General features: G+C 43.8%; 2 protein-coding genes and 2 pseudogenes across 3 annotated transcripts; all 4 read right to left on the bottom strand.

Moving 5' to 3' along the window:
* Positions 1–23,812: 23,812 nt before the first annotated feature.
* On the bottom strand, positions 23,813–67,716 carry LOC148534765 (pinopsin-like). Its single transcript, XM_088465853.1, is given in 6 exon segments — positions 23,813–24,124; positions 49,436–49,669; positions 59,465–59,638; positions 59,640–59,665; positions 59,668–59,799; positions 67,371–67,716. Coding segments are annotated over 6 exon segments (1,128 nt in total). The 3' UTR covers positions 23,813–23,908.
* LOC148534766 (uncharacterized) lies at positions 55,378–58,064 on the bottom strand (annotated as a pseudogene).
* Positions 67,717–75,803: 8,087 nt separating the features above from the next.
* VGLL1 (vestigial like family member 1) lies at positions 75,804–133,194 on the bottom strand. Of its 2 annotated transcripts, none has more exons than XM_088465852.1 (4): positions 133,174–133,194; positions 83,142–83,375; positions 81,314–81,727; positions 75,804–77,202 (listed from the first exon to the last, which is right to left on the bottom strand). In XM_088465852.1, the coding sequence occupies exons 2-4, from the start codon at positions 83,353–83,355 to the stop codon at positions 77,129–77,131; spliced, it is 702 nt and encodes a 233-aa protein (XP_088321978.1). In that variant the 5' UTR covers positions 83,356–83,375; positions 133,174–133,194; the 3' UTR covers positions 75,804–77,128. The 2 variants fall into 2 exon arrangements, with proteins under 2 accessions (XP_088321978.1, XP_088321977.1); XM_088465851.1 differs by lacking the exon at positions 133,174–133,194 and adding an exon at positions 107,390–107,603.
* Positions 112,713–140,032, bottom strand: LOC148534763 (uncharacterized; annotated as a pseudogene).
* Between the last annotated feature and the right edge of the window lie 4,147 nt (positions 140,033–144,179).

Below are 144,179 nucleotides of genomic sequence, written 5' to 3'. Positions count from 1 at the left end.
TGTGGAAGAGAGCTAGAGAGGGTGGCTGTTAGCATTGGTTGTGTTCAGATATTTGCTTAATGAATGAGTTTATAGAATATTATATTTGTCATAGCATTGCATTCTGTTGAATTTCTTAGACTAAAACAAGACATTTATCATATTTGAAGTGTAGACGAGTGTCTGTCACGATTATAAGGAGCCGATGATTTCTGTATTTACCAGACAGAAAAAAAGAATATTCAAGATTATGTAACCAAAAAGACTAAGCTCAGTTACAACTATAAGCATTATTTTTATATTTAGAAAGTATTTACTTGTTTGGGGTTCAGGTTTTATGCTAAATCTGAGACTTGTAATCCTAACATGTCATTTTTAATTAAAATCAATAAAAATAGTTATAAATTGATCACAATTTGCAGAATGTACACTACCGTTCAAAAGTTTGGGGTCACTTAGAAATTTCCTTATTTTTGAAAGAAAAGCACTGTTTTTTTTAATGAAGTTAACATTAAATTAATCAGAAATACACTCTATACATTGTTAATGTGGTAAATGACTATACTAGCTGCAAAATCTGTTTTTTAAAGGAATATCTACATAGGTGTATAGAGGCCCATTTCCAGCAACCATCACTCCAGTGTTCTAATGGTACATTGTGTTGCTAAGCGCGTTAGAAGACTAATGGATGATTAGAAAACCCTTGTGCAATTAGGTTAGCACAGCTGAAAACGGGTTTGCTCATTAGAGAAGCTATAAAACTGGCCTTCCTTTGAGCTAGTTGAGTATCTGGAGCATCACATTTGTGGGTTCGATTATACTCTCCAAATGGGCAGAAAAAGAACTTTCATGTGAAACTTGACAGTCTATTCTTCATCTTAGTAATGAAGGCTATTCCATGCGAGAAATTGCCAACAAACTGAACATTTCCTACAACGATGTGTACTACTCCCTTCAGAGAACAGCACAAACAGGCTCTAACCAGAGTAGAAAGAGAAGTGGGAGGCCCCGATGCACAACTGTGCAAGAAGACAAGTACATTAGAGTCTCTAGTTTGAGAAATAGATGCCTCACAAGTCCTCAACTGGCAGCTTCATTAAATGGTACCTGTAAAATGCCAGTGTCAACGTCTACAGTGAAGAGGCGACTCCGGGATGCTGGCCTTCTAGGCAGAGTGGTCAAGAAAAAGCCATATCTGAAACTGGCCAATAAAAGGAAAAGATTAATATGGGCAAAATAACACAGACATTGGACAGAGGAAGATTGGAAAAAAGTGTTATGGACAGACGAATCGAAGTCTGAGGTGTTTGGATCACACAGAAGAACATTTGTGAGATGCAGAACAAGTGAAAAGATGCTGGAAGAGTGCCTAACGCCATCTGTCAAGCATGGTGGAGGTAATATGATGGTCTGGGGCTGCTTTGGTGCTGGTAAAGTGGGAGATTTGTACAAGGTAAAAGGGATTTTGAATAAGGAAGGCTATCAATCCATTTTGCAACGCCATGCCATACCCTGTGGACAGCGCTTGATTGGAGCCAATTTCCTCCTCCAACTGGACAGTGACCCAAAGCACACCTCCAAATTATGCATGAACTATTTAGGGAAGAAGCAGGCAGCTGGTATTCTGTCTGTAATGGAGTGGCCAGCACAGTCACCAGATCTCAACCCCATTGAGCTGTTGTGGGAGTATGGTACGGTATGGTACGCAAGAAGTGCCCATGAAGCCAATCTAACTTGTAGGAGGTGCTTCAGGAAGCGTGGGGTGAAATTTCTTCAGATTACTTCAACAAATTAACAGCTAGAATGCCAAAGGGCTGCAATGCTGTAATTGCTGCAAAAGGAGCATTTTTTGACGAAAGCAAAGTTTGAAGGACAAAATTATTTTTTCAGATAAAAATCATTATTTCTAACCTTGCCAATGTCTTGACTATATGTTCTATTTATTTTGCAACTCATTTGATAAATAAAAGTCAGTATATTGCAACATACAGAATATAATACTCTAATAAATGTTAATTATATAAATTACAAAAACTATAACCTACAATATACTCTGAGAATCTCTATATGCAGAGTGTAAAGCATTGTAGCAGTACAATATATAGAGCAATGTAGATTTAAAAAACTACTGAGACTCAGGAAGTTTAAAAATTGTATACCGTATATACTCGAGTATAAGCCGACCCGAATATAAGCCGAGGTACCTACTTTTACCCCAAAAAACTGGGAAAACTTATTGACTCGAGTATAAGCCTAGTGTGGGAAATGGCAGGAGCTGGTAGTGCCCCCAGTAGTAATTCCCCCTGGTTGTGCCCCCAGTAGTAATCCCTCCTTGTAGTGCCCCCAGTGGTAATCCCCCCTTTCAGTGCCTCCAGTAGTAATCCCCCCCTGGTAGTACCCCCAGTGGTAATCCCCCCTTTTAGTGCCCCCTGTAGTAATCCCCCACTGGTAGTGCCCCCTGTAGTAATCCTCCCCTGGTAGTTCCCAAAGTGGTAATCCCCCCTGTAGTAATCCCCCCCTGGTAGTGCCCCCTGTAGTAATCCCCCCCTGGTAGTTCCCCCAGTGGTAATCCCCCCTTTTAGTGCCCCCTGTAGTAATCCCCCCCTGTAGTAATTCCCCCCTGGTTAGTGCCCCCTGTAGTAATCCCCCCCTGGTAGTTCCCCAGTGGTAATAACCCTTTTAGTGCCCCCTGCAGTAATCGCCCCCTGGTAGTGCCCCCTGTAGTCCCCACCCCCCAGTAGAGAGAGACGTGACAAGAATAAAAAATAAAAAAATCACTTACCTGTAACTCCCGCTCCTGGTCCCGCCGCTGTCCGCTCCTCCGGCCACTTTGCATGGGAGAGACGTCGTCATGACGACGTGTCTCCCATCACCCACTGCGGGAGCCAGAAGATGGCTCCCGCAGTGGGAGCAGCAGCAACCAAACACCAAACACGCAGCTGCCGGCTCCGGCGGCTGTGTGTTTGGCAGTGTGTAGCGCTGACCGAACTCCGTCTGGTCAGCGCTACTCTTGACTCGAGTATAAGCCGAGGGGGTACTTTTTCAGCACATTTTTTGTGCTGAAAAACTCGGCTTATACTCGAGTATATACGATAATTAATATTTTTGGTACAATTCAAGAAGCATTTACTGCTGAGATGTGATTGGCCGGCTCACATAATGGGGCTGCCGATTGATGATTGATCTTTCTGCTGAAAGATGTTATAGAGTAAAAACATTAATTGAGGAGCTTTATATGGATATAAGAACTCACAAAATAATTCTTGGTGTATGTTATAAGGTGGCGTACCTTATATAAATGATGAGAGTGACACCAAGCTGAATCATGGATGGAAAAGGTTACGCAACTGGGCAATGGTGTAATTATAAGGGACTTTAATTATCATGCTGTCGAAGCTGGTTTAGTGGCTGAGACAGAATCAGTGTAAAATTAGCTTGGAGTGACGCCATCTTGCGAATGGCAACCAGACTCCATCTTAAAAATAAGAATCTGCACGACGCCATTTTGCGAATGGCCGTCCAGTGCCATTTTTGAGAAACTCACACTTAAGTACATACAGCGATGCTATTATTAGCATCATGCGATCGCATATTTCACCATACCCCATACGCACATTAAATACGCACATTAGCGAATGCATAATACCCCGCGTACGAACACTGTTTATTAGCTTCATGCATATGCATCTTCCCCAAGTTAAAAGTCCTCACTACATAAATACAGACAGTCACTAAAACATACAAAGGAATCAACCCTGCAAAACACGTACCATGGTGAACTTTAACTAGCGCCCTTTCCCAAACCCCTAATACTTATACACTGCACACTTACATAAAAGGTTCCATAGCTCCATAGTGTAATATTCAAGATTTATTTATTTATTACTAATGTTGTGAAATAAAGACTACTTGGTATCTAAGGTTTAGTACATGATAAGCGGATCATGTTTGGTGTTGTACTGATCTACTCTTTCTCAACAGCTTTCCGGTATCATTGGTGAGAAGATCGCAACATGCATCTGCAAGTTATGGATTATGAAGATATTAGATGATAGAAATGTACTATGTATGTTAGTATTTCCAGTTAGATTAGCATATCAAGAGCAACAGAAGACCAAGGAACGTTGAATACTACTCCAATGAGATTGTGTTTGCCTGTTTGCATTTTGTACAGAGGGTATATCAATATCACCATATAATATAGAATATATTAAGACCAATATATATTAAAAACAAATCCTTATACAACTAGAACCATATATATATATGTGCACAGAACAAATGCGCACACTCCTATCATCAAAAAATCGGGTGCACGGTTCAATAAATATATAGAAACTTCTCTGCATCCACAGAAAAAAACCAGCACACCAAATATTCCAAAAAAAATTCCTTTAGTGTTGTAATTCTCAGCAGCATAAAGAGGTACAGTCACTTGTAAAAACAATGGTGGTGTACATAGCAGCAGTAAACACTCAACAGGCTCCTTTAAGCTATTCAAGCATTTGAGACAAACAGCGAGGTTCCAACATCATAATAAGGGCAGCTGCAGTATAAGCATGCATAGTCACCGCCTTGGAACAAGCGTGCTGTTGTCCTAAGGAGCCAGCGTGTCACAGCCCGACAACTGTTTCGGTGCTTCCTCACACCTTCATCACGGGGCACAGAATGATAACACTGCAGCAAATCCGATTTGGATGTAATTACCCTCAAATTAAATCTGAAAGTCTGCAGTTAAAGCACATATTGCTTGTTTCATTTCAGAGCCATTGTGGTGATGAATAGAGGTCAAAATATGAAAATTCTGTCCATGTCCCAATATTTATGCACCTGACTGTATATGGCTGGCTGTGATATATATATATATATATATATATTGTTTACTCTTTCCCCCCTCCTTCCCATGTGCTTGAACAATAGCACTGTCTGAGAAAGATAGGTTTAGTGTGTGTTGTATTCTTGTGGTCTGGCTGTAACATTGTGTAGTTAAGATTAAGATGGAAACTGGGTGAAATATTGCAATCTGTAGATATATAATTGTTTGATATCAGCTGGTGATGAAGGAACCCGTAATGTAGTAGTGGCCAATTACATTGTAATAAGTTTATTTCTGAAATATTATATAATGGAATCTGGTTGAAATATTGTAGTATGGAATGTGAATATTTCAGGTTGAATTCGGCTAGTGGTTGTGGTTCCATGGGAGTTGTGGATTGCTAGCCATATGGTGATAGTATTGTAAAGTTATGTACTATCATAGTTTTGGGATTTTTGGTATAAGTAATAATAACTGTGTGGAAGGTCGTCTGCAGTTTTGTTAAAGATGGCTGCCAGCAAGTGGGTTAGACAATGGCATTACATGTGATACTCCCCTCCCCCCCATTGAAACATGTGCTTGATTCATGGAAGTTTTGAATTAATAGTCTTGTTATTATAGTTATAATTCTACTCAGTTTTGTTGTTGTATAGTACAAATAGGTTGTTGTAGTTATTATAATTGTGATCATTAATGGATATATGATTTACAGAGTTACAACATAATGTGAGTTTCCTTCTTCCAAAATAGAGTGTATTATGTGAGTTTTCAAAATGGAGTTTGTCTAGACACCATGCGGTTTGGACAATAGGGCATGTGTCATTCTCAACCCCCACACACACACACCCACACACACACCCTCATCAGCCATCTTGAACATGTGCTCTCAGCAGACCTCTCTCTCTCTTTATCTCTCTCTCTCTTTTTGTATGGTTGCATTATCTCTTTATCTCTCTCTCTCTCTCTCTCTCTCTCTGTCTCTTCTTGTATGGTTGTATTCTCTCTCTCTCTCTCTCTTTTTGTATGGTTGTATTATCTCTCTCTCAGTTTAATCACTGTTTTATGCATATGTATAACTGTATCTTGGGTTTGTATAATTTCTTTGCGCTAAATTGTACTTAGATCACAGCGTGTAACTATCTGTACTTTGCTTGAATAATACTTTGTGCTTTGGAAACACATGTTCAAGGTCTGAAGTCTTTATTTTACTGTATGACTGCGTAAGCAAATAGCATCAATTTTAGAAGGTATAGGCAGGTTTTAGAAGGTATAGGCAAAGTATAGGTAGGAGCGTATATAGGTTTAAAGTCAGTATCCTTAGTGCTATCGATTGGTGAAAAGGGGCTTCTAGCACTGCAAAAAGAAGAAAGTTTTCAGGCTTCTTTCGAGACAACTTAATTGATCTGTTAGTAGAAGCTCCAATGAGAAAAGGTACGCAGCTGTATCTTGTAAACTCAACCAATACATACAGTAGTTTATAACAAATGTTCAAATAATGAGAACCTGGGGAATAGTGCTTATAGTAAAGTTCCTTGATTTAAGGTGTGAGAAAGACAAGCATGTTGGTGTGACATAGGGCTCTATTTACTACAATCCGCATATTGAATGCGGATTGTAGTGTGATATTACCGAGTGAATTCGCATTGCGAATTTAGGCAATATCACAGGGATTTACTATAAATCCCTTGCAGGGACAGAGCTTGCGATAAAGCTCTGTCCCTGCGGATCCCATCCGCACTCTAGTCGCGGTATTTTCGGAAAAAATACCACGACTAAGAGCCCGCGCATGCGCCGACCGACCACCGCTACTACCCCCCCACCGACGCTAAGCCCCGCCACCGGCGCTAAGCCCCGCCCCCCGCGATCGCGGACCCCCGCGACCCCCCCTCCCTTCATTACACTTACCTGCATCCTCCTGTCCTCCGGTGATCTTCTCCGGGCTTCCCGATCAGGTGATCTCCCATACTGAACTGGGACCCGATCACCTGATGACCGGGCCCCAGTGCACTGTGGGAGACCAGCTGACCGGAGAGGAGCCATCACCGGAGGCCCGATCACCGGTCCCTGGATTCAGGTAAGGAAAAAAAAAATGTTTAATTTTTTTTTCTTTTTTTTACAGTAATCAGCTTGCGGTCTACTTAGACCACATAGCTGATTACTGGTACCGGCTCCCGCCTCTGCTCTCCCCGTTAGAGCAGAGTGGGAGCCTGGTAACCGGGGGAGACCCTGGATAACGCCACCTCCAGGTGGCGTTATTATTACAGGGCTTCCCCCGGTATTTTTTTACAATTTATTTTTAGTAACTTGCACACAGATCACATTTCCCATTACAATTATAGGAAATGCGATCTGCTTTACTAAAAATAAGTGATACTGGGGGTTGGAGTAGAATTTTACTAATTCTACTCCAATTGCCCTGTAATAACTACAGGTGAAACTAAAATAATGTGAAAAGGGTGTGAAAACACCCTTTTTCACTTTATTTTAGTAAAAATAATGTTAATAAATAGAGCCCAAAAACACTTAACTTTAAGGAGTTTAATTCCCCTGTGCTGAGATCAGCCATTCAATTCACAGACTGTGATGAGGCTATGTTAAGAAAAGACACATAACATTAATAGTTGTCTTTAGATAAACACATTTACTATTTTATTCTTGCAAGAACATGCACAAAGAGCAGGGGCGTTTTAAGAGAGGAGGGGCCCATGTTCACTCCTCGTGCAGGGCCCCCTCCTCTCTCCCTGTTGGCTGGCAGCCAACTGACGCGGCCATTTTCTGGCGTTCTGTGCATGCGCAGTAGATTCCGGGCACACTCTAGTGCCCCGGAGTCTACTGCGCATGCGCAGAACACCGGAAAATGGCCGCGGCGGCCATTTTTCCGGTTTTCTGAGCAGCAGTGACACCCACCGCGGGACCTCGGACAGGTAAGTTTAAAAAAAATATGGGTGCAGTGTGTGCAGTGCGGGGCCCCCCTGGACCCGGGGGCCCGTGTGGCCCACACACACTGCACCCATTAGAGATACGCCATTGACAAAGAGTAAAATCAAAACCAGTGTGTGTTCCTCAAATGTTAAAAATAAATAGAAGCACAGAAGGCATTTAAAATATAAATCACAAGGGAAAAAGCTCTATTTATACGCTAGAAAGACGTATTTATACAAGACTTGTAACATACCAATTAGATTGGCTGAAAGAAATTAAACTCCATGTGAAAGAGAGCAAGATCAATCCCAAATAATATTTATAGCTATAGTAAAAAGACAAAGGGCTATGTTTACTAAAGTGAGAGTTTTTAGAAGTGGAGATGTTGCCCATAGCAACCAATCATATTCTAGTTATTATCTTCTAGAAGGTGCTAGTTAAATGTTAAGTAGAATCTGATTGGTTGCTATGGGCAACATCTCCACTTCTAAAAACTGTCACTTTACTAAATATACCCTAAAGACTGAGGGCGGGATGTACTAACCTTGCGGAGTACATCCCGCCATGCATCGCATCCCTACTGATCGCATATGCAGTAACATATGATATCAGTAGCACAAAGGACAGCTCCTCCGATAATAGCTGTCTTTTGCGATCTGCGATGCGCCGAGGACTTCCGGGTTTATGACCCTGGAGTCCATCTGCGCATGTGCAGAATGGCACGGCAGCTGTGGGGCATGCCGGGAGGGATCCGATCGGATCCCTCCTACCAGCACGATGTGGTATAAGCCCATAGGCTTCTATAGGGTAACGCCAGCAAAAGCTGGCGTTACCCTCTGCATCGGATCCCCGGCGGCCATGGAAAATGAGGTAAAATCCTGAAAACGGGGTTTTTACTGCATTTTCTATTTAGTACATCCCGGCCTGAACACGTTTGACCCCATAAAAATTAAAATGGTGATTAGGTCACATGGAACAATGTGAATGCAGTTATTATATATTTTCTTTACCTCTGTGTTTGTTGGGCATAGAGGACTCACCACAATGTTTCTATGGGTCCCAGACATTTCTAGTTATGCCCTTGAAGTGCACAAAATGGGGATGTATAGAGCCATAAGGCATACCACTACTTTATTCCCCCACTGAATCTTTAGTTATGGGCATAGTGTTTTCCCTGCTGACTCACACTATGCAGACTTGGCAGCTCCACTGAGCGCTTTAATTTCTGCACTGAGCATCCATTGCAGGTTCTACTGACAGGCCCCTTCCTTCTCATTGGTGGTGTAGAGGCAGGGCCGGCTCGAGGGCCACCCCAGCCTCCAGGAGCTAGGACCGTGTCCTCCAAAGACTTCCACTGTGTCCAGAAATAGGCTCAGGGCAGCGAACCGTGGTAGGGAACTTTATATCATGTAATATGGTTTATTTTATACTATATAGTGTTAACAAGTATCTAAAATTGACTTCACATTATCAAAATCTCTAAACCTTCTGGGGTTCTAGGTGTAAACCCCTGCCATTCTTTTAAATTTTCAATACCTCCACTTCTAAATTCCAATTTCGACCACTTCATTAACCACTTAACTGACACATTTTTTTCCAAATACTGCTCCGAAATTGTCATCTAGTTAAAACTTATTCAAAACAAATGAATTTAAAAAAAACTTTTTTTCTGTTTTTTTTTGTTTCTTTTGAAACATAGGGCCTGATTCAGACCCACTCGCGAGCGGCTGTCCGCTCGCAAGTGGGTCGATGTTATGCACTGAGCATGCGCACGACGGAGGGAGCTCCGTCGTGCGCATGCGCCAGACGCGACGAGCGAAGGAAAGTCCTTCGCTCGTTGTGTCCGATCAAAGGGGGCGTGCTGTCAATGTTGATTGACAGCACGCCCCCTTTGGTGGGCGTGCCGGGGGCGTGCCTCCCTGACGGGGGCGTTCCCACGGGAACGCCTCCCGTCAGAAGCCGGCCCACTGACATCACTAGTGATGTCAGTGGGAGTGATTTTGGCTCTGATAGAGCCAAAATCACTTCGGAGCTTGCGGTTGAAAACCTCAACCGCAGGCTCCGGCTCGCAATTTCGATGGTCGCGATGGTCTCGACCATCGCGGCCATCACAAAGCACGCTCGTATAGCCTGTGGGTGGTGACCCACAGCTATACGAGCGTCCAGGAGGACGCTCCATGAAAATGGAGCCCGGCCCTCATTCAGAGCGTGCGCTCTGCTCAGAGCGTACGGCTCTGAATGAGGGCCATAGTTTGCCATAAAAAGGGGGTGGGGGCGAGGGGAATGAGGGGATGGGGGGGCGGCGGTGGCTGTATGTTCACGTCCCCGGTGTCAGCGAGGAACAGCATCGGGGTTACACAGAAGCAAGTGCTCCTTTCATTAAAATAACCCAGCATCTTCAAGGAGCAGCGCCGGGTCTGATCTGGGAAGGGGGGTGAGTGACTGGGAGGGAGCGGGCAGGTCTGATCTGGGAAAGGGGGTGTGAGTGGCTGGGAGGGAGCGGCTGGGTCTGATCTGGGAAAGGGGTGTGAGTGGCTGGGAGGGAGCAGGTGGGTCTGATCTGGGAAAGGAGGGTGTGAGTGACTGGGAGGGAGCAGGTGGGTCTGATCTGTGAAAGGAGGGTGTGAGTGACTGCGAGGGTGCAGGTGGGTCTGATCTGGGAAAGGAGGGTGTGAGTGACTGGGAGGGAGCGGGCGGGTTTGATCTGGGAAAGGAGGGTGTGAGTGACTGGGAGGGAGCGGGTGGGTCTGATCTGGGAAAGGAGGTGTGAGTGACTGGGAAGGAGCAGGCGGGTCTGATCTGGGAAAGGAGGGTATGAGTGACTGGGAAGGAGCGGGTGGGACTGATCTGGGAAAGGGGGTGTGAGTGGCTGGGAGGGAGCAGGCGGGTCTGATCTGGGAAAGGAGGGTGTGAGTGACTGGGAGGGAGCAGGTGAGTCTGATCTGGGAAAGGAGGGTGTGAGTGACTGGGAGGGAGCGGGCGGGTCTGATCTGGGAAAGGAGGGTGTGAGTGCCTGGGAGGGAGCGGGCGGGTCTGATCTGGGAAAGGAGGGTGTGAGTGACTGGGAGGGAGCGGGCGGGTCTGATCTGGGAAAGGAGGGTGTGAGTGACTGGGAGGGAGCTGGTGGGTCTGATCTGGGAAAGGGGGTGTGAGTGCCTGGGAAGGAGCAGGCGGGTCTGATCTGGGAAAGGAGGGTGTGAGTGACTGGGAGGGAGCAGGTGGGTCTGATCTGTGAAAGGAGGGTGTGAGTGACTGGGAGGGAGCGGGCAGGTCTGATCTGGGAAAGGAGGATGTGAGTGACTGGGAGGGAGCGGGTGGGTCTGATCTGGGAAAGGAGGGTGTGAGTGACTGGGGGGGAGCAAGCGGAGGCTGCCTGTTCTCTTCCCCGGCAACACAGGGGTTACACAGGAGCACAGGCTCCTTTCAGTACAATAACCCAGCGTCTGCGTGGAGCAGCGTCGGGTCTAACCCCAGCAGCTGTATACCTTACCCCGGCATCTGCTAGCAGCAGCGTCGTGGTTACACATGAGCACAGGCTCCTTTCATACTTTCATAGTAATAACCCGGCGTCTGCAAGGAGCTGCGTCGGGTCTGATCTGGGAAGGGGGGTGAGTATCGACCAGGTTGGCCTGCATGCACAGGCGATAGTTGATATTGACCATCCATGCCCGCGCATTGACCATCGTTTGGTCATTTGAAGGAGCCAGAAACTGGTTGATTTGAATGATAACGATATATCGATGTCGTTCAAATCGACCAGGGGTATCTGACCGTGTGTATGCACTATTAGAGTCCTTTGCACTTTCCCGGCTGTTGGGTTAAACAATTATGTCGACCTGACTGTGTGGCAACTCTGCTATAGTCAGGATGCCATAATTTGAATACCTTGCTTATTTTACTGCCACCACCAGTGGTACTTGCTCAAAAAGGGACCCCTACACCTCTAACAATTGCTCAAGCTTGGCATCACAAATGATCACACAGTTCGCTGAGATACCCCCTGCTCCTAGCAATAACTAATAGATAAAGCGTAGCCTTAAGCATCTAATAATCGCTTCAAAGACTGGAGTTTGGAGCATATATGAAATAAATAAAGAATACTTTATTTACAAAGTCGTAGTTAAAAAGAATGTTACAAAGAAAATAGGTTACAAAGTACATATGTGTTACAATTTAAAATAAAAACTGAAAAATTAACACGCAGCTAATCTGTCCAGAAGGAATGGCAAGAAATGCAGGTTAAACTTTTTTGCAACATTGATCCCGCAGTTTGAACCCAGAACAAATCTATCCACTACATTCTAACCCCTGTGCACCCCCTTGTGATATCATAACCAAGTGTTTGCTGAGTGGCTGACCAGCTAATTAAATCTGTGACCTTCCCAGAATGGTGAAGTCTGTTTTAACTTAACACCAAATAATTATTCATAACTTCCTCTGTGGAAGGATTACCTAAAATATGGGTAGTTCACATTAATCATCCTTATTTTAGCTATTATATGACTGTACATTTCATTAGTTTGCAATGTGGGATTGTTGAGATGTTCCATATCTTGGAAATGATACTTCTGAGTGATTTGAAATCGCACCTAACCTGTATGTTGATTTCAGCTATGTGTATAAGATTTTCCAAGCTTCCAGCTATCATTGAAACACCAATTTTATCTTATTAACCTGCTCAAATATGACTTGTCTTTGATCTGGCTATAACTAATCACACATGAAGGCCAGACTGAAGACAATTTGGTTTGACTACTCTTTGTTTATAACTGCAGATACCTGCTGTGTATGGTTTCCTGCTTCACAGGTGTAAAGCTGGCCACACATCTAAAGATTATCTGTCCAACCAGCCAACTAGTTGATTGCTTGGAATGAAAATCTGGTAACATATGGGAGTAAATGATGATCAGCAATTTGCTCCTAAATGCCAGAAAACAGATGAAAATGGATGTTCAGACAAGTTTGTTAAATGTTTGATCTAAACCACAGGTTCTCAAACTCGGTCCTCAGGACCCCAAACGGTGCATGTGTTCCAGGTCTCCTCACAGAATCGCAAGTGAAATAATTAGCTCCACCTGTGGATTTTTTTAAATGTGTCCGTGAGTAATGACTGCACCTGTGCACCTGCTAGGAGACCTACAAAATGTGAACTGTGGACCAAGTTTGAGAACCACTGATCTAAACAATTTGTTCAAACAACAGTTTTTGTCCATTTTTCGGCGTTTGGGAGCAAATTGCTGATTGTCATTTGCTTTCATACTTTACCAGATTTTCATTTCAACCAATCAACTAGATGGCTGGTTGGACAGAAAATCTTTAGATGTGTGGCCAGCTTTAGTAGTCAATATGTGGCCCCAGAGGCATTGTTAAATTGGGTTCCCTGAGATAGGATGCCCTCAGAGAGATACATCCTAATGACCTCCAAACATCATCTCCTGAGTGGAATTAACATGCTAATTCAATCTGCCCTCAAATACTTTACAGTTACAAAACCAGTTCCTCTATGACTTTTAATTAATAAACTAGCATAACTCGCAATATGAGTCATATCTCTATATTCCTTATAAATTGTAACAGTGCTGTATTGACAATTTTGGAACATAGCATGCACTGTTTCTCAAATGTTAACACATGCCATCGGTATTGCATTGGTAAAAGTATTGTTCATGAAAAATGCATGACAAATATGCTAAAAGGCATGACTAAATCGTGTCCAAAGCATGCATTCATTTTTATGTATTGTTTATACATTTTTGCTATCAGATCCACATATTCTTTTTAGTATTATTAAGTGATGCTTTGCCATGCAATATGTAGTTTGAGACCTTGGAGTTTTGGTTAATATGACTCGATGTGTCGTTTTGCTTTGAGAAGAGAGAAAGGTATCTGTTGTACAAGAAAATCAATTATGTTACACTAAATTGATATAGACTTCCCCTATTTATAATAATTCTCTGTTGGTATTACTGGTGGGGGTGCTACCACAGATCTGTAGAGATTGAGGACCTGATTCGGAGTCACTCATTAGATGCGATTGCTCGCACGATGTGTATGCAAATTTCGTAGGCAGTGCTACCGCACAGCAATGCATTAGCACGCTCAGTATTTCTTAGAGACCGATCACATAGTGTATGCAGACGCCCACTTGTGCACGTCATGTCCAGGAAGTGTATACAACCATCGGTACATCGGATGCTATCGCAGCGCTTGAGGTTGACCATACCCTGCCGCAAGCACTGCGAGCACTTCAGTGTAAAAACAAGCCAGGTGACGTGTACTATGATGCTGTCTTTTAATTATGCACACCTCTAAAACACCACTGAGCTGCTCAGGCATGCCTGCGTTTGCACCTCCACTTCCCCATTTTTAATGGCCAGTCCCTGTTACCACCTACAAACGGCTTCCCCTGTCACTCACTCTGCTGGGCTCTCTATGCGCAGCGAGCGAATGCATTGTGAACTTTCACTAAGTTATGCACATGCGCACTGCGATGCATACACATGCGCACTGCATACCATCGGCAGCAGCGAGAGTATGCACCTTAACGAGCGGGTCTGAATGGGCTCCTGAGTACAATAAGCAAAAGAACAACATACTGTAGATCTGTATGAGGTTTTGCTTTGAGTAACTTACGCAATTTTCAAATCACATCAAAAATACAAGATAGAGATCGAGGATTTAATACAAAGCAAAGTGAATAGCAAACATAACAAAATGTAAAAAAATAATATAGAAAAACACTAGTGATAAACTTTAAAAGACGGATGAAACTGACGCTGATAAATACTTGAATACAGGGAGTAATTAAGCTGGGCCGTGACTAGGGGTGTGCAACTGGTGCGGCCGCACACAGTGCAGGGCTCTGTGGGCAGGGCCTCCATCAGGGGGGGGGGGGACTGCCAGGACTGGTGTCCAGGAGGCTGGAAAAACAAGGGGCAGGTGGCTTGAAAGACGGGGGCAGGTGGTTTGACAGACAGGGGCAGGAGGCTGGAAAGATAAGGGGGCAGGAAGCTGGAAAGACAAGGGGGCAAGGGGCTGGGAACACAAGGGGGCAGGAGGCTTGAAAGATGGGGCAGGAGGCTGGAAAGACAAGGGGGCAGGTGGTTTGAAAGACGGGGCAGGGGGCTTGAAAGATGGGGGCAGGAGGCTGGAAACGCAACGGGCAGGTGGCTTGAAAGATGGTGGCAGGAGGCTGTAAATACAAGGGGGCTGGTGGCTGGAAAGACAAGGGACAGTTGGCTTGAAAGACAGGGACAAGAGGCTGGATAGACAAGGGGGCTGGTGGCTTGAAAAACGGGCAGGAGGCTGGAAAGACAAGGGGGCAGGTGGCTGGAAAAACAGGGTCTGGAAAGGCAAGGGGGCAGGAGGCTTGAAAGGTGGGGCAGAGGCTGGAAAGACAAGGGGGCAGGTGGCTTGAAAGACAGGGGCATGAGGCTGGAAGAGACAAGGGGGCAGGAGGCTGGAAAGACAAGGGGCAGCTGGCTTGAAAGACGGGCAGTAGGCTGGAAAGACAAGGGGGCTGATGACTTCAAAAATGGGCAGGAGGCTGGAAAGACAAGGGGGCAGGTGGCTTGAAAGACGAGTGCAGGAGGCTGGAGAGACAAGGGGGCAGGAGGCTGGAAAAACAAGGGGGCAGTTGGCTTGAAAGACAGGGGGCTGAAAAGACAAGGAGCAGGAGGCTTGAAAGACGGGGGCAGGAGGCTGGAAAGACGGGGTAGGAGGCTGGAAAGACAAGGGGGCAGGAGGCTGGAAAGACAAGGGGGCAGGAGGCTGGAAAGACAAGGGGGTAGGAGGCTGGAAAGACAAGGGGCAGGTGGCTTAAAAGACGGGGCAGGAGGCTTGAAAGATCAGGCAGGAGGCTGGAAAGTCAAGGGGGCAGGTGGCTTCAAAGATGGGGCAGGAGGCTGGAAAGACGGGGCAAGAGGCTGGAAAGATAAGGGGGCAGAAGACTGGAAAGAAAAGGGGCAGGTGGCTTGAGAGATGGGGCAGGAGGCTGGAAAGACAAGGGGGCAGGTGGCTTGAAAGACAGGGGTGGAAAGTGGGCAGGAGGCTGGAAAGATAAGGGGCAGGTGGTTTGAAAGACAAGGGGGTGGAAAGGGGGCAGAGGTTGAAAAGACAAGGAGTCTGGAAAGACCCAGGTGGCTGGAAGGGACATGGGGCAGGAGGTGACAGAGGGAGCATGAGGCTGGAAGAGACGCAGTACAGGATGCTGGAATGATGCTGGGATCTGGAGGTGACACAGGGAGCAGGAGGCTGGAGATGACACAGGGTATGTAACTGGAAAGACACGGGGATAGATGGGACATGGAGCAGGAGACTGGAGTGACGCATGGGCAGGAGGCCGGAGGGGACACAGGTGGCAAGTCTGGTTGAACCTCTGTTGTATGATAATGACATTAGTTGCATTCCTACGCAAACAGGCATCTTTCGGACAATGGGATTTCCTACATGAATGGTGAATAACGAGTGAAGACACTGTCTGCCCAGGGAGGATCAGTTTCAGAGAAATGACCATATAGGTAAGGTCAGGTGTATTTTTTTTTTCATATTCACAGGATGTGCCTGTGCCAGATATATTAGAATTGCACATAGTGCATGTGTTGGGATTTTGGAATTGCAGAGAGAGAGAGTCAAATGAGCTGCAAAATAAAAGATGTGGAAAAGCAATTCCACAGATGACATAGGCCCTGATTCAGACCCACTCGCAAGCGGCTGTCCGCTCGCAAGTGGGTCGATGGTCTGCACTGCGCATGCGCACGACGGAGGGAGCTCTGTCGTGCGCATGCGCGAGACGCGACGAGCGAAGGACTTTCCTTCGCTCGTAGTGTCTGATCAAAGGGGGCGTGCTGTCAATGTTGATTGACAGCACGCCCCCTTTGGTGGGCGTGCTGGGGGCGTGCCTGCCAGACGGAGGCGTTCCCAAGGGAACGCCTACCGTCAGAAGCCGGCCCCACTGACATCACTAGTGATGTCAGTGGGAGTGATTTTGGCTCTGATAGAGCCAAAATCACTCCTGGCCTTGCGGTTGAGAAACTCAACCGCAGGCTTCTGCTCGCAGTGGCGATGGTCGCGATGGTCAAGACCATCGCGACCATCATCCTGCACGCTCGTATATGCTGTGGGTGGTGACCCACAGCTATACGAGCGTCCAGGAGGACGCTCCATATTTATGGAGGTGGGCCCTGATTCAGAGCGAGCGCTCTGGTCAGAGCGTCCGGCTCTGAATCAGGGCCATATTTTGTGTTGCAGATCATTGCTCTGATCTCTCTCTGCAATTCCAAAACACAGGTACTATGCAAACAGTCCAGTCACAGTGATCCCCCTTCTCATCCTGTCCAGTGCCCCCCACCATCTCACGGACTCCCCCATCCCAGTGTCTACCCCTTCCCTCCCCAACCAGCCCACTGCCTCCATCTAACTGCCCCTCAGTGAGAACCCCCCCAGCCAGTCCAGTCACAGTGCCCAGCCATCATTCAGCAGGCACCCTGCCATAATTACAGCTGCCCAGAGTATCTTGAATACACTCCAGGCACTGCAGTAGATTCGGGTGCCATTGGCCCTTCCCCCTTATGCAAGACACCATGATGTCATGCGCAAAGGGGGCGGGGCGGCACAGGGCACAGAGCCCTTGCTACGGCTCTAGAAAGAATGAAGAATTACTTTGCGGTGTCAATATTCTGATTATATCCCAGTTTATATATCCAATGATTTTTTTCTTGCAAAACTTGTAACATCTGTCATAAGAATCACATGGCTCCTATGGCTTCCTGGAAAATATATATCTATCAGTAGTAGGACAATGCCTGGGTATAAAACCCACTCTTATATTTAGAGATGTGCGCCAGACCATATTTGCTGGATTTGGATTTGGCTCTGATGCCTCATTTGGTTTTGGATTTGCCAAACCGCTGTGACTGGATTTGATGTTATCTTTAAAAAAATGTACAAAACAAAGCTAAAATCACATAATTTGTTTTTGCTCCTTGAATATTATTAACCTCAATAACATTAATTTCCAGTCATTTCCAGTCAATTTTGACCACCTCACAGCTGCGTGGAGTCAGATTGCTTTTACGCACACACTCTTGGGTACTATAGCGTACTGAGGTGCAGTGCACAGTACAAATGCAACAATATTTATTTTTTTGTACTTTTTAAAATTATTTTAAAGTTTCTTTGCTTGACAGATATCGAGACACACTGTGAACGCAGTAAGTGGGGCCTGCAGAGTCAGTGCAGCACCACTGTGATGGAAATTAATTAGACTAAGGGGACTGGACACAGCTTGCCACTTAGATGGACATAGTGATAACACAGCCCCTTAGTGATGGACACAGCCCCAGCAGCACTGCTCCTTAGTGATGGACACAGCCCCAGCAGCACAGCCCCTTAGAGATGGACACAGCCCCAGCAGCACAGCCCCTTAGAGATGGACACAGCCCCAGCAGCACTGCTCCTTAGAGATGAACGGCCCCAGAAGCACAGCCCTTTAGTGATGGACACAGCCCCAGCAGCACTGCTCCTTAGTGATGGACACAGCCCCAGCAGCACTGCTCCTTAGTGATGGACACAGCCCCAGCAGCACAGCCCCTTAGTGATGGACACAGCCCCAGCAGCACTGCTCCTTAGTGATGGACACAGCCCCAGCAGCACAGCCCCTTAGAGATGGACACAGCCCCAGGAGCACAGCCCCTTAGAGATGGACACAGCCCCGGCAGCACTGCTCCTTAGAGATGGACACAGCTCCAGCAGCACAGCCCCTTAGTGATGGACACAGCCCCAGAAGCACAGCCCCTTAGAGATGGACACAGCCCCAGCAGCACTGCCCCTTAGAGATGGACCCAGCCCCAGCAGGACAGCCCCTTGGAGATGGACACAGCCTCAGCAGCACTGCCCCTTGGAGATGGACACACCCTCAGCAGCACTGCCCCTTAGAGATGGACACAGCCCCAGCAGCACAGCCCCTTAGTAATGGACACAGCCCCAGCAACACAGCCCCTTAGAGATGGACACAATCCAAGCAACACAGCCCCTTAGTAATGGACACAATCCAAGCAACACAGCCCCTTAGAGATGGACACAGCCCCAGCAGTACAGCCCCTTGGAGATGGACAAAGCCCCAGCAGTATAGCCCCTTAGAGATGGACACACAGCAATCTAGACCCTTAGAGATGGACAAAGCCCCAGCAGCACAGCCCCTTAGAGATGGACACAATCCAAGCAACACAGCTCCTTAGAGATGGACACAGCCCCAGTATAGACCCTTAGAGATGGACACACAGCAGCACAGCCCTTAGAGATGGACACAGCCCCAGCAGTACAGCCCCTTGGAGATGGAGAAAGCCCCAGCAGCACAGCCCCTTAGAGATGGACACAATCCAAGCAACACAGCCCCTTAGAGATGGACACAGCCCCAGTATAGACCCTTAGAGATGGACACACAGCAGCACAGCCCTTAGAGATGGACACAGCCCAACTTGGACACCACAGAGCAGAGCGCAGCATGCAGAAGCGTGACTGGTCTGGAGTGAATGGCGCCGAGTCCCGGCTGCAGCTCCTTATATGGAATCCAAACCCCACAAGAATCCGAAGCCTGGAGGATGATGTTTGGCCTTGATCTGACTTCCGAGCCTGGTGGGAAACCCTGAGCCAGGACTCGGTTGCGGCTTGGATTAAGAAGTTCGGAGCGGTACGGATTCAAGGTAATCCGGACCGCTCATCTCTCATTATATTATGTATAATGGCAAGCAAGAAAACATTGAGTATTGCAGCAGTTCATATAAGAATTGACCACGGTTTTCTGGAAGAGACAGAAAATACGACTTTATACCATGTTCAATGTTAGAACAGCAAAGACATCTGAAACTACCACGTTTGTATCTACTCTATCAGTGATCTCAAGGTTTTGATTGAGGTTTCCTTTCTGCCTAACGATTACCGCTAGCTTCCTTTGCATAAGTATAATCTAGTATGTAAATCACAATCTGTATCTTATCGAGACCCATTGTCATTTTAAATACTGAACAGTTTTGTTTCTACTTTTTATTAAAATGCATTGAATGGTGAATAGTGAATAGACCCATGCATTTATTAAACTTTTTAGACAAAAGTGATTGGAGACCGACAGCAAATATATCAACAAGATTTTATTGACGTCAGTACTTTGTATGTCCACAACATGCAGTGATTACTGCAGACACCCTTCTTGGCAAACTGTCCACAAGTTCCTGGACATCAGCAGGCGGTATGTTTTGCCATTCCGCCTTAAGTACAGTGGCCAATTATGACACCAAAAAAGGTAGAGTCGGCCTAGAATGCACCCGTCGCTCCAATTCATCCTATAGGTTCTCAATGGGGTTAAGATCTGTATACCAGTCCAGCATCGCCCTAGAAACATGACAGGTGGCAATGTCGCCCTGATAAAAACTTTTGTTTTTTAAGAAGTGTTCTTGTCGAAACCACAATAGTGGCCATTTGGAATTCTTGTGCATTGGTATGCATGGTATGCATTTCGCTTGCGCGGGGGTGTCCAATCACTTTTATGACTTACCTGCACTGTGATAAAGTGTTTTCTAGCTAACACTGGGTGTCTATAAAGATTCAAAGTTTTACTATGGGCCCCAGTAATATCTAATTCCACCCATGTTATGACCAAGTCATGGCACAATTATTATGGCCATTTATTTACAGTAAAAACCACTATAAGTAATATAGGTGCAAGTAATGCTGTTCTAGCAAAGACATGGGTTTTCAGTTTTAGGGTGCAATTCAATCAAACGTAATGGCTTCAATTTGCAGTTGGCAGCTCGGCCCATTGATACTTATTCCTTGTACCTCATGGAGGTGTTCTGGAGGAGCAGCAATATTGAGGATATAGTGTATGGGAAAAATGTGCACAGACTGACATTGCTGTGACATTCTGTAGCATTTCACCCTGTTTGAATTGGGCCCTTAGGATTTAGGTAATTGAATGCTGTGGGAGAATCTGATTGGGAGTGGTAAGGAATGCCACAAGTGGGTGGCAGCTCTAGAAAAGTCTGGTAGGCAGTAATGAAAGATGGTTATCGGGTATAAGCTTAGGTGCCACTCAGAGGTGGATCTGAGAGGATGTGAGGGAGAGTTTTTAGAGACTGTGATGTTATTGCATTAGATATGCTTAATATTTGTAGACACTCCCTTACTTATGTGAAAGCCTGAATCTTAAGTGATGGCCCCTAGGACCTTAGGGATTAAGGAATGCTGGGAAGTAGATGTAGTCCCTTGTACAGTAGGGATGGCCATCGGTGGGGTGTCCATCGATGGTCACAATTGATGGGCCCATCAGTGATTACCATTGATGGCACATAAACCATCTATGGTGAACCATCAATGGTTTGCACTGCTCAATAGCAACCACTGCTGGAGGCAGAATATATAGTAACAGGGTTGGAGAATAAGGACACACAACAGGCACTTCGCGGTGTACCAGTGTCTTTTAATGGAAGCAGACACTGTCCTTTAGCAAATACACATGGTAGTCTGGAATAGCAGGCCTACAAATTAAATAAACAGGTCTACTTAAATAACCCAGCACCAAAGTATCTAGAGTTCAGTCTGCTGCCATGGAATGCAGCCACCTCCTGCCATGCTTCCCAGCACAGCTATTCAGTCGGCCCCTGGACCTAAACACACTCGGCCTACTCGCTGGCCGCTATTCGGCGTCAGAGCCCAGAGCACTGGGTGAATGAAAGTTTTAAACTCTTCCTGTCTTCAGTAATGACTTGCAGCTGGGATTGTGCAACCTTGAAAACCCAGAATTCCAAATCTCCATTGCTGCTGCAAAATGCACAGGCTTTGCTTTCATCTCCCTTGGAGGGAGCTGATCCCACCAGAATGTGGGTAATTCAGATGAGAGGTACCCCTCTCATCACAAAATACATATGATAATTTGCAAAGATTTGTACAATCTCCAAGATGGCACAGTGGGAACCAGGCCGCACGACACCTGTCCAATGGCTTCCGCTGCTAGGAATACAGGGATAATCCTAGGAGAGATGGAAAACAAGCAGGGCACTGGGAACTAGGTAAGTGTGTTGTCTGGGGGAGGGGGACGAGTCAGTGGAGCAGGTCTATGCCACTGTCAGAGCGAGGGGAGCGGGGCTTCTTTAGGCAGACTGTGGTGACGGACATATACTGTGTCCGTTTGCTAGTATATACTGTATACAGTATATACTTTTATACATTTTGTCAATGGCAGGTGCTGTCATACATACTGTATGTCTCATGTACGACTTACACTGTTAGCCGCTTCTTCATTGCTTCAGTATATACAAAGTTTTTTCTCTTCTTGTTTTAGCAAAAAAAATAATTCTGTTAAAAGAAAAATCAGTTTGGTTTTGCCTTTTAAAAAAATGCTGCTTTAAATCTACCGGTTAAATTTGCAAAATCTCAAATTGCAGGCTATAAAACTAGGGACTGAAGAGGTCGTCCACTTTGAAATTAATCATATACTGCTGCTTTAAAATGAATGGCTAAAGCTAAATTTTGCTGCTGCCCGAAATTCGCAGGCTATTACATTGAGGACTGAAGTGGTCGTCCACCTAAAAATTACATACTGCCTCTGGACTAAGCTATGTCTTTGCTCACTTTGAAATTGGATGTAATGGCATTATTTCTGTAACTGTGGTGTGGATGCTAAGTCTATGCTACTTATAGTCAGACTGTAGCAGCTCTTTCCCATTATTAAGCAGATCATAAACTAAGCAGGCTGCAAAAGCATAAAAATTAACTTTATATTTTGAAAACTTTCCTGAAAAATGCTTTCATGCCACAATAATGTTATATAGTTACGGTATCATTTTTGTGTATATTACATGTAATACTGATTTTGTCTGACAATGGGCTGCACCTATAATGCTTGGCAGGCCCTTCACACCCTAGTATGACACTGATAGCTCTTTCATTTTATCACTCAATTTTACCATAATAAGTTTTATCATCTTTCTAGTTTAAAAAAAAAACAATAACAAATACGACTCCAACAGTAAAACTGCAAAATACATAATGGTACTGTATAAACAGTATATATATATATTTATAGTTCCTGCTAAATTAATTTCAGTGTTCAGACATTATGTTATTACATAAAATACAATCAATTCCAGGGACATTTATTAGGTAAATGGGCAAAACAAAGATACCTCACAGAGTTCTGAAGTAGTCTAGGACAATGCCCCGAAATTCTTCATTTTGTTTTGTACACAGTACCAGGGCAATGTTTACATACGAGGAGAGAGTTTATTTTTTCCATGTTCTACTTATGTAGAAGATTTTCAAACTATGGGCCTGAGTCAGCAGGTGCACGCTAGGACACAGCTGAATGCAGATTCCCGATGGTCATAGGCGCCGGACCTGTATTGCACATGTGCTGTATGGGTCCTGTGTGATCGCATGCAGACTGGCGTTTGTGGGCGGGGAGGGGGGGGGGCGACGGCCTCTGTTTACTGAAACGGAGATGCGGCGGCGCTGTTGTGGGGAGGGGTTGTGCGGAAGAAAAGAGGTCAGGATCTCCGTCAGCTGATGGAGATTTCCTAGCTTCTCTCTCTCATCTGCGCCGGCCAGCCTGCGTGACCCCATGGGTAACTTAGCCGGCCAATGTTCTAGCAGAGTATCTAATGCTGCTCTGTATAACGCAGCTTGGATAAGTAATGAGTGCAGGAGGCGTAATGCCTCCTGCGTTACCATAAGTGCAAGGACGGAATTACAAAGCTGTATGCGTGCACCTTTGCAATTCCATCCTAAGCTGAATCAGGCCCAATATTTGCAATAAACAAAAAAAGTGGAAAAAATGTTTCCTCTGTAACATTAAGCTCTGAAAATACAATCCCGGCCATTTCCTTTTCAGGAGAGCAGATGAAGTGCAGAGCGCAAAGTAAATGGCTGAACCCGAACATGCAAACCACAAATCTTAAGTTCCAACAATAGACGGCCATATGCTTGATAGCAATAATAATCATCTTTGTAACCGTGTGGCTAGAATTGTAATACACGTCAAAATCCTGCCATTCAGCAATGATAATGGTCCCACTCTGATGTGTCAGCACGGATGTACCCACTCTGTTCACACATTTTCTTTCCGTACTCAGTTGGATCCTTTCTTCATGTATTTCTTTTGACTTTATTATTAAGTATCTGGTGCTTTCACATTAAAGCTCATGTGTAATCTATGTAATGAACTACAAGCGTCAACTGCTTTTGCTTCCCTGTAGAAGACATTGTGCCGTTTTCCTGCAGTGCTTGGTGAAAACAGCTTTGGATCTTGCAGTCTTCCTTATCCTGTAGCTTTTTGCTGTGTCGTAAATTAAATGTGATGTCGATGTCATGAGGCTCTGATTCACATTTCAGGAGAGCAATGAAACACCTATAAAACTGCAATACAAAAAATCATATAGTAATTAATCAAGAACATCAAAGAATCCTAGAAAGCTCTAAAACAACTCAAACAGGAAAATACTGCAAGTGATATATTTATACATGTATAAAGAACATAGTGACAGTCTTCGATAAGCAATCTTTCTTTCTCTTATAAGGTGTTAATATTGGATTACATCAGGGATGGGGAACCTCAGGCCCGGGAATCATTTGGACTGGCCCTCTGAGCTTTTTTCTGCTAGCCTCATCTGGCCAGCAGGGTGCCTAGAATGGGCACCCTGGGCCCACGGATAATGTTATATATATATATATAAAAATGTCCCTCGGCCAAGGTTCCCCACCCCTGGATTACATTTAAATTACAAAGAACTCCATTGGACTTTCATGTGATGTGAAGGCTTTTCCCTAGTGCTCCACCTCTGCGCACATTCAGGCATACTTTTATCTTGCAGAAGTGGCTTATAAAATGAAGAGGAGCTGTGCCTTTGATGTGGTGGGTTGACCAATGAGATTCCCCCATTTGATGCTTATAAGATAGTCGCCCACATGTCACTTGCCTTATGGTTCTTTTTTAGAGATGAGCGGGTCCGGTTCTCTGGGAACCGGACCCACCCGAACTTTGTGTATCTGAGCCAAGATCCGTGTCCGGCTCAGGTTTTCCCGTCTGACTCGGATCAGAAAACGAGGCAAAATGCGTCATCCTCCCGCTGTTGGATTCTCGTGGGTTTTGGATTGTAAAGGTCCCGGTGATCGGCGCCATTTTCACTCCGGCTGTGGAGAGTGTACAGAACAGAAGTGCTGCTCTGTCTTTGCAAGTTCTGCTGTGTCACTGTGTTGTCCTGGTTGAGGCTGGGGCTGCTGGTTGCTTCAGTGTTATTCATAAAGGGGTTGGGGCTGCAATACATAAAGGGGGACTTCAGTAATCAGTACATAAAGGGGTGCTGCTGTGTCACTGTTGTCCTGTCAATCAAGGGGCTGGGGCTGCAGTACATAAAGGGCTGCTGCTGTGTTGTCCATAAAGGGGTGCTGCTGTGTTGTCCTGTCCATCAAGGGGCTAGGGCTGCAGTTCATAAAGGGGTGCAGTGTTGTCCAGGGGGGGTTGCTCTGTCAATCTAGGGGTGCTCTTCCCCAGTGTAAAAAAAATAAAAGTTAAATAAAATGATCATTCCATAAAAAAATAAAGATTTTTTTTTTTAGTTTTTTTTTTGTGTGTGTTAGCTACGCTATTATTGTTCTGCCAGCCAGACTGCAGTTTATCATCCACATATTTGTGGCTCTGCAGGTGGTCCGTCCGCACTACGCAGGGTTGCTTTGTTGTCCTTAAAGGGGTGCTGTGTTGTTCATCAAGGGGCTGCTGCCAGGTTGGGAATTGCTTTTCTAGTGAAGTGGAATCTAGATGGCATTTGGTAGCGGGGACACAGGACCTCAATTAACTGTCTAAAACCCACTGCATTATTGGCGGATATTGGACGCACATCTAATACAAGCATAAATGTTATGGCGTCAGTGATCCACTGTGCAACTGGGTGACTGCTGTCATACTTGCTCCCCCTTGCAAAGGATTGTTTAACAGTCAATTGTTTTTTAAAGTACTACTAGTAGTGTTCATGGTCCCCTTCTGGGATGAAAATCCACTTCCAGCAGCAGCAGCAGGCACAGAACTCAAGGATTCTTCTGGGGCAAGGACTGTTGTGAATGATTAAAATATTTTTTGTAAATGACTCCCCTCCTCCCTCATAAATTTGCTTCAGAATCAAAAAAATTTAATAAAATTTACTACTAATCAAATCTTCCTTTCCCCGCCTTCAACTACATACATACTCAAACTGTCTCTTGAATAATAAAAACATTTGTTTCCTGAAGTGCCATGTTGGAAGTTGAACTGCCACATCTGCTGCAATCTTTGACATACGGTTGCTGAATGCCAAAAGTTTCTAGAAATGTTTATGGCCACAGACAGCATCTCATGCATGCCTCTTTGATTTTCAAAAAATATATTCTGAACCACTAAGTTGATTTTGTGGGCAAAACATGGGACATATTGTTCACCCATGCCCTCCCCTCCTCCCTCATAAATGTGCTTCAGAATAAAAAAATGAGTTACATTTACTACCAATCAACCCTTTAGTTCCCTGCTTTCAACTACATACCTACTCCATCTTCCTCAAGCCTCTTGATTAATGAAAACATATGTTTCCTTATGTGCCATGTTGAAAGTTGAACTGCCACGTGTTTCTGCCGCCCACTGCTGCCGCTTAGCTTAGTCAGCCAGCTAGCTTGGTGCAAATTTTGGGCCTAAACCGGATGAAAACAATATTGTGAGCTGTGAGGTGGTCAAAATTGACTGGAAACAAGTGGAAATTAATGTTATTGAGGTTAATAATACTGTAGGAACAAAAAAAAGCTCAAATAATGTGATTTTAGCAGTTTTTATCAATTTGTGGAAAAACAAAAAGATCCAAAACCAAAACACGCCAGGGCGGTTTTGGCAAAACCAAACCTAGAGCCAAAACACGAAGGAGATACAGATCCAAAGCCAAAACCCATGGGTCATTAAGCCACAGTTGTTTTCTGCACAGGAAGGGTCGGCAGCATCATCCACAGCAGTAGAATGAATGATTGAGGAGATGCAAAGGTCTCCATTTAATAACGATCCTACTTGCCAGCGGCATATTTCATTTAGTATCACTGTGATAATAACAAATATGCCACCAGTATTTACCTTAATTTACTTGTCCATGATATTGGCTCCACTGCATTCTCCGCCGTGTTGTCATCAGCCTATCACTGCTGGCGACTAATGCGCATGTGCAACTGCTGTCTGTGCATGCGCATATTGCTTCAACCAGGTGGGCACTCAGAATAGCCTGGAAGGCTTTGCTGAAGCTGGGAGGTAGACAGGTATAAGTGATGGTTATGAGTTACAAAAGGGCATCAGTGTTTTTGTACTTTTGTTGTGCTGAATGCTTCGTATTACAATGTATCTGGGCTTTGCAGATTATTGTGCATAGTAATGTGCTTAGACCATGCAGATTACTATATTATACTGTACATGGACGGTGCATCATGCTGTGTATTTTAATGTACCCGGACCATATTGACTGCTGTGTATTATAATGTACTTGGGCTGTGTTGATTGCTGTATATTATATTGATTAAGATGGAGGCATGACTTGAGGGGCCTCTGCACTAGCATAAGTGCACATTAAGAGGGTGCTCAATCTTATCTGATAGCATATAAACAGGCATGGCATGAGGGGACTGTGGCATTAGTGGTATTTGAAGGGGCATGAGAAGGCTCTGGTATTAGGGGTCTCATGGCATGTAAGGGGTTCTGATGAAATATAAAGTGGTATGTTGGGTTTTGGCATATAAAGGTGCATGTGTTTATTACAGTGGCAAGAAAAAGGCCTAAAATCTGACAAATAAAATGGTCATTACACTACTGTGGTTTGGGCCACACCCAGGTCACGCCCTCTGTTCGGGTATCTGAAAATAAAAAGGTGGTGTCCCTAGAGTGTGTTCTTTCTCCAAACCTTTACAAAGCCATTAGCCTGTATCTTACTAAATGTTTTCTCTCTCTTTCCTCCTCTCTCTTCACTGCCGACTGCCTCCACCCTCCATCCTTTTCTCCTTCTTTTTATCCTTATACAGGTATGTGAGCTTGGGCAGGATGGTAGGCCAGTGGGGGCGCTTTTCCACTGAAAGACTTCTCAGCATCCAAATTACGGTCTGGTTTGCTCTCTCACATAAGCCGTTACATTGGTGTTGATAGGCAGTTGTCCTCATCTTCTTACACCCATACAGAGAAGAGAGTTCAGGGAACAGCTGCGACTCAAATGCTGGGTCTGTCAAGATCCAACCAGGGTACCCATAGGGGTGGACAAAGTTTCTCAGGAAAACTTCTGCTGTGGTCTTTGCTGTCAGATCACGCATTGGAACAACTACTAAGAGCTTGCTGTAGTGGTTGGTGATAGTCAGGTCGTACTGGACTCCACTTGGGCTAGGTTCAAGTTTGACATGGTCTAGGGCAACAATCTCCAGTGGACGACAACTCTATATCAGATGTAGCGGATAGTTTTGACTGGCCTCAGAAGTCCTTTTATGGCTGCAAGCCATGCAGTTTCGGCACCGCTTTTCAATGTCCATTCTCAACCCTATCTAAAAGTATCTTTTCCGTAACACATCTTCTGTCTTCTGAGTCCTGAAGTGTCCGGATTGGTTATGATAAGAGGTAAGTAGGAAGTCAGCATGTTGCCTCGGTACAACTATTTGAGTTATATTTTGGTGTATTCCAGGATCAAGGATGGTTTGGACTATGAGTCTCTGTTTGAGTGTAATGCAGTCTCGATGTCTCAGCAGTTTTACTAACTCTTGGTTGGCATCCGCTCTCTGCAGCTTGGTGAAACGGCGTTTAAGTCTAATAAGGTCCATCAACTCCTGCAACACAGGGCTCTCCTTCTTTACTTTAACTCAATTGAATGCTAATGTGTCGGGCTAGGGGCTGTCGGATTTTGGATTTGTGGTGACAGACAGGGTCAGATGTGATGACTTGTCGCCTGTCCTTTCGGTGGCTTTAACAAGGGAGTGTTGACATCTTCAGCCCAATCTCTGTCCTCTTCAGTGACATCAGTGGTGGGTAGATGGGACAAGGCGAAAAGGGAGGGGGGGTTTAACCCCCTATTGTTCCTCAGCACACTGAATTATACTTACAACAATATATGAACACTATATGGTAATAGAACTTCAGAGATATTGGTTGCATGCATTTGCAAATACATGGAAAGCTGCTAGGCCACGCCACGCCACGGCTTCTCTGTCATTAGCAGCCCCTAACACTAAGGGGTTCACGTCCGGGGCGCAGAGCACCCCAAAAAACGTCCAGCCCAGGACCCCCCCAGGGCATCACACGAAAATGGAAAAAAAGTGACAGTGCAGCGTAAAGTATAGATGTGTGTGAGTAGTTTAGTGTTGAAAAAGAGGTTAAAATATATGTGAAAAAATTACATGAATAAAAAACAAACATTAAAGGTCATGTGAAAAGTAACTATGTGTATTAAGTGGTGATGCCCTGAGGAGGCCCAGCCTCATGATAAAGGCACATACATAAATGCATCCAAATTTAGAGCCAGCTTACCTGGGAGTCACCCCTGAGAACTCCAACTAGCATTACTAGAACCAGCATGCCCTGCTAATGCTGGCTCATTCATTTTTAATTGTTTTGTTTTTTTGGGGGGGGGTTTGTAGATGGGACAAGGCGTCTGCATTGCCATTTGACTTTCCGCTTCTATATGTAATGGAAATTGGCCAGGCGGGACATCCACCTTTGTTCAAGTGCTCCAAGGTGAGCAGTGGAGAGATGTGCCAGAAGTTAACAATGACAAAAGGCACGGCGGCCAGGTAATTCTTAAATTTCTCAGTGATGGCCCAGATAATGACGAGGAGCTCAAGTTTAAAGGTGCTGTAATTCTCACTGTTCCATTCTGTTTTCTGCAGGCCTCGGCTGGCATAAGCTATCACTCTCTCATGCCCGTCTTGCATTTGGGACAACACAGGTCCCAGCCAACGGCTAGCATCAGAGTGGAGCCTTGATCAGTGACGACTTCAGTTGCTCTAAGGAGTTTTGTTGCTCCTCTGCCCATGGGACCAGGGAAGTGCTCAACCTCTTTTTGCCGCACTTGCCTCACAGGAGCTCATTTAACGGGGCAGCCACTTTTGCAAAGTTTTCAATAAACCGCCTGTAGTAGCCTATGAAGCCTAGAAAGCACCGGACTTCCTTCACTGTCTTGGATACGGGCCATTCTCACACTATCCAAATTTTTTCTGGATCTGGCTTCACTCCTTCAGCACTGACTATGTGACCTAGGTACTGCACTATTGGCTTCAGCTGGTGGCACTTTGACAGATTCAATTTGAATCTGCACTTGGGGGGTGATTCAGCATCAGACAGATTTAAAAGTTGCACGCAGGCAGCTTTGGACTTCCGTCCTTGCTAATATGCAAATGCAGCAAGAGGTGTATGACACCCCCTGCTCCATTTGCGATCACAGAACTGCGACCATCGTCTATCGCAAGCCAGCTGAGTAAGCCTCACCTTACTCAGGCTGGCCTGCTTGCGTGGCAAAGAAACTGAATCGACGCAGTTCCTGGCCTTTCCACTCCCGGAAAACGGGCAGACACGCCCCCGTTTCTGGGGGTGCTGATCAACCCCACCCTTTAAATGCCTCTGCCTGTCAATCAGGCAGAGGTATCAAAGTAGCTGCGTGCGATTACTCAGGATATGGTGATGGACGCCCTCTTGTTTCCTGAAATCAGAGGGATGTTGACTGAAGGCCTTTTTGTTCTTCTGCACTACCTGAAGCACTCCCTCACGCTTCACTTCAGGGGTGTCTGAGTCTCCAGTCTGCATCTCACTCCACCATGGAGTCTCACCACTCACGGCAGCCGGCTTCCCTGTTATTGTCGTCTGTTAAACTGCTGCACCTTCTCTCCAAGCACATCTCGACTTTCTGCGCGTCACTAAGCGGGTATAGCCGGAACATGGACTGCATTTTTTCCTTAAATTCCTTGAAGGTGCTCGTAGCCGGTGTGCGTGTATTCTCGGAGTACATCGGCAGCCATGGGGCCCCGAAATAGTATAGCATCGTGATTGGCGAAGCATTTGTTGTGGGCTTGGTCCATCTCCTTGGCTTTGATCTGCTGTAGAAGGCTGGGGTTCAGACATCTTGTTGCTTGAAGATCCGCTTCGATCCTGTTTGTGGATGCCAAGTTTGAATGTAACTAGGGGTGAGCGGGTTCGGATTTCTGAAATCCGAACCCCCCCGAGCCCCCCCGATCCGAGTCCGATCCGAGTCAGGCTCGACTTTTCCCGCCTGACTCGGATCTGACATCGAGGCAAAACGTCATCATCCCGCCTTCCGAGTCTCGCGGGTTTTGGATCCTATATAAGGTACCCGCGTCGGCGCCATTTTCTCACTCGGCTGTGGACAGTGAAGAGGGAGGGTGGGAGTTAGTGCTGTGTAGTGTAGTGTAGTGTAGTGCTGCTGTTGTCCACTACTTCAAAGTCCATAGGGGCTGGCTGTGTTGTGCTGTGCTGCTGTTGTTAATAGGGGCTGTGTCCACTACTTCAAAGTCCATAGGGGCTGGCTGGACTGTGTTGTGCAGTCAGTTCCAAAGTCCTGTGCAGTGTCCCAGTCCTAAAGGGGTGCTGTAGTGTTGTCCAGGGGGTGCTCTGTCCATCAGGGGTGCTCCCCCCAAGTGCTAAAAAAATAATATATTTTCTGTGTTTGTGAATTGTGTGCGCAGTAGCCGCACGTGCATCAACAAAGTAGTGCCAAGAGTGCGCCTGTGTCATAAGTAAAGGGCCGGCTGGCTTGACCGTTAAAGGGTGCTGTAACCCACAAAGTACACTCCAGTCCGAACCAAAAAAAAATTTATTTTCTGTGTTTAGCCGCACGTATATATCAAATCGATATAACATAAATGGAGGACCAAACTTTCTCCGATAAAAATAAAATAGAGAAAGATCAAGAACCACTCACGCCGACATATTGGCCAGCTGGAGCGCAGGTGGTCGGACCTGCACCGGCGGACGCCCCGCTTGCTGGCATGCAGATTGCGGAAAGTAAGTGTTCTGGACTGTGGTTTTCAAGTTTATCTTGTGGGCCCTAACTGCGTGTGCATGTTTTCATGTCTGTCCTATTGAGTCATTGTAGTCATATCTGCATGTGCATGTTTTCATGTCTGTCCTATTGAGTCATTGTAGTCATATCTGCATGTGCATGTTTTCATGTCTGCCCTATTGAGTCATTGTAGTCATATCTGCATGTGCATGTTTTCATGTCTGTCCTATTGAGTCATATCTGCATGTGCATGTTTTCATGTCTGTCCTATTGAGTCATTGTAGTCATATCTGCATGTGCATGTTTTCATGTCTGTCCTATTGAGTCATTGTAGTCATATCTGCATGTGCATGTTTTCATGTCTGTCCTATTGAGTCATTGTAGTCATATCTGCATGTGCATGTTTTCATGTCTGTCCTATTGAGTCATTTTTTATTTTTTTTATTTTTTTTTTAGGATTCCAGTTGAAACTAACCACAATATTTTTTTCATTTTTTAGGGGCACAGCAAACACTGCGGCGGCATCGCCAGACAAGACGCCGGTCCCGGCCCCTCTCTCCAACCCCCAATTCGTCTATTACCCCCTCCTCCCCAGACCCTGTGGCCGAAATTTCAGGCCTACTTCCCCTCCAGCCCAATTCCCCCTCTCCTCCATCCGTCCCTCCTCCAAATACCCCCTCCCAGGATTCCTCAAACACCTTGCCCCTAGGTTTGGGGAATGTAGCCACCTCCGAGGTGGTCCAGGGAGTGGCTTCTGGCACTGTCGTTTTTGAGAACGGTATGTTTTTACATTTTATTTTGGACACCACAAACTGTTTGTATGTAATCATGTGTCGTCCCCATTTTTTTTGCCTTTCTGTCGCCTTAGGGTATTTTTGGGGGTTGTCTTTACCTGTTCCTGCTGATGTCACCATACACATATCACACCTGTGTGCCTTTTTTTACAGGCCCTTGTATTTTTGGCCTACGACATTTTGGGGTGCTGGGTTTTATCCGTGTAATGTTTTTTTGGCCCACAAGCTTGTAAGTTTGGGTTTGCTTGTTTTGTGTTTTTTGAGAATGTTGCTTCATTATCGATTTATTATTCCCCAAACTTTTGTCACCCACAGAGGAACAGAGGCGTCGGGAAGAGATTTTGAATTGTGTGGGCCATATGCGGGAGCAGGTCACCGGGCTTATGCAGGGCCTTGACCATCTGTTGGTCCTCCTTAGGAATTCATTTTTTTTTTTAATTATTTTCGAATTGTTTCATAATAAATCAGTTTTACATCAAGCTCTGTCTCATGCGTTTGGAGTAAATCCAAGATTCTTTACACTGACATAAGTAGACTCTTCAAGCAAGGATTGCCACAGAATCTCACTACAGATTGTGTGTTGTATTTTGAATGCAAACAGGCACAAGAAACACCTCCCAGTACCAATGTCATTTTCCTTTTTTGTGGTGGTCAACATGATAGTTTACACCATTTTTCAGGTTCCTATTTGGTGGCCAAACTGCTTAGGACAATCTTACGAAGGCAACTGATTGTACAGGATTCCTTGTTGTGTTGGTTAGTACCCCGAAAACATATTACATTTTAGCTCCACTTGCTTCATTACTGGGTTACCCCTTAGGTAAAATTAACGTTTGGGAGTTTGGTTACACTTGCTTCTAACGTGCCCAAAAAGGAAACAAATTACACTCTCCAAATATTTATTCACAACAGAAATCAAAATACAAAGTGGTCACTCACAAATAAAACACACAGTGATAATCAGAAATACACCACATACCAAAAACACAAAACAAACACACAACAAATCAAGAACTGGTTGACGAAGGTCCATGCCACATGATTTCAAAAATATGGCGTTGCAATATTGGTGTCAGAATATATTCCCGAAGTTTCCACATAAAGGTTTTTGAAGGGTAGCAGGAAGTAGTCATCATGGGAGTGCCAAAGATTATGCAAACAAACAGAAGATGGTGCAAGAATTAATATAAAAAAAGATGAACGCTAAAAAACCGTTACACATTGGGTATACACACTGTTGTTTGGTCAATAATTACCTAAAATATCGGGCCACCACATCATCGCGTATGGCCCCCCCACATACTGACCTCCGACCAACCTCGGGGGGGCCATCCTCAGGTAAGGCATCCTCTGGCTACATTGGAACACCACTCCTTATGGCGATGTTGTGAAAGATCCCACACAGGACCACAATTTTCGAAACCATATCCGGCAAATACATGAGCTCGCCACCAGAGCGGTGGAGGCATCTGAATCGGCCTTTTAAAAGGCCGATACAGCACTCCACCACTTGCCTGGTGGCTGTAAGTACAGTATTAAACTCACTTTGTGGACCTGGTGTGGGAGCCAAATAAGGAGTGAGCAGCCAGGGCATGCAAGGGTATCCACTGTCTCCTGTGAAAAAGAATAGACAACATCAGGATCACTGTGTATCAAGCTTAACATTGTTATGTACTAAAGGTATCCACTTACCCAGAAGCCACGCATCACCAGCTTGTAGGTTGGTTAATTTGTGCCATATCCCTGATTGCCGGATGACGAAGGAGTCATGTGCACTTCCTGGTAATTTAGCATTCAGGGACAGGATCTGGAGGGAGGCATCACATACCACCATTACATTCAGGGAGTGATAGTGTTTCCTGTTTCGAAATATGGCCTCCAGCCGTGCTGGAGGCTGAAGTGGTATGTGAGTACCATCCACAACCCCTATGATGTGTGGGAAGCCAGTTATTTGGTAAAAATTGGCCTTGGCCACACTAAGGGCACCCATATCCAAAGGCATTTGAATAAAATGATGGAGGTGCTTGAAAAGTGCCTCCATCACTGCCCTCAGGATCCGGGAAAAGGAGGATTGTGAGATGCCCGCCACTATTCCCACCGTTGTTTGAAATGATCCTGAGGCACAGAAATGTAACACCGCATAATTTGCGTAAGTGGTGGTATTGCTGTTGGACTGTCAATTTGCCGCTCAAGATCACTCTCTATTAATGAGAGAGTGTCTATGATGATTTTGGGAGGAAGACGGTAGCGTCTTAAAACCTCATCATCGGGCATTCCAAAAAGGGTGACACGTGTTCGAAATATCTGGGGCCTTGCACGCCTACGATGCCTACGCCTGGGACGAGATTGAGGTTGGTCAGCTTCCGGGAGCATGGCCAGAACAATCCGCCCAAGATCAACCTGAAATGGCAAGATTGGAATGTAAGGCTTTGGACCAACCCCAAAAGCAAATTAAGAACAACTTAGCTTGATGATACCATCCATTGCTGCTTACATGCTGGGGTATTGTCATGATACGTCCAAACTGAAATTAATCCCAAAAATAATTTGACAAATTTTACTCTTTGCATTTATGTTTCTAAATTTTGTGCTAGACAAAACTTAAAATATGCGAAACACACATTTGGCCAAAGAGCAAAACGACATTGCACACAGTACATCAAAATGGGTTGAAATGTAAGCCAAAAAAACGAAAGGGCAACCACAAAAAATTTTACAGGATTAATAAGCATTTAAAAATGCGCTAATTAGTTCGCAAATACAAGTTAATAAACAAACTGAGAAAAATGCGCTAATTAGGTCGCAAATACAAGTCACAATAGTAAGTAGTAAAAATGCGCTAATTAGTTCGCAAATACAAGTCACTATACAAACAGAGAAAAATGTGCTAATTAGTTCGCAAATACAAGATAAAAAATGGACTTACCAAGAGCAAATATATAAGATTCCAAATCAAAAGGTCTTTGGGTCCGAAATTAATAAAAAGCTAAAAGAAAAGAAATTATGGATCCAAAAATTAAACAAAAAGAAACACAATGAGACACCAATTGAACCAAAGTTAGACTTCACAAAACTTACCAAATCAAGAAACGAGGCCAAAAAAAAAATATACCAAAAAAGAGAACGGAAAATAAAAACGCAAATCTATCAAACAAAATAAACTCCAAACGCCAACTCCTTTATCCGCAAACAAGAAACTCCAACCAAGGTAACCTCCAACAATCCAAAAACGCCACCTCGACTCGAGACACACCAAGCCATAAATAGTGTTTGGTTTCCCGCACAAATTAAGGAGGGATCATAGGAACGCACAATCAATGATGCGGCCGCAAAATAAGGACGCATGTATAAATACGTCACGAAAACACATTTAAATTCTGGTGTATTTCTTGTTTGGACCTCAGACATGGCGACAGACCAGGGAAACAATGCCCAAGAGTCAGGCGGTAAGTCTTTCATGCATTTTGTATCAATGATTAATTTGAAACATACGATTGGGCAAGAGAAATCTGAATATTTACACAAATAGGTGAGGAGGCTGACATGGAAGAGGCTGCTGGGCCCAGTATTCCGGCCAAAGCAGGGGAAAAAAAAAGGCAGCCACATTTCACAAGAAAGGAGATGGAGGTTTTGATTCAGAAGTGTGTGGACATCCTGCCACAGGCAGACAGGAATATGAGTCTAAGCCAGAAGTGGAGAATGTGGGAAGAGGTAGCCGTTGCTGTCAATAGGGTGGGTGATTATGTCCGTCTAGCCCGGGATGTCAAACGGCGGTAAGTAAACACTTGCCCCCCCTAAAAACAAACACCATTTTAAACAAAAGGATAATGGCTTCCATTTTTTCACACAGATGGGCCGACTTCAAATATCGCCTAAAGCAAAAACTCGCGGACAGGGCTAGGCATGCAAGGGGGACAGGTGGAGGTCCCACCCCTGTGTCATTGGAGTTGACGGATTTAGAAGAGCTGGCACAGGGGTGTGTGCAGCCTGTGGAGGTGTTTGGCGTGTCCAACATGGATACGGACATGCCAGACTTTGCGGCTCCTCATGTTGTCCAAGGTAAATCTTTTGATGTCACCAACTCTGAAATGTTAGTGGGCCAATATGTAGATTCTAATGTGAGTCTTTTCTCATTTTTCCTAACAGAGACACAGGCGGATGAGTCTGCTCCAGAGGGGAGCCTTGGCCGCCGAATTTCTGCTGGCTCGGCAGGGGAGGAACCAGTACATCCGGCTGAGGACCCTGCAGAAGCCAGTCCAGGGCAATCCCCCTCGCAGGCAGTGTCCCTCCTCACAGAACTCAATTTTAATTCGGATTTCCATACGGAGATTCTGCAGAGGATGGACGCCAGTCTGCTACGGGTGGCTGAGGCCCTGGAGCAAAATGCTGCGGCCAACGTGACCATTGGTCAGGCCCTGGCGAAAAATACCAGGGCCAACATCCGCATCGCCAATGCCCTGGAGCAGCTCGTTCGCCAGCACATGGTGGAGCCGACCTCCCTTCCTGCCGGAACATCAGGATCCTCCACCTCTGGCACAACATCAGCCAATCCTCCAAATGTGCCTAGCCCTGGGCCTAGTCCAGAGGCCACAACATCTGCCTCTGGACAGGCCAGCCCGATGACATCCCGGACCCGGTCTGGCGCCCTCCCTCCCCCATCCAAACGGGTGAAAAAACGGTGACAGCAATGGCGACTTTTCCCACACTCCTTCTGTGCTTGGCTCATATTCCTTTCTGGTCAAAACTTCCCTCTCCTTTCTTGTGAAATGTTTTTAATTTTTTGTTGTACGTTTATGTCTACAGTTATGTTGGGCCAATTTGTTTGATTTTGGGACTCATCTTTGCCAAAAAAATATGTCCCCAAATTTTTAATTAATTTAGTTTTGGTTTGACCAATAAATTGACGCCACAAAACTGACATTGTATTGTGACATTATTGTACAAATGGGTTACATTTAATCCTGGACCAAAAGGCAAAAACTTGCAAAAAAAAAATAAATTATTTTTTTTAAAAAAGGCCTCTTTAAGGAACGTTTAAAAATTCATATAACGAGGCAAAATCAACAGGCTAAAATAAAAAGGTGAGAAAATTAAAACATGATGACATTATTGTTACAATAGGCCCTAACCACCAAATTGAGGCCAAAATAAACCCCCACAAATGTACGCAAATTGATTGTGTCATCCTGACATTAGCAGCTCTGATTTCCACCTGCGTACGGTTTTGTGCTATCCAAAAAAAATGATTTCAAAACACATACCAAGCCGGTTTTCAATCCAACACTAATTGCTTTTCAGACCACCCGCGATTAATCGCAACAACATCGTGGAGTCCCGGGACGGAGGAGAAGGCCATCGCCAATGTGGTCGAGTAATCCAGACCCTAAGCTGTGCGAGCATTTTGAAGGGAAAGAGGATCATCCAGTGACGTATGAGTCGGTCCGAACACATTTTACGCTCGCATCTGCTAATGTATGTACGCCCCAAAAACGCCTCGCCACGCCTGCGTTTTTCCATCTCCACCCCCGTCAACACCCAAAAACGCCCTGTTCTGTCAATCACATTTGACAGGTCACTTCCTGTACGCTATTTGACGAACGAGACCCAAAAAACTCGCAATCTGCCGTACGCACATGCGCAGTGTTACACCGATGCATGCACGGTTAGTCAACATCGGAACACAACGAGCGTACTGCTGTTTGCGAGTGGCTCTGAATGAGGGCCAATGTCTTTGTTTTTATCATGAGTTGGTATGTGATGAGTAAGTATGGGATATAAAAGATGTTTGGAGACTAAAGGGGGTAAATTTACTAAGAATTGTGTTTGGCCGAGATGCCATTCACGGGCGAGTTTGCCTCAAACACGGAGATTTACTAAAGGCAAACACAGGTGACAAAACACGAATCTCTCAGAAAAACAGGGGTGAAACACAAATAGCAGTAAATACACCATCGACCAAACTCGCAAGTATTTTCCATAGACAGGAGTACAACACGGGCATTTACCAAGAATTGTGTCTGCTAACACGAACGTAAATGGAGCAAAAGCATGCACAGGTCAGTGTGATCTGTGCAGCTTCTGAGTGTAAAACAGGCATTAAATTGAAAAAAAGAAAATGAAGTGGGGTCTCCCTAATAACATAGATAGCACCGACCTCTTTGAGCTGGCCCTAGTCCTAAAAATACGGGGAACAATTTGCGCAGAGCTCCTCGTATTTAAGAATCAGCACCAGGCTCAACTAGCAGCCAGGTAATGCCACAGCAAGTGGGACGCTTCACCATCGGGGTCTCCCCTCCAGAGTATCCCCAGGCCTCTATTCACCACCACAATGGCTTTGAAATGAAACAAACAAGATGTTTTTTAACTGTAGACTTTCAGATTTAATTTGAGGGTAATTACATCCAAATCAGGTGAACGGTGTAGGAATTACAACGGTTTCTATATGCGCCTCCCACTTTTTAAGGGGAAAAAAATAATGGGACAAACTAAACAATCCTAAATCTAACTTTCACTTTTTAATACTTTGTTGCAAATCCTTTGCCGGCAATTACAGCCTGAAGTCTGGAACGCATTGGCATCACCAGACGCTGGGTTTCATCCCTGGTGATGCTCTACTGCAAATGTCTTCAGTTCCTGCTGTTCTTGGGGCATTTTCCCTTCAGTTTTGTCTTCATCAAGTGAAATGCATGCTCAATCGGATTCAGGTCAGGGGATTGACTTGGCCATTGCATAACATTCCACTTTTTAGCCTTAAAAAACTCTTTGGTTGACTTTGCAGTAAGAGTTATTCTAAACAAGATGGCGACCGTATAATCACACAAGCTGCACGTTGTGACATTAAAGTTGATAAAGACGCCGCAGAGCATCGAAATGCGTCCTACTAGTGTCTGTATTTTCCTACCCTGTGCGATCTACTTACCTACCTTAGCGTTATTCCCAGGAACCATCTTTACGCTGTAGGATTGTTTGATGCACATAGGGTAGGTTTATTATGTGTTTTATGTTTTTAGAATAAACTTTGGAGTGTCAGTTATCCGTGGTGATTGGTTTGGTCCCTTTATTTTTGGGGTGCCGTGGATCCTATTTATATGAGGAATCTGCAGACGTATGATTGTTAAAGGAGACCCCTAAAGAAACCGCTACGTGGGTGCACCATACCTGATTTATGTAAGCTTACATGTAAGCATCATTCGTTGTGATCACAGGGTGGATGTATTCTTTATGGACGTTTTGACTATTCTCCCACAATCTACCTCCACTGTGGATTGGGACTAGTTTCACCTCGCCATTCGTTTTCAGCACTGAAGGTGTATTATACTTTCAATAAGAACTTTATCATATAAGAGTCCTTTTTTCTATGTTCTTTTGCATATGGACTGATTTCAATATGTTTGGAGTCTGTGAACAAGGCTCGTCATCCTGAAACATCTCATTAGCGCGGACTTGTAAGATCACTTCCTATGTATTCATGCTTTTGCAGTATGCTTCGGTTCATTGTCCATCTGCACTGTGAAGCGCCGTCCAATGAGTTCTGAAGCATTTGACTGAATATGAGCATATAATATTGCCCGAAACACTTCAGAATTCATTCTGCTGCTTTTGTCAGCAGTCACATCATCAATAAATACAAGGGAACCAGTTCCATTGGCAGCCATACAAGCCGTCGCTATGGGTCTCGCTACAAAGGGGGCGTGCTGTCGATAGTGAGTGACAGCCGGGGGCGTGGCTGGCCAGACGGAGGCGTTCCCATGGGAACGCCTACCGTCTGGGGCCGGCCCCACTGACATCACAAGTGATGTCAGTGGGAGTGCTTTCGGCTCTGATAGACCATCGCGACCATCTTCCTGGCCGCTCGCTATAGCTGTGGGTGGTCACCCACAGCTATGCGAGCGACCAGGAGGCCGCTCTAAAAAAAGAGAAGGACGGCCCTGATTCAGAGCGAGTGCTCTGTCAGAGCGTCCGGCTCTGAATCAGGGCCACTGTGTTTTAAAAAAATATTTTTTTCAAATAAAATAGTGATGGTTAAGTTTTTAAAATGATGTTCTTGACCTAATTCAATCATAAAAGAAATCGACAATTTTGGAGCGTTTTTTGGAAAAAGAATTTGTCAGTTAAGTGGTTAAGGGCCCACTGGTACCTACTGTCCCCGTGTAAGGGAAATAATAAAATAATGACAGTACACACACACCAAATGTTTTATTTTATTACACATACACTCACTCACGCGCACTCATCCCCACTCACACTACATGCTTATCTACTCCCTGGCGCCGGTCGGTCCTCTTCCCCAGTAAGGATCCTAGGCGCCGGTCAGTCCACTACTCCTGTAGTATCTCGGGGGGTTGGGTGAAATCTATACGGACATAGAAGAGCTGTATGTGTATACATTTAGCTCATCTCCTGAAAGTGCCGGATCTCACGTGTGTTCCTTCACTTCTATGGCTGTGAGCCATACTATGGCAACAGGTCACTAAGTGGCTAAGAGACAGACCATTCACAGCCAATCTCTCAGAGAGAGAGATAAAGAGATTTCCCTACATAAGGAGCCAAAGCACAGTATCTCTGAGACAATATTCTGGTACTACTGCCACAACATAACAGATTATGGAGTCTATTTACTAAGCAGTGATAAGACAGAGTGAAAAGTGATAAGGAAGTGATAAGGTGCCAGCCAATCAGCTCCCAACTGTCATTTTTCAAACACAGCCTGTGAGATGGCAGTTGGGAGCTGATTGGCTGGCACCTTATCACTTTTCACTCTGTCTCTTATCACTGCTTAGTACATAGACCCCTATGTCCCCTTGCAGTCTGTCTCAAGTAAAGATCATGCAAATGTTTCCTTCTACATCTTTGCTGCAGTCACGGTAAAAAGCCCCTATTTGCGTACCAATTCCTGTGAGACTTTGCTAGTACAGGGCGTCTTTTTTTGCCGAAAATGCATCTAAGTCACAATGTGATGCGACTAGGATGCACCAGCAGACTGTGCTCATTAATTTGATATGTGACACTTGTGCATCTATGTGTGACTGAGTCTCTGAACCTGTATATGAAGTGCCACAGCTTTTTTCATTCCAAGTTCTGTTGTGCCCCATATACTGTACGGACTCAGGTGCACACAAATATATGTGCTGCATATCAAATTACTGTAATCAGCACAGCCTGCTGGTGCGTCCTAGTCACATCACATTGCGATTTAGATGCATTTTAGCCAAAAAAGATGCCCAACGCTAGCAGAGTTGCGTGGGATCTAGCGGCTCACTCACACCGGGCAAGTTACGCTGTGTGGCGTATTGAGGCTAGATGTGTGAGGACACATCTGTACCTCCCAACCATCTCAATTTTAGCGGGACAGCCACTTTTCGGGCATTGTTCCACCCACGGGCCAGAGTGTTCAGTGGCTGGGGGGCTAGTTGGGGGAGCACTCTGTGAGCAACTTCATGCACTGTGCCGGGAGAGGCTGGGGCTGATGAAAATGGCAGAATGATGGGCAGTTACATCCCCCAAATGTGTGCAACAGGGGGCATGGCCTTGCATGCCTTCGACGTGCGCACAAAAGTTCCAAACCCGTTCTACCCAGTATAGGTAACAGGGAAGCTCTCTGTTTTTACCGTGAATTAGAGGGTGTGACGTATAATAGTATGTCACAAAGTGGTTGAAAAAATGATTGAAAGAATGTATATACAGGTATGTGGTATATTTAATGCGTGTAAAAAGATGTGTGTGACAAATTGGGTAATTAGTGGAATGGCAGTCATCAAAAATACAATATGAAAAAAGATATACAGTATATATTTTTTAAAACTCTTATAACCTATTTCTAAAAGTAAAAAAGTATAATAAACAAGTTGTAAAACAAGTTAAAAAACAGGAAATTTAATTCCAAGGATATGTACCGTAGGTATATAATGTTATAGCTCTTTTTGCGGGGTGGTGAGATTCCTGCTGCTGTAGTGTAATGTCTCAGGAGACTATCCCTACTTTACCCTAATTGATGCCTTGTCAACTCCATAGTATAGCTGGTACTTCTGCAGCTGGTTCAGTTCTCTCCCTGGCGCTTGTGTCTTAAATAGACAAGCTGCTGTGCAGTGTGTAGTGTGCGCTCCGTCTTCGGCGCCATGGATAAGGCGGCATACAAAGAGTGTTCGCACTGCTCGGGCGATCTGTTTATCACTTAGCACTGTCTTTTTCCAGACCTGCCTGTGGCTTGGTGCTTGTAAATAGATGCAGGCATCTGCATGTATGCTGCAGAGTGCCTACGATGACTGTAGAGCCACACGCAGTGCCCTTATGATACTCCTTCCTGGTCCTGGCGGCCAGTCCCCCTCACTGTGACATTCATGACATCCTATATTCTGGAGCCGGATCCAAGGCAGAGAGGAATGTTGCCCTATGGCTCTGAGGAGCATGTGGAAAAGTGTCATCACATCATATCAAATTACAAAATTCTACCCCTTCATTAACAACTTTTATTGGAATAAAATTTAGTTTTTAAACTAAAATGCTGCTTGATCAATCTCCAACTATCCCCAGTGCTGGACAATCAGGGCTGGTGTCCTCTATTACAGGGAGGCCAGAGCAAGGCTTGCGTTTCTATGCGGAAGTCACCAAAAAAAGCATGACCCCACCACGTCCAGGTACTTTGGGGCTCTTCCCACCCCATTGGTCCCAGAACAATTACAAAGATTGGGATCCCTGAGAGTGTAAACTTTGCAACCACAGTAGTAAAGGCCACTGTCCATTATACTCAAAGGGCAAAACATTTTCAAATACAGTTTAATTAAATAAAACACTTAATCAAATTAATTCTCATCAGTTTATTAACATAAAAAAATATCTTAATGTCTCTGTAAGTCTAAGAGGTAAATTTACTAAAGTTAGAGTTTTTAGAAGTGAGTTTTAGAAGAGATGTTGCCCATAGCAACCAATCAGATTCTACTTAACATTTAACTAGTACCTTCTAGAAGATAATAGCTAGAATCTGATTGGTTGCTATGGGCAACATCTCTTCTAAAACTCACTTCTAAAAACTCTCACTTTAGTAATTGTGTTTCTGGGCTCTATGCATTAAGCAGTGCTGAGTACTGCCAATTTAGGGCCTTATTTATCAACAAACCTAGATACCAGCAGCATATTTAATTTAGTATTGCAGTGATACAAACGGATATGCCACTGGTAGTCATCATTACTTACCTCGGCGAGGCCCAGTGATGTATCCCTCTAAAGATGGCGAGAGCAATGCAGTGACAAACAGCAGTAATCTTAGATTACAGCTCTTTGTTGAATACTGAAAGGATAACATTATTATTATCCTTTATTTATATGGCACCACAAGTGTTCCACAGCACCTTACAAAGTACATAAATAAGTGAAGAAACCAGTGACTTACAGTACAATACAATGCAGGACAAGGTTTATATACATTGCAGCATTAGCGATCATAAGACTCAAATAAACAACAGGGCGACAGCAACCAAGTGATAGGTGCCCTAGTGGGGAGTGAGGAGTAGATTAAAGTATAAGCAAGGAGAAGCACAAGAGGTTAGAGGGCCCTGCTCGTGAGAGCTTACATTCTAACGGGGAGGGGCAGACAAACAGGCATGACACAGATGGGGTAGACAGGGAGGAAGGAGCATGTAGCAGCGGGTTAGGATGACAGCTGGAAGGCCTTGATGAAGTAGTGGGGCTTGAGAGCCTGTTTGAAGATTTGTAGAGAGGTGGAGGCTGATGGGGAGAGGGAGAGAGTTCCAGAGGTAGGGAGCAGCATGCACAAAATCTTGGAGGCGGGAGTGGGAGGAAGTAATCAGATGGCAGAAGAGGCGGCATACATTTGTTTAGCGAAGAGGGCGGACGGGAATGTGAAGGGGATGAGTTCAGAAATGTAAATGGGAGAGGAATGGGTGAGGACTTTGGGAGTGTAAGGGGTAAATTTACTAAGAATCGAGTTTGGTCGAGTTTTGTTTATTTTTATCTCGTTTTGCTTCACCGAATCTTGGGTGATTTTCCTTTTTTTCATCTCTCAAATTTACTAATAAGTGAGTTTAGGTGAAAGTGAGATTTCCGACGGTGAAGCAGATCGAGATATCTCCCCTGAGTAGCAAGTTTAGATGAGATTACTCACCCGAGATTGCAGTGTTTTCTCACTGCAAAACTCTCCCGAGCAAGCAGCCTGCACATATCAGTGAGATATGTGAAGGCTGCTTGTGTGTTGTACCTGTAATAAATGGGTTAAATGTTTAAAAAAAAATTACGTTGGGGCGCCCCCCCCCCCAAAAAAAAAAGCATGACCAGCCCTGGACTGGTCAGCCAGTGCTGGTTCCTTAAATTTTGGGGAACAAAACGAGTAGGGTTCCACCGTAATTTAGGAACCAGCATCTGGCTGCAGGGCCAGTCCTGGTTTTAAATATAGGGGGGAGAAAATTGCGTAGGGGTCCCCCTATATTTAAAACCAGCACCGGGCCCAAACCGACTAGGGTGTAATGCCACAGCCAGGAGACCCTATCACCGGGGCTCCATGGCCAAAGCATTAACACCCCAAACCGGTCAGGCCAAGCTGGGGATCTCAAGGGAGGTGGGGACCCCCCCAAGTAGGGTTCCCCCCCCTCTCCCAAAACCCCAGGCGTGGTCTGAAGGCCGTGGCTCTTCCCCGCACCCCTGGGCTGTGGGTACAGGGGTAATAAAGTGTTAAATAGTAGTAAACTATTGTATTTTATAGTGGAACCACAGGTGCCAGCATGCCTGCCCTTTGGCACTTGTTGGACTATAAGTGCCAGCACTCGGCCGACACCCGTACCTCCACTGTAAAATAAACAGTCATATAAAGACACAACACACACACCGTATACAGTAACATTGTCTTACATACCTACCTATCCCATTCACACATACTTACCTGCTGCCAGATGTTCACGTCCACTTGTCCCATGTAGAAATCCGTTTGGATGTACCTGCAAAAGATCCTATACTCACCTCCATCCTCGCGCTGGTCTCCGTAGCATCCAGGGGGTCTTTGCAAAAAAAAAAAAAAAAACCGGCACCCGATCCATATACTTACCACTAGCGGTATATGTGTGTGACCACATACACCGCTAACCAGCTCCCTACTGATCAGCAAGAACTGTCAGGAGCCACCAGCCAAACAGCGGCTGCTAACTGTAGAGCGGATGCTGATTGGCTCTGGCTCCCGACAGTTCCTACGTGGGCTGGTCAGTGAGTCAGGAGCCGGGGCCTATCAGCATCCGTTCTACAGTTAGCGGCCGCTGATTGGCTGGCGTCTCCTGACAGTTCTCACTGATTTGTCGGGAGACGGTTAGCAGTGTATTTGGTCACACACATACACCACCAATGGTAAGTATATGGATCGGGTGCCGGTTTGTTTTTTTGCAAAGACCACCTGGATGCTACGGAGATCAGCACGAGGATGGAGGGGAGTATAGGATCGTTTTTGCAAATGGAATTTCTACATGGGACAAGTGGACGTGAACATCTGGCAGCAGGTAAGTATGTGTGAATGGGATAGGTAGGTATGTAATAAAATTTTACTGTATACAGTGTGTGTGTTGTGTCATTATTTAACTATTTCAGTGGAGGAATGGGTGCCGGCCGCCTGCTGGCACTTGTAGTTCCACAAGTGCCAAAGGGCAGGCATGCTGGCACCAGTAGTTCCACTGTAAAATACAATAGTTCACTGCTATTTAACACTTTATTACCCCTGTACCCATAGCCCAGGGGTGCGGAAAAGAGCCCCAGGCTTCAGACAAAGCTTATGGTTTCTGGAGAAGGGGGACCCCTACTTGGGGGGTCCCCACCTCCCATTAGATCCCCGGCTTGGCCTGACCGGCTTGGGGTGTTAATGCTTTGGCCATGGAGCCCCGGTGTTACAGTCTCCTGGCTGTGGCATTACACCCCGGTCGGTTTGGGTCCGGTGCTGGTTTTAAATTTAGGTGGACCCCTAGGCAATTTTTTCCCCCTATATTTAAAACCAGAACTGGCCTTGCAGCCTGGTGCTGGTTCCTAAATTACGGTGGAACCCTACTCGTTTTGTTCACCGTTATTTTAGAAACCAGAACTCGCTGACCATTCCGGGGCTGGTTATGCTTTTGGGGGGGGACCCTACGTCATTTTAAAAAACAAATTAACCCTATTTTTAATATTTACAGGCAGAAGCATACACAAATTACACTGATCTGTGTATGTTTCTGGCAAACTCGCAGCTCCGGAGGTGAGTGTTTACAACTTCAATTTGGTAGAGTTTGCTGTCATCTCACCCGAGATTGTCATCTCGATTCTTGGTAAATTTGCAAGCAGTATATTTTAGGTGAAAAGTACTTCCGAGTTTACCCGATGGTGATAAGATTAGAGTTTGCGATCTCACCCGAGTTTTACAAGTGAAAAGAGAGAACTCTCTCCCAAACTCACCAGAGTTTGCCTATAGTAAATTTGCGAGATGAAAAACATGCCTAAACTCACCCGAGATTGTCATCTCGACCAATCTCGAATCTTAGTAAATTTACTCCTAAGAATCTTGAATTGGGTTCTGAAGGGGAAGGGGATCCAGTGTAGGACTTGTAGGAGAGGGGAGGCAGAGGTAGAACGTTTGGAGAGGAAGATGAGCCGAGCAGCATCATTGAGGACAGATTGGAGTAGAGAGAGGTGGGAGTCAGGGAGGCCAGATAGGAGGAGGTTACAGTAGTCTAATCTGGAGATGATGAGTGAGTGGATGAGGGTTTTAGTAGCATCCTGGGTGAGAAAGGGTCTAATCTTGGAAATATTTTTGAGATGGAAATGGCAGGACTGTGAGAGGTGCTGAATTTGTGGTTTGAAGGAGAGGGAGGAGTCCAGGATTACTCCAAGAGAGTGCTAAAGGGGAGCCAGTGCTAAAGGGGTTATGTATTGCTGGTAAATGGGGCCCTTAGGATCCAACTCGCTGCAAGTAGCAGTAGTGGATACTAATACAGCGGAACAATTAAATTCTGCTCTGGTGCGGAGACAGTTGATCCAAAGATCAGCTGTCTCTGTGTTCCCTATCACTGCTACTTTGGTAGTAGTGAAACTTAACACTGCTGAGTCTGCACAGGCTAAGCTAGTCCGCATGCGTGAACTGGGATTTATGCATGCGCACAAAGATCCCTATGTCCAGCAGAGAGAGCCGAACGGGGAGGAGGCATCTGAAAGGATCCCTTTTCACAACCCAGACCTCCATCCCATAGGAAAGATATGGGGGTCTGGGAACAAACACCATCTGAAGACTGCATAGGTTACTGGTGGCAAACTCAGAAAATTTTGTATTTTTGAAGCTTGATGAATTTAGGTCCCCATATTATTGTATGGAAATTCCGGGCCAGATCAGTACTCAAAGGTAAGCAGGGGTTATCCATGAAATCTTCTGTATTGCCATTGTAATGAATGACCCCGATATATTTCTACAAAAGTAAGTGAAAATATTCATTTTTCACTTTGTTATACTGTGTGCGCTAATCACATGCATTGTATACTGCTCAACTAAATGTAATTGGTGCAGACGCAGTAATAGTTACCCAGGACAAGATTATGCCTAGACTGTCATTATATCCCTCGCGTTCTTGGCAGTCAAATAACAGACTGTGGGGGGCTATTCCTAGGGGTAAATTTACTAGAGTGCAGGTTTTTAGAAGTGGAAATGTTGCCCATAGCAACCAATCAGATTCTAGTTATTGTCTTCTAGAAGGTGCTATATAAATGTTAAGTAGAATCTGATTGGTTGCTATTGATAACATCTCCATTTCTAAAAACCCGCACTTTAGTAAATATAACCCATAGAGGGGTATCCAATTAGAGACACTAAAGTAGTGCTGCTAATGGATCGCGACGGGGCTATCCTATTAGCCCCGAAGTGCCGCCCTATGCCGGCACTTATCATGGATATTTTTCGGGAACTGATGTGTCCCAAAAAATTATCCACGATAAGTGCCGTTTTTTCACTCCAAAAAAGGCAAAAACACATAGGTCTGCGAGCTTATCGCGGACCCTATGTGTTTTCGGGAGATATATCCTAATATTTCATTCAAAATAATAGGATAGGGTGTAAAAAAACACAGGCGAAAAATGGGAATAATCAGCGAAAAATCCCTGTTTTTTGCCAATCGCGGGGATCCATTAGTGCCCGAACAATGTTCGGGGCTAACTGGATACCGTCCATAGTGCTAGAGGTAGGTCTGCACTGTGTCAGGGCTGAAGATAATTAAGAGAGAAATTATTTTCTCAGCTCTGACAATTATGCGACTGTGCTTGTGTCCCTCTGATTCTGCCAAGAACCACTGCATAAAATGATTGCCTTACAGATAAGCAAGTCACTGTAATCCAAATAAAAAAAAATAGAATATTCTTATATTTTTTTTTTTATTCAAATGGGAAAAATACAAAAAAAGAAAAATGAATTCACTGACCAATGTGAACTGTTTCTTGAACTGTGAATTTTATTTTAAATGTGTGTGTCTGTAATTTTAATATTTTGCTATAATGGACAGAACCACTGACTATTATAGTGGGACCACTGGGGTGGAAAGTCACAACTGTAATGTTTCCAGTCTTCATAACTACTGTGTGAACTACAGCCCAGAGTGTATCCTCCGGGAGAAGGGTAGGGGATTCTGTTTTTTGCACGTTTCATTGAGACACCAGCCCATCAGTGACCAGCAATGGGCTGATTTTTACTATGAAAGGTGACCTCACGCTCGTGGTCTCCATGCTATAGCGTAAACTGTTTTGCACATTGCACTGGGCATGGGAACTGTATTGCAGGTAATTTTGTGCACCTTAAGTTACCTTCAAAGAGCTTCCAATACAAACGACTGTTTGAAAATGCAGCAAGGTGCCCACGTACCCGTGGCAGATATAAATATTTGTTGAAACCTTACCTGTCTATTCATAAATATATAAATGAGAGGATTAATAAAGGTGCTGCTCTTGGCCAGAATTGATGGTATGATGCTAATTGTGGGAGAGATTATTCCAGGTTGTCCAAATGTTGTAATCAAAGAGACTAATCCATAAGGCATCCAGCAGAATAGATAGCAAGTGATCATGCATAGAATCATAAATAATAAGTGGTGTTCTCTCCTCTGGGCTGTTGTTAGGTTGATCCTGCACAACTGTGAATAAAAGTAGATATAATATGAGCAAGAGTCATCATATAAGCTGTAACCATTCACCCTAATAGCTATTGAACATAGTGGACTGGCATCTTTGTGCCCTCTCTCAAATTATCCTATGGGGCTCAGATATGCCATAACATTTTGGCTGCACAACAACATTTGGGGGGAAGGCTCGATATTCTTTAACTATTTTGTAAACACCTTCACCACTGGTCCATCCATTTATTTGAATAAACGGACAATATTTTATTTTACCCATAGCTAACAGATTATATAGCCGCCCAATCTCAAATTAAAAGTATTTGTCATCATATTGTGCTGTAAAATACATGACATTTCTGAAACCTACTTGACCACCATGTGAATACATATATAGTGACCAGTGTAAACATATGTCAAGCATCATATGCCCAGTATAAAAGAAAAGTGCCTTATCCCTGCAGTCAAAACAATACACTGTAAAAGTGATAAAAAATGTAGTGGGGGCGTGGCCTAGCTGTCAGGCAGATCGGACGTGTTCCTGCACTGCTCCCGGGACAGTCCCTCTAATATACAGACCCCGTTGGTTCTGAGGGTCCTCTGCCCCTACCTGGTCCCTTGTGGGTCTGCTCTCCTTCCGTCCGAGCTCCGTGGGCAGAATTGTGGCTCCGGAGACCCCGCGGCCTACCTTACCTCCAGAAGCCGCGGGATAAATTTTGGACTCTGCCGCCGCTTCCCAGGCCTGTGTTTACTTCTCACCGCTCTGCAGGCCTGCTCAGCCTTGCTGGGACCCCGGGTGAGACTCCACATACCCTCCTGGGCCCGGGTGGAGGCGTCTGCGCTTGTTGCCGTGAATCGCGGGAGGCGCCATCTTGAGGCCTCCCTTCTCCCATAGAGGTCTCTGGATAAGGCAAGGAGTGGAGGGGGAGTGCATCCGAGGGTTGACCAGGCTGTCCTACTGTCCTGCCTGTGTCTCTGACCAGCCTGCTTTGCCCTATACTGGCTCCTGATGTTACTGGCTTGCCTCTTACAGGGATAAGGCAAATAAGACACTCATTATTATCTTTCCTTGGAGGAGCTTTCTTCTGTGTAAGATCTGTGTCCTCCCTGCACTCAGTGGACACTAAGCCTTCAAATGCATGTCCTGACAGCCTTAGCCATGATATAAATATAAGGCAGTGAGGGGAAAGTGTAATATGACACCCATTTTCTGCTATGCCTAGTTATCCATCCTTTCCTTACTACGTCAATTTGCTCTGATATGTTCCCTCATGGGGAGACGCAGTATTGCTAAACGCCCTGCTGCCACTCCAGTTAAACCTCCACCTAACACTGCGTTCCATACTCTATTTGGCGTTTCCACATCAGCGACTGGTACTCCTCCAGGTCCTACCTCTCCACATATGGCTTCAGGGAGCTCTGATGGAGGCTCTACCCCGCAGTCTCATTCACCCCATCTTACTCCACCTGTTCCTGCTAATTCGTCCGATATTGGGGAGATTCTGCAACATATACGGTCCTTGCCGACTCGACAGGATATTCAACAGGATCTACACTTATTGGAACAAAGAATTCAGGAAACAGTCCAGACTCACATCTCCTCCATCCGTTCGGACCTCACTCACGTAGCAGAGAGAGTGGTTTCCTTGGAAGATCACGTGGATTCTGTCGATACCCAGCTTGGCGACTGCAACATTTTGCTCTCTCGCCACTCTCGTATATTGTTGGAAATGCAGCGTAGACTGGATGATGTTGACAACAGGGGTAGACGTAACAATTTGTGGATCCGTGGGGTCCCCGAAGATATTACCCAGTCGGGAATTGAAGATGCTCTCACTAAAATATTTAATGAACTTCTGCATGTTGACCTGGATACTAGGATCCAATTTGACCAAGCTCATAGGGCTTTGCGCCCTAAGGGTATGCCCTCTGAAAAACCCAGAGACATTATATGTCGACTGCACTACTATACGGTGAAGGAGCAAATTCTACGACAAGCCAGACAAACTAAAGAGATCGACTTCAATGGATGTTCAGTACAGATTTTCCAGGACCTCTCGTGGTCAACGCTTCATCAGAGGCGCCTCCTCCACCCACTCACAGAGGAATTACACAAGCGGGACATTAAATTCCGCTGGGGCTTTCCGCTAAGTATACAAGTGATGCATGAGGGGAAGCTTCATATTCTTCGAGAATCTGCTCAACTGCCCCAATTCTGTTCTTCTCTTGGTCTGCCTACTGTTTCGGTCCCTAACTGGCTGGATTTATTGAATACCAGCGTTCCCTTGTCATCTCGTAGGGAGACCTGGCAGCAATCTCGAGGTTCAGACGTAGACCGGGAAGAGATCCTGCAGCTGAGAGCGAGGAAACTACTTGATCAGGAAAGTTATGATTATCCGTAATCTCCCTTTGTGTACTCATTGCCTTTTTGTGGACTTCTCGTTGATATATGCTCTTTTCCTATACATTATAGGATGCTAGTTGCTGTTATATGTACATCTATTTGAGATCCTGTTATTTGTTTACATAGGTCCCAATAGGCCTTGAGCAGTTCTTCTGTTTAGCTTGATCTTTTTCATGGCTATCTCTAATCTACTAGCTAAATGTCTTTCTATTGATCTTACATATTTTTTTGTTCTAGGCGACTATTTGTTTTTCTATTAATTTAGATAGGTCCCATTTGTTTTTGTTTTTTTTGGACCTATTTGGGGTGTCATGTTCATTACTACCCTCCTATTTCCCCCTACTCCGTTGTGTATACAATGTCCATGGACCCCTTAGGGGCTTTCATGGCCTTTATTAAGGAGTTTCATTTTTATGCTATTTTCATTTTCAGTTTTGAATTGAGATTGCTAACATGCCCTTTGTTTTTTATGATTTGTTCTGTGTTTTTTTTGTTTTTTCCTCATTTCCTTTTTTCCTTCCTTCCCTTTTGTGTCTCTTTCTCCCTCGTAATTGTTTTGCTGATAGACACTATCTGTATGCAGGTATTTGATTTATGTACGCAACATTCAAGACGCTCACCCACACACTTTAAATATGGCTAAGTTATCTATTTTTTCTAACAATGTAAAGGGTCTTAATATACCGGAGAAACGATCCAGTCTTTAACATACGTTGCAAATGGATAAGGTAGATATAGCTTTTCTCCAGGAGACGCATTTTAAGAAAGGTGTGGCCCCGTCTTTACGCTCTCGTTATTTTCCAGTGGGGTACTTTAATGATATCTCCGAAGCCAAGGCTAGAGGGGTGGCCATCTTGTTTTCTAAACATCTAGTGCTTTCTGATATCTCAGTTGTGCATATTGGAGATGGTAGGGGTTTATTAGTTAAGGTTACCATAGCCAACCAAAAATATTCCCTGGTAAATTTATATGTACCCAACAGGGGTCAGTCTGGCTTTCTACGTAAGTCGTTAGAATCGATAGAGGACCAGTTGGAGGGCATCCGAGTGGTCGGTGGAGATTTTAATTGGGCCTTGGAGCCTTCTCTTGATACCACTTCTGGTTCTCTGCGTACCTCTATTAAAGAGACTAAGAAATTTAGACTGACATTGCATGATTTCCAATTGGTAGATACCTGGGGACTCTTACACCCAGCAGAGAGGGATTACACCTTTTATTCTTCCCCACATAATTCTTATTCCCGCATTGACTATATTTGTGTAGACCATTCCCACTTAGAGCTTCTTGCAGATGCCACTATTGGGCAGATTTCCGGTTCTGACCACGCCCCAATATCTCTAACTTTGTACCTTCGCGATCCTCCCCCACGCCAGTGGTAATGGAAGCTCAATTAACAATTCCTTCGTGATTCATACTGTAAGGATCAAATTGGGGAAACCCTGAGAGAGTACATTTCTCATAATCTCACGGATGATGTTTCACCCGTCTAAATCTGGGAAGCTCACAAATGTGTGGTCAGAGGTAAATGTATTCAGTTAGGGTCCTATCTTAAAAAAAAGAAAACTGAAAGCAGGGATGCTTTGTTATCCAAAATCCGGATGCTCGAACTTACCCATAAAAATACTATGGCCTCTGATATATTTGTAGAACTTCAAAAGGCTAGAGATGCTCTTAACAATTTACTATATGAAGGGGCTAGGAGAGAGTTTCGAAGATGTCGCCATAAGTACTATCGTTGGGGGAACAAACCAGGCAAAATGTTGGCTAGGGCTCTTAGAGCTCAGAGATCCCTGACTTATCTCCAATGTATCAAGGATCATATGGGCAAACTTTGTCATACAGACAAAGATATTGCAGCAGTCTTTCAGTCTTTCTACTCTACCCTATATAACCTAGGTCCGGATAATGTGAATTTAGATCATACAGCTCGGGTATCGCAGATTCAGAGGTATCTAGAAGAAATAGTTTTTTCTACTCTCCCCGAGGCGGTGACAAAGGCTCTGGATTCCCCTTTTACAGAAGACGAATTATCTGCTGCTATTAAGTCCTCCCCTTCTGGTAAGAGTCCCGGACCTGATGGCTTCACGTTGTCTTACTACAAGGCGTATCAAGACATTCTCTTGCCGCTTTTGTTAAGGGCCTGTAATGCTGTTTCAGCGCATACCCCTTTTTCCTGTCAATTGCTTGCAGCACACATTACGGTCGTCCCTAAGGAGGGCAAGGATCCAACATTACCGGCGAGTTATCGTCCGATATCTCTTCTAAATGTAGACGTTAAGCTTTATGCGAAGCTCATAGCCAATCGGCTTAAGCCTCTTCTTCCGTCTATCATCCCAGGTAGAGAGGCGAAAGACAATACCACCAAGGTCCTTGACCTGATACACCATGCAGTCTCCTCTGACATTCTCATGATGCTTCTCTCCACTGATGCTGAGAAGGCATTCGACCGGGTGGATTGGGGCTTCATGACAGGGGTGTTGCAGCGCTTAGGTTTGCGTGAAGTCTTCCTTTCAAAAATCCTGGCTCTTTATAGGGCCCCTTCGGCCCAGATAAGAGTGAATGGGATTTTGTCGGCTCCAGTCCATATATCGAATGGTACTCGTCAGGGCTGTCCGCTCTCTCCCTTGGTTTTTTGTACTGTGCATGGAAGCCCTGGCAAGGGCAATTAGAGCAAACCCTAATATAACTGGCCTTAAAGTGGGTTCACAAGACTATCGCCTTGCCCTCTTTGCGGATGACCTGCTAGCGATATTAACTAATCCAGTTATCTCTCTCCCTAACTTAATGAGAGAATTCCAGCGTTTTGGGGATCTCTCTAATTTTAAGATTAATTATAGTAAATCTGTTGCCTTAAATGTCACCGCTTCGGTTGAGACAGTGTCTGCACTTAGTGCCTCCTTCCCCTTTAAATGGCAGGCTTCTTTTCTTAAGTATTTAGGCATCTGTATCCCTAGACGTATATGTGACTTGTTTGCCCTTAACCATACACCATTGCTTAGCTCCATTCGTAAGGAATTGGATCGGTGGGGTATGCAGGGGTTTTCGTGGCTGGGCCATCTAAATATCTACTGCAGACTACACCGATTGCCTTACCCTCTAGCTTCTTGTCGGAAGCACATACCCTCATCCGAAAATTTGTCTGGGGGGGTAGAAAGCCCAGATTTAAACATGAAGTGCTTTTTAGCGGGAAATGCAGGGGAGGCCAACAATTGCCAATGATATCCACATACCATCAGGCCATTATACTCGGTAGAGTTCTGGACTGGACTCGGGGCACAGTGGGTAAGCAATGGGTGGAACTGGAGGTGGAATCATCCAATCTTCACTTGAGCACTTTGCCGTGGTGCTCTAAAATTGCTCGTTCCTCACACCCAATAGTTGGCCCTACATTGGAAATATGGAAAAAATTGCGTGCTAAATCTGGGATTTCTTCAGTAATATCTCCTCTTACTCCTATCCTTTATAATCCCCTTTTCCCTCCCGGGACCTCAGGGCGGTTTTCCTCCACATGGTCTGATGCAGGGATTTCTAGGGCAGGCCACCTTGTGTCCAATGGTCAATATATAACTTTTTCAGATTTTTGTAACAATACTTCTCTTACAAACCAAAGTCTCTGGGCCTACATTCAGATTAGACATTTTGCCTCTTCTCTTGGGGGCCCTTCAGTATTTGCTAGAGATATGACACCCTTTGAATCTATGTGTTCGCAACGGCAGTCTCCCACACATATAATTTCGGGTATATACAAGATTTTATTACATAACATGTTTGAAGATGACCCTCTTTTTGTAAAGGCCTGGGATAGAGACTTTATTAAAAAAGACATACATATTAATTGGGATAAAGTGTTCCAAGTTACTAGTATGTGTTCCAATAGTTTGGAGATTTTGGAAACGCAGTATAAGGTAATGACAAGATGGTACCGCTGCCCGGTCATTCTCCATAAATGCTATCCCACGGTGTCCCCTGTCTGCTGGAGATGTTTTGGGGAAACAGATACGATGATGCACATCTGGTGGGATTGTTCACTAATTGTCCCCTTTTGGGTAGGGATAATAGCCTTGGCTTCGGAGATATTAGGTTACTCTGTATCATCTGGTCCGGACTTCTGGCTGCTCTCCCATACATCTGACCCGATTTCTCTTTATAAAAAGTCCCTTCTTCGACATATTAATAATGCTACTAGGGCGGTACTCCCAGTTCGCTGGCGCTCTCGGATCCCTCCGACAGTGTGGGATTGTTGTCAACGCCTTGACTTTTACATGACCATGGATGATGTCCTTTACTCAGCCCCTGAGAAACATTCTGAGTTTATTGCTATGTGGTCCAGCTGGATTGATTTTAAATCCTCAGCCTCATATGCAGCCCTCATTCCACAACCTTAATTTCTAAATATTTCTGGTGTTCTGGTTTAGAGTTCGGTACATCCAGTGTATATTTGCCCTCTCCCTCCCCCTCGTCCCCCTCTTTATCTTTCCCTCTCTATTATTTTTCTTCCCCATCTTTTTTCTTTTCCTTATTTTTCTGATTATTTTATAGTGAAGTACGCTATACTTTAGACTTTACTAAATTATTTTAGTTTTGGTTTCTGGTTTTTGTATGTCTAAGTATGGATCTGTATTATTGTGCTTTTTCATGTACAATACTGTGTTTTGTATTGATTCTTTTTTGCTGCAAAAGTATGTCTTGTGCTTTGAAAATTAAGAAAATAAAGAATGAATAAAAAAAATGAAAAGTGCCTTCACCCAAAAAACATTATAATTTTAGCCACACAATATAAAAAACAAAACTAAAATAGCAAATGTTCCGGCCATGTTTGCGGCATTTGCCTATACACTGTATACTGTGGTGACTCTTGGTTTGTTTGTGTTGTGTTAGGGTTAGTGCTAGTGTTGTAATAATTGGGCCCCATATTGCACTGCCCAAATCTGTGTTCTGGGTACACTAGGGCCTGTGGTAATGCCTGTGTTTGGTTGGGAAAACCACGAGCAAATGTGCGCTCAAAAAAAGACATCTGTCTCTCCTGCATATCCATTAATTGCCTCATAAATGACTGCTGCATTTGCCTTTCGGACTCTAGAAACCGATCCAATCTAGCATCCTCCTGCCTCTAAATATCGGCATTCAATTCGTGGAGATGCTCCACGATCACAGAAGTCATCGCTCTAGCCGCTTGCTCCGACCTGTTGAGCTTCTTCTTTTTGGGTGGCACATTGTAGACTGCAAAGGGGAGAAACAAAAAAAAATATATAATATGCACTGAGCCGACGTAAAGATAGCAGTGGTGTTTATGTACATGTGCTTGTGGCCTTCTATCTACCTGCACGCTAGCAGCACTCTGCAACAGTTACCATTTGGATTTAAGTGAATGTAGTGTGTGTGTGTGTGTGATGTGTTTTTATTTTTTAAAATACTATTAGCGCGTAGCGGAGGGGTCTTTTTAGGGGGCGCAGTCTCTGAGCTTGTCTCAACTACCTCATCTATGGTGGAAGCCATACTGTCAGCATTCACAGATGAATCCATCCTGTCAGCATTCACAGATGAATCCATCCCACTACCTTCTCCAGGCTCATCGGTCAGTAGGAGCAGTGATGTTGGTCTGCTTTGCGAGGACGGCATGGTAACCTGTGTAGCCGGTACCTCTTGACTGTCCTCTTGCTGGCTGGTGCAGGATGGCGCAATTGAGGAGGACAGTGCTATGGGGTTGAAAGCGCTTTATTTCCAAAAGCGCTGTAGCACAATTGGTAATGCACCCATTCCTTGCGGCCTGCACCACTGTTGTTGCGGTTATGATCGTGCACTTTAGTGAACTGCTTACGCAAGGCCTTCAATTTATTTGCCACTTGCTGCTACGTGAGTTTTATCCCTCGGGACTCCAGCATCTGGGCTATATTGTGGTACACTACTGCATCTTTCACTGTGCCGGTCATCTGGTGCTTAATTTCTTCCTCTGCCCTGATGAGCAGTAGCTCTGATATCGGCATCGGTCCAGTTCGTGGCAGCACACATGCTGCTGTAGTAACAGGGTGTGGCTCAGGCTGCTGTTATGGCTGTGTATCAGCCTGCGTTTGTAGCTGCTGGTCAAGCTGTGGTGCAGGCTGCAATTCTGACTGTGGCTGCCTGTGTATCAGCCTGCGTTTTGTGGGAATTGGTCAGGCTGTGGTGCAGGCTATGTGCAGGTTTGGCATGCAAGTAATGGCTGAGTGTGCGTCTCTCTGCAGGGCCCTGACAAATGACATCATCTGCCAGCGCCCCAGAAGCTCCAATCAGCTAATAGCAGAATATAGCCGGGTCAAATAATCCGGGTAGCACCCGTTCACACTGCCGCATGACACGGGAACAACCGTTTTCAACCCTGCTCTCAACCCGAGTAAGATTGCCCGGTAAATCGACCCAGGTTATTTTTTTGGGAGCCGTTCACACAGAGCCTCAACCCTGATCGACCTGGCAATAACCCAGGTTATTTGTTTGGTGTAAAAGGGGTATAAGTATCTAGTCACCAACTTCCATTAGTGAACTGACACAGCATCACAACATGACACCTCAGCCACAACAGCAAAAACCTGAGCACCAAAGAACATAACAGCAAATCCATCTGACAGTGCAACTGTACCACATTATGGCTGCATATAAGTATAGCAATATAACAACACAGCGGTATAACTGTGCAGCACTTTGACAATCCACTAAAAACATCACAACAATATAAAATGCTCATAAGCAGTAAAATAAACTTTTCACACTTACCACAGCAAAGCATTAGTTTGGTCATCAACACTGAACCGATTGATTCAGCAGAGTAAATTAAATGTTTGCACAGTAAAGATCAGCCCCCTGGACAATTGCCTTCCAGTTCTTCCCAGCATGCAGCCATATGCCCTGCACAGGATAGTTGGAAGGCCAGTCAGACCTGGTGACCAATACAACCTTTCCTTATTGGAAGGCCTAACAGAGGCTATTGCTGTCTGGTTGACCTGCCCACCACAGGCTCTCTGGGACAGACCCTTTGAATAATGGAACATGGTCTAAATATTTAAGCATAACTATGCTAACTTAAATAAACAAAATAACAAATAGACATGGGGTAAAGTGCCACAAGGAAGGAGGGAGAGGACCATATGGGTCCCAAAATAACGGCATGCAACCTGATGTAAAACCTTATGAAAAGAAACAGAGCAGCTAAATAAGGAAACTTTCTTATGATTTGAACGTTGATTCATTCATGTGTTCATGTTTGTACAAGATTTGTGCTCAATTATGCCTCAAAATGTAGAAAAAAAACCCCTAATAAAACAACAGGTTGCAGAATATCAGTATTTTCATATTGTTTTTGTCACTTCCTTTCACAATGTACTGTAAGCAAAATGTAAGGTAAGTTATTAAAGTTAAGCAAACAAAAGTAAACTTACCCCCCGGATTACTTTGACAATGTGTCCATAGCTAAATATCATGATGAGCAGAGGTAAGACCAGGCAGAACAGGAAGAGGCACAGAATGTACGACACGTTGTTGTGTGACCGGGAGTGCCAGACTACGGAACAGGTGGTTCCTGAGCTTTCCAGACCATAACTGCTCCAGGCTCCAGCCAAAAAGAGGCGGCATTGTCCAAACAGAGAGTAGATCCAGGATCCAACAATACAAGCACAGGCATTTCTGTAGTTAGAGGCATCAACCTTTGAACATTTCAGCACTGTAAGGTAGCGTTCATATGATAACATGGACAGAGAAACCAGGGACACAATGCCTAGGATGAAACACGTGAGACATATAATGCTAATAGTGTTAAAAGGATAGTAACATTTCTAAAATACATACACTACAAATATATACAAGGCTATAAGAACAATATAAAAAGCACAACAGTACGAATTAAACAGAAAATGTAAATTAAAAAAATCAGTACTGACTATTATAGTTGATAAAAGTTGGGACCAGCTCCTTGTTCCTCCGTATGTCGGCTTACCCACCATTACCCTTCCCTGGTCCTGTTCTACCCCCATCCTGTCCAGGAAGATTAGTACCATGTCTCCTGTCTGAGGTGCTCAGGGTGCCCAGTACAAGAAGGGAGATAGGGCCTGACTCAGAGTAATACTCTATTGTATTCGCAGCTGCATTCACGTTCACAAATAATGTGTAAAGATATGCTAATGCCTGCTAACATATCCCCGCCTGAGATAGTGTGCGCCGGACTGAGCAAATGTTGCTACACCCACTTACCCTATCTGCATTGTGTGCAAATCCCCCAGGAGTTGAAAACACACCACCATCGACACAACATCGGATGCACATCGACAGCTCGAGTAAGTCCTAGGCTGCGCAGATTCCAACTCAACTCTCTCTCTAAAAATGGCCTCTGAGGCTGTGGTTCTGTGTTTGGGAACATGGCCTTTATCGCACACACACACCCTTAGATCTCCGTTAACACACCCAGAGGGTTCTGCTGTGCAGTATGTAGCAAGTGGGGTAGGTTTAGCTTGACGCATTTCTCGGCTCTTGCCGTTTCATCACTGCTTCTTCACTGCTTCTTGATGAAACGGCAAGAGCCGAGAAACGCGTCAAGCTAAACCTACCCCACTTGCTACATACTGCACAGCTGAACGCTCTGGGGTATTTCCCTCTGCACCGCACCTTAATCCGTGTCTCCGGACAATGCTGCAGGGATACCTATCCACTGAACACTAAAGGAGCTCCGACGGACATACACACGCGGCCACGAGTGCACTCGTTAAGGATTAAACCTGGATGGCCCTGCGCTGTGGAAACCCCTAAACCGGATTCAGACGGTACCATACTGACATCAATTAGTGGTACAAATAATTGCTTTTTTAGCGTGATCCATCCCCCTGTGTTTGCACTATAATCATTGTCTCTGTGCATACTAAGTATGCCTCAGAATCGGGACTCCAATTCTCTGCAAGTGAATTCTTTCTATGAGAGGAGATGGTATTAGCGGTGTTCATTTGGAAATCTATTTATTTATTTTTACATTTAATCTTTTTTATTGATAAATGCTGTGCATAAGGATTGAGACTTGATATAAACCCTTCTACTACTGGCTACTATTACAGATGCACAATTGAACCAGTTCAGCTGCTGATGTTTATCAATTAAACACAAGACGGGAGGATTTTTATTTATAACATCATACCCATTGCAGGACAATATTGATACAAACTGGCAGAACTGGCACATTAGCCACAAAATACGGCAGATCCAATAATCAGGGTACACAGGTTCATCCTTTAGGATCATTGCACCAAGTGTTTTTGCTATTTTTGATAATACCACATTCTTAGGCTATTTTTATGCTAATGTCACTATTTTGATGTTATTGTCATTGTTTTTCATGTGTATTGTTTTATTTATACTTGATTCCTTTTTTAATTTTTTTTCCTGCTTTTTGGGTCCTTTTAATGTTATAAAGATTTTTACCTGATTCATTATCTATAAGATTCTCATTATTTCATTGTATTCTGTGAGATTTTCACTCTCTTGTGGAATCTATCATTAAGGGCTCTATTTATTTACATTATTTTTACTAAAATAAAGTGATAAAAAGGGTGTTTTCACACCCATTTCACATTATTTTAGTATCACCTATAGTTATTACAGGGCAATTGGAGTAGAATTCGTAAAATTCTACTCCAACCCCTAAGTATCACTTATTTTTAGTAAGCAGATCGCATTTCCCATAATTGTAATGGGAAATTTGATCCGACCAGAGTTACTAAAAATAAATTGTAAAAAAATATCCGGGGAAAGCCCTGTGATAATAATGCCACCTGAAGATGGCGTTATCCAGGGTCTCCCCCGGTTACCGGACTCCTGCTCTGCTCTAAAAGGCAGAGCAGAGCCGGGAGCCGGTCCCAGTAATCAGCTGTGTGGTCTAAACAGACCTCAAGCTGATTACTGTTAAAAAAAGAAAAAAATTGTTACAATTTTTTTTTACTTACCTGACTTCAGGGACCAGTGATCGGGCCTCCGGTGATGTCTCCCCTCCGGTCAGCTGGTCTCCCATAGGACACTGTGGCCCGATCATCAGGTGATCGGGTCCCAGTGCAGTATTGGAGATCACCTGATCGGAGGCATCGAAGACATCACCGGAGGCACGGATCATGCAGGTAAGTGTAATTAAGGGAGGAGGGGTCGCGGGGGTCTGCGATCATGGGGGCGGGGCTTAGCACCGGGGGGGTAGCAGCAGTGGCCGGTCGGCGCATGCGCTGGCACTTTGTCACAGTATTTTTTGCGAAAATACCGTGACTAGTGTGCAGAGGGGATTCGCATGGACAGAGCTTTATCGCAAGCTCTGTCCCTGCAAAGGATTTGTAGTAAATCCCTGTGATATTGCCTGAATTCGCAATGCAAATTCAGTCGATAATATCACACTGCCATCTGCATTCAATATGCGGATTGTAGTAAATAGAGCCCTAAGTCATACTACCTTGCACAATATATATATACAACAGACCTTTGGAGATAGCGCTTCCATTTTGCATTGTAAAGCTTTTTAATTATTAGCATATTTTCGCAGCTGCAGTTCATATGAAATCGCAGCTGCATTTGTATTAGCGTCCATCTCTGAATCAGGCCCACTGTGAGACTTCTCACATGTACACATGTAGGGCTGTTAGTATGGCTACAATATGTCATCTATACAAAATGTTTATAAATAGAAAACTAGTAACAATATAATGACTACGCGTGTCAATATCAGCTAAAGTCTTAGGGGCCTCGTACCAAAGCTTGATTTGAGAGAAAATTGTGAGATATAAATCACCAACCAATCAGCTTCTAACTTACATTTTATAGGCTGTGTTTGAAAAATGACAGTTAGGAGCTGATTGGTTAATACTTATTTTCTCTCACAATTTTATCGCTCATCAAGGTTTGATACATAGGCCCCTTAATCAATAAATGTGTCCTTGTGTCTAGTGAAAAGAGAAACACATTAACACTCTATAATCTCTATACTGGAAAGGATCTATAATAATATAGCCTGAGGCAGCTTCCTTGTTATGGATGCAGCAAAACGAAGAGCTATTCATCATGTTGATGGAGCTAAAAATTCTTAAAGGATTGTAATTTCCTTGTTGAAAGAGAACACACAACTCAAATGTAAATGTTTATATTAAATTGTGTAAGGTGTGCTCCACTGAAATTGCAGTCTTAGGGGTCAAACCTGTTAGCCGTGACAGGGGTGAGTTGACATTGCAACAATGTGGAAATGCCTTGCAGCCCGATCTCGCCCCAGACTTACAGATTTTTGTACGCAACCCTATTGGGCAGAGCACATAAATCTGCAAGTCTGAAGGTACTGTAAGTGCGGCATATAGCCACACTTACTCGCACTCTAAGGGAACTCGCAGTTAACAGGATTGACCCACTTAGACAATGGAAAGGCCAGGTGCAGCCCTGTCCCTATAACACTTAGGGGTAAATTTACGAAGATGAGAGTTCTATTAAGAAGTGATGTTGCCCATAGCAACCAATCAGATTCCAGGTATTATCTTCTAGAAGGTGCTAGATAAATGAGAAGTAGAATCTGATTGGTTGCTATGGGCAACATTACTTCTTAATAGAACTCCCATCTTAGTAAATTTACCCCTAACTGTGCAGATTAAAGACTGACAAACACATAGTAATTCTGCAGCCAATATCGGGCAACTGACAGAGCGGCCTATCCATCATCGAAGGCCGTATGGCCTCCGATGATGAAGTTTTGAACTCGCTGCTAGGGATACTTTAGTATCCAACTCGCAGCGGGGAAAGCCTGACACTGGAGCAATTCATCATTTCTCCGGTGAGGGGACAACTGCTCTGAAAAGCAGTTGTCCTCGTGGAAAGTATTGCAGCTACTTCTGTAGCTGCGTTACTTACCTGCTCCCCGTCGTTCCAGCAACGCATGCGTGACCTCGGGTCACACATGCGCAAAGCCGCCGGGAGGGAGTGAGGAGGCGGCGGAGGGATCCATATTCCTATTCCCATAGGAAGGAGCGGGGATCCAAGAACAAGCGCTGTCTGAAGATGGAGCTTGTTCTCGGCAGCAAACTCCGAAAACTTTCAGTTTTCGGAGTTTGTTGAATGCCGGGGGGGTCCTATCGGACCCCTAATGATGAATGGCCTGGTAACTTAAAAATGCGGCAACTGGCGTTGCCGCATGGTTACTGGGCCATTTATCTGTTGATGAATAGGCCCAAATAATAACAAAACATGTATAGTTCCAAAAGCGACTACACTGCCAGATAATGGTCATTTTAAAAATTGATAGAAGAAATCTTCTGTCGCATTTTAAACAATCCTATCAACCTATGTGAGCAGCTGACCACTTAAAGTGGGTACACACCTAGCAGATATATCTGCAGATGATGGTCGTTTATATACACTGAACGACCATCATCTTCCAGGTAGCCGCGGGCCCCGTCTGCGATGAAACCGGAAGGGATCTCATCACTCACCCAAAGGACAAATGACTGAATCACTCCCCCTATTTGGATAACCACATTCGTGACCAAACAGGATGATGGTTTTGTCACTGGATACCTTAAGAAATGCTTCTTTACTATCTATATCACAGGTTTTCAAACTCAGTCCTCAGGACCCCAAACAGTGCATGTTTTCCAGGTCTCTTCACAGAAACGCCGGTGAAATAATTAGCTCTACCTGTGGTTCTTTTAAAATGTGTCAGTGAGCAATGACTACACCTGTACACCTGTCTGGTGACCTTCAAAACGTGACCTGTGTGGGGTCCTGAGGACCGAGTTTGAGAACCTGTGATCTACAGTATATTATAAAATATCCAGTCTTCCTTCAGTAGTGAAAATCTATCTATAACTCTAAATAAGTTGGTGACACATGCCATCTTCTTACATACATAGACACTGTACATACATTTAGGGCTGGTACCCAGAGGTGACCGCCTACCATTGTCTCCTGTATTTCCGCCCCTGCCTTCCAGCCTGTAGCCAGGCAGTGAATGACTGTCAGCATGCTGCTTAGTCGATGGCTGGAGCTGTATAATTACAGCTCTGTATCTATTTCCAATAAAAGCCTGTAGGCTTCTTTCTGTGTCCTGCACTGAGAGGGATCCAATTGAATCCCTCTCAGTGTGCCCGGTGGCGCGCATGCGCAGAATGACGCCAGTGGGTCATAAAATAAGAAGTCCCTCTGTTGCAAAGGACAGCTCTTAATGGGAGAGCTACCCTTTGGCAATAATATCTCTGGTATGTACCTAGAAAATGGCAGTGTGTACCAGATAAGTGGCAGAATGTACAGCATCAGGGATGCGATGCTTAGTATTTCCCGCCCCCATGCACATGCAGGTGCTGATAAGCTGGCTTACACATGTATTCATTGACACCTAGCTGGTATGGCAAGTGGCAAGACAATTCTTACACACTTGGCGATATTTACCCGATCTGGCCGATTCCGACGCATTGGAACGACAGATTGTGTAAAATATGCCCAAATCGTGAGTCCCCACTCACGATCACGATGAGATACGTGTCCCCGCTCGTCGTACATCGCATAGTCAGATCTGCCGTGCTGTAGGGCAGATCTGCCAATCTGGGACACAGTGCACTGGAAAAAGTCTGGATGCACGATAGACCGTTTGTAAATTGGACACTTTAAACACCAAATCGTGTGCAGAGCTGCCGGGGAGGAGTTTCAAGGGAAATCGTACACATCGTGGGCTCGTGTGCACATCATCAAGTGTGTAGGCACCTTTACCGCTGCCGGACAGTGCCGACAGGGAGCTGAGCATAGCGCAGCTACCACAGTGACATTTTCTTAATAAATAGCTTAAAAGAAGATTTTCTATCACTGCATCAAACAGTTCTAAATTGTCATAAATGATTTATATGATTAAAACAAATAGATTAAATTGATGAGTCTTTAAAACACTGACAGAAGCATTTTGAACGATTGTCCACAGTGCTCAGTAAAAATGCTCTCCCATAAAAACACATTACATTGCAGCACAGACCGTTTTATTATCTCATTATAAGCTGTAAGATATAAAGGCACTTTCCCAGCTGTAATAAAAATACTATAAAAATAAAGTGTGAATGCTTCTGAAGCTGGAAATGTGCACATGTGACGCTACCATAAAACCCCCATAAAAAATAACATCTGTACTTGAATTATTGTAGAAGATGTTTATTAAAGAGCTCAGGGGCAGAACTACGGGAGACAATGGAGGCGCCTGCCGCCGGGCTCCAGCTCTGAAGGGGCACCTCCTCCATTGTCCACAACATATTTACCCCACTTAGGGCTGTAACTATGTACCCGGAGAGTACCGTCACGGCTGCCCAATATATGGCACCCCTTCCCGGCACCTGAGAAGCCACCATACAGTAGTGCAGAGCTCCATGCCAGACCATCAGCTGCTGCCTTCATCTATCTATAGCCTGTCTGCATGCGAATTGCTATATTACAGTGTCAGGGGCTGTGACAGGGGGGGCACAAAATTATAAATTGCCTCCAGGCATCTGGTATGAACTTACGCCACTGAAAGAGCTGTAAATGAATACAGGGCTGGATAGCAGGTACAAATGTGCGAATAGAATAGGAATATACAAGATACAGAAGACAGTGTATTCATAAGCTGGGAAGGTAAAATGCTGCAGTTGAAAAGGTAAAAAAAGAATGGGTGTAAGATTATGGGGTATGGGTTCCTTATATTATGTTGACAATGACCATTTTGACATAATGGCGACTGTGTGATGAAGTCGACATGATCATGTCAACAATCATGTTGGCACTGATAAAATATTCACATAGTCATGTAATTTCTAATGTATCCCTAGCCCTAACCCCTAAACCTAATGCTGAAGTTGATAATTTCACTGTCACCATGTCCTATATCAACATTTTGTCCATGTCGACATTTTCCACGTTAGATGTCGTCATTTTAACCATATTGACAATCATAACTGTTGACATTATAAATGTTGACATTGGAAAGTCAACAAGCTGACTGCACACCATGGGATATATTATTTACCAATAACAATGAATGAAAATAGGGAAGGAAATATACGGTAAAGTATACACTGGATAATATGCTGAAAACAAGACAAGAGAAGGCGGCATGCAGGGATAGTGTATGTAGTATAGATGCGCTGGGAGTGTACTAGACAGTAAAGTTAACAGTGTAAAATTTGTATTGAGTTTGTATGGAGTAATATTGTGGAATAAATGTGCATTTTATGTTGTAGTTTGTCTGAGTTCATGCACGAGATCTAACACAGGCAGGAACTCAAAGGAGTTAAATCTCAGTGTCAGTGGGTGCATGATTTCATCGGGGGTACTCACCGAACAAGGAGTTGCAGAAGCCGTACCACTTGCAGCCCTGCTGCCCAATCACCCACTCCCCGGACACACTGGCTGCGAAGCTGAAGACACAGACCAGCAGGTCGCTGACACTGATGTTCAGCAGGATCATGTTGATGGGGGTCCGCACAGCTGCAAACTTGGCAAAGATGAGCAGCACCAGAGCATTGTACAGGGACCCTAGCAGCAGGATACAGCCCAGGCACACAGCAACCACGGTATGAGCTGTCCTGCTCAGCCCGGGCGTGGATGAGGAGCCCTCGCTGTTGTCCTCCAGACTGATATTAAGCGTCGTGCTGTCATTGTACATGTCCAGGACGGGCACCATCTCCACTGATATAGGGACTGTCATCCATGGCAGGGGCTACACACATTATAGAACGATTAGTGGTACTACTATACTCCCCCCTTGTGGAGGATTTTCTTACAGAGCCACATGACTGGAGGGTGGGATGTACATACAGGACAGGGGTGAGGAGGGGGGGGTTCAGGATGAGGGTAATGTAGTATGTAATTATGGAACTATAGCATGTGTGCTGGTCTTCATGACTTCTCAGAATTAATCATGAACCTAATCAGATGCTGAAATGACTTTTTGTAGCCTGTGCTCCACAGATCAATGCTGTAGTGTGTTCGCCTTATCTTAAGCCAGCATATAAATAAGGTGATTGCAGGCTGACAGGGATTTATTTTCACATTCTTTATAACATAGCTTTATATTATCTAGGAGAACGCAAGCTCAGGCTACTTCCTGCTATCTGTACAATCCTGCCATGTTCTTATGCTGCATACACACAGTCAGATTTTGCTGGAGATATGAACGATAACGATTGTAAAAATCGTTCATATCTTTGACATGTAGGGCATGCATCGATGAACTACGCGTGTTCCCGCATGTCAGATAACGATCTCTGACATCGACTGTGTTTGCAGTCAGATTTTGACGATTTCATTCATTTTAATACTGTCAGAAATCGTTCAATCGTTCATCGTTGATGAAATCGTTCAAATCGTTGTTGAAATCGTTCATCAAATCTGACCGTGTGTAGACAGATCTAGAATAAATAGAGATAGATAGGTTTTTGTTTTTTTTAAAGCTAAGTGGTCTGTTTTATTATACTGCTATCCCCATACTGTAAACGGGACCCAGGTTGGACAAACGGGGTTACCTGTTTACGCTGCAGGATTTCATGGGTCGTTCCCATGTTAAACCCTGCACGTTACCTGGGTTGGATTGCTGGGTCACTCGACCCGGGAATCCAACCCTGTCCCCTTTTACACCTAGAAGCAACCCGGGTTAAGCCTGCAATAACCCGGGTTTTAGCTGGTGCCCCACAGCAAGAACCCTCAAGGACACTAGTAAAGCCAAGTATTAGTGGCTCTTTGGTCACAAGAATTTGCGTGTCCTCTATGGCAGTGTGCCCTGGCAGACAGACACTTTAACGTGAAGCTCAGTCCTGTACTGATGTAATCTTGTGTATATATATATATATATATATATATATATATATATATATGGTGCAGAGGTTCGGCACTCTGGATGAAACTGCAAAAGCCGGGGTGCCCTCCTAAATAGTTAATATAAACAACAATGATCCTCCTGTGTGAGGTACAAAGACTCCCCAGGATCGTAGCAAAAAAGAGGAGGCACTCCCTTGTAAAGTAGAAAAAGTATCATATAATTTTCACATGGTAAAAATTAGTACAGAGGCATGTCAACGTTTCAAGGTCCGCAGACCTTTTCGTCAGGACTGTACAACAAGCATCAATTGATGCTTTGTACCTCACACAGGAGGTTAAATGTTGTTTATATATATATATATTATTATTATCGTTTATTTATATGGCGCCACAAGTGTTCCGCAGCGCCTTACAAGGTACATAACCAAAAAGTGACACAGTAAAATACAATACAATGAAGGACAAGGACATGGATAATATACATTGATACATAGGTAGCCATAACACCCAATTAAGCAACAAAGCATAGGCACCAAGTGTTAGGTGTCCTAGTGGTGAGTAAGAAGTAGATGAACATAAAGTAGGGAGAAGCACAAGATCGGATCACTCTTTGAATTTGAATATCTCAAAGACTAATTAAAATATTAATGTGATTCTTTTATAACAGACAATCACTAATAAATTACAGAATTTGGAATGAAACTGTATAAAATTTCATGAAAAAAAAAATCAACAAAAACCATAATAAATGCTTTGGTATAGCTAACCTTAAAATGTCAAGAAAACTACCAGAACACAGAGCAGGTGCAGTGACCCGGGGGAAGCGGGATAGGGGTGACCGCCGCCTGCTGCTGTTCTCATGCACTACTGGTGGTCTATGCTCTCACATGGACCCGGCGCCATAGCCATGTGTAGACACGTAGCTATCACATAACGAAGGAGGGCGCGCGGGCGGCACAACACGTGAGGCTGCTGCCATAGGGAGCACTCTTCCCTCACCTACTTTCTCCATCACGTTGATTCCAGCCTCGCAACTCCCAGCCAATCAGCACCAGGTTTGCACCTCAAAAGCAACGCCTCTTTTCTCTGCTTCCACAAGAACTGCCGGCAGCCGCTGATTGGCGGGAGGCTGAGAGATGGTGAGGCAGAGCAACAGTGCATTATCATTTGCATCTATAGGGGCTCAGCTTGCAATACCCCCTGGAAACGGTCCTTTTGCTTCAGAGTCCATGGCCACATATATCAACACGTCGATTCCAGACTCTCAACTCCCAGCCAATCAGTGCCGGGTTTGTGCCTCGAAAGCAACGCCTCTCTCCTCTGCTTGCTTCAGAGTCTATGGCCAAATATATCATCGCACTTACAAATTGGCGAAATGTTACAATAAAAAATCCCCCCAAATCATTAAAGGGCGTGGCTTAGCCGGTTATGTTTCACACACATGTTTTATTACCCGATTCCGTCGTATTATCATACAGTATGATCTAGCCATTATCTAGCGAAGCATTTTCCGTACGTCTGTTCTGGGTTCAGATTGACTAAATGTTTGCCATGGGCATACTAGTTATATTCATATATGACACAATCTTAGTAAACTTTGCTGAGAGATCTTCTTATGCAGAGCACTGAGAGCCATAACAAAGTTTTACATTTGATGTCTTCTGTTGTTTACACCAGTGAAATGCTAAAATGACTCGCTAACTTATGCTTAATAAAGCCATATAAAATAAATTTTATTGTATAGTAGAAACTATACAAAGCTTAATCGGCAGGAGGCTTATTGAGAAACCAGGCTGCTTGGCTCCAGTCTACATTTTTCATAAACAACCCCAGAGTGTTTGATCAGCTTAATAAATATATTCATAAAAGATTTAGGAGCTCATTCAGACCCGCTCGCTAAGATGCATACTCTCGCTGCTGCCGATGGTATGCAGTGTGTATGCATCGCAGTGCGCATACGCTTACTTTAGCGAAAGTTCACAATGCATTCACTCGCTGCGCATAGACAGCCCAGCAGAGTGAGTGACAGGGGAAGCCGTTTGTAGGTGGTAACAGGGGCTGGTCTTTAAAAACGGTAGTGGAAGTGCAAACGCAGGCGTGCCTGACCATCGCAACAGCATTTTAGAGGTGCGCATAATTATAAGACAGCATCTTAGTACATGTCACCTGGCTTGTTTTTACACTGAAGTGCTCGCGGCAGGGTATGGTCAACCTCAAGCGCTGCGATAGCATCCGATGTTACCCGATGTACCGATGGTTGCATACACTTCCTGGTCATGACGTACACAATTGGGCGTCTTAAAACAAGTTGGTGTGATCATTCTCTAAGAAATACTGGGCGTGCTAATGCATTGCTGTGCGATAGCACTGCCTACACAATTTGCAAACACATCATGCAAGCGATCGCATCTAGCGGGCGGCTCTGAATCAGGCGTTTAGTCTATATGATCCTTTTATCCTACAGTTATTATTTGTTACAATATGTAGTTAATAAGAAAGTGAGTAAAATAATGGTGGGTACACACTGGGCGATATTACTGAGCGACTGCATGATTACGACATCATAATCCTGCAATCGCTCAGTAATCGTGCACAAATCGTGCACCTGTATGTTGGAAACTACCAGCGATGCGCACTCCCGCTGGTCGTTTCCGACATTGTCCATCGCCTGAACATGCAGCACAATCCGACGATGTCATCAGGTTGCTGCATATTGGGGAATGGGGGAGAGAGCCCGGCGCTGAACGATATTGTTAATGATATCGTTCAGCGGCTGTGCTCAATGTCATGAACGACATTGAGCATAGCCTGCCGGGGACACACTACACGATATCGCTCAGGGAGCATATCGTGTAGTGTGTACGCACCATTAGGCTACAGATTTGGAGCATGCGGGCGTTTACAACGTTCTCAAGATGTGATGAATCATTGTGCTAAATTGTGTACAGTGTTATGAATTCTAGTTGGATTACAGCCAGGCACTGCATTACCATTGTATAGCTTAAGGTAGTAGCTTAAGACGTCGGGACCTGGGTCCCAACACTGTGGTGACAGCTGGACAGTGAAAATTATTATTTTCCCGGCTGTGGAGGTTAATTAAAGTAACTTTAAAAGCCACCGGCTCCCCACACATATTATATGTAATTTGTCCGCTTTAGACTTTCTAGCTGGAAAAGAACAACACAAACTCTGCCCCAGAAGATACACTGTATAGTGACTCAGGTACTACTCTCTCTCCTGCTCTCATACATATAGTCAGAGGGATACAAGTAATTGGTGTGCACTGTGCAATGGGGCTTTATGATGTGGTAGGGATTAATCATTTATTATGATGGGGGTTTGGGGATGGGCCATTAATTTAATGGTGTGGAGGGTGCAGGGCAGTAGCAGGGTACACAGTGGTCCAGCACCCCTTACCTCCCACCCCCTGCGTTCGTGACGTCACCCAGCATGTGCTTGGGGAGCAGTGCAGAAGCAGCAAAGAGGCTGCCTGGTGTATCTTGAAGGCACGCCCTGCGGCTTTACTTGCTGTTGTGTGCATCTCCAGGTAAAACAGGTGGTGGGTTACTTTTGAGATATCGACCTTGCCCCCCTATTGTCCTTGCACCCTGGGTGGCTGCACCAGTTGTTATAGCCCTGGGTGGGAGTTTCTCAGTACAATGTGGTTGGGCTATTAATTTTCACGGGGTTAATATAATTGAATGTAATGGGGGTGGACATCTGGGCTATTAATGATGTTGTGGATGGTAATCAATGGTGGTTGGGAACTATTCAATTATTGATTTGGGTTATATATTTGATGGTGAGATCTATTTAATACTGTATATTAGTGGTGACTTGATATTGCATATTGATTTAAGGTGGGGTGATGGTACTGTAAATTAAATGCTGGGGTGATTTGGGGTTATTAATTGAATGTGGTACAAAGTTTGGGGTCTATCAGGGCCGTAACTAGGGTTGTGTGAGAGGTGTCGTCACCCAGTGAGCAGGGTCTTGTGAGCGGCACCGTTGCTTTCCCATGGAACATACATTTGGCTGCTGCCAGTAGCATGCGGAGCTGTCCAAAGCATCCATGCTCTATTGGCAGCCCTGCCCCCTCAGCATAACAGCATGATGTCACGTGTTCAGGGGCGGGGCCAGCAGGGCCCTGCTTCAGGTGAATGGAGGTATCAATGTCATGGTGTATATTATGGTAGGGTCATACTGGTGAGGCACAGGTCCCGAGAGATCCCAGGTGGGTCTCATCAATTGCACCTGTCCTCTAACTATCAGCTGACTTTCTAAATACACTGGCAGCAGGTGCCAGTGAACAGCACAGGAGAGGTCTGTAGTGCTCATCAGATTGATGTACTGACTGACTGATATACTAAGTCATGTACTGACAGCTGTACTGACTGATATACTAGCTCATGTACCGTGATGTACTGACTGATGTACTGACTGACTGATATACTAAGTCATGTACTGACTGATGTACTGACAGATGTTCTGTGTGATGGACTGACTGATGACTGATTGATGTACTGAGTGATATACTAACTGATGTACTGACAGATGTTCTGAGTGATGGACTGACTGATATACTGACTGATGTACTGACGACTGATGTACTCACTGATGTACTGACTGATGTACTGAGTGATATACTAACTGATGTACCGTGATGTACTGACTAATGTACTGACAGATGTTCTGAGTGATGGACTAACTGATGTACTGACTGATGAACTGACTGATATTCTGAATGATGTACTGACGACTGATGTACTCACTGATGTACTGACTGAGTGATATACTAACTGATGTACCGTGATGTACTGACTAATGACTGACTGATGTACTGAGTGACATACTAACTGATGTACTGACAGATGTTCTGAGTGATGGACTGACTGATGTACTGACTGACATACTAACTGATGTACTGACTGATGTACTGATTGATGACTGACTGATGTACTGACAGATGTTCTGAGTGATGTACTGACTGATGTACTGAGTGACATACTAACTGATGTACTGACTTATGTACTGACTAATGACTGACTGATGTACTGACTGATGACTGACTGATGTACTGAGTGACATACTGACTGATGTACTGAGCAATGTACTGACTGATGTACTGACTGATATACTGAGTTCCTCAGTGATGTTGCCGATTCCAAATTAATTTATAATCTGCATTCACATTATCTCACGGCCTGATTCAGTACCGAACGCAAGTGCAACTATGGACGCACTTGCGATCAAGTGATTGTTTACCATTGCACAAGCATATAAACCGAACTGCGTGTGTGCAGCAATCACACTGAGATCACGGATGCACAGAGGAGTCCAACGCAAAGTGAGTGACAGGCTTTCAGAGTTTGGAGGTGGTAAAGGGGGAGTGGTTGGTAAAACGCAGGTGTACCTGTCCATTTAAACGCTGTTTCCTTGGTGTGCATAAATTAGCCACTGCGATTGCATAAGGAGCATAAGAGCCCTCTGCATGCGAGGAGACGTGCAGAGGACCTGCGGCAGATCAGACCTGCTGCACATGCTGCGTGAGTGGTTGATGTGTGTCGATGGAATCGATGTTTACGCCTAAGTGCGACATTGGACAGATGTGAGAAAGCAGAAGTAGGCGTCCTTATGCCGGATGAGCTTTGGAAAGCATTAGAATATTTTCTCCACTGCGTTCCGTACAAACTCGCAGCTGCAATCACAATTGCGACCTGCACTGAATCAGGCCCTCTGTCCACAAATTGTCTGTGTACAATCTGTGTGGCATGTTTGGGCTCTGAAAATCCTCTGCTGAAGGATTGGAAGTCGGGGGTCCCAGGTTGGGAAAGGAACCGGATGCAAGGGGCCTGGCTATTTGTCTTCCTCATCCACAAGTACCGGATGTTGGCTAGACCTGACCAAAGGCGCGGAGTCTAACCTACTGGGAGGTGTTCACCAGTGACCCCTCCAATCAGGATTTGGGTTTAGGCTGCACCCAGCAAGCAGGTCACGGCCCTTTGGTCAGGTATCCAGCACAAGTGGGAAACGGAAGAACACAATCGCAGGGAAAGCACAGGGGAACGACACTGGGAGTTTGCACTTCGGTGACGTACTGAGTACACATACTGTTGATCCAGACGCCGAGCTGGTACAGGAGAATGGCACAAGGAGATAGTACTCGGATGACATACTGAGTACATACACTGTGGATCCAAAGTCAGAACTGGCACAGGAGAATTATACTTAGGAGACAGTCCTTGGATGACATACTTAGTACATACACTGTGGATCCAAAGGCAGAACTGGCACAGGAGAATGACACTTAGGAGACAGTACTCGGATGACGTACTGAGTACGTACACTGTGGATCCAAAGGCAGAACTGGCACAGGAGAATGACACTTAGGAGACAGTACTCGGATGACGTACTGAGTACGTACACTGTGGATCCAAAGGCAGAACTGGCACAGGAGAATGACACTTAGGAGACAGTACTCAGGTGACGTACTGAGTACACACACTGTTGATCCAGACGCCGAGCTGGTACAGGAGAATGGCACAAGGAGACAGTACTCGGATGATGTACTGAGTATACACACTGTGGAACCAGACGCAGAACTGGCACAGGAGGATGACACTTAGGAGATTGTACTCGGATAAAGTACTGAGTACACCCACCGTGGATTAACACTAGGAATATATCACTAGAAGAAAGGAGCATGGAACCTGGAACGCTGCAACAGCAAGTATTCACTAGAAGTAGCGAGAGGCCAGTGGAATCTGGCGCTGGGGTGAGTAATGGCTGATCCTAGACCGCAACCTGACACTGTGTAGGAAAGAGGTGCAGTGTAAGCATATATCCCATTCAAATACAACACAAAACCCCAATCATAAGACTGATGTGTTAAACAGACCAAACTATATGGTGTTTATTATGGGGAAAAAAGCAAGCTTTTAACAGTTATGTGTTTAAGAATTTCCTTTATTTTCTATTACATTTGACTTAGAGTTATTTTCTTACCATTGAAATATATTACAGATAAAATCAAATATGTATTATACATTGCATCTTGAAAATATATTACAAAAGAGAAGCATATCAAATTTACACACAATAGATCGCAAATTACTTTCTCAACCTTACCCGTCAGAGTGAAGTCATACAGAATATATATATATATATATATATATATATATATATATTTATATACTTTTTTTGTTCTGAATATTCCATTTAAATGGATATCGTATCCTATCAAATCGCTTGTTCTGCATAGCTTACAGTACGTACTGCTTATTCTACCAGTGTTAACTGAAATATTATCCTCAGACTTGAATGTTACACTGCCCCCTAGTGGCAAAGTCATCATGTGAACTGGTGGAGCCTGATAAAGGGCATGATTCAGAGTCAGAGATTTACGTTGAACCAATGATAACACAAATCTCCAATGTTTCAGGATCTGCTCAGTGCAGCAGCAGACGTCAGTTGAGTGACAGTCTGCAGCTAATTGGGGGGCGTGGAGGGGGAGCGTTCCAGATAATGGGGGCGCATCGGCCCCGTTTTCTGGGCGTGCTGAAGACAGTGGCTGTGTCCTTGGATGCAGTTTCACTGGACCTGGCCGTGTGGTTTGGCCAGACCTCCTGAGTGACCCGAGGGTCACTCAGATGTCCCATGCTGGCCTGATGTTCTCGCAGGGGATCCGATGCTGTGTTTTTGGATGCAGCAGCAGATCTCAGGAAGCCTGAGGCTTTTCCATATTTTAGCACAGCCTTTGTGTACAAAGACGCAGCAGCTGTCGCTTTAACGAACATCTATGAATCAGGCCCAAAATGCTCCAACTGCAAAACATTTCCCAGATTCTGCATTTATCTTCTCTTTGCTGGTGGAATTTGGCTTCAAGAGATCCCTGTTCTACACCAACTACACCAGACAATTTATTGGCCATTATCATCCCAGTTCTATTCACAGAATGTAATTTCCACCTTCCATCCACTTATTACAGGTAAAGTGTAAATGGATATTACATTACATTACACGGAATGGTGAGACAAACGCAGAACTTTGCTCCTTTGTGAATTGTACTGTTATATCTTCGCTCACCTCTAGGTGGAGCTCTTCTCTGTCTTTACCATGCAATGATTGGACAGAGTACTTATTAAATATCGTAGTACCATTTATTTATAAAGAACATATTTAAAAAAATACATGTATTATTTTCAAAGGGAGTTTTTTGCAGTACAATGTCCTTTACTATACATGCACTAAAAATTATTTAATAACAAAAACTGAAACACTTAATAAAAGTATAAATCCTTCCTTCGCTCTTGTGTGTGGAAAAACTCCTTTCTTCTGTCCTGGGGATGCAGGCCTAGAAGACAAATAAGACAACCCATAAATCATGTGGACAAGTACTTATGTAACAATCGTGTTCTACCTGTTTTGTGAAGGAAATACGCTAAAGTCTTGGATTTGCATTTACATGAAACATGTATGATCTATGATATGTTGTTTAAAACAACCTTTTTTGTATGCTATTCCTTTTTTCTTCTACATAATCCATACAACAGATTATAGACCTTCAAAAAAGTTGTATAAATAAACATTGGAGAGATATACATATATACATATCCAAATATAATTATGTTTATTGCTGTTTCTATAATAGAAACACCAATGTCACAATATTTTTTAAATAAAAGACATTATAACATATACAACCATTATATGCAATATTACAAATTGAATCAAATGTTTTTACTGAATGATTGTACTCAATAAGATTTATTATGTCAATATCGCTATTGGCGCTATTACAATTATGCCAATGTCATTAATAGTAATTAATTTTAATTACATACTTTTTTGTGTAGCTAGCCACCAATTGAGATTAGTCAGATACGTGACCTCTTTTTATTATTATTATTATCATTATATTATTATTATTATGAATGACTATGTATTTATAATATAATTTGCAAATGTTTATATGGATATCTGTAGACCTATTATATATGTATGTGGAATATGCACAGGATCTATGGATGTTAGAAAGAAGATTTAACTAGTGACATCAGGTGAACAGACTTTAAATGAGTGCATATGGACACTAATTAATACATGATTACTATGGACTGCCTCTATAAAATGGAGTTGGTACCGAACGCAGGGCATTGAGCTTGAAAAAGTCAAAAGAATTGGACGAAACGCGTTGCTGCCCTGTTATACTTTCATTGTGTCCACACCGAGTCAAGGAGGCTTTTATTACAATTAACACCCGCCTGAGAGATCTGCAATCTATAAGGACGCTTATTGTATCTATTGCTGACCTTTGGCATACCGCGAATACCAGTGGTAACTGATAAAGCACTCCTTCCTACTAAAGGTGCCCATACACTAGCAGACATGAAAACAGCTGCATGATTACGACATTGTAATTGTGCAGTCATTTGTCAGTCTGTGATGAGCCTGCACTGAACGAGCAGTCCTTCAGTGCAGGCTCATCAATCATCTGCAAACATGCTAAACCTGACGTTATTGTCAGGTTGTCCAGCATGTTTGCACGATGATAGATGTCTAAACGACCAGCGGGCACGCACATCGCTGGTTATTTTAGACATTTTTGCAAACGAGCTGCAAATGATTTATGAACGATTGAACAATCGTTATCGTTCAATCGCTCATCTTAATCGTCTAGTGGATGGGCACCTTAACACAGCCAGCGTGACCCAGTGGTGAGCGCAAGCCGCAAGGAGTCCAGGGTCCGGAGCGGACAAAAAACTGACAGACGCCGCTGAGTGTTTGTAAACACTGGATTACCACCTCGGGTTCTAACAACCCGAGGTGGTAAAAAGGCAGCCTGTGCATTTGTAATACAAATAAAAGGAAGGTAACTTTTGTACTTTGCACATGGACACAATCTTATCAGTCCAATTGATACTTTGTATGAACTTCCTTTTTTTCCCTTTATCCGGAAAATGCTCAAACTCTATCTACCTCGTTGTTTTGCCTCTTTTAAACATTTTTACCGTATACATGGTTTATTCTGTATGCTTTATTTGTTATTTGTTTCTAGTATAATTATAGGCAAGATCATCGACTTCAGCAATTATTGTAAATTTTATGTATCCTTTTATATGAGATATAGGATACTCTATTGCATTACTAGTCATTCGACTGTTTTTTACTGTGTAGCCCTTCTTGCTGAATTAATAAATTACTAGACTGTGTCAATTGGTAGCTGCTTTTCTCCAGCACAGTTATCTATTAAGTTTCTACTTTATGTACGTGTATCGCTTCTCAGGGTGATTGTGGAAGGGAGGTCCAAACGGCAAATACGGTGAGCAATGCAGTACGATTCACATCATCGGGAGAATTCTATAATATGCGGGGCCATGATTAAGTGTTTCATGTGTCCTCAAACCTTACTCTGCCCACTTTATTAAGTTAAGAGCAGGATGCTGAAGGGAGTGTTACACACTCAGGAATCTACCAGACTTTTCGGATGAGCAGGCGAGTATCCTTTAAATCTTATATATAAAATTAATTGATCGGTTTATCTGTCTGTCTGTCTGTCAGGTTATGCATTCGGACACCCCTGCACCTATTGGGATGAAACCAAAGCAAGGTGGTCCAGTTGGATTCTGGCCAAGTTTAAGGTGGGTTAGGGTCCCGGTTGGATCTCCGATTAGTGTACCCTGGGCAGAATTTTGACCCGGGGAGCCTCGTTATGGGCCTTCCACTGGATGGATTTAGATAAAAACTTCACAGAGGGGTGGCAATTGGTCTGGGATGCCTAATGGAGTGGTTGGGTCAGACCTCACCGCGGAGTGTGCTGGGCAGAACTTTGACCGAGGGACCCTGTTCTGATCCACTGGATAGATTTGGACGATATCACATTATAAAACTTAATAATTTAAAGATTTAAACCCAGGCAATGCCGGATACCTCAGCTAGTATAATTATAGATGTGCAAGAAATTAAGGTACGGCTGTCTTACTCATCAACGGAAACATTCACCAGGCCTATGGGTTGTTGAAATATACACCTCCTATGGACCATACTTACAAAAACTAAAGAGTCACACAAGGTGGCTCTTAAATCAGGGCGCACTCTTATAATTATAGATTACTAAATAGATACAGTATATTATATATTCACTATACAAGCGTCAATATGGTATATTAATGAAATAAATAAATTTATATAGAGCTGCTCCCCAATAAGTAATTCTGCATTACTCAAACAACCAATGGAAATACACTGTATGCATATAAATATGCACAATGGGTGAACGTTATAATTTACACCAGAGGACAAAAAATCAATAAACATATATTTAATTGCACACAAGCTCTCAAGAGATAAATATTAAATCAGTTAAAACTACCAAATTGGAGTACAATAGGACATATATATAAAATTACAAATAAATCTGTTACATAAAAAGCCCCAATCCTATGGACCTATAATTATGCTAGTCTCTTAATAGTTCAGCTGAACATCAGTCGGGCAATAATTGGCACTAGAACATTTTTACAGCATACAATCAGAGCGGGGAGCTGAAGAAAAGCCTTCAATGTCCGGAGGAAAGTATAATGGACTACTTTATTGTTTTTTTATGACTTTGAGCCCCACTGGCAGCTGAACTATTAAGAGACTGTTATAATTATAGGTCCATAGGATTGGGACTTTTTATGTAACAATTTTATTTGTAATTTTATATATATTATCTTATTATACTCCAATTTGGTGGTTTTAACTGATTTTATATTTATCTCTTGAGAGATTGTCTCTCAGTGTGTGTGCAATAAAATAAGTTATTGATTTTTTTTGTCCTCTGGTTTAAATTATAACGCGTACCCATTGTGCATATTTATATGCACACACTGTATTTCTTATGGACCATACTTGCCTATTCTTTCAGATTGCCCTGGAGGCTCCAGAAAATCGAGTAGTGCTGCTGGTCACCTAGAAGAGTGGGCAAGTCTCCCGGAGCCACCCGCCACCTAGCCTCGTCTGGGGGCTCTCCCCCTGTGCAAATACTGATGTCGAGAATTAGCCCTCTCCATCAGAAATTGCGCCCTCCTCCTCATTAAATAACACTGCACTAGATAGCACAGTGTCATAAGCTGCATCATGCTCTCAGCGGCTTCATCAAACAGCAGAAAACTGCAAACAGTAAGGAACTCCGGGCTACACACTAGTAACTTGTCAGCCATCATTGCAGCAATGCTGTGAGAAGTCCCCACCCCTCCCTTTCATTCCTTTGTATGACCTCATCTTTGTGAGCCTGAAAAAGGCCATTTTTGTTGACATCCACAGGTTTCAAGGCTGACACGGGAAAAACTCAGGTAGAGGGTGCAGTGGAAATGGGGTCTGACCCAGGTCCGACCTGGCATTTTGGTGGAAAAGCTGTAAATTCAATCTTATTTTATCCATGAAGCTTAATACAAAACTGTAGAAGACTTTTTTTTTTTTACCTGCTTGTGAGTTTATTCTCTGGTTCTGGTTTTCTGGTATGGCAGAGCCACTGGCTGCAGGTGTATGCAGGTCTGGTTTGGACATTGACTCCTGCAGAGTGCCTGGATATCTCTCCGGTTGTAAAAGATTAAGAAATGAGCCACATTTTCCATCAGGGCCTGGAACCATCTGAAACTCTGGTACGGTTTGGTGATGATAGACAGAGTTAAGATGGTTAGGTGGTCCAAAATGGTGGAAATGCCATAAATCTGAAGGCTGGGTATGATGCTGCTGGTGTTGCTGGTATACCGCCGCTGATGGATAGTGCTCAGATGAAGAGGTTAGTGGTGATAATACAGGAGATGTCATCCTAACAGAAGAACCGGCTTGATAGGGCTTTGACCAGTTGAAATCATCCACCATCATGTTATTTGCTGGAAGGACAAAAATGAATATTTTGCTTTTATTTTTTTTAAAAGATTAAATGCTGTAAGCCATCAATCACTGACCTATTACTAATGCAGAGTGTATGTCCAGCAGAATGTAATTGAAACATCATTAACAGCTTAGTAGTACTGTTGTCTCTAAGAGGTATATTTACTAAAGAGTCAGTTTAAAAAAGTGGAGATGTTGCCCATAGCAACAAATCAGATTCTAGCTATCATTTTCTAGAAGGTGCTAGATAAATGATAAGTAGAATCTGATCGGTAAATGGGCAACGTCTCCACTTTTGTAAACCCGCACTTTAGTAAATATAACCCCACTATGGACCACATTGTCTCCACAATAGAGAAGAAAGAGGGGAACTGCCCTTTTCTAATTAACTGTAATTTGGCATTTAGGGGCATATTTAATAATGAGTGATATTCTTGTTATCACTCGTTACAAATCTTAAATGGGACTCCAACCAATCAGCTCCTGTCATTTTTAAAATACATGACATTAAGGACCTGATTGGTTGGAACACCATTTAAGATTAGTAACAAATGATAACAAGAATATCACTTGTTATTAAATATGCCCCATAGTGGCATTTGTAACATGCTAGATTAATTGTTGAGTAAATTTGTGGCTATCCGGAAGGGATCAGTGGAGGAGAGAATAGGCCAGTGGTAATAGGCCAGTGGTGGTATTACAGGCCAGTGGTGGTATTACAGGCCAGTGGTGGTATTACAGGCCAGTGGTAATAGGCCAGTGGTATTACAGAGAAGCTAATGGACTGCTTGCCACATTTTTACTGTAAATAAGGGAGGAGGATACCCAACCCTTAATACCTGTACAAGAAGTCTCAGGCCATCTTATTGTAGTATTAATATTATAATATCTGGGTTCAACCATAGTAGTGTCCCACACATAGCAGTGTCACCCACATTTATGGCTGCCCAATTTCCTCTATACAAACCAAAACATTTTGTTTAGATTAACCACTTTAGGGTGAGGCATGGAAAGGTCCACAAAGATGACGAGAAACCAGAACTATGTGCATCCTAATTGCTTCACAACATTTGAAGATGTTTGGAATATGCGCCTGCAAACTGAAAATTACTATATCTTATTCCTTCATCTTATAGTCAGACTGTTCCCATCCAGCATGAAATTGATGATCAGATCTGAACATTGCTGACAACTAAAGTAACATACTGTATGCTACATGGGCAGCTTCAGATGGCAGGGGGTAAATGCCCTTCTGTACTACAACATGATAACCACAAGGACAAGTGGGGAGATCTAGCTCCATCCTGTTTCAGCACCAGCCTAGTTTTCGGGTTGACATTTGGCACAGACCTGTAAAACTAGCAGCATTATCTTATACATATTAATATTATATGTGTGCCCAATGATACTCACTGTTCTTTTGAAGAAAATCACCACTTCTGTTTTTTGTACTTAAGTCCTGTGGGTCCTTTGTATTCCTTAACGCTCTGGAAAAGTGTTCATCAACTACACTGTTAATGTCCCCCTGATAATAGGTGAAAACGACACTACGTGAGCCCATTTCTGTTGTCTTCACAGGTTGTTCTTTAGTCCTATACTCCACTGCACTCTCCCTCAGATCTTCCATGTCTTGAAGCCAGTCAGAGCCTGTCAGTGAAACATAGCAAAATGTGATTTTATTACTCTGTAACGCTCCATTGATGGTTCAACAAGAAATTGCCAAAGCTACGGGTGTGGTATAAGAGATAGACAAAAAATAGTTAGACAATGTCTTGATCGCCCCAGTTGTTAGACAGTCAATAGATCGACAGGTACAAAAGGTCGACGGGTACAAAAGGTCAACACACTAAAGGTCGACATGTAAGAAGGCCGACAGGTACAAAAGGTCGACATGGTCAAAAGGTCGACACGAAAATGGTCGACACATTTTAAAAAATTTTTATTTTAGCGTAAATACCATTCGGCCCCTTGCGGGCTCGCTTTGCTCGCCACATGAATTTATTCCCCCTCCATGCCCACTTGGATGGTAGGGAATGACGATGGATGGTAGGGAATGATGTTGGACACTGGCTCATCTTAAGTGCCTAACCCTAAACCTAAAAAAATAAATAAATTATGTGTTGATCATTTTTGTGTCGACCATTTTCATGTCGACCTTTTGACCCTGTCAACCATTTGTACCTGTCGACTTTCTTACATGTCGACCTTTAGTGTGTCGACCTTTTATACCTGTCGACCTAATGACTGTCTAACAACTGGGGTCGATCTAGACATTGTCTAACTAATTACTGTCTATCTACAGTCCGGCACCCAAAGCTACAGTAGTTCTATTTTGTTTTCAGTTTCCCATCTTTGCCAGGCAATGGAATTAAACATGTAATTCATAATGATAGCTCACAGTTTAAATTGTAATTAACATCGTTTAACCTCACAGAACGTGACAGCGATAGATTTACATAAAACTATTCATATGGACTTGATACTGAAACATGTACTTACTATTGAAATAATATATGTTTTGTGTGACGGTTCATGTTGAGGAAAATAAGGTCAGTCCTATTTATAAAATGATATTGGTGATATAATGAAGACATTCTAGTATTCTACCACTAGGGACACTGGGCCTGATTAATTAATGCTCGCAGTTGGCTGATTGCATCGCAGTGCAATCAAGTAGACCAGGCAGAGTGATCGACAGGCAGTGAGCATTTGGGGGTGGTGACAGGGAGGGGCGGGGGGTTGGTGGTCAGAGCAATGCAGGCGTGTCTGTCCTTATGATCGCCGTTGCGTGGGCATGCATAAATTAGCCATTGCAATTGCATACTGTACGCAGCTTAGATACTCGATGCTGCTGATGTTTATGGAGGTTTGCAAGGTATTACGGATGTGAGATACAATAGTGGTAATTGAAGGCAGTGGGCATCTCCATGTGGCCATGCAATGGCATTGTAATAGCAATCATTAGCATATATTTGCAGCAGACCTGCGTGCGATTACGGAGCTGCGATCGCAATAGCGATCCTTAATGAATCAGGCCCACTGTTTGCAGACGTCCAACTAAATGACCAAGAGCCTGATCAAATGAGTCACAAACACGTTTAAATGGGATTTTTTGTAAACTGCGTCTAAATCTGCATATGCATCATTATGAACTTAAGAGAAATTCTGACTTGTACGCATCTCAGTCTTTTCTGTGCACTAGATGAATGGGCGTTATTGAATGGCAACTGGGTGGCAATAAGGCGTTTGCAGGTAAGAGAAACATTCCATGGACGTGTGGGTAGAGTACTACATATTCTGAGTTGTGCACATCAAATTGTCGTATCTCCTGCAGCTAGCATGGCATAGGTGCGCCATTGATAGCGATGATGGCTGGTGGCAGTGCTATTGCTTATTGTTGCATTAGATTTGCTGTAGGCATCTGGAATTGTGACTGCATCATGTGCATTTTAGAATCTAGCCCTAAGTGAAGGTCCTACTAAATTTCTTCAAGCAAGCACTGCTATATGGTAGTATGAGGTTCTCACTGAGTGGGTTAGTTAGAGCTGCAACTATGTACAGCATGCAGGCTATGCTGCCACTATGTACATATGTACAGTATGCAGAACAAGGACTCTCAGAACTTTATTTTATATTCTGTTCTCCTGAGGCAGAAATAATAGGGCACACATGCTTCATAGCATAAGAAATCCAAGGACATTTTTAATTACTTTTAGTTATTTTGTACAGGGAATACTAGGAAGGTCTGTCAGTCTGACATACAACAAAACATCAGGCAGAGACCACTTCCCACTCCCAAATATGGTTGTTAGAGTTGCGGTAACTCCCCAGAGGTCACTGTTATGCATACTTGCCGACATTCTGGCTGGGGTGTGTGTGTGTGTGTGTGGGCGGCTGGGCTGGAGACTTGCCCACTTTTCCAGATGTCCGGGAGGGCCACCCGAATGTTCAGGAGCCTCCTGGCCGTTCCAATAAGTAGACAAGTACGCTGTTATGGGACCCCTATATCAGCAATACGAAAAAAGAGTCAACGATTCTGCATTTTTACCCGATTTCACGATTCTCCAATCCACCACTATGCGCCCAATATATTACAGATAGTCTTCATTGATTTGCAGATCATTTTTAGCAAATAACAGATCTGCCAATTGTGAAAGGTCCGTCATTATACTAGTAATGGTCGGCAATATGCACAATCTGATTTACCGATTAAGATTCTCTTTGGTCTGATTCGGCAATCGGTGAACCCCATACTGTACATTGCAGATATTTTTATACAATCATCTACTGTACAAAATTGGGAATTGCCCTAATTGATTGCTGATGTGTGGGCCCCATTACTTTTACAGATAAGAATGGATACAAATTCAAACACAGCTTCTGTGAGTACAGGTGTGGCTGATGAAATCTCCAATATTGTGTATACAGAACAAAAGTTGCTAAAAAAAAAACACATTAAACAATGCATACACATTACAGTAAATGGACGGGGAGTGCAGCTAATAAGTAGCTAAGTTGCTTGAAATGATAATTGGATAAGTCCATACTTGTCTACTATTCATTGGAGAGCGGTACAATAATGAGTGTCTGCAGGCAACAGTGAAGCAGGGTGGAGGTTCCCTTGCAAGCTTGGGGCTACATTTCAGCAAATGGACTTGGGGATTTGGTCCGGAATAACGGTGTCCTCAATGCTGAGAAATACTGGCAGGTACTTATCCATCAGGCAAGACCATCAGAGAGGCGTCAGATAGGCTCCAAATTTATTCTGCAGCAGGACAACAACCCCAAACATACTACCAATGTCATTAGGAACTATCTTCAGCGTAAAGAAGAACTAGGAGTCCTGGAAGTGATGATATGGTCCCCACAGAGCCCTGATCTCGTCAACATCGAGTCTGTCTGGTATTACATAAAGAGACAGAAGGATTTGAGCAAGCCTACATCCACAGAAGATCCGTGGTCAGTTCTCCAAGATGTTTGGAACAACCTACCTGCCGAGTTTGAAAGCATTCATACTTTGCAGCATTTTTTCCACACCTACCTAAAACTTTTGCCATAGCAGTGTGTGTGTGTGTATATATATAAATATATATATATAAATATATATATATATATATATAAATATATATATATATATAAAATATATCTATCTATCTATCTATATATATATATATATATATATACTGTATATATAAAAACAATGGTGCTGATCCAAATCTATACACAAGTCATATGTGGCCACATTGCGTGTTCCGAAATAAAAAGGAATCTTCTCTTGTATTCAATGTGGACTGCACCAGCCCTATCCATCCTTTTGGGAAAGCAGCCATCATCGCTGTCAGTGCAAATCAGACGGATCTCTAGGTACGCTCACATATGACAATAGCCTGCAATTCCACCTACACACCCTCAGAACACTTAGCCAACATGTTAATTGCTGCCTGGTTATACCCGCTCAGTGGAGATGCGGCTGAGATGCATACCACTCTGAGAAGCCAGTAGTTGCTTAAAGTTGCGTATGCTCAGCTATGGAGCATGCGCAGTGCGAAAACAAAAACATCTACAAAATGGACTTGTGTACAGTATTCGTTCACCAGAAGGTTGCAGATATAATAATAACAAATACAAATCAATAATAGCAAATGAGGGATATAAATTCTCCAAACTACTTGTCTGTTAAATAATTTAAACCACTGATTATGGCCACAACTCACCCATCCACCAATGGCGCACAATGGTTACCAGGAAGCAGAATTACAGCAACATAACAAGAGCATAGAATGGGTGAGCTCTGTGAAAATGAAAGGGTGCTGCATAATACTGGCTGATGCAGAACAATGACAATAATGATGCATAGTCAAGCATTGAGAAAAGTGTAAAACTTAATAATATGTTAGTAATATTCTGCATAAAATATTGTATTTCCCTCTGGTAAAGTGCAGGTGAGGTGACACACAAGGTAGATAACAGTGACATTTTAATTTTTTTACGATCTTTTTATTTGTCAAAATGTGAGACAAAAATACAAAACAGTAACAGACATATATATCCTGAATCATCAAAAAACAGAAAAAAGAGACAATCGAATTTTACAGTTTTCAAACCACATTTCTATGTTATATATGTTTGTCTTTCTTTTCTTCCAATTATTAAACATCTAAAAATGGATATGATACAACAAGCTTAAAACCTAAAATAGTAACGATTATTGTTGTTGTAAAACATCAGGATATTGGATATGGGAGCCAAAAAACTCCAGTTATCGTAAAAAATATATCAAATTGTAACTTTGAATCTCATAAACGTATTCAAAAAATTAATAAAAAAGCTACAAAAACCTATCAAAAACGTTAATAGAGAAAAATTAAAGATGAGGAGGATTAGGGGGGAGAAAAATTGAGAACAAAGGGAAGCGAACCAGTGAAAAGGAAGAGAAAAAAATCAATAAAAAATCAATAAATAAATAAATATAAACATTTGTATTAGACTAACATCAAAATAGAGAATAAATGTTTAAGATAGACCAGGAAGGGTCGCATTGTTAAACCTGTACCACGGGGACCAAATTTTGTGATATTTGTCCACATTATTATTTTGAAGGCTAGTAATATACTCCATTTTGGACACAAACCAAACACGATTGAGGAGCGCCTGTTGAGTTGGAGGAGAAGGGTTTTCCCAGGTCCTAGTGATCTGATATTTGGCCGCACAGGAAATATACATAATCAATTTATTGTCAAATTTAGATAACTGGCAGACCGGGGCATATAGGAGTAAGGAGGCCAGGGAAAGGGGGCACAGTGGGACTATGGAGGACATAAATGACCAGAAAGGAATGATATTAGGGCACGTCCACCAAATATGGAGAAAGGAGCCTACTTGGCCGCAGTTTCGTCAATACATATTGGAGGTAGCGGGATATATTTGGGTAAGACGTTCCGGCACAAGATACCATTGGGTATACACTTTATATGGGTTCTCCTTAATGGAAACACTGATAGAACATTTTGATATATTGAGGCGTATAACCTCCCAAGTTTCTTCCCCCAAAGAGATACCTAGGTCCAGTTCCCAAGAGAGTTCATGGGCCGCCAGAGGTGAATGTTCCTGGATAAGGATAGTATGATAGATACGAGAAATGAGGCCTTTATCAGCAGGACTGTACATACAAAGGCATTCCATCGCCGTGGAATTGAATGAGAGGATGGAAGGGATGAGGTAACGAAGTTACGGAGTTGAAGATATTGATAAAAACAGGTTTGCGGGAGTGAATGTTTCTCGCGGATGTCGGCGAACATTTGCAGGGCTAAATTACCTATGATGTGACGGAAACGGGTAATGCCGATCTTTGACCAGGTATTAGCCATATGAGGTGAGTTGCCAGGAGGAAAAGAGGGATGATTCCACAGGGGGGTTTGAGGCGAGGGATAGGTAGACAGAGCAAATTTAGAAGAGAGAGAGTCCCAGGTAGACAAAGTAAGAACTACTGATGGAACTGAGAGAGCTGAGGGGGGCCTATGTTTGGTATAAGCCAGGGGAGATCTGAAACGGATGTGACTTTGCAGAGTTCAGATTCCAGGTCGACCCATCGTTTGGTACCTTTAGGGGAGAGCCAAGCTGCCAGTTGGCTGAGCCTGGAGGCTTGATAATATTTAGATAGTGATGGAAGGCCAAGACCACCTGTTACTGAACTTTTGAAAAGGATCTCCCTGCGAAGGCGAGGTCTTCTGTTGTTCCAAATGAACTTACCGTAAAGTGTTTGAAGAGAAGAGAGAACACGGGGGGGTTCAGGGACAGGGAGGGTCTGAAATAGATATAATAGTTTGGGAAGGACATTCATTTTTATTGCGTTTATGCGTCCTATCCAGGAGATAAAAAGAGTACACCAACGGGAAATATCTTGCTCAATTGCACGGAATAAGGGGGGATGTTTGCTTTGTACAGACTGTGATAAGATTTTGTGAGATGAATTCCAAGGTATTTAATAGAATCTGTCTTCCAGGCGAAAGAGAAATTAAGACGAAGGAGGTCCAGAGATGCACTTGGAATATGGATGGGCAGGGCTTCAGATTTATCATGGTTTACCTTGTAGCCAGACAAGCGGCCCTATAAATATAGTTCCTGGAAGAGATTTGGGAGCGAGATCAGGGGATTGGTGAGGGTGTGGAGGACATCATTGGCGAAAAGAGAGGGTTTGTATGAGGAGTTGCCTATAGATATACCAGAGATATCAATACTCGCTCGAATCCTACAGGCTAGGGGTTCTATTATCATAGCATAGATAAGTGGGGAAAGTGGGCAACCCTGCCTGGTGCCATTTGAGATAGGGAAGGGATCTGAAAGAAGGCCTCCTGCTAAAACAGAAGTGGAAGGGTGCAAGTAGAGAGCTTTAATGGCTTGGAGAAAATTGCCCTTGAGGCCAAAACCAAGCAAAGTACCAGTCATATAGGGCCAAGAGACCCTATCAAAAGCCTTCTCGGCATCAAGGGCAAGAAGTAGAGAGGGGAGCTTAAGGGTATTGACGTGATGGATTAAGTCTACTGTACTTCTAGTATTGTCAAGTGCTTGGCGGGTAGGCACAAAGCCCACCTGATCTGGGTGGATGAGAGAAGGGTTTAATTTGTTTGCTAGTATTTTAGCGAAAAGTTTGAGGTCAGTGTTTAAAAGGGATATTGGACGATAATTAGTCACAAGTTGGGGATCCTTACCTGGCTTTGGGATGACAGTGATTTTGGCTCTAGTGGTATCTGAAGGAAAGAAGCTACCCTCAAAGACATGATTAAAGGAGGTCGTGAGGTATGGAATGAGAGAGCTTTGAAAGGCCTTGTAATATGAAAAGGGGAGTCCGTCTGGACCTGGTGCTTATGAGGGTTTCTGGGTTTTAAGGGCAATAATTAATTCTTCAGTTATGGGAAGACTAAGATCTGCATCAGTGACAGAATCAATCTGAGGTAGGGCACAGGAGGAAAGATATTCAGAAGTAGGAATAGACGGGACAGGTTGGGGAGAGTCACAATTTTTTAGATTGTAGAGGTGAGTATAATAGTCCTTAAAAATAGAGTTAATTTTAAGGGGATTATATTGGAGAGATCCAGAGAGATCCTTGAGTGCCGGAATTGCTAGAAAAGATTTGCGAGCCTTCAGGCGGTTGGCTAGTAAAATGTCTGCCTTATTGCTTTTTTCATAAAAGCGCTGGTTTAACCTTCTGAGACATTTCTCAATCTTCTCTGAAATAATAGCGTTAAGTGCAGATTTCGCTACAACCAATTGTCTGTAAATGGCATCCGTAGGAGTACGTTTGTGAAGAGATTCCAGCTGCTGGACCTGTTCTGTAAGGGACTTAAGGAGTAGTTTATGTTCCTTAATCCTGTGTGAGGCATAACTGATAATGTGACCCCGGAGGACGCATATATGAGCTTCCCAGATAATTGGAGAGCAGCCAGAATCAGGCACATTAAGGGAGAAATAGTCCTTCAAAATATCTGTGATCTTTGCTCGGAAGTGAGGAATTTTTAATAGCGTCTCATTGAGTCCCCAAGGGGGCTGGGCGACCGGGGTGTCCAAAAGGTCAAAAGAAGAGGTGACAATTGAGTGGTCGGGCCAAGAATTTTAAATAATCTCAGAGTTAGTGAGGTGTTTAGAGACTAATAGACTGCAGAGGATTAGATCAATTCTTGAGTATGACCGGTGAGGAGCAGAAAAAAAGGTGTAATCTCTAAAGGAGGGGTTGAGAGAGCGCCATGTATCCGAGATCCCTGCTTCTATAATATATTTAGCAAGAGATCTGGAGAGAGGGCATACACGGGGACGGGCCTGAGAGGAGGATTTATCTAAAACAGGGTCCAGAACACAGTTAAAATCTCCCCCGAGAAACAAATAGCCAATACGTCGCTTATGCAATGAGCTAAAAAAAGACTTAAAGAAGTGCTGGTGACCTACATTAGGAGCATAGACATTAGCAATAGTGACATCTATATGTCCCAGTCTACCAGTCAATGTAATATAACGACCGTCTGAATCAGTGTAGACAGAGTTTTGTATGAAGGGCAGTTTATTGTTAATTAAGATCGCAACTCCATTGTGCTTGGTCGTGCTGGAAGAGTAGGACGGATGGTCAGGGGTTCGGAAATGGGTTTCTTGTAAAAGAACAATGTCAGCCTTAAGACTACGAATGGTGCGGAACAAATGCGAATGTTTCTGGGGGGTATTAAGACCTCGAGCATTTATGGAAGCAATAGTAAAAGGCATGACAAAATAATAAAAAAAAAAAAAAAATTCAAGTAAAAATTTAATGTGTAAAGAAAATTAAACAGAGTCCACGGCTCGCCTAAGAGAGAGAGAGAGAAAAAAAAGGAATAGGAAAAGAATTGTAAAGAGAAGGAAAATGTGACCAAAAAAAAGGAAAAGATAGGAACAAAGAAGGAGCTGGGGCTGAGTACGTAAACCCGACCAGAAAGGTGGGGAGAAGTACACAGAGGCTAGGACACAATCGTCCAAAGAGGCGCAGGCAAAAATAGCCCGAGGCACCTCTAGGGAAAAAAAATAAAAAATAAATAAGAATTTACTTAGAAAAAATAGTTTAAATTCTAATAGTTTCTATAGAGAGGGAGAGAGATGTTTGAGGGACTGCAATGTCCCCTGGGTGCTGAGGGGAGAAAGAGGGAAAAATAATAATAAAAAGGAGGGGGGGGATGGAGAAAGAGTAGCAAAGTGGTGTATGTGGAGGAAAACGAAAACATTAATTGGAGCAGCCTAGGTCAGCAACACATAATAATATCATAAACCATAAATAATAGAATACTAAATATTGCATTGGCATGGAATATTATAAAAATAAAACAGTGAAAACATAATCAAAACATTGCCACAGGAGATAATCTTAATATATCTATCACAAATAATAAAATAAAAAAGAGAACAAGAAAAAAAATGGGGGGGGGGAGAGCGAGGGAAGCAAAATGAAAAACAGAACAGAAAATAACATATTGGTAGTTGAATTGGAGCACACTAGACCATGTATATCTAATAATATCGTAAGCCGAAAACTTAGATATTATATTACCAGTTCCTTGGAAAATTTACAGAAACACAAAACAATGAACAAAAACATCATAGTCAGGGTATAGCCTCGGGGAGAAAGAACACTCACGAATCAGGGGAATCGTTCTCAGGAGGAGGGCCAGATTCCTATAAGTCCTTGCACTCTCGAAGATCTCGGATCAGGACCGATTTGCCATTTAAGTCAGTAATGAGTTTGAAAGGGAAACCCCAGCGATACCGGATATTCGTGTTACGTAGAGCTCTGGTTAAATCCCGAAAATCTCTCCGTTTGGCAATCGTCACGAGAGAAAGATCTTGATAGAATTGGAGATTAACAACATTGAAGAGAATACGAGGCTTACCCCGAGTTGGAGCCAGAACAAGTTCCTTATCCCTGTAACTAAGGAAACGTATAATCACATCTCGAGGAGGGTCGTTATCTCTTGGTTCAGGCCGGAGGGCGCGATGAGCCCTTTCCAAGGGTATTCTCCTTTCTCCAAGTTCCGGAATCAGAAAGGAAACGAGATTGTGAAGATAAGGTTCCAGGGCTGCCAGGGACACTGATTCTGGAATGTTGCATATGCGAAAGTTATTTCTGCGCTCCCTATTTTCTAAGTCTTCATTCTTTGTGCGGAGGTCTGATAGTTCAGTAATAATGTGATCCAAATCCCTGCCAGTTTCGTTGAGAGCTTCTTGAAAACTGTCCTGACGAGATTCTATTTTGGAGGTTCTTGTGGCTAGAGATGAGATATCCGATTTGATGGAGGCCACTGCTTTGTCAAGCTTGTTTTCAAGAGAGTCCTTAAACTCTGTAATAAGAGAGCGGAGAGCCAAGATGTCCTCTTTAGTGGAAGGGGCAGGAGGTGAAGGACCTTCTTTATCCATATCGACCACAGTAGGGGAGGGAGGACCCCTTTGTTGGGAGGACCTAACGCCTCTGTTGAAGTGTTGGGAGATATCACCCCTTCCTTGTTTGGGAGTTTTGGCAGCGGACATATGCTTGGAGGCCAAAACAGCGACCACAGAAGAGGACTATTTCCGGTGAGAAAAAATAAGATTCCAGGAAAATTTAAAATCAATCCACTAGGACGGAAGGCAAGAGACCAAGGGAGGGATGTGGTGGGGTAGGGCCGATAAAGACTGTGTCGGTGTATCAGAGGTAGAACAGTCCCCAGGGCAGTTGTTGGAGGGCCACTCACTATTCCAGCAATCTTACTGCAGGGAAGCAGGAGGCAGCAGGGTACGGTGTTATGGGGTGAGGAGGGAGGTCGGGAATACCTCAATTGGAGATTCCTGGCAAGTATCCGTCTGCGGTCACAGCATCCAGGAAAGTGTTGGGTAGAGATATTCTTAGTGATGCCTGTTCTGTATATCTGTGGGGGTCCAGGGGTCACCGGAGTAATCCTGTACGGTCCCCACGTGACTTCCGGTCCGCGGCGCCGGCTCCAGCCGCCCAGGAAAGGCCGCAGCTTTAATTGATGGTGTAGGCCGCAACGCCGGGAGTGCCGCTAGGAGGGTGTAAATTGCAGGTGGCCGGGCCTGGGGCACAGAGGTGAGAGCAGCGGTCACCTGAGACCCAGCCCGGGGTAGTAGACCCCAGTGAAGGTGAGTAATCCCAGGGGATTGCAGGAGCTCCGAGGAAGCACGACTATGCAGCTGGACAGTCAGGCCATGCCCCCAACAGTGACATTTTTAAAATAGCCCTGTGTAATATTTTCCTGATCCACATTTGAGCTTGGATTGTTGTCTTCATCAGGATTTGGGCAAAAGTTTTCCATGTGGAATACTCTAATCCTACCCTAACCTACGCCTTCACCCACCACTCACACCAATGTCACTGTGTGCCCTGTGCACAGACTGCTATGTAGCCTATCCTATTCACCCACCACTCACACCAATGTCACTGTGTGCTCTGTGCACAGACTGCTATGTAGCCTATCCTATTCATCCACCACTCACACCAATGTCACTGTGTGCCCTGTGCACAGACTGGTGTGAGTGGTGGGTGAATAGGATAGGCTACATAGTAGTCTGTGCACAGGGCACACAGTGACATTGGTGTGAGTGGTGGGTGAATAGGATAGGCTACATAGCAATGTCACTGTGTGCCCTGTGCACAGACTACTATGTAGCCTATCCTATTCACCCACCACTCACACCAATGTCACTGTGTGCCCTGTGCACAGACTGCTATGTAGCCTATCCTATTCACCCACCACTCACACCAATGTCACTGGGTGCTCTGTGCACAGACTGCTATGTAGCCTATCCTATTCACCCACCACTCACACCAATGTCACTGTGTGCTCTGTGCACAGACTGCTATGTAGCCTGTCCCATTCACCCACCACTCACACCAATGTCACTGTGTGCCCTGTGCACAGACTGCTATGTTGCCTATCCCATTCACCCACCACTCACACCAATGTCACTGTGTGCCCTGTGCACAGACTGCTATGTAGCCTCTCCTATTCAAGTCATACTTGCCTACTTTATAAATCTCAACCTCGGAGGAGGCCCAGGGAGTCGATTCTGTTGACATCTTTGGGGGGAGGGACCGGCCTATATCAGACCCTCCAACATGACCCATTCCATTAGGTACAAAAATGCTCTGCTCTTGGACTTCCCTCTTAATTTATGACTGCAGTCACCTGTGCTGAAACACACGTCTCATCAATTACCTAGTTCAACACAGGTGACTGCAATCATACATTAGGTGGGAAGTCCAGGAGCAGAGTGTTTTGTACCTAATGGAACGGGTCATGTTGGAGGGTAGGCTATATACGCATTATGCCCCACCACAGGAAAAGGCTGTGATTTGCGGGTCCCCATCCTGCCCACTTCACTAGAAAGTGGGCGGGATGCAGGAGATCTCCCTAGTTTTCCGAAGGTGCGGGGGGGCTACTCGAAATATCAGGAGCCTCCTGCAACTCTTGGGAGAGTAGGCATGTATGACTCAAGTAAACGTGGGCCCAAAGCACCTCTCTCCCCACCTCTTATCAGCCTGCACATGGTACCACACTTATCTCTTGCTTTGACTCCAAACTCTGCCACTACAGTCCAAGGCCCTGATTCAGACCCACTCGCGAGCGGCTGTCCGCTCGCAAGTGGGTCGATGTTCTGCACTGAGCATGCGCACGACGGAGGGAGCTCCGTCGTGCGCATGCGCCAGACGCGACGAGCGAAGGAAAGTCCTTCGCTCGTTGTGTCTGATCAAAGGGGGCGTGCTGTCGATGTTGATTGACAGCACGCCCCCTTTGGTGGGCGTGCCAGGGGCGTGCCTCCCTGACAGGGGCGTTCCCACGGGAACGCCTCCGTTCAGAAGTCGGCCCACTGACATCACTAGTGATGTCAGTGGGAGTGATTTTGGCTCTGATAGAGCCAAAATCGCTCCGGAGCTTGCGGTTGAAAACCTCAAACGCAGGCTCCGGCTCGCAGTTTCGATGGTCGCGATGGTCAAGACCATCACGGCCATCAAACTGCACGCTCGTATAGGCTGTGGGTGGTGACCCACAGCTATACGAGCGTCCAGGAGGACGCTCCATTTTTTAGGAGGGCGGCCCTCATTCAGAGCGTGCGCTCTGCTTAGAGCGTACGGCTCTGAATGAGGGCCCAGGTTTTAAGGATATCCATGCTTGAGTAATTAAGTCACCTGTGCTCAAACATGGATATCCTTAAACCTGAACTGCAATTATGCAGTTTGGGAAACTCTGGTGTAGCATTAGAGCTAACAAGGGGAGCAATAGGACTCCGAGTCTCTTGGTGATCTGCTGTGACTTTTATATATACATAGGTTTCTGGGCTGCTTATTTCCCCAATCTCAATGTGACAATCTAAGAACTAGCAAGTCCTGTTTAGCAGTCACAGGAGTCTTCCTAATGGGGGAGCACTGTGTGATACATTCATAACTACAAAGTGTCTAATCTCTACTGAATAGTCTGCTCTGGTGTTCCTACATATCCTGGCCTTCCAAGTCTGATGTTACACCTGGGCTCAGGTGCCTGTAGTTAGTGCATGGAGAAACAGGCACATTTCTTACATGATTAGCAGGGATTCAGATACTGATTTTTAGATGACTATCCCCCTACTGTTACCAGTAAATACTAAACATTACCAAATGTTCCTAGTGAGCAACGATGAAGAGATAACACAGATCACATGAGTAACCTGAATTTCAAACACTCACAATATGTACAACATGTACAGCTTAAACTAACACACATACAAGTGTAAAACAATAGTCACAAAACCTGCGTGGGTGAGTTTTTTAAACAAGGGCCTTCTTTTCTCTTCATCTATAACAGAGGTTCCCGAAGTCTGCCATTACAGTCCACATTTTAAGGATATCCATGCTTGAGCACAGTTGACTTTATTAGTACCTTTTGCTGGGTACACACTGACAGATATATTGGCCGATCAATTGATCGGCCTATATAATTGGTGCCCGTCGGACAGTGTGTACCAGCAATATGTCTGTGAATGATGTTGTTCATAGATATATCGCATTGGCTCTGCTGCACAGCCGATGGCAGATATATTTGGGCATCGTGCTGTGTGTACGGGAGGTCAGCCGCCCGCCCGTACACTTGCAGCAGAGGCCACAGGGAGGAGGGCAGGACACGCCCCACTGGCCAGCGAGACCCACAGTCAGAGCAGATAATGGTCATTCAGTGTGTATGTACGTCCATCATCTGCAGATATATCTGTTCAGTATGTACCCAGCTTAAGTCTATTTGATTTAACCAACTGGACTCAAGCATGGACTGTAATGGAGGAGTTTGGGTACCTCTTATCTATAGTGAGTCAGCAATCACTTGTCTGAGGCATTTTTCAGAGCCAAATGCAGACCCTCCAACATGACCTGTTCCACCAGGTATAAAATGCTCTGCTCCTGGACTTCCCACCTAATTTATGATTGCAGCCACCTGTGTTGAAACACCCTTCTCATCAATTAAACTAGTTCAACATGGAGTTGCACTCATAAATTAGGTGGGAAGCTCAGGAGCAGAGCATTTTGTATCTAGTGCAAGGGATTAATTTATCACACAGATAACAGTTGGGAGCTCATTGGCTGGACCACCATCATCATTATACGCAACAAGTTTTATTACTGCTATGTAGCCTATCCCATTCATTCATTATTCATCAAGTTTTATTACTCATTGATAAATAAAGCCCTAGGGGGGATAAAGAGGACAAACAGCTTCTAGCCATCATTTGTCAAGTACATTTTATAAAATGATAGCTAGAAGCTGATTGGTTGCCATGGCAGCTATTCCACCTATCTTCATCTCCTCCCAAAAATTCCCACGTAGCTTCCTCTTTCTCAGCTCCTCATATAGCGATGTCCATACTATGAAGAACATCAGACATGGATCAGGAAGTTACTAAAGTTGTTATTGGTATCTGTTTTGGATCCTCTGCTTATCCACATTGTTATACCATGTCATTATGTGAAGTATGTTTGTTGTTTAACTTTTCTGTTGTATTGTGTATTATTGTAACACCTAATTACCCCTCCTTCTGCAGACATATCTGTCCATCGGCAAGTGTGTGTACGGGAGGTCTGCAGACCACCCGTACACACACAACGAAGGCTGCGAGGAGGGGGACGGGACACGCCCCCAGCTGCCGGTACCCGAGGGCACAAGCAGATGATGGCCGTTCAGTGAATATGTGTACCCACCTTTACTTAATTGTGGGCAGAAGACGATGGCATGCAAATTAATTAAATTGACTCCTACAGTAGGACTCTTTTACACTTTATTAATATCAACCAAATGGTCTTAGGAACATAAAGTCAGTAAACTCCCTCTGCAAAATTCTCACTCAGGGTCTATTTACTAAGCCTAGGATAGAGATAAAGTGAATGGAGATAAAGTACCAGCCGATCAGCTCCTAACTGCCATGTCACAGGCTGTGTTTGAAAAATGACAGGAGCTGATTGGCTGGTACTTTATCTCCATCCAAGGCTTACTAAATAGACCCCTAATTCCTTACTTGTTGTGAGGAAATGTGTGCTGAAAGTCTATGGCCTATACAAGACTTCCCTGGGCAATTGTCCAACGGTTTCTCCCCCGAGACAGTCTAGCATACAGTAGAACAGGTCTAGCAAGAAAAGGGCTATGCCCTAAAGTTATATGCTGTGCAATGTGTATATACTGTACATCTGCTGTATATGTATCCTGTTTGTATGTTCATGTATGTGAATGCCCATATGTCTGTGTAGATTTATATTTTTTATACATGTGTATATTTCATTTATGTATTGTATGTTTGTGTGTAGGTTTGAGTGTAATCGTGTTAAGGTTAAATGCTTATTAGAAGATACAGGGTGCCAGCAACTGCATAATATAAACACTTTAGGTGCCGCTGAGGGCTGATCCTGATGGTCAAGATTTCTAATATCTACAGTATTGTGAAATCCATTATCTTCAATATGTTCCAGATGTAATAACGGTATTGCATTAATATGCTGTCAGTTTTATTATTCATTATGTGTTACATCTTGTGGTTTTATTCTCTTATTCCTGTTTTTTTTATTGTAATGTACTTAAACCGCAAAGAGAAAACAAGCAGAAAGCAAATAGAGTAAAGCAGGATTACATTGGAATTATTCCGTTATCAACTTCGTTCAATTATCCATTGTTCCTATTTTAACAACTGAATATCTAGTGCCTGAAGGACCATTGCTGTGGGGGATTATTTACAGGCTCCAGGCACAATTGTGCAATATTCTGGAATAAAGAAGCTAGAAAAATGATAAACAATTCTTTTTTCACTCTCCAGCAAACGCTGAAAGGGTGTCTATACTTTCATTATGGCATCTGTGGCACCTCAGTATCCATAACAGCAGTAGTTTTTGCATTGCAAAAAGCGATCCTATCGGCCAGATGTATCATCCGCGACATACAGGGACACGAGCTCCGATGTCTCCGGAGAGCTGCTGGCCAGTGCAGGGGGTGCTGCGCATGTGCAGTCCCGAGGACTACACATGCACATCCACCAAAGCTGGGGAGGGTTCCGGCGGATCCCTCTGCCCACTATTAGTGCGCGGTGTAGCCCATAGGCTACAGCGGCTAACGCCATCTTCAGATGGCATTAGCTGCGGGGCCAATATCTGGAATGCATCGCACTGACCACATAACCTTCATAGCTTCCATGTCTTATTACATCCCCTCTCACAGACCACACATAACCTCACACATCATCTTTCTTTCACATACTCCTGACGTTCGGTCGACATTCCTGTGTGACTGGATCATGCAGCCAAGTAAGAAACTCTGCAGTCTGGCTGCACCAAATTGCAATATATAGCACCTATCCTTGTGTATCAATGCCTATTTCCCTATAGATTGTAAGCTTGCAAGCAGGGTCCTCTCTCCTCTATGTCTGTCTGTTATTACCCTGTTTTGTTCTATAAATGTTTCCAACTGTAAAGCGCAACAGAATATGCTGCGCTATATAAGAAACTGTTAATAAATAAAAATAAATTCCGGATATTGGTAAATTTGGCAGGATCGCATCCGATGGGAGAGGCGGCTGCCTGCGGCAATGGAGGGATCACAGCAGGTATCGGATATACCTGCTGCGGTTCCTCCTTAATACATACGGGGGATACTTAGTATTTGAGGTAAACCCCCGATTTTACCTCAAATACACTTTGATAAATGGGCTCCTATGTGTCTTAAGTGATTATAAGCACTAAGCCTTGGAGAGAGATAAGGTGGATGGAGATAAAGTAGCCACCAATCAGCTCCTAGCTATCATTTTTCAAATACAGCCTGTAAAGTGACAGTTAGGAGCTGATTGGTTGGTACTTTATCTCCATCCACTTTATCTCTCTCCAAGGCTTTGTATATAGGAGCTGATTCAGACCTGCTCGCTATGATGCGAACGCTTGTAGCTGGCCGATAGTCACTTTCTGCGCATGCGTATGCATTGCAATGCGCGTGCGCGAACCAGTGCGAGAGATCAGGATGTATTCGATCGTTGCGCATAGACAGCCCATCAGAGTGAGTGACAAGAGAAGCCGTTTGTGGGTGGTGACAGGGGCTGGCCACTGGTAACGGGGGAGTGGAGGTGCGAACGCAGGCGTGCCAGAGTGTTTCAACGCCGTTTCAAAGGCATGCATAATTAACAGGCAGCATCATAGGACACGTCACCTGGTGGGATTTTACTCTGAAGTGATCGCAGTGCTTGCAGCAGGGTATAGTCAACCTCAAACGCTGCGATCGCATCCGATGGTACTCGATGTACCAATGTTTTCAAGCACTTCCAGGAGATGACGTGCGCAAGTGGGCGTCTTAAGAATGGCTGGTGGGCGTCTGCATACACTAAGTGATCGCACTCCAAGACATAGTGGGCGTGCTAATGCCTTCCCATGCGATCGCCTGCCTTGCTGGGCGTGCGCTGGATTTGCATACGCAGGGAACGAGCAAACATATCTAGCGAGTGGGTCTGAATGAGCTCCATAGACTCCAGAGTTGTTAGGCTCATTTTGCAAAGGTACACATATGAAGAAACAAAAACAGTTGCTGTTAGGATATACAAGTATAGTATTTATTATTGGAACGCCACTCCTGAGATCTACTAGCACATTTAAAAATGATCTAATTATTTTCTTTTATTGATCTCAGTAATCCTCTTTAATTATTTAGAACTCATCATAGCAATGTAGGAAGAAACATTTGGTGATCATCTGTGTATATGACATAGGGGCCTATTAATGAATAAGTTTCCAACTCTCCACAAGCTGCGGGGACAACTGCTCCGAAAAGCAGCTGTTCCTTTAAACAGTAACAATGCTACTTCTGTAGCAGTGATACTTACTAGGGTTATGGTATAAAAGATAGACAGTAAAAAGGTTGACAATGTCTAGATAGACATCAGATGTTAGACAGGCAATAGGTCGACAGGGACAAAAGGTTGACACAGTAAATGTCAACATGGAATAAAGTCGACGCGATAATGGTCGGCACACAAATGGTAGACACATTTTTTTCCCAACCCTAATCTTCACCCTAACTCTCCCCTTGATGTCTAATGCTAACTAAAGAGGTAGGTGTCTGACCCTAACCATCCCTTCCAATCCCTAACACTCCGGTAAGTGCCTAGCCCTACCTCCTTGTGCCTAACCCTAACCGTCAGGATAAGTGCCTTACTCTAACCCTCCGGTAAGTGCCTAAACCTCCCTCCTTGTGCCTAACCCTAACCATCAGGGTAAGTGCCTTACTCTAACCCTCCGGTAAGTGCCTAGCCCTCCCTCCTTGTGCCTAACCTTAACTGTCAGGATAAGTGCCATAAGGAGCGATATGCTCCCTGAGTAGTTGACATTTACAGCCATCTAATATAATTGACTCTGTATTTCCCCAGGTGAGTTCCATACCAGTTAAGAACACAAAGCGACAAAGACTCTATTAATCTTACAATCCAGGCAGAATGCTAGTACTTGGAATTCCCCCATGTAAAATAATATTGTTTGATGCTTATTAGAAAGGAAAGATGAAAGGTACAACTGTTGTAGTACAACGTGTGGCCAACAGGTGGCAATTTGAAACCACTCTTCCACTGGCTTTAATTTTTTTTAAATGCTAATGAGTTGGATATATTTTGGATAATAGCAATATAGACAGGAAGTTTGTGGGGTTTTATAAATGTATATATTACTAGCTGAAGTACCTGGTGTTCCCTGGGTTTACATTTTCAAGTTATTAAGTTATCAATCAGTTGGATGTAACTGTCAAAATTTACTTTCAAGAATATGTATAAGTGGTTGATTATTTCGTAAAAAGGTTTGTTGTTAAGAATGTTTAGTGTATTTGAAAATGCAACAGAAGTTACAATAACTGGAAAAAGATTGGATCGAAAAGTTCTTAATGCTTCTTTTAATTTATCTATAAAATGGGCTGAAAATAATGACTACATTGAATGAATTGATATTATTACGATATTGCTATAACTGTAATATATTTTCCATTAAATTATGTATTATATATTTGTTTTAAGATTATTATGTGATGTCATCCAAATCCATCCAGTGGAAGGCCCAGAACAGGCTCCCTGGGTCAAAATTCTGTCCGGCGCTCTCCACCATTAGGCATCCCAGACCAGTTGCCTCCCCTCTTTGAAATTTTCATCAAAATCCATCCAGTGGAAGGCCTAGAAAAGGCTCCCCGGGATAAAGTTCTGTCCAGTGAACACCAACGGGAGGTCTGACCGAGACCCTAACTCGCCTAAAACCTGGCAAGGATCCAACAGGACCACCTCGCATTGGTTTCAATATACATGTTTTATAATATGCAAGCAGGAATATACATACAGTATATACTTTATTGTGGCAGATTCCCTTTGACATCTCAAACCCACATCTTATTGTCATTGTTATTTTTGATCCAGCCAAATTCCACCACATGATTAAATGATACATGTACAGGTTGAGTCTCCCATATCCAAAATGCCTGGGACCAGGGGTATTTTGGATAACGGAATATTCCGTATTTTGGAATATTTGTATAATGTAATGAAATATCTTGGGAAGGGGACCCAAATCTAAACACAGAATGCTTTTATGTTCTATATACACCTTATACACACAGCCTGCAGGTAAATTTATACAATATTTTCAATAATTTTGTGGCTCAAACAAAGTTAGTGTACATACATGAAATTAATTTATGTTTCATATACACCTTATACACAAAGCCTGCAGGTAACTGTATACAATATTTTTAATAATTTGTGCTTTAAACAAGGTTTATATACATTGAGCCATCAAAAAGCAAAAGGTTTCACTATCTCAGTCATGCTAAAAATATTCCATATTTCGGAATATTTGGATATGGGAGACTCATCCTGTATCAATATGAAGAGTCAGAAATGGTGCAGTCTAGTCCAAAATATCTTTCAGAATGTGATTGTCCATATTTTAATATTGCAGAGCTGGAAAACATTGTCTGTAAACACTGAAATAGTATAATGTACCATGTTTGTATAAAATCATTCCAGGATAAGACTGTTTATACATTACATGGTTCATTTAAATTTGTGTGGATGCTTGATAATATTGTTAAGCATCATTTAAACACATACTATTTCATACTATTACATCACATACAGTGTTGAAAGATATTAGATTGACACTTCTATACTTAAAAAATACAGTTTATTAAGTACACACTGCTTATGCAGCAGAACAATAGGTATTTGACACTTATATTTAGCTGCATATCTCTATGGGCAACCAAAATAACAAGACATTACCTGCCTTTTAAAGTGACACACCATTAGAATAAGAAAATACTTTGTATGGGTTTTCAACTGAGTAAACAATTGGAATTTGCTAAGTTACTATGCTCCCAAGCCATGACCTGTTTTCATTTAGACTTGATACAGAGGTTCCCAAACTCTACCATTACAGTGCAGGTTTTAAAGATATTCATGCTTGAATCCAAATCAAATTGACTGAGGTAATAAATAAGTCACCTGTGCTCAAGCATGGATATCCTTAAAATGTGGATTGTAAAGGCAGAGTTTGTGACCCTCTATCTTAATATATTATTTGTAGTCATTCCACCAAAAATAGTTATTTAGTATCGGAACCATTAAACGTCACGGGTGCCATCGCAGCCGTCATAGATATCTACGATGGTCCCTCTATTTTCAATCACATAAATAGTCCCCCTAGCTTTCTTGTATACTGTCGACTTGTCGACAGTAAGAATGTCCACATGGTCAGTAGGTTAACAATCAATATGTAGACATGCATTTAGGTTCAACATGGTTAACATGTCGACAACAAAATGCTGACATGTTTTTTGTTGATTTTTAGGCTTAGATATAGGTACAGGGTTAGGTTTAGGGTTAGGCTTAGGTTTAGAGTTAGGGTTAAGTTTAGGGGTTATGCTTAGGTTTAGAGTTAGGGTTAAGTTTAGGGTTTAGGCTTAGGTTTAGAGTTAGGGTTAAATTTAGGGGTTAGGGTTAGGTTTAGAATTAGGGCTAAGTTTAGGGTTAGTGTTAGGTGATAATAACAAAAACAAAAAATGTTGACATTTTAGTGTCAACATTATTATTACATGATAAATGTCGACATGCTGTCATCTCAACATTTTAACCATGTCGACATTCTGACTGTCAACAATCAGAACCTGTTGACAGTCTGGTGTCAAAAATTCTGACTGTTGGCCTTCTTAAGTGGACAAGCCATACCGCACCCTAGCTATCTACAGGCACTATGAAAATTACCAAGTTCCATTCAGCAACTTTTTTGCCATATGGCCGCGCATACGCAATTAGTAAGTCATGTTATAACCAGGCAGTAAAGTGATCTATCTCTATATCCAAGTAAACAAACCGACACTCCAGGTCCAAAAGGTTAAATAACATGCCCAGGTGCCCTCCTAATGATTCACTATATATAAAGTATAGTCACTCGCACGAATGACCGAGGCGGCACTCCAGGACTTGAGAATATAACCTTTGAGTGTTATAAACTTTATATTCTCAAGTCCTGGAGTGCCGCCTCGGTCATTTGTGAAAGTGACTTTAATTTATATATAATATAATATATATACACATGTATTTTGAATATATAACATACCGTCTGTGCATTTTGCCTTCATACAGTACTGTTTGTAGTGGCACCAAGAAATATAAAAGGAAGTGGCCTATTTATCCACAAAGAGGGGATTTCCTAAGAGTAATATAATCCTCTATGACAGCTGATATAGAATAAATATGTGTGTATGTATATATAAATATATATATATATATATATATACATATATATATATATATACTGGACAATAATAAGGTGACCTATTTTGAAAAACTGTAAGCAATGTGTTATTGAAAAGTCATCCTATGTGCGTAGCATGCAGTATTCTGCACCTGTTTCAAGATTATTGAATTTACCTTTATAAAATAACGTAAATGACTGCTCACTATCTACATAAGGTACATTTCCATTGATGATGACCATAGATTATAGGCCTGGTGAGCTGAGTGCAGAAATGTGCTAAATTTGTAATAATATATAATTTCTTATACATATTTGGCAGCATGGCACCCAATAATGTAATAGAATAAAAGGAAACAAGTATAAAATGTAAATGTAGATTTTAATAATATTAACAAATATATGTTACAGTGTGATGCCTGTAAAATAGCAGCTACACAGATAACCATAAGAAAACACAAAAGGGAAAGACTTCTCCTGTACCAGAAGAGCAAGTACCTTCAGTTCATTACAAGATGAAGGAAAGTCCAGTCTTCAGATTTCTATAATGAATAGTTAATCTTTCATGTCTCTACCTTCCGCTGGCACTACTCATAGAGTGTGGGATGAAACCCACACAAATATGTAGAGAACATACGGATAGGGGCCTGGCAGTCCTTATCACTACGCCACTGTGCTGCCCGACAGATGTGTCTGATGATTAGACCCAGAACTTCCAGCATCACAGCTAGGAGAGCATCTGGCTTCTTTTAGTCAACTGAGTCAATAGTTATTTATTATTCCATTATATCACAATTGTCTGGAAGCTGTGTAATATGTTGGGGTTTTATCAATGGTTTATTAGCATGGTTGGCGTAGTGGTTAGCATTACTGCCTCACAGAACTGAGATCTTAAGTTCGATTCAGACCAAGGTCTTAACTGTGTGGAATTGTATGCTCTACCCAGGCTTGCGTGGGTTTCCTCCAGGTGCTCCAGTTTCCTCCCGCAATACAAAAATATACTGGTAGGTTAACTGGATTCTGACAAAAGATAAGTAAATAAATAACCCTAGTGTGTATGTATGTGTGCATGTGATAGGGAATATAGATTGTAAGCTCCACTGGGGCAGGAACGGATGAGAATGGACAAATATTCTCTGTACAGCGCTGTGGAATATGTATGCGCTATATAAATAACTGTTAATAAATAAATAAAGCATAGTAATAATAAAAATAGTGATGTCAGCATCTTATAATAACTGAACATATTTGAGATAAGTTTATGAACATGAAGAAGAATATTTTTAGCATGTACTGTTGGCTCATACTTCAGACAAGTTCTTTTATTATTTAACAGTTGATGACAGAGAATAATTGCGTACATTAAGCTATACAGCAATTATCAAATATAAGTACAATACCAAATATCCCTTGCTCTTTCCAGATATGGAAACTTTTATGTTGCTATTGGTGAATGTGATTGCTACTCCCCTATGTCATTCCTGATTTGTTTTTTTAATTTCCAGAGAGCTCCTGTATAAGCAATGGTCTGGCTTGTGACCCAGGTGCCTTATGTAACTGCAGTGTGGAAAGCAAGAGCTTCTGGCCAATAAGCAAATGCCATCTGAAGATGAGATTGCAGCAGGTACATACTGTAGTTGCAATAAACAATATATATTGGATAAGTTGCTCCCTTACTCCCTACAGTAAACTGTATAGTCCTCAGGCTGAGTACTTTTCTATGGAACTCCTCAGCGATTTAAGTGATTCATAATATAATGTATTATTTACAGCAGGATATTAATTTTACATATATATATATATATATATATATATATATATATATAGTATTATAGTGATTTAAAAAAGTTTTTCATATACTATTATACACAGATGTTGTATTTACCTTTTTCCCTTTTCAAATCTGTACAGTTTAACTTTGTCCCCATGTAATGCGCCTTGGCATGACTATACGGTACTCCAGTTCCGGTGTTGGGATCTAGACTGGCAAAGTGCTGGGTGCTGTGCTCAGAGTCCTGGCAGCATGGAAAAGGTGAGTCCTATATGTGCCTGTTTCTCCTTGCAGCAGAACAGAAATGTATGGCCTGACAGCTCCACAAAGCACTTCCACCCTGAGATCTAGTGTTTAAGGCGTTTCCAACTCAGTGACAAGGAATGTGTAAAATGCACCCAAACTTGAAAACCAGGAACAAGAAACATTGGTTCTACTGGGTTTCTGCTGCAGTGAACAATGAGCGAGGAACGCTTGCTGCAAGAATCTTTTGTTGAAAGCAAAACAAACACATATTAGTTAGGCTACTGTACAGTAGGAAGACTGTCCTGTGCGCTCAAAGGTCAAAGCTTGCCAGGACATGTATGTTATTACAGGTTATCTGTTGTATACAGGTAGTGACTGACAGCCATTGTTACTGTTCACAGATACCACATCTTCCCCAAATTAATACAGCTTCATAATATTAAATATTATATAGAAGTGTGGGTAGTGATGTGCTTGTCATTATCTACACAAACAAATTTAAAAATATCACATTATCTGCAAAAATAAAAAAAAGTTCATTTGATATACTGTAATAACTTTCGCTACTTGTCTATAATACTGTATGTTATTTGCTTACACTGTGTGGCATAGCTATTATAAAGTGTGGTTGACCCTGAAGATCTCTGCATAACCCGGCAATAAGTAATCTTATATCGGGGGGCAATGTATTAAGCTACATTCTAAAGAAAAAACAATGGGATATCAGATGGCACTGTCTAAGCTGCAGGTTCAAATGGGGGTAGTCAGCCCCCTATATAAAGAGAAAACACAGAATGATAGAACCGCGCTATGAAGTAATTGGAGTAGATATCAATTATATGTTACGATTTGTACATGTGATTCACATAGAAATAAATTCAATATAGTGAATATTCCATAAACAAACAAAGGTACATATATAAAAATAAATATGTAGATACGGCTTGGTTGAAGTAATCAATAAAAATAGTTTAATAGCATCAATAAAAGAACATTAAGTATCTAAAACTAAAAAAAAATGATATAAAAGTCTCACTTGAGACACATGATATATAAATATTGTCCACTGATGGTAAATCACCAAAAGGGGGTATTCCTTCAAAAGTCACGAGAATAAGATAAATTGTTGAAATAAACATACATTTTATTTTTAGATACTTAATGTTCTTTTATTGATGCTATTAAACTACTTTTATTGATTACTTCAACCAAGCCGTATCTACATATTTATTTTTATATATGTACCTTTGTTTGTTTATGGAATATTCACTATATTGAATTTATTGCTATGTGAATCACATGTACAAATCGTAACATATAATTGATATCTACTCCAATTACTTCATAGCGCGGTTCTATCATTCTGTATTAAGCTACATTCGCCTGCGCATGCTCTACTGTTCGGCTGCACATGCTCTACTGTCCGACTGCGCATGCACTGCTGTTCAAATGGGCATGCTCTACTGTCCAACTGCGCATACACTACTGTCCGATTGCGCATGCACTACTGTCCAAATGTGCATGCTCTACTGTCCGACTGCGCATGCACTACTGTACAAATGCGGAAGCTCTACTGTCCGACTGCGCATGCTCTACTGTCCAAATGCGAATACTCTACTGTCAGACTACACATGCTCTACTGTCATACTGCGCATGCACTACTGTCCAAATGCGCATGCTCTACTGTCCAAATGTGCAAGCTCTACTGTCCAACTACGCATGCTCTACTGTCCAACTACGCATGCTCTACTGTACAAATGCGGAAGCTCTACTGTCCGATTGCGCATGCTCTACTGTCCGACTGTGCATGCACTACTCTCCAAATGCGCATACTCTACTGTCAGACTGCACATGCTCTACTGTCAGACTGCGCATGCACTACTGTCCAAGTGCGCATGCTCTACTGTCCAAATGTGCAAGCTCTACTGTCCAACTACGCATGCTCTACTGTCCAAATGCGCATGCTCTACTGTCCGACTGCGCATGCACTACTGTACAAATGCGGAAGCTCTACTGTCCGACTGTGCATGCTCTACTGTCTGACTGTGCATGCACTACTCTCCAAATGTGCATACTCTACTGTCAGACTGCACATGCTCTACTGTCAGACTGCACATTCACTACTGTCCAAATGTGCAAGCTCTACTGTCCAACTACGCATGCTCTACTGTCCAAATGCGCATGCTCTACTGTACAAATGCGGAAGCTCTACTGTCCGACTGCGCATGCTCTACTGTCCAACTGTGCATGCACTACTCTCCAAATGTGCATACTCTACTGTCAGACTGCACATGCTCTACTGTCAGACTGCGCATGCACTACTGTCCAAATGCGCATGCTCTACTGTCCAAATGCGCATGCTCTACTGTCCAAATGCGCATGCTCTACTGTACAAATGCGGAAACTCTACTGTCCGACTGCGCATGCTCTACTGTCCAACTGTGCATGCACTACTCTCCAAATGTGCATACTCTACTGTCAGACTGCACATGCTCTACTGTCAGACTGCGCATGCACTACTGTCCAAATGCGCATGCTCTACTGTCCAAATGCGCAAGCTCTACTGTCCAACTACGCATGGTCTACTGTCCAAATGCGCATGCTCTACTGTCAAAATGTGCATGCACTACTGTGCATGTTCTACTGTCCAAATGTGCATGCTCTATTGTCCAAATGTGCATACTCTACTGTCAGACTGCACATGCTCTACTGTCAGACTGCGCATGCACTACTGTCCAAATGCGCATGCTCTACTGTCCAAATGCGCAAGCTCTACTGTCCGACTGCGCATGTTCTACTGTCCGACTGCGCATACACTACTGTCCAAATGCACATGCTCTACTGTCCGACTGCGCATGCACTACTGTCCAAATGCGCATGCTTTACTGTCTGACTGTGCATGCGCTACTGTCCAAATGAGCATACTCTACTGTCAGACTACACATGGTCTACTGTCAGACTGCGCATGCACTACTGTCCAAATGCGCATGCTCTATTGTCCGACTGCGCATGCTATACTGTCCAAATGTGCATGCACTGCTGTCCAAATGTGCATGTGAAGTGTGAACAAGTCAATGGGGGCATCAGGTTCAGCTACAGGCCACCGGAGAGGGATCACAAGATCCTTCTCCAGCTAAGCTGCCCCATAGAGGTAAGTGGGGGTAACATCATCTCAGATGGCATTACCCTATGCAGACAAGTAACACAATCATTTGTTTTTGGACCTTGTTACATTGTATTATTGCATTGTATAGAGACAGAGGTATGATCCATTCTTTAGTCAAATGCGGGAGATCTCTTGCAATAGTCATATATCCTGCTTTTGACTTTGTTACATTTAAAGTTTACTTAAATATGGAAAGTGCTGTAAAGTTAGTGTAAACTCACCTATTCACTCTAGTCTACCGGACCTCTGCAAAGTCTGTTCTTTCCTTCCTACCTCCTTAACCACCTTGTACAGTATCTTCCCAATACTGCTTTCCCTCTCCACTGGAATGTAAGCTCTTGCAAGTAGGGCCCTCCCTCCTATTGTCTCATTTTCCCCTTAAGGTGGGTACACACTATACAGATATATCTGCAGATGATGGTTGTTCGTATACACTGACGACCAGGGGGTGTGTCAGGGGCATATCCCGCCCCCCTCCTCTCGGCTGCCGATGTGTGTGTATGGGCGGTCGGCACCTGCCGATGGACAGATATGTCTACAGATATATCTGTCCATTGGCTGTACAGCACAGCCAAAGTGATATGTCGATGAACGCCGATGTTCTCCGACATATCGAGGGTGCACACTGCCCGACGGGCAGCAGACACATTGGCCAATCAATTGATCGGCCAATGTATCTGTCAGTGTGTACCCAGCTTTAGGCACACTAAATAAGCCAATAGGTATATGCTTGTCAATATGCCCACAGATGTATTCATGTATATACTGTATGTAATTCTATTAATTTATTTACCTTATCTTGTATCATTACTCTGTAATGTGCTGCAGAATTCCGTGGGACCCTATAAATAAATGCTAATAATTAAGAAATGCTATAATTTTTTCAATACACATCATTTTGAACAGAAGCCTACATTTTTGTCATTTGTTTAATGTTCTAAATTGACATTAATGTAAGCAGAAATGTACCTGGCATACTGGGGAGAGCATGACTTTGCAGACCTATGACCGTATTCAATTAGGTGCGAAAAGTCGAAAACTTTTTGCATGCCGGAATTTTCGCCGTCATCGCTGGTTTTCCATGCGGAAAAGTATCAGGCATACTGTACTAACATAGGGGATCACTATAGGTGAGTCCTAGTACCCCTAATAAAGCTATTCTGGGTACTTTAATTCTCTCAACACCTGGTGCACACTTGGGGACCTCCCTGGAGTCTAATTCGCTAGTTTTTAAGTTTGTCCCCCAACTTTGGTCTTTTTCACCCCCAAAATAAAAGTACTTTTTTGGGGTGATCTAAAGTATTTTTTTTAAGTGTTTTGACACAGTTTACCTTTGGGGGGCTGTCCCAAGGGTGCTGAGTGGTTGCACCCCAAAACTCCAATTCTGCACTTTTTTTTGACTGCTATTCTTAGGTGAAACTTTTTCGCCGGGTTCATTGCATTGAGTTTCCACACCAGCGAAAAGTCTCCGCAATTGAATACGGGGATTAGTTTCCGCTGGTGAAATAACGTCATCGGCGAAACTTTTTTGCCGAAAACGGCTTTTCACCGCTAATTGAATACAGCCCCAAGTTGTTATCTGCAGAGGTGTAAAGTTTGCACTGGCTTAGCTGGGCGGATTATTGGCAATTCTTTAGTATTGTACTGATGCGTAGAAACTATATATCACTTTACAGTTTGCGACTATCTACATAAAATATAGAGGTGTGTTTACAGGCACGGGTTAGGTATGGGATCCCCACGCACACAATAATACCGGCACTCAGAATCCCAACTCCAAAATCCCAACTGATTTGAAATACAAACAGCTGTGTAGGTAAGTACTCTAATCCTAGTCCTACCCCTAAACCTAACCCTCTCTTCCCGCAGCCTAAGCCTAACCCACCCCCTAGTGCCTAACCCTAATACTTACCGTCGGGATGTCAGCGGTCAGGATCCTGGAGCAGGGATTCTGACTGCTATGGTGATTTTGGTGCCAGTATTCTGAGCACTGGCATCCTGACCGTCGCGATGCCAACTACATCCCTATAGGCGCATTCCTTGCTTTACATGGGGGAGCACAGTCTTTTCCCGCTTGCAAACAGACCTTATTTCTGTACCAAAGATGAGGCCTTGGGGATCGCTGTCTCGTCCCTGTACATACAACAGGATGCAGTTGGCACATTCCGGTTGCCCTTCATGGCAAAGCAAATTTCTAGGTGCAGTCTGGTAAATAAAAAAAAGCTTTAAGCAAAGATAATGTCATATGCACTTTAGACCGTTCTGTTGTCCCATCACTCTCATGAAGCTAAATCAAGCAATACTTTAGTAGCACAGGGCATGAATAGTATGATTGCGCTGTGCATGCTCAGGAAATCGATGTATGCAAGTGAGAGTCACATGCACTGTACAATTCTGATAAGAGAGGTGAAAAAGGGGCATGAAGGGTCATTGTCATGTAGGCAGAGTCCATGAAGGGCGTATCTATATTAATGTACCTTGGGCCTGATTCACTACGGATCGCTATGGTGATCACAGCTGCGATTACGCACGGAGGTCTGCTGCGAAAATATGCTAATGACTGCGATCACAAAGCCGTCGCACATCCAGCATAGAGATGCCCACTACCGCTATCTCACATCCGTAATACCTTGCAGTCCTGCATATACATCGGTAACATCGGCCCCTCACGCACATTTACAGCAGGTCTGACCTTATTTAGAAATTGCTAACCTTGTCGCATGCAGTGAGTACTCAAGCTGCGTATGCTTCGCAGTGGCTAATTTATGCACGCCTGCGTTTCTCAGACCACTCCCCTGTCACCACCCCCAAACGCTGACCTCCCGTTACTCACTCTGAGATGGCTTTATTTCTGTGTGAGTGATCGCAGAGCGATCACAGTGCTAACTCACGCACACGCACTGTGAAGCATATGCATTCGCAGTACGCACCATCGACCGGTCTGCGTACGCTATTGCAGTTGTGATCCGTGATGAATCAGGACCCTTGCTCAGACTAGCACATCAAGTATATCAACTAGCATAGGGCAATTGCAAGTACACACTGATGATAATGGCTTGTCAGTGCCTGATTAGCTATTATGCTGATTAGGCTGTAGGTTAGGGCACCAGGACTTGGGGGATCCACACAAATTGCTTTGGCCACAGTGTCTCATTAGAGAAGCTCGTTAGTCATACTAACCGACTTACCTGTCATCCTCTCCAGGAGCGCTGTCAGCTTCGGGGGGTGGGGCCAACCTGTAGGTGTCATCATTAGGCCCCGCTCCTATTACGGGAAAAGCCAACGATTCGTGGGTCCTCGCCCCCTCCCTAAGGACCTGCAAATTCCCTGTAAAAAGTCTTCCCAGGAGATCTGCCTACTCTTTCGGGGGTCAGGGGCAGCACCCAAAAAAATCGGGAGCCTCCCGCAACTTGTGGGAGAATGGGCAGGTATGTTGTTAGTAGTCCAGCTGTCCTGCAGAGATATTGAAAGGAGAGTACTTAAAGTGACTACCAGATGGCTGTGCCAATGTGACCATGTAACTTACTGCTTATACCTTTACTTTATGCATTGATACAGCCTGAAGAGCTGAATGTGATTATCTGTGGAGTCTTCCTTGCATTCCCCAGAAGCCAAAGAGCCCTATTTACTACAATCCGCATTTTACAATGCAGATTGTAGTGTGATATTACCAACTGAATTCGCATTGCGAATTCAGGCAATATCACAGTGATTTATTAAAAATCCCTTGCAGGGACAGACCTTGTGATAAAGCTCTGGGCCTGACTCAGAGCCGCTCGCTCTGAATCAGGGCCGGCCTAGCTGAAAATGGTGCGGCCCCCACAGCTTATGCGAGCGTCCATGATGATGGTTGCGATGGTCAAGACCATCGCGACCATCGGGCTTGCGACTAGACCCTGCGGTAGGGTCTCGGTGACCGCAAGCCCTGGAGTGATTTTGGCTCATGGGAACGCCTCCGTCTGGCAGCCACGCCCCCGGCACGCCCATCAAAGGGGGCGTGCTGTCACTCACCATCGACAGCACGCCCCCTTTGGTGCGAGACCTGGAGCAACGGCTTCCCCGTCACTCGCCGGGTCTCGCGCATCCGCACAACGGAGCTCCCTCCGTCGTGCACATGCGCACTTGGGCACCATCGACCCGCTTGCGAGTGTACAGCGCTCGCGAGCGGGTCTGAATGAGACCCTCTGTCCCTGTGAATCCCCTCCGCAGCCTTATCACTGTATTTTTCGGAAAAAATATAGTGAAATGGTGCCGCGTATGTGATGACCAGCCGCTACATCCCCCCGCGTGATTGCGACCCCCCCACAAGTCGCCAAGATGCGCACATTTCCGCAAATGTGCGAAAAAACACAATTTTTCTGTGCTCATCTTTTTGGAGTAATGTAATGTAAATCCGTTTTACTTACAACTCTGCATTAGCACCCAAATGTTCCCTTTTACAGTAGAAAAAAAAAGGAGAAAAGGTGTGGGATAAAGTGACCCTGGGGTGAGCAATCAATAATTTTGTAAGTATTCACTCAAACACCAGGGAACATCATTCCAATTCAGGCCCACAGATTAAATAGACATGACTGCAGTGCAACACTTGTAGAGATACAACAAACATACAAATAGTGGGGCTGATGCAGGGCTGTACACCCATTCGCGTAGCAGGTATTCTCAGTGTACATGCTCAGAAATTGGGTACACAGAAGTACATGAGTAATTTGATTGCATGTACACTTACAGCCAGAGAGGTGGAACAGGGGTGTGAAGGTGCTTTTTCACGATAGCATAGTTCAGGAAGGGTGTGTACCCAAAAATGGGACTGGTTCAACTGAATATAGCTACATTGAACTATTTAGAGGCGTATCTTTTCCACATAGTAAAGGGCAGGTGCAAGCACACGCTGATGACAATGACTATTTGAAAATCAGATACGTATGCTAGACACGCGGAGTCAGACACATCTCGAGAAGTGTATAGCTTTGTGCTCATTTATTTTGAGAAATGTATGATCACAGGGATGGAGCAAAGTTTTTTCAGTGCTATAAGAAAAGCTTCAGTCTACCGCCCTAACTCCCCCCAATACTCAAGTCCCTGCTCCTCACACACTTGACTTTTGAAAAATAATAGCTCTTACAACCTCCTGGCTGACTGACTCAGTGGTGAGGCTACAAATCAGAAAACATGTTGTACAGTGAATTGTACTGGAAGGAAGTGCTTAATGCAGAGATTACCAAACGTGGTCTTCAAGGCTCCCCAACAGTTCAGGTTTTAGAGATATCGTTGGTTGAGCACAGGTGACTTAATTAGTACCCCAGTCAATTTGATTTAACCACCTGGGCTCAACCATGGAAATTTCCAAAACCTGAGCTGTTGGGGAGCCTTGAGGACCGCGTTTGGGAACCCGTGGCTTAAGGCTTTCTCAGGGTCAGGACAGGCTCACTGTTCCTGTGCTGGATTCTGAAGTGGCTGCTCAAGTAAGTCTTGTTCAAGTTCTTTGGTGAGGGCTAATACCAGGTCCATTGAGTCATGAAGTAATTTGGACATTTCTTAAAATATTTCTCTCAGAAATGTGTATTACAGTCAGTGAAGCATACGCCTGTCAGTGAGGCAGTGATGTGTATTACTGTCAGTGAGGCAGTGATGTGTATTACGGTCAGTGAGCCAGTGATGTGTATTATGGTCAGTAAGGCAGTGTTGTGTATTACGGTCGGTGAGGCAGTGATGTGTATTACGGGCAGTGATGTGTATTACGGTCAGTGAGGCAGTGATGTGTATTACGGGCAGTGATATGTATTATGGTCAGTGTGGATGTGATGTGTATTACAGTCAGTGAGGTAGTGATGTGTATTACGGTCAGTGAGGACGTGATGTGTATTACGGTCAGTGAGGCAGTGATGTGTATTATGGGCAGTGAGATAGTGATGTGTATTATGGGCAGTGAGGTAGTGATGTGTATTATGGGCAGTGATGTGTATTACGGGCAGTGATATGTATTACGATCAGTGAGACAGTGATGTGTAATACAGTCAGTGAGGTAGTGATATGTATTACGGTCAGTGATGTGTATTACGGTCAGTGAGGCAGTGATGTGTATTACAGTCAGTGAGGCAGTGATGTGTATTACGGTCAGAGATGTGTATTACGGTCAGTGAGGCAGTGATGTGTATTATGGTCAGTGAGGCAGTAATGTGTATTACGGTCAGTGAGGCAGTGATGTGTATTACTGTGAGTGAGGCAGTAATGTGGATTACAGTGAGTGGGGCAGTGATGTGTATTACTGTGAGTGAGGCAGTGATGTGTATTACGGTCAGTGAGGCGGTGATGTGTATTACAGTCAGTGAGGTAGTGATGTGTATTACGGTCAGTGAAGCAGTGATATATATTACGGTCAGTGAGGCGGTGATGCGTATTACGGTCAATGAGGCGGTGATGTGTATTATGGTCAGGGAAGCAGTGATGTATATTACGGTGATTAAGGCAGTGATGTGTATTTCGGTGAGTGAGACAGTGATGTGTCTGGCAGTGATGTGTATTTCGGTCAGTGAGGCAGTGATGTGTATTACAGTCAGTGAGGCAGTGATGTGTATTACGGTCAGTGAGGCAGTGATATATTTTACGGTCAGTGAGGCGGTGATGTGTATTACGGTCAATGAGGCGGTGATGTGTATTACGGTCAATGAGGCAGTGATGTGTATTACGGTCAGTGAGGCGGTGATGTGTATTACGGTCAGTGAGGTAGTGATGTGTATTACGGTCAGTGAAGCAGTGATGTGTATTATGGTCAGTGATATGTATTACGGTCAGTGAGGCAGTGATGTGTAATACCTCCAGTAAGGTAGTGATGTGTATTACGGTCAGTGATGTGTATTATGGTCAGTGAGGCAGTGATATGTATTACAGTCAGTGAGGCAGTGATGTGTATTATGTTCAGTGATGTGTATTACGGTCAGTGAGGCAGTGATGTGTATTACGGTCAGTGAGGCAGTGATGTGTATTACGGTCAGTGAGGCAGTGATGTGTATTACTGTTAGTGAGGCAGTGTTGTGTATTACAGTCAGTGAGGCAGTGATATGTATTACGGACAGTGAGGCAGTGATGTGTATTATGGTCAGTGAGGCAGTGATGTGTATTACGGTCAGTGAGCCAGTGAAGTGTATTACGGTCAGCGAGGCAGTGATGTGTATTAGGACAGTGATGTGTATTACGGTCAGTGAGGCAGTGATGTGTATTACAGTCAGTGAGGCAGTGATCTGTATTATGGTCAGAGATGTGTATTACGGTCAGTGAGGCAGTGATGTGTATTACGGTCAGTGAGGCAGTGATGTGTATTACTGTCAGTGAGGCAGTGATGTGGATTACAGTGAGTGAGGCAGTGATGTGTATTACTGTGAGTGAGGCAGTGATGTGTATTACGGTCAGTGAGGCGGTGATGTGTATTACGGTCAGTGAGGTAGTGATGTGTATTACGGTCAGTGAAGCAGTGATATATATTACGGTCAATGAAGCGGTGATGTGTATTATGGTCAGGGAAGCAGTGATGTATATTACGGTGATTAAGGCAGTGATGTGTATTTCGGTGAGTGAGACAGTGATGTGTCTGGCAGTGATGTGTATTACGGTCAGTGAGGCAGTGATGTGTATTACGGTCAGTGAGGACGTGATGTGTATTATGGGCAGTGAGGTAGTGATGTGTATTACAGTCAGTGAGGTAGTGATGTGTATTACGGGCAGTGATGTGTATTACGGGCAGTGATATGTATTACGATCAATGAGACAGTGATGTGTAATACAGTCAGTGAGGCGGTGATGTGTATTACGGTCAGTGAGGTAGTGATGTGTATTACGGTCAGTGAAGCAGTGATGTGTATTATGGTCAGTGATATGTATTACGGTCAGTGAGGCAGTGATGTGTAATACCTCCAGTAAGGTAGTGATGTGTATTACGGTCAGTGATGTGTATTATGGTCAGTGAGGCAGTGATATGTATTACAGTCAGTGAGGCAGTGATGTGTATTATGTTCAGTGATGTGTATTACGGTCAGTGAGGCAGTGATGTGTATTACGGTCAGTGAGGCAGTGATGTGTATTACGGTAAGTGAGGCAGTGATGTGTATTACTGTTAGTGAGGCAGTGTTGTGTATTACAGTCAGTGAGGCAGTGATGTGTATTACGGGCAGTGATGTGTATTACGGACAGTGAGGCAGTGATGTGTATTACGGGCAGTGATGTGTATTACGGTCAGTGAGGCAGTGATGTGTATTACGGTCAGTGAGCCAGTGATGTGTATTACGGTCAGTGAGGCAGTGATGTGTATTACGGTCAGTGATGTGTATTACGGTCAGTGAGGCAGTGATGTGTATTACAGTCAGTGAGGCAGTGATGTGTATTATGGTCAGAGATGTGTATTACGGTCAGTGAGGCAGTAATGTGTATTACGGTCAGTGAGGCAGTGATGTGTATTACAGTCAGTGAGGCAGTGATGTGTATTATGGTCAGAGATGTGTATTATGGTCAGTGAGGCAGTAATGTGTATTACGGTCAGTGAGGCAGTGATGTGTATTACTGTCAGTGAGGCAGTGATGTGGATTACAGTGAGTGAGGCAGTGATGTGTATTACTGTGAGTGAGGCAGTGATGTGTATTACGGTCAGTGAGGCAGTGATGTGTATTATGGTCAGAGATGTGTATTACGGTCAGTGAGGCAGTAATGTGTATTACGGTCAGTGAGGCAGTGATGTGTATTACAGTCAGTGAGGCAGTGATGTGTATTATGGTCAGAGATGTGTATTATGGTCAGTGAGGCAGTAATGTGTATTACGGTCAGTGAGGCAGTGATGTGTATTACTGTCAGTGAGGCAGTGATGTGGATTACAGTGAGTGAGGCAGTGATGTGTATTACTGTGAGTGAGGCAGTGATGTGTATTACGGTCAGTGAGGCGGTGATGTGTATTACGGTCAGTGAGGTAGTGATGTGTATTACGGTCAGTGAAGCAGTGATATATATTAAGGTCAATGAGGCGGTGATGTGTATTATGGTCAGCGAAGCAGTGATGTATATTACGGTGATTAAGGCAGTGATGTGTATTTCGGTGAGTAAGACAGTGATGTGTCTGGCAGTGATGTGTATTACGGTCAGTGAGGCAGTGATATGTATTACAGTCAGTGAGGTAGTGATGTGTATTACGGTCAGTGAAGCAGTGATATATATTACGGTCAATGAGGCGGTGATGTGTATTATGGTCAGGGAAGCAGTGATGTATATTACGGTGATTAAGGCAGTGATGTGTATTTCGGTGAGTGAGACAGTGATGTGTCTGGCAGTGATGTGTATTACGGTCAGTGAGGCAGTGATATGTATTACAGTCAGTGAGGCAGTGATGTGTATTACAGTCAGTGAGGCAGTGATGTCTATTACGGTCAGTGAGGCAGAGATGTGTATTACGGTCAGTGAGGCAGTGATGTGTTTTACTGTCAGTGAGGCAGTGTTGTGTATTACGGTCAGTGAGGCAGTGATATGTATTACGGACAGTGAGGCAGTGATGTGTATTACGGGCAGTGATGTGTATTACGGTCAGTGAGGCAGTGATGTGTATTACGGTCAGTGAGCCAGTGATGTGTATTACGGTCAGTGAGGCAGTGTTGTGTATTACGGTCAGTGAGGCAGTGATATGTATTACGGACAGTGAGGCAGTGATGTGTATTATGGGCAGTGATGTGTATTACGGTCAGTGAGGGAGTGATGTGTATTACGGGCAGTGATATGTATTACGGTCAGTGTGGACGTGATGTGTATTACAGTCAGTGAGGTAGTGATGTGTATTACGGTCAGTGAGGACGTGATGTGTATTACGGTCAGTGAGGCAGTGATGTGTATTATAGGCAGTGAGGTAGGGATGTGTATTACAGTCAGTGAGGTAGTGATGTGTATTACAGTCAGTGAGGTAGTGATGTGTATTACGGGCAGTGATGTGTATTACGGGCAGTGATATGTATTACGGTCAGTGAGACAGTGATGTGTAGTACAGTCAGTGAGGTAGTGATGTGTATAACGGTCAGTGATGTGTATTACAGTCAGTAAGGCAGTGATGTGTATTACGGTCAGAGATATGTATTACGGTCACTGAGGCAGTGATGTGTATTATGGTCAGTGAGGCAGTAATGTGTATTACGGGCAGTGAGGCAGTGATGTGTATTACTGTCAGTGAGGCAGTGATGTGGATTACAGTGAGTGAGGCAGTGATGTGGATTACTGTGAGTGAGACAGTGATGTGTCTGGCAGTCATGTGTATTACGGTCAGGGAGACAGTGATGTGTATTATGGTCAGGGAAGCAGTGATGTATATTACGGTGAGTAAGGCAGTGATGTGTATAACGGTGAGTGAGGCAGTGGTGTGTATTTTGGTGAGTGAGATAGTGATGTGTTTGGCAATAATGTGTATTACGGTCAGTGAGGCAGTGATGTGTATTACAGTCAGTGAGGCAGTGATATATATTACGGTCAGTGAGGCGGTGATGTGTATTACGGTCAGTGAGGCGGCAGATGTGTATAACGGTCAGTGAGGCGGTGATGTGTATTACAGTCAGTGAGGTAGTGATGTGTATTACGGTCAGTGAAGCAGTGATGTGTATTATAGTCAGTGATGTGTATTACGGGCAGTTATATGTATTACGGTCAGTGAGGCAGTGATGTGTAATACAGTCAGTAAGGTAGTGATGTGTATTACGGTCAGTGATGTGTATTACGGTCAGTGAGGCAGTGATATGTATTACAGTCAGTGAGGCAGTGATGTGTATTATGGTCAGCGAGGCAGTGATGTGTATTACGGTCAATGAGGCAGTGATGTGTATTACGGTCAGTGAGGCAGTGATGTGTATTATTGTGAGTGAGGCAGTGATGTGTCTGGCAGTCATATGTATTACGGTCAGGAAGGCAGTGGTCTGTATTATGGTCAGGGAGGCAGTGATGTATATTACGGTGAGTAAGGCTGTGATGTGTTTAACGGTGAGTGAGGTAGTGGTCTGTATTTCGGTGAGTGAGACAGTGATGTGTCTGGCAGTGATGTGTATTACGGTCAGTGAAGCAGTGATCTGTATTACAGTCAGTGAGGCAGTGATGTGTATTATGGTCTGTGAGGCAGTGATATATATTATGGTCAGTGAGGCGGTGATGTGTATTACGGTCAGTGAGGCGGTGATGTGTATTACGGTCTGTGAGGCGGTGATGTGAATTACAGTCAGTGAGGTAGTGATGTATATTACGGGCAGTGATGTGTATTACGGGCAGTGATGTGTATTACGGTCAGTGAGGCAGTGATGTGTATTACAGTCAGTGAGGCAGTGATGTGTATTATGGTCAGTGAGGCAGTGAGGTGTATTACGATCAGTGAGGCAGTGATGTGTATTACGGTCAGTGAGGCAGTGATGTGTATTACAGTCAGTGAGGCAGTGATGTCTATTACAGTCAGTGAGGCAGTGATTTGTAGGTATGTCAGTGAGGCAGTGATATGTATGACGGTCAGTGAGGCAGTGATGTGTATGTATTACAGTCAGTGAGGCAGTGATATGTATTACAGTCAGTGAGGCAGTGATGTGTATTATGGTCAGTGAGGCAGTGATGTGTATTATTGTCAGTGAGGCAGAGATGTGTATTACGGTCAATGAGGCAGTCATGTGTATTACGGTCAGGGAGGCAGTGATGTGTATTATGGTCAGTGAGGCAGTGATGTGTATTACGGTGAGTGAGGCTGTGATGTGTATAACTGTGAGTGAGGCATTGGTGTGTATTACGGTGAGTGAGGCAGTGATGTGCCTGGCAGTGATGTGTATTACGGTCAGTGAGGCAGTGATGTGTATGTATGTCAGTGAGGCAGTGATATGTATTACGGTCAGTGAGGCAGTGATGTGTGTTACGGTCAGTGAGGCAGTGATATGTATTACGGTCAGTGAGGCAGTGATGTGTATGTATGTCAGTGAGGCAGTGCTATGTATTGCGGTCAGTGAGGCAGTGATATGTATTACGGTCAGTGAGGCAGTGATGTGTATTACGGTCAGTGAAGCAGTGATGTGTATTATGGTCAGTGATATGTATTACGGTCAGTGAGGCAGTGATGTGTAATACCTCCAGTAAGGTAGTGATGTGTATTACGGTCAGTGATGTGTATTATGGTCAGTGAGGCAGTGATATGTATTACAGTCAGTGAGGCAGTGATGTGTATTATGTTCAGTGATGTGTATTACGGTCAGTGAGGCAGTGATGTGTTTTACGGTCAGTGAGGCAGTGATGTGTATTACTGTTAGTGAGGCAGTGTTGTGTATTACAGTCAGTGAGGCAGTGATATGTATTACGGACAGTGAGGCAGTGATGTGTATTACGGGCAGTGATGTGTATTACGGTCAGTGAGGCAGTGATGTGTATTACGGTCAGTGAGCCAGTGATGTGTATTACGGTCAGTGAGGCAGTGATGTGTATTACGGTCAGTGATGTGTATTACGGTCAGTGAGGCAGTGATGTGTATTACAGTCAGTGAGGCAGAGATGTGTATTATGGTCAGAGATGTGTATTACGGTCAGTGAGGCAGTGATATGTATTATGGTCAGTGAGGCAGTAATGTGTATTACGGTCAGTGAGGCAGTGATGTGCATTACGGTCAGTGAGGCAGTGATGTGGTTACAGTGAGTGAGGCAGTGATGTGTATTCCTGTGAGTGAGGCAGTGATGTGTATTACGGTCAGTGAGGCGGTGATGTGTATTACGGTCAGTGAGGTAGTGATGTGTATTACGGTCAGTGAAGCAGTGATATATATTACGGTCAATGAGGCGGTGATGTGTATTTTGGTCAGGGAAGCAGTGATGTATATTACGGTGATAAAGGCAGTGATGTGTATTTCGGTGAGTGAGACAGTGATGTGTCTGGCAGTGATGTGTATTACGGTCAGTGAGGCAGTGATGTGTATTACAGTCAGTGAGGCAGTGATGTGTATTACGGTCAGTGAGGCAGTGATATATATTACGGTCAGTGAGGCGGTGATGTGTATTACGGTCAATGAGGCGGTGATGTGTATTACGGTCAGTGAGGCAGTGATGTGTATTACGGTCAGTGAGGCGGTGATGTGTATTACGGTCAGTGAGGTAGTGATGTGTATTACGGTCAGTGAAGCAGTGATGTGTATTATGGTCAGTGATGTGTATTACGGGCAGTGATATGTATTACGGTCAGTGAGGCAGTGATGTGTAATACCTCCAGTAAGGTAGTGATGTGTATTACGGTCAGTGATGTGTATTATGGTCAGTGAGGCAGTGATATGTATTACAGTCAGTGAGGCAGTGATGTGTATTATGTTCAGTGATGTGTATTACGGTCAGTGAGGCAGTGATGTGGATTACGGTCAGTGAGGCAGTGATGTGTATTACGGTCAGTGAGGTAGTGATGTGTATTACGGTCAGTGAGGCAGTGTTGTGTATTACGGTCAGTGAGGCAGTGATATGTATTATGGACAGTGAGGCAGTGATGTGTATTACGGGCAGTGATGTGTATTACGGTCAGTGAGGCAGTGATGTGTATTACGGTCAGTGAGCCAGTGATGTGTATTACGGTCAGTGAGGCAGTGTTGTGTATTACGGTCAGTGAGGCAGTGATATGTATTACGGACAGTGAGGCAGTGATGTGTATTATGGGCAGTGATGTGTATTACGGTCAGTGAGGGAGTAATGTGTATTACGGGCAGTGATATGTATTACGGTCAGTGTGGACATGATGTGTATTACAGTCAGTGAGGTAGTGATGTGTATTACGGTCAGTGAGGACGTGATGTGTATTACGGTCAGTGAGGCAGTGATGTGTATTATGGGCAGTGAGGTAGGGATGTGTATTACAGTCAGTGAGGTAGTGATGTGTATTACAGTCAGTGAGGTAGTGATGTGTATTACGGGCAGTCATGTGTATTACGGGCAGTGATATGTATTACGGTCAGTGAGACAGTGATGTGTAGTACAGTCAGTGAGATAGTGATGTGTATTACGGCCAGTGATGTGTATAACGGTCAGTGAGGCAGTGATATGTATTACAGTCAGTGAGGCAGTGATGTGTATTACGGTCACTGAGGCAGTGATGTGTATTATGGTCAGTGAGGCAGTAATGTGTATTACGGGCAGTGAGGCAGTGATGTGTATTACTGTCAGTGAGGCAGTGATGTGGATTACAGTGAGTGAGGCAGTGATGTGTATTACTGTGAGTGAGACAGTGATGTGTCTGGCAGTCATGTGTATTACGGTCAGGGAGGCAGTGATGTGTATTATGGTCAGGGAAGCAGTGATGTATATTACGGTGAGTAAGGCAGTGATGTGTATAACGGTGAGTGAGGCAGTGGTGTGTATTTCGGTGAGTGAGACAGTGATGTGTTTGGCAGTAATGTGTATTACGGTCAGTGAGGCAGTGATGTGTATTACAGTCAGTGAGGCAGTGATATATATTACGGTCAGTGAGGCGGTGATGTGTATTACGGTCAGTGAGGCGGCAGATGTGTATTACGGTCAGTGAGGCGGTGATGTGTATTACAGTCAGTGAGGTAGTGATGTGTATTACGGTCAGTGAAGCAGTGATGTGTATTATGGTCAGTGATGTGTATTACGGGCAGTGATATGTATTACGGTCAGTGAGGCAGTGATGTGTAATACAGTCAGTAAGGTAGTGATGTGTATTACGGTCAGTGATGTGTATTACGGTCAGTGAGGCAGTGATATGTATTACAGTCAGTGAGGCAGTGATGTGTATTATGGTCAGCGAGGCAGTGATGTGTATTACGGTCAATGAGGCAGTGATGTGTATTACGGTCAGTGAGGCAGTGATGTGTATTATTGTGAGTGAGGCAGTGATGTGTCTGGCAGTCATGTGTATTACGGTCAGGGAGGCAGTGATCTGTATTATGGTCAGGGAGGCAGTGATGTATATTACGGTGAGTAAGGCTGTGATGTGTATAACGGTGAGTGAGGTAGTGGTGTGTATTTCGGTGAGTGAGACAGTGATGTGTCTGGCAGTGATGTGTATTACGGTCAGTGAAGCAGTGATCTGTATTACAGTCAGTGAGGCAGTGATGTGTATTACGGTCAGTGAGGCAGTGATATATATTATGGTCAGTGAGGCGGTGATGTGTATTACGGTCAGTGAGGCGGTGATGTGTATTACGGTCAGTGAGGCGGTGATGTGAATTACAGTCAGTGAGGTAGTGATGTATATTATGGGCAGTGATGTGTATTACGGGCAGTGATGTGTATTACGGTCAGTGAGGCAGTGATGTGTATTACGGTCAGTGAGGCAGTGATGTGTATTATGGTCAGTGAGGCAGTGAGGTGTATTACGGTCAGTGAGGCAGTGAGGTGTATTACGGTCAGTGAGGCAGTGATGTGTATTACAGTCAGTGAGGCAGTGATGTCTATTATGGTCAGTGAGGCAGTGATTTGTAGGTATGTCAGTGAGGCAGTGATATGTATGACGGTCTGTGAGGCAGTGATGTGTATGTATTACAGTCAGTGAGGCAGTGATATGTATTACAGTCAGTGAGGCAGTGATGTGTATTATGGTCAGTGAGGCAGTGATGTGTGTTATTGTCAGTGAGGCAGAGATGTGTATTACGGTCAATGAGGCAGTCATGTGTATTACGGTCAGGGAGGCAGTGATGTGTATTATGGTCAGTGAGGCAGTGATGTGTATTACGGTGAGTGAGGCTGTGATGTGTATAACTGTGAGTGAGGCATTGGTGTGTATTACGGTGAGTGAGGCAGTGATGTGCCTGGCAGTGATGTGTATTACGGTCAGTGAGGCAGTGATGTGTATGTATGTCAGTGAGGCAGTGATATGTATTACGGTCAGTGAGGCAGTGATGTGTATTACGGTCAGTGAGGCAGTGATATGTATTACGGTCAGTGAGGCAGTGATGTGTATGTATGTCAGTGAGGCAGTGCTATGTATTGCGGTCAGTGAGGCAGTGATATGTATTATGGTCAGTGAGGCAGTGATGTGTATTACGGTCAGTGAGGCAGTGATGTGTATTAGGGTCAGTGAGGCAGTGATATATATTACGGTCAGTGAGGCAGTGATGTGTATTACGGTCAGTGGGGCGGTGATGTGTATTACGGTCAGTGAGGCAGTGATATATATTACGGTCAGTGAGGCAGTGATGTGTATTACTGTCAGTGAGGCGGTGATGTGTATTACGGTCAGTGAGGACGTGATGTGTATTACGGTGAGTGAGGCAGTGATGTGTATTACGGTGAGTGAGGCTGTGATGTGTATTACGTCAGTGAGGCAGTGATGTGTATTACGGTCAGTGAGGCAGTGATGTGTATTACGGTCAGTGAGGCAGTGATGTGTATTACGGTCAGTGAGGCGGTGATGTGTATTACGGTCAGTGAGGTAGTGATGTGTATTACGGTCAGTGAAGCAGTGATGTGTATTATGGTCAGTGATGTGTATTACGGGCAGTGATATGTATTACGGTCAGTGAGGCAGTGATGTGTAATACCTCCAGTAAGGTAGTGATGTGTATTACGGTCAGTGATGTGTCTTATGGTCAGTGAGGCAGTGATATGTATTACAGTCAGTGAGGCAGTGATGTGTATTATGTTCAGTGATGTGTATTACGGTCAGTGAGGCAGTGATGTGGATTACGGTCAGTGAGGCAGTGATGTGTATTACGGTCAGTGAGGCAGTGATGTGTATTACGGTCAGTGAGGCAGTGTTGTGTATTACGGTCAGTGAGGCAGTGATATGTATTATGGACAGTGAGGCAGTGATGTGTATTACGGGCAGTGATGTGTATTACGGTCAGTGAGGCAGTGATGTGTATTACGGTCAGTGAGCCAGTGATGTGTATTACGGTCAGTGAGGCAGTGTTGTGTATTAAGGTCAGTGAGGCAGTGATATGTATTACGGACAGTGAGGCAGTGATGTGTATTATGGGCAGTGATGTGTATTACGGTCAGTGAGGGAGTAATGTGTATTACGGGCAGTGATATGTATTACGGTCAGTGTGGACGTGATGTGTATTACAGTCAGTGAGGTAGTGATGTGTATTACCGTCAGTGAGGACGTGATGTGTATTACGGTCAGTGAGGCAGTGATGTGTATTATGGGCAGTGAGGTAGGGATGTGTATTACAGTCAGTGAGGTAGTGATGTGTATTACAGTCAGTGAGGTAGTGATGTGTATTACGGGCAGTGATGTGTATTACGGGCAGTGATATGTATTACGGTCAGTGAGACAGTGATGTGTAGTACAGTCAGTGAGGTAGTGATGTGTATTACGGCCAGTGATGTGTATAACGGTCAGTGAGGCAGTGATATGTATTACAGTCAGTGAGGCAGTGATGTGTATTACGGTCACTGAGGCAGTGATGTGTATTATGGTCAGTGAGGCAGTAATGTGTATTACGGGCAGTGAGGCAGTGATGTGTATTACTGTCAGTGAGGCAGTGATGTGGATTACAGTGAGTGAGGCAGTGATGTGTATTACTGTGAGTGAGACAGTGATGTGTCTGGCTGTCATGTGTATTACGGTCAGGGAGGCAGTGATGTGTATTATGGTCAGGGAAGCAGTGATGTATATTACGGTGAGTAAGGCAGTGATGTGTATAACGGTGAGTGAGGCAGTGGTGTGTATTTCGGTGAGTGAGACAGTGATGTGTTTGGCAGTAATGTGTATTACGTTCAGTGAGGCAGTGATGTGTATTACAGTCAGTGAGGCGGCAGATGTGTATTACGGTCAGTGAGGCGGTGATGTGTATTACAGTCAGTGAGGTTGTGATGTGTATTACGGTCAGTGAAGCAGTGATGTGTATTATGGTCAGTGATGTGTATTACGGGCAGTGATATGTATTACGGTCAGTGAGGCAGTGATGTGTAATACAGTCAGTAAGGTAGTGATGTGTATTACGGTCAGTGATGTGTATTATGGTCAGTGAGGCAGTGATATGTATTACAGTCAGTGAGGCAGTGATGTGTATTATGGTCAGCGAGGCAGTGATGTGTATTACGGTCAATGAGGCAGTGATGTGTATTACGGTCAGTGAGGCAGTGATGTGTATTATTGTGAGTGAGGCAGTGATGTGTCTGGCAGTCATGTGTATTACGGTCAGGGAGGCAGTGATCTGTATTATGGTCAGGGAGGCAGTGATGTATATTACGGTGAGTAAGGCTGTGATGTGTATAACGGTGAGTGAGGTAGTGGTGTGTATTTCGGTGAGTGAGACAGTGATGTGTCTGGCAGTGATGTGTATTACGGTCAGTGAAGCAGTGATCTGTATTACAGTCAGTGAGGCAGTGATGTGTATTACGGTCAGTGAGGCAGTGATATATATTATGGTCAGTGAGGCGGTGATGTGTATTACGGTCAGTGAGGTGGTGATGTGTATTACGGTCAGTGAGGCGGTGATGTGAATTACAGTCAGTGAGGTAGTGATGTATATTATGGGCAGTGATGTGTATTACGGGCAGTGATGTGTATTACGGTCAGTGAGGCAGTGATGTGTATTACAGTCAGTGAGGCAGTGATGTGTATTATGGTCAGTGAGGCAGTGAGGTGTATTACGGTCAGTGAGGCAGTGAGGTGTATTACGGTCAGTGAGGCAGTGATGTGTATTACAGTCAGTGAGGCAGTGATGTCTATTACGGTCAGTGAGGCAGTGATTTGTAGGTATGTCAGTGAGGCAGTGATATGTATGACGGTCAGTGAGGCAGTGATGTGTATGTATTACAGTCAGTGAGGCAGTGATATGTATTACAGTCAGTGAGGCAGTGATGTGTATTATGGTCAGTGAGGCAGTGATGTGTGTTATTGTCAGTGAGGCAGAGATGTGTATTACGGTCAATGAGGCAGTCATGTGTATTACGGTCAGGGAGGCAGTGATGTGTATTATGGTCAGTGAGGCAGTGATGTGTATTACGGTGAGTGAGGCTGTGATGTGTATAACTGTGAGTGAGGCATTGGTGTGTATTACGGTGAGTGAGGCAGTGATGTGCCTGGCAGTGATGTGTATTACGGTCAGTGAGGCAGTGATGTGTATGTATGTCAGTGAGGCAGTGATATGTATTACGGTCAGTGAGGTAGTGATGTGTATTACGGTCAGTGAGGCAGTGATATGTATTACGGTCAGTGAGGCAGTGATGTGTATGTATGTCAGTGAGGCAGTGCTATGTATTGCGGTCAGTGAGGCAGTGATATGTATTATGGTCAGTGAGGCAGTGATGTGTATTACGGTCAGTGAGGCAGTGATGTGTATTAGGGTCAGTGAGGCAGTGATATATATTACGGTCAGTGAGGCAGTGATGTGTATTACGGTCAGTGGGGCGGTGATGTGTATTACGGTCAGTGAGGCAGTGATATATATTACGGTCAGTGAGGCAGTGATGTGTATTACTGTCAGTGAGGCGGTGATGTGTATTACGGTGAGTGAGGCAGTGATGTGTATTACGGTGAGTGAGGCGGTGATGTGTATTACGTCAGTGAGGCAGTGATGTGTATTACGGTCAGTGAGGCAGTGATGTGTATTACGGTCAGTGAGGCGGTGATGTGTATTACGGTCAGTGAGGTAGTGATGTGTATTACGGTCAGTGAGGCGGTGATGTGTATTACGGTCAGTGAGGCGGTGATGTGTATTACGGTCAGTGAGGCAGTGATATGTATTACAGTCAGTGAGGCAGTGATGTGTATTATGTTCAGTGATGTGTATTACGGTCAGTGAGGCAGTGATGTGTATTACGGTCAGTGAGGCGGTGATGTGTATTACTGTCAGTGAGGCGGTGATGTGTATTACGGTCAGTGAGGCAGTGATGTGTATTACAGTCAGTGAGGCAATGATGTGCTGCTTTTCTGTGAGAGATGATATTGTTCACACTTGTGGAGTGATACAGATATGGCTTCGTGATGAGGTTCAGATCACAGTTGGAAGTAGACAAGGTCTCAGTTGTGCGGTCGTTGGGAAATAATGCACGGTCTTGTGATCTAGGGGCATGTTTATTACAATCCGCAACTAAGATGCGGTTGGCTGTGATAAATTCGTCCAATATCACAATGAGATATTGGAATACATCACAGGGATGTATCAGAAATCACATGCAGGGACAGAGCTTGCGATAGAGCTCTGTCTCTGCGAATCCACTTCACACACTTTTCACTGTATTTTTTGCGAAAGGTGTACCCCATCACAACCCTTCCCCCTCCCCCCCTCTCGGTTCAGGGCTAGAGTTAGGGGTTAGGCTAAAATAACTAAAAAAAACATGTTGGGATCGACATGTTAAATGTCGACAATCGTAACGTGTCAACATTTTAATCATATTGACCTAAATACATGTCTTTATATTGATTGTTGACCTAATGACCATGTCAACATTCTGACTGTTGACATTAAGAACTGTCAACATTCTGGTGTCGACCTTCTGAATGTCAGCAAGTCATACCACAACCATACACAATTTGCAACTAAAGTAGTGTAACTGGGCAGTAACAAGCAAGGGTGTATTGGGGGCTTGTCAACATATTGCAGGCGTTGCAATTGTGTGCACACGAGAACATGCCTGTTTTCAAACGGTCAGGGAGGCAGTGATGGTTATTATGGTCAGTGAGGCAGTGATGTGTATTACGGTGAGTGAGGCTGTGATGTGTATAACTGTGAGTGAGGCATTGGTGTGTATTACGGTGAGTGATGCAGTGATGTGCCTGGCAGTGATGTGTATTACGGTCAGTGAGGCAGTGATGTGTATGTATGTCAGTGAGGCAGTGATATGTATTACGGTCAGTGAGGCAGTGATGTGTATTACGGTCAGTGAGGCAGTGATATGTATTACGGTCAGTGAGGCAGTGATGTGTATGTATGTCAGTGAGGCAGTGCTATGTATTGCGGTCAGTGAGGCAGTGATATGTATTACGGTCAGTAAGGCAGTGATGTGTATTACGGTCAGTGAGGCAGTGATGTGTATTACGGTCAGTGAGGCGGTGATGTGTATTACGGTCAGTGAGGCAGTGATATATATTACGGTCAGTGAGGCAGTGATGTGTATTACGGTCAGTGAGGCGGTGATGTGTATTACGGTCAGTGAGGCAGTGATATATATTACGGTCAGTGAGGCAGTGATGTGTATTACGGTCAGTGAGGCAGTGATGTGTATTACTGTCAGTGAGGCGGTGATGGGTATTACGGTCAGTGAGGACGTGATGTGTATTACGGTGAGTGAGGCGGTGATGTGTATTACGTCAGTGAGGCAGTGATGTGTATTACGGTCAGTGAGGCGGTGATGTGTATTACGGTCAGTGAGGCGGTGATGTGTATTACGGTCAGTGAGGCGGTGATGTGTATTACGGTCAGTGAGGCAGTGATATGTATTACAGTCAGTGAGGCAGTGATGTGTATTATGTTCAGTGATGTGTATTACGGTCAGTGAGGCAGTGATGTGTATTACGGTCAGTGAGGCGGTGATGTGTATTACTGTCAGTGAGGCGGTGATGTGTATTACGGTCAGTGAGGCGGTGATGTGTATTACGGACAGTGAGGCGGTGATGTGTATTACGGTCAGTGAGGCAGTGATGTGTATTACAGTCAGTGAGGCAATGATGTGCTGCTTTTCTGTGAGAGATGATATTGTTCACACTTGTGGAGTGATACAGATATGGCTTCGTGATGAGGTTCAGATCACAGTTGGAAGTAGACAAGGTCTCAGTTGTGCGGTCGTTGGGAAATAATGCACGGTCATGTGATCTAGGGGCATGTTTATTACAATCCGCAACTAAGATGCGGTTGGCTGTGATAAATTCGTCCAATATCACAATGAGATATTGGAATACATCACAGGGATGTATCAGAAATCGCATACAGGGACAGAGCTTGCGATAGAGCTATGTCCCTGCGAATCCACTTCACACACTTTTCACTGTATTTTTTGCGAAAGGTGTACCCCATCACAACCCTTCCCCCTCCCCCCCTCTCGGTTCAGGGCTAGAGTTAGGGGTTAGGCTAAAATAACTAAAAAAAACATGTTGGGATCGACATGTTAAATGTCGACAATCGTAACGTGTCAACATTTTAATCATATTGACCTAAATACATGTCTTTATATTGATTGTTGACTTAATGACCATGTCAACATTCTGACTGTTGACATTAAGAACTGTCAACATTCTGGTGTCGACCTTCTGAATGTCAGCAAGTCATACCACAACCATACACAATTTGCAACTAAAGTAGTGTAACTGGGCAGTAACAAGCAAGGGTGTATTGGGGGCTTGTCAACATATTGCAGGCGTTGCAATTGTGTGCACACGAGAACATGCCTGTTTTCAAACGGATCGTGTACACCAGGCTTAGGGCTAGTGTAAGTGTGTCCTGATAATGATGGTGGCTTTTAAACCAAGTGGATGGATGGGGGCGGTCTTGCCACAGAGAAGCTTACAACTCTGTATATGGGGAATATACAGTACACATTTAATTCCATGTATGCAATGCAGGATTACTTACAGCGTTTAATTCATGCTGCGGTCTGTGACAGTGTTCATAACAAAAAGGGAGGTTGTCCCAAGGTTAACAACCACTTTAAATCTGACCTGGATAGATGGCCAGTCGTATGAGTCAACTAGGAAGTCCTGGTCAAGTTCATTACAATGAATCAATGCAGAAACTATGCAGCATATGTAGAATAGGGTCTAATAGCATGTTATTAGGCTGACAATCAGATGCCATACGTCAGTAATATTTCCTTTCCAAAGTATCACCCATTAAAGTCTTGTACATTCATCAGACAGTAAGGTGCCTAATTACAATGCAATCAGTGGCCTCTAATACCTTCTGGAATTCCTGCTCTCTTGCTGCTAGTTTATCCAATTACATAACTAATTAGTTAGTACAAAGTGTGACACAGTCTGATTGTATGTTTGTAGTGATGCAGAGAATCAAAAATAGACTTCAATCATATGCTGTGATTAGTCATTATGGAAACATCATCTGAATCCTAGTATGGTACTGTGCGGTATCCAGGTTACTTATGACTCGGAGCTACATATATTGGGATAGATTCCAAATTAGATTGCACAATACAGCAGTCAGCTATCATTTAGGGATCTGTATTTGGTAATGATATTTTGCCACTAAACTACAGCCATACATATATATTATAAATAGGGCCTGATTCAGAGGTGGACGGCAATGCAGTAGTGGCTGCGACTTTTGTCAGTTTTTTAGGTTGCATTTATCAAGTGCATTCTACAAAATAATAGGTAGTAGCTGATTGGTTGCCATGGGCAATCTCTTTTACTGGCACACGTCTCCACACTTTTCACTGCTTCATACAGTGCTGTGTGGTGGCACAACTGCTGCTATATGTGGCACCAGTGTATGCCTGGGGCACAGTCTCTCTCCAGAGGCACTCAGGGGCACGTTTTATCTATCCAGAGGATGGTGGAAGAATGCAGAAGGTGCATTGGATCGGAGGTCGTGGATGGGCTGCAGCACACCTCTGTTGTTATTGGGATTTGGGACTAGGAGGAGACAGCACAGAGCGCTATCCTCAACAGGAAAATGTTTGAGAGAGCCCAGGACAACTAATTTGTGGGGGCTCCCACAAATAAAATTACATTATGCCACACAGTGCCCCCATTATGCCACAGTGCCCCAGTATAAACTGTATGCCATACAATGCCCCAGTATTAATATTATGCCCCACAGTATGCCAGACAATGTCTCCAGTATTAATATTATACCCCACAGTGCCTCGCCAGTATGCCACACAGAGTTTAAGGGGTCTATTTACTAAGCAGTGTTAGGAGACAGAGTGAAAAGTGATAAGGTGCCAGCCAATCAGCTCCTAACTGCCATGTCACAGGCTGTGTTTGAAAAATGACAGTTGGGAGCTGATTGGCTCGCACCTTATCTCCTTTCACTTTGTCTCATAACACTGCTTAGTAAATACACCCCTAAGAGTGCTTACCTTTGTTACGGTTCCCAATGATTTCCCTGAGGCCCCCACAAACCTTAATCTTGCTTTGCATATACATTCCACCTTAATTTACTATCAGGTTTCTGCTGAAAGTGCAAAATTACTTGTGGTTGGAAAAAACAAACAGATTTTATCAATTGCAGGACATATATTTTTAACATGTGAGAAGTTGATGTACTCACAGCAAATTTACCACATGTACAGTATAATTCTCATCGTTACTATTCATGTTTTGTTCAAAAGTGTCACCTACATTCCAGTGACAGATATGCCATAAAGAGCATTTTTCTGCTGACTAGTCTACAAGACAATCCCTGTTCTCTGCTGGCTGCATAGCCCATACCCTGGTTATTAATATTCACTACCGAGGTCATGGTCTGCTAGCTAGTATGCAATATAAGCCATAACCTGGTGGCCAGTGTACCCCTGACTCTATTCTATGCCCATTTCCTGATGAGCACTTTACAACAAAGCCCATCCCTGCTGGCCAGAGTGGTGTGGAATGGCCTAAGATAGACTGGTACATCAAGATACATAAGGAAGCAGCTGCATCCTAGGCAGAACCCTCTTCCGCTTACACATCAGACCAGGAGGTATATTTACTAAAGAGCGGGTTTTTAGAAGTGGAGATGTTGCCCATAGCATGAGCAACCAATCAGATTCTACTTAACATTTATCAAGCACCTTCTAGAAGATAATAGCTAGAATCTGGTTCCTATGGGCAACATCTCCACTTCCAAAAACCTGCACTTTAGTAAATATACCCCCAGGCCTTCATTTAATCTCCAGCTGGTATTAAAAAAAAGGTTATTTTCAATAACAGCATTGAAACTGCTGCCAGGCTGAAAGCAAGATTAGAAGCATCCCTGGTTAAGAAGAACATTCAGGGCTACTGGTATTCTTAATGAACATTTATAATATATTGTGTATGATTACAGAGATTGGCAAGAGGTTATAAACCATTTTTTCTCATCTTGGACTGTGGAGGTTTTCGTATTCCTTTGCATAAACTATTAGTAGCTGTGTAGCTACGTGTGATATATCTGTGCAGTGTAATAGATCTGTGTAGTGTGATATACAGTATCTGTGCAGTGTAATAGATCTATGTAGTCACAGTGTGATATATCTGTGCAGTGTAATAGATCTGTGTAGTGTGATATACAGTCTTTGTGCAGTGTAATATATCTGTGTAATCTGCAGTATTGGAGATGGGCAACGTAGTGCAGATTAATTGATTCATTATCAGCACTATTTTACTTTTAACTGGACATAAAGAATCAGGGCCGTAGCTAGGGTAGTGCGGCCGGTGCCATCGCACAGGGCACCACAGGTCAGGGGGCGCTGTTTGGGCCTGTCAACTTTCTGTTTATTTGCTTGTAGATTCTTCTTATTTCATGCCCAGCATCTCCTGGCCTCTCCTATCTCTTCCGAGGCCCATCCCCACGAAGCCATGGCCCTTTTTTGGGTGCATTATGTCACTTTGAAAAATGAGGGGGGCACCAATGCTCTTTCTGGCACAGGGCACCAAAAAGTCTAGCTACAGCTCTGTAAAGAATGATCATGGATTCCATCAAATCAATGTTTCTGTTTGCTACAGTTCAGTGCCTTATTTACCCAATGATTATGCATCCTATGATTAATCCCATTTACACCATGATGCGATCACTTCCACTTCTATTTGTAAGAGATGGTCACAGTATGAGCCCAGATAACATTCAGTGAGGTTCACTGGTGTTTAGTGTTCATTGATCTATGATAAATTATACCAGTAGCTGGATCAGGCAGGGCTGGCTATTCCACTGGAAGACAAAGATTTTATGTTTGACATTAATGCACCTTCATTTTGTGCAGTACCAGCTGCTCTGATCACTGCATACAGATTACAGAATCAAAAATTGCAGGTGACCCTCTCATCTATACCATGGTTGGCAAGGTTCCTAGGCGTTTAAGCATACTTGCCAGCTTTTGAAAAAGCATTTCAGGGAGATTGTGAAATTGTATGTATATGTGTGTATATATATATATACAGTATTAGTGACAAAAGTTGTCAAAGGAAGATATAAATGCCACAGGTTCTTTTTCTGTGTGGTAGTCAACTAATTAGCAACCTTGATAGCCAAACCACCCGTGAGAAGGTGAGTCAGTTTCTATAGTCTGTCTCTTACTGCCTGAGGAACACGTTGAGGCCTACAAAGTGAGTAAGAGAGACCATTGCTTGTGATTATAAGTGCTGTGCTAAATGCAGTTCTGTGAGTTGGAATCTAGATCCTTCCACCTTGGGAAAGGGAATTGTATGTTAGTTAGAGCCGGACAAACTAGGATTTATTTTTATGGTTTGTTTTTTTAAAACTAGCTGCGGTTACTAGTACCAAGGCCCAGGATTTGTGTGCTACTAATTGGCTGCTGCATGCAATGTAGTGCCATTTACCCCGGAAAACGGCATCCCTAACCTGATCTTGGGAGAATGGGCCTTATTCAGCAAGGATCTATGATTGCCGTTCAGTCGCGAATTTGCGGTGCAAGTCGCTTTAGAAAGAATTGCTTTCCAGTCTAATCGTGTGGTTCCAAAGCACAAAAGTAATTCTATGTAAAAAGGGGTAACACGATATAAGTTTAACAATTAGAGTAAAAAGCAAGTAAATGAACAATAGGTACAGCCGATACATACGCATGCGCACTGGTCCCAGTATACAGTCATTCAGTCCTGAAGTCTGCAGTTGCAAAGAAGATGTCTGTACACTGAAGCCAATACACAAGCCTATATACGGTACAGGTTACAGAGATAACAAAGGGACAAGTTGGCAGGTTTTCATTGGTTCTTGCTTCTGGTCAATCTGGTCATTGGTCAGTTCATACGGTGTCATCAGGGGTATGGATCAGTCTTCCAACGGTCACATTGTGTATCTTCCCACCGAAGAACTGGTTAAAACTGGCTACAACACTGAATATAAGAAATAGCATTCTACTCAATAACTCCCTATCATCCATAACTAGCAGATGCATGATGCGACTTCTTTGCCGTTAGAAACGGATGTCTGCAAATAAAGAGCGATTAAGTATGATACCAAACATGACATGTCCACTGTATTCTGAACCTTAGATCTCTTTTAAGTACATCTTAATTATTAGCTAACAATACCTTTAATAGCTCTGATTATTATCTCTAATGTGTGGGAACCACTTTATATGTATGCGTTCGCATATGTGCGACTGTGTGTGGAATTCACATATGTGTGTCTGTGTAGGAGTGTGTATGTGAATACATGTATACGTTCGCATATGTGCGCATTGGATTGCACCGACGCAAAGTAGCGTCCCAATAACACGCGATCAGACTATAGACGACTATATCGTCAGATAATAATTGTAAAGCGATCATACCCAATTATTTCACTTTGACAGTTATCCTTTGATAGCAAACATAACACTATCATATTCTATTCTTAACCTATTTAGTCATGCATAATAAATTATTATCTAATGTTCTATATGGTATGACACAATTCAGTCATTGAACCGTCAATAGTGCGCCTCAAGGAAAGGGTAAAACAACACTTATATGCACTCAGCGGATCTATAGGGGACCATTGGTAGGATGTGGGACCTCATCTAACCTATAAAGGAAGTTTGGGGGAATTGAGACTACATTATCTATGATGTTTAATGTAACATTTACGATATATATTATTATACATGACTAAGCCTATTCACATTTTATTATCTGATGGTACATTCAATTTCAGGATCATAATGCAGTTCTTTATCGACCTTAGTACCTATACTACCACTACTCACCACCATCATGATTTAATTTTCACTGTTTACCTTGGTGGTACATTTTCCACACTTCAACACAGTAGGAACACATCTGACACATACACCAATTACTAAAATGACAACAAGTATAAGAATAAGGAGCTTACCTACACTAGCAATCATTTCCTGGACCCACTGTCCTAGACCGGAGAACCATTTTATAGGGTTCAACCATAAGAACCATTCCTCTACCTCTTCCTTCATCTCGTACAGTGAAGAATTATGATTCTTCCGAAATTCCCATTTCAGTTGTAGAATTTCATCCACTCTCCGGTCAATCACCTCTTTGGGGTCATTAGTATTATTGGTGATGTATGTGCAACACTTGACACCAAATTGGGTGGCCAAAGTCACACAATATCCACCAGTAATAGATGTCAGGTAGTTTAACACTAGTCTATGTTGTACCAATTCCTTTTTATAAACCAGTAGCTCCTTACCCGTATACCTGAAAGTGTCATCATACATCTCGGTAATGTTGTCTATTAATTTAGCCAGGTCTTGGATATATTTAAAATTTCAAGTTCCCCGAGTGATCCTGGTGGGATCTAGTGCTACCAAAATTTGGAAACCAGTCGTTTCACTAATCATCTGTGTGGCTATATGTTCTTCACCAGGGATCATATTTCTTTTGTCACGATGTTCATACTGCATGTGTATGTATGGAGGTGGTGTGGTTTTGTGGATACCAATAATTTCGTCATGTGTAAGGGTCATTACCTCTGGGACCAATTTGCCTATAAAACATAAACCCTTGGAACTCGGAGATAACCAAGAATAAACCCTTCTTCCACAAACATAGTATACATTATCTGGGAGGACATAAGTTATATTACGATCCTGCACAATATCACATAAAGTTTTAACAAAACTACCTATGCCTATTGTCCCCATCTGCTCAAGACACATTTCAGCCTGAATAACATTTCGACAATAACCCATAGGAACTTTTCCAATAGATACCACATTCGGTCTGTTCCAATGTCCTCGTCTATGGGGTTCATCACTACTGGTGTGGCGAGCCATTGTCTGATCCAATAAGTCTGCTTCCCAATTCTCCAGTCTTTCTATGTATGATATGTTTAGACATGGCAAAGACCAATCTATGGAGTATTGGTGTAGCTTTAAAATAGGGGACCTCATGATGTTATACTTCCCGTCTATGGACCTCCATCCCCGTAATTCACAGACTTCAGAGAAATTTAATGGGAATGGTACTAATGCTACATTATGTTGTCCCTGAGGCACGTGAGTGCACACCCAACATTCAGTCTGGTTTGAGACCTTACCCACTAAGGAATGGTAATCCTCTAAAGGATGCCCGTAAAAATACAGATTACTCTTGGACTGGCATCATTGGATGCATTTCTCATCAACTAGGGATCCACAGTACTCACAGATACAATATTCCTCAGACAATAGCCCCTCACACTGTCTCAGAGTTCCATGGCTAACAGATCTCTTAATAATCCCTGAACTGAGTTTAACCATGTGTTGCCCTGATCGTTCAATCGCCCTCTCCTCCAACTTCACTCTATTGATATCACTATCGGCCTCCCTCTCCGTCATCTGTCCTCCGTCACAGAAATAGGAAATCCTGAAACAAATAAAAATTAGAAGAACCCTGGAACAAGAAAAAGAAACAAATCTCCACTCCCTAGCTGGGATAGCAGTATGTACACGTCTCTGGCTCAGGTGTTTTCACAGCAGTCTCTAGTTCTCCCGGAACAGGTTTGCAATCGACAGGTCCACGTTATCTGTCTTGACTTCGCCTTGTACCTCCTTCGGGTGGTTGACTTTTCGGCAGTGAGTGGATGGACCCTGGTATCTCTTTCTGCTACTTTCAAGGATGTGGTACTTGTCATCAAGACCTGGTAAGGACATTCCCACCGGTCTGTTAAACAACCTGAGCATAAGAAATTTCAGATCAAAACATATTCTCTAGGTTCAACATCATGACAGTTTGTTTCTGGCATACCAGGTAACAGCATTTTCAATTTCTGTTGCTGTTGTTTCAATTGTCTGCACATTTTTAGAAGATATTGCACAGTAACCTCATTATTACACTTCAAATCATCCTGTGGGCTTATAATAAAATGAGGTTGCCTTCCAAACAGTATCTCAAAGGGAGACAGAATAAGAGGAGGTCTGGGAGTGGTTCTGATGCTATGGAGGACTAGCGGTAAGGCTTCTGGCCATCCTAATCCAGTTTCAGCCATGATCTTACTCAGTTTATTCTTAATGGTATCATTCACTCTCTCCACCTTCGCACTGGCTTGTGGTCGGTAGGGGGTGTGAAGTCTACTATTGCTTCCCATAAGTTTACATATGTTCTGGAAAACATCACCAGTGAAATGAGTACCCCTATCACTTTCTATGATTCTAGGGATACCATATCTACAACAAACTCTTGAACAATCTTCTTAGCAGTAAAAACAGCAGTAGTAGTGGCAGCTGGACATGCCTCTACCCAATTAGAAAATACATCAGTACAAACTAATACATACTTTAGATTCCTGCAAGGTGGTAATTGGATGAAGTCAATTTGTATTACCTGAAAAGGTCCGTCTGTCGGAGGGATATGTGATGGCTCGGTTGGTACTGTCTTCCCGACATTTTTCCTCAAACAAGTCAGACAGGACATTGCCCTCTTTCCAGCTTGCGAAGAAAAGCCTGGTGCACACCAATATGCTCTGACCAACTTGCACATACCTTCTTTTCCCAGGTGAGTCAGACCATGTGCTGCCTCAGCCAGGCTTGGGTAGTATGCCCTGGGAGCCACAGGCCTACCTTGTCCATCTCTCCAGAGTCCAGTGTACTCTTGACCACATCCCTTCGATCTCCAGACCGCCTTTTCCTGCAGGGCACACAAATCTTGCATTTCAATTAATTTCTGTGTGTCTATTGTCTGGAAGACCATCACTTTGTTAGTTGGTATATTTACACATAACCCTGCTGCCCATTTGGCAGCTTCATCTGCTCTGTTATTACCCATCGACACCGGGTTTTCTTTGCATGTGTGGGCTTTGCATTTGATGACGGCTACTGCCTTTGGTAACTGTATTGCTGTCAGGAGTCCTTTTATGTGCTGTGAACGTGCTACTGGTGTGCCTGCTGCTGTCATAAAATTCCTAAGACGCCAAAGAGCCACAAAATCATGTACTACCCCGAAGGCATACCTAGAGTCAGTGTATATATTAGCTGATTTACCTTCTGCCAACTCACACGCTCTTCTTAATGCCACTAGTTCAGCCACCTGGGCTGAGTGAGGTGGACCAAGGGGTTCAGCTTCTATAACATCCTCATCATCTACAACAGCATAACCAGTGCATAGTTCTCCTGTGTCTGTCCGTCTATGACAACTCCCATCCGTGTAAAATGTAAAATTTACATCTTCCAATGGTGTGTCACGTATGTCTGGTCTTGCAGTAAAGGTCTGATTAAAATATTCCATTCAATCATGTGTGTGTCAGTATACCTGCAAAACTCACCTCCAACCAGAAACTCACCTCCTTCCACCCTTTGTGCATCTCGAGGCACCTATGGAAAGTATGTTGCTGGATTTAACGTATTGCACCATTTAATGGTGAAGTTTGCAGGTGCCATAAGAGCTAGTTCCCATTTTGTCAACCTTGCTGAAGAGACATGTCTGGTTTGGGCTGAATTCAACAAAGCAGAAACTGCATGTGGTGTATAGACAGTTGTATCATGCCCTAATACTACGTCCTCACTCTTATTTACCAGAAGAGCAGTTGCAGCTACACTACTTAAACACGCAGGAGTGATCTTGCCACAGTGTCCAATTGTGCACTGTAGTATGCTACAAGTCTGCTACCGTCACCATGTACAGAAAAACCAAGCGCCACAAGGGAGTGTGGATCAGTAATGAGGCCTTCTGCCTTTTTGAAGAAGTTGCTTAATGCAGTGAAACGTGTTAAGGATACAGAAACCACTTCTTTTTTATTCAACTGCTCCAATATTTCACTTATACTTGATACATCCAGCCAGCGATCATACACGCCGCCCGGATTTCTCTACACCTCCAGCTCTGGTTGAGCCTACACTGGATTGGACTACTAACTGCGGCTCAGGATTGTGAGCTCATTTCACACGCTGCTCACATCTCTCTGGAGAGAGTCACAGACTGCGGGGAGCCCAGCTGTCCATCGACGGAGAGAGTCTCCTCACCGCCGAGTCCGGTTGTCCACCGCCGGCGAATACTCACTGCCGCATCTTGGGACCGTCACAGCATACTCCAGCGCTCCCGCATGTGCATCAGCACTTCCATCAAGCCCTCGGCACCTCCAGCCACGAACCAGTCTATTTCTCCCTCCAGGCTGGTGTCGCATCCATTCCTGGAGTAACTACACACTGTGACCGAGAGGTGAGCACACTATACGTGAGACATTATTTTCTAGAGCGGCTCATTTACAATTCAGGTCGTCTGACAGTTGTCATTTCAGGGTGCTCCAACTTTTTTGGTCCATTCATGACTGTTTACCGGTATTAATATCCACAAAAACAAAATATTTTTCTGAGATATCCTCTATTCGCATGGACATTCATACAGTTATAATATTGTGTCTATATTGTTGCAGTTATTACAGGATACTTTTTCCTTGATCTACTCACTGTCGTAGAGACATTGTTTTACTTGTACCAGTTTTTATTGTTACAATACATTGCTTGCCTAATCAGCACTGTTCAATATTTTTTGCATTTTATAAAACCATTCATCATTATTAAATTGTTTCCATTCTGACATGTGTATGTAGCGCCATTCCACCTAAATCTTTTTTTTTGCCGTACCGTCACCATGTGCCTGTGTAAGGACACCTGCTGTGCAGCCATCAGCTTCCGTACAATATAATTCAAAGGGCTTTTCATAATCTGGTATTCCCAAGGCCGGTGCTCTCGTCAGACTATCCTTAAGGTTAAGGAAAGCCTGCTCTGTTTCCTCATTGTGTGTGACACGGTCGGGTTTTGAGGATGAGACTAAGTCCTGCAATGGTAATGCCAAAATAGAAAAACCTGGGATCCACGTCCTGCAATATCCACACATCCCCAAGAAGGTACGGATCTGCTGCTGGTTTTGTGGCAGTGTTATGGTCTGTATTGCCTGAATTCTGTCTGTTGTCAAATGTCTTAGCCCCTGGGTTAGACAGTGTCCCAAGCATTTGACCTTAGTCTGGCATGGCTGTAATTTGTCCTTTGCAACCTTGTGCTCTGTTTTTGAAAGATGAAGCAACAACAATTTAGTATTATTTAAACATGACATAAATGAATCAGAGCACAGCAACAAATCATCTGCATATTGAATTAGGACAGACCCATTGCTTGGTTGAAAAGATTGCAAACAGCTGTCTAAGGCCTGCGAGAAAATACTGGGGCTATCTATGAAGCCCTGTGGAAATTGTGTCCATGTATATTGTACCCCTCTGTAGGAGAATGCAAATAGATATTAACAGTCAGGGTGAAGAGGGACAGAGAAGAAAGCAGAACATAAATCAATGACAGTGAAATGAGTAGCAGATGGTGGAATCTGCATGAGGATGACAGCTGGATTGGGCACTACGGGGAATTGGCTTTCAACAACTTTGTTAATTCCTCTAAGGTCCTGTACTAATCTATAGCCCCGCTTCCCACTCTACTTCACTGGAAAAATGGGACTATTGTGTCAGAGGCGTGGGATTCTGGGATTGTGTTCCCAGGCTGG

The sequence above is a fragment of the Taudactylus pleione genome, unplaced genomic scaffold, assembly GCF_031769625.1.
Source record: "Taudactylus pleione unplaced genomic scaffold, aTauple2 ptg000064l, whole genome shotgun sequence".
Taxonomy (NCBI): Eukaryota; Metazoa; Chordata; class Amphibia; order Anura; family Myobatrachidae; genus Taudactylus; species Taudactylus pleione.
Note: the sequence above shows the minus strand (reverse complement) of the source record. Positions and strands in the feature narration are given on the sequence as shown.

Coding starts and splice junctions, on each gene's coding strand:
- VGLL1 (XM_088465851.1), bottom strand. CDS start 107,432: ATGGGGACAAAGTTAAACTGTACAGATTTGAAAAGGGAAAAAG. Junction 81,728..83,141: donor TGATTTTCTTCAAAAGAACA/GTGAGTATCATT, acceptor TTGTCCTTCCAG/CAAATAACATGATGGTGGAT. Junction 77,203..81,313: donor GAGAATAAACTCACAAGCAG/GTAAAAAAAAAA, acceptor TTTGTCTTCTAG/GCCTGCATCCCCAGGACAGA.